This window comes from Chamaea fasciata, unplaced genomic scaffold (assembly GCF_029207755.1).
Source record: "Chamaea fasciata isolate MVZ Bird 193981 ecotype frontalis unplaced genomic scaffold, bChaFas1.0.hap1 SCAF_2, whole genome shotgun sequence".
NCBI lineage: Eukaryota > Metazoa > Chordata > Aves > Passeriformes > Sylviidae > Chamaea > Chamaea fasciata.
This window is the reverse complement of record NW_027094087.1, coordinates 75,945,401-76,070,710: the sequence shown is the minus strand read 5'-3', so window position 1 is coordinate 76,070,710 and position 125,310 is coordinate 75,945,401. Positions and strand designations below refer to the sequence as shown.

The window sequence follows — 125,310 nt, the reverse complement described above, 5'->3', positions numbered from 1 at the left end:
CAGTGCGGTTCATCACATCCGTGGCAGTGATCCCGCCGCCGTGGGTGCCTTTGGACGCACTGCGGTCTGGGCTGTGCCTGCAGCGGAGCGGCCGGAGGTGTTCGTTGCCGGTGGGGGCCTGCTTTCTCGTCCCGCTCTGATAGAGAGAGAGGGCCAGAAAAGGTGGTGGTACAGTTTGGGTAAAGTGCTCCGTCAAAACAGTATGGAAAATGGAGGTGATTGATGGGATGGAATTCACAGTTCCTTCCAGGAACTGGTATCAGTCTGGAAAGATGCTCACACTTGTATGCTTGTCTTTCTGCTATGAGACAGACTCCTTGAAGCTGCTGCTTTTTTTTTTTTTTTTTTTTTTTTTCTTCTTAAACATAAATGGTTGGAACTATTTGTTACAGGGAGTAAAGACTTAGTTTCCCTTAGAGGGTTAAAGGTCAGCCTGAGCCCTTAGTCTGCTGTTCAGATGCTTTCGGAAAGCTGTTGGAAATTTGCCCAATCCTGGTGCTGCGTTTCTTGTTGTGCTGTTCTTCCCACTGCATTGTCATGTCTTCGTCTGATCTAAGGGCCAAGGTGTTGGCCTGCTTTCCAGGCAGGTCCGGTTCTGCTTCCTTTTTGGCTTGTTTTGATGTTTCCAAACCCTGCAGTGGCAGATGTATTAAGGGCTTTTCTGAGCACATTTGTCCCTGAGTCTTTCAGTTAAATGCTTGCCAAGTGCAGTATTTTAAGCTTTCCAGTGTTTTGCTTGGGCATACTGTTTGGTTTTTCTTCTCTGTGTTTTTGATTTTTTTTTTTTAATTACAAAGCTTCAAAACCAATTTTTCTTAGTAGGATGGCAATAGCTTTGGTTCATCAAGGAGAAAGAAGATTATTTGCAGGCTTCTTGCAGTTCCCATGTCCAAAGCTGCCAAAGCAAACCAGAAACCACACATATTTGAGGGATTTAAATATATCAGTACCAAAGAGGTGGACAGTTTTTTGTAGGACTGTCAGAATACATTTGTAAATATTGTAGAGCCTGATCAGAAGCGAGTAATAGTTTCAATGAATGACTTAATTTCTGCTGGTGACTTGAGTCGTTCAAGTGTTAGAAATGAGCCTACAAGAATGTGTAATATCACAAAATACAAGATACTGCATGTACAGATTAATAACTATTTGTAGTGTGCATCCAGGAACCCTCCAGCAGAGTAATGGGAAAATACCTGGATTTATTAGTCAACGATGAAAGGAAGCTGCCAATTTAAGGTGGTTGTGAAAAAACTGAGTGTGACAGTGGTGTGCACACAGCCAGGTTTCTGGGTGAGATTTTAATGTATTAAATGGTGAGACATTACTGTATCCAGTGCTGATAAACCATGTCCAGGAAAGAGGAGTTTGTATGGTACTTCCTGGAGGGTTACTGGAGATGAACAAAGCTTATCTACAGGAGTGCACTGGGAATGTTTGTTTGATTAACCTAGGAAAAGCAAATGCAGGGGAGGGTTATGAGTAACCAGTAAGGCAGGGTGGAGTCAAGCTCAAGCAAGTAGGCATTTAACCTAATGCACAACACTGATGGAAAAGCACGGATCTAAACTGGTTATAACCTAGATAGAAGACTAAGCCCTGTCTCAGTGCAGTGAGGGTTTTGTCTTCCATGAAGAACAGTGAAAATGGACTTTTCTAACAGGCTTTAGAAAATTCTGTTGTGCATCAGAATTGGAAGATTATATGTAATTTTGCAAAACAGATTTAAGTGATCAGTGTGGGAGGGTGGAGTTTTGGGCCTCCCTGACTCATCCTGAGACCAGAGCAACCTCCTGACGTTCAGCAGAAAAAAAAGTTGTTCTCAGGAAAAAAGTCATCAACTGCTGGTTCATGATGAGGAGGGTGGGAAGGCAGCGGTTCCGGAAGAGGTAACAGGAATGCTCCCACTAAGATTTACACCAGGTGTTCAGTCTCTTAGATTTGATGGGCAGCAAAATGTTATTTTACTTAATTGTGTATGCAGGGACCTAAGAAATGTAGAAACTGGAAATACAGAGGAATGATGTATACGGAGTATGAAGGGTGTAAAAGAAGATGTAGGTTGGTCAACTGGAGGAGGTGCTGGATGCATGGAATGGCAAATGACTGTTCCCAGGGATCTCACCATTGCTGTTGTGAGGCTGAACATCTTGTCGTTGCCCTGTTTTTCTGAACTTCATTTCTGATTGTAATTCATCTGACAAGAACAGCAACATTGAAATTTCATCTAATAAGTGCTGGAGGCTCAGCCCTAAAAACAAATACAGTATCAGTTATGTGGAGTTATTTATAGTGAGGTGGAGAACATGGGGTCATTTAGGTGCTGCCAGTCTTTTTTTATTGCATGTTGCTTATACTTCAGTTATTCCTTACTCAAGAATGGGAGAAAAAAAATAAGGTAGTAAGTTGCAGGGAAAGAGAAACTTCCTGCCATAAAAGATTGAATTGGGCAAGGCTTGCCAGGCAAGTATCTCATCCCACAGCGTGCTCTCCCAGTGTGACTTCCTTTGTAGCATCTCACAGGGAAGTCGAGAGTCATCTAGTCCCCCTGCGCTGTACAGCTGGGCTTTTGCTGGCTTCCTAGGATTTAGAAACTTCATTTTTATTGCTCACTTCTCAAGTCTTTTTATGTCTTGTATCGAGCTGTCTTATTTCAAGCTTCAGTGGCCTGCGGCTTACCGCAGTGTTTTATGGTAGCCTGGAGTTTCTCAATAAATATTGAATTTTTATCTTGCGCAGCAACCAACACACTGGTTTGCAATTTTTTTGCTATTGTAGCCTCTGACTATGCATTAGGTTATGTATTTAAAAGAGGAAAATGGCCTCTTAAATCTATTTCCATTTCAAAGCCAGGGTTTGCCAATTCTTCACTGCTAACAGAATCAGTTGCAAGATACGAAGTGTAGCAGTATGAAAGATGGGGGAATCCGTAGTTCCCTCCCTCTGAGAGCTGGTGTTGGTCTTCTGACCCTGAAGCCTAAGGAAATGTGTGAGATAAAGCTGTCTGTGCTACAGACTGTTCTGGTGGACATTTGTTTTCCATGATCAAGTGTTATTTTAAGTGCATATTAGTGGAGGAATGTGGTTTTCTGTCCTTGCTTACCGTCATGTCTTTACATTCAGGCTGTCAATGCAGTTCCATTATCACATGGATTTCTCCTAACTGTGTGTCATTACAGTGTTTAGGAAGCGTTAAGGATTAAGATTTTGCTTAGTCTTTAATATTTCTTGCTAGATTATATTATTAGTACTGTCCATAAGGTTGTTATCAAATTAAGAATGCAACTAGGACTTGGCTTACCTTATCCTTAGCATTTTCAGGTGATCACACTGGTAATTTCCCTTTCATACCGGCAGTAAAGTTGTCCCATTCTTTTACCAAGTGCAAAATTGTAAATGTTTGACACTTTTGTTTGTGCTTTCTAGGTGAGAGTAGGAACTATCTGAGTGTACCTGTAAAGGCAAAGGAGGCTGGACCTCCTCCATCATGTCTGGTGGCAGTCGGGATCACCCAGGAGCCCATCAGAGACAGCCAGCACTGTCTCCAGCCTGCTGGAGGGACTAGGATTTGGGGTTTAATGTACCACAGTGGAAAAGCATGTTACAGAAGAAATGTTTCATTAACTTTTTTTGCTTGCAGGCTTGTTTGGGTTTGCTGGAGTTTTTTGTCTTGTTCTTAAACAAATTTAAGCCCTCGTTTTGGAAGGTATGGTGAGCATGCTTTAGTTTTGTAGTGGTGAAGCCTTGTGTGAGCTCTGAGTGAGATGACTTTTGTGTCTGTGTCTAGCCTCACTGAAGTCAGGGGTGCTCTGTGCCGAGATGAGAATGCAGCTCTCCACAGACCTCACTGTAAGGCAGAGTCAAAATCTGCAGTGATGAATTACAGTCGTCATTACATGTCTGCATTGGCTGGGGCTAACAGTTCCCTACCTGCAGGGATTCATTCCCGTGTGCCATCCTGGGCTCAGCACCCTAAGGTGGTAAATTAGGCTGATCTATCCAGTGTAGCAGGTGTAGTGGTCATGGGAAGACAATTCACAAAGCTCAGGTAAGCTCTAGGAAATTCTTGGCAAAACGGAGACTTTAGCACTTGGATTCCCAGCAGCCAAGCATGCTGAGTGGGGAGATTTTAAACCAGATGATCGGAAATGTTTTTTGGGCAACTCTTTTCTGCTCAGTTTTAATTGCTTATAGCCTTCACTTAAGCATATTTAGAATCAGAGAGCCAAAACCTGAAGTGGTTTCTTGTCCTTCCTGTGATCCAGAGGGGTGAAAGCAGACCATGGAAGCTGGCTCCCCAACTCTGCCCAACCCCACACTGCCATTCTCCCTCGGACACCTGTGCTGGGCCATTTCAGCTCGCTGAACTTGTAGAAAGTGAGCCCAGAATATAAATCCAAATTGTTTTATAATTCCTAGCTGCTAGGGGCTCAGCCATGCAAGAGAAACAGAGTTAACACCATCCTCAACTTAAAACAGTTTAACCCCCCACCTATTGATTCCCAAGGGACTGTTTTGTGTTGCGAGGGAAAACAAATGAGATTACATTCCAGCAGAATGAGATTCAATTATCGTGTTTTACCTTACAACTACAGAGGACAACCAGTGTGAACACAATTACTGTGGCTCCACCAATAGATACTCATTAAATTGCTGTACCTGCCACTTTCAATTGTGTGATCCAGTCCCCAGGGTTTGGGTTCTTCCGGTTTTTTACAGTTTGAAAGAGATGGGGACAATAGGAGTAGACATACCAAAGTCTTCTCTCAGTCATAATTTAATTTTCTAACCAGAAAGGAGCATTAAGGTGGCTTCAATCTCATGGGTTTATTTCAAAATTTGATAGGTCTGCAGATCCCCATGGCTTTCTCATTACTGATCTTTCCTAACATTGCAGGTTAACTGTTAAAAGAAGGGGATGACTTGTTGAGGGGTAGGAATGATGATTTTTTAACTACTTTATGGAGTCAGATGGCCATCCCTGTCATGTATTAAGGTCATTGTGTTTAATGGAAGGTATTGGTTAAATTAAAAAAGAGTTATTGCTCGTGGCCCCTTTTTTTATTAAGAGTGAAAATTTGATCAAACCATTCCCCAAAGTGCCAGGAAATCAAAGTGGAAATAGTATGAATTAACTTGTGACCTGATTTTTACTGTTTTCAGTGGGTTTGGTGGACTTTTGCTGATGTATTATGGCATTTCACAACAAAGTTTTCCTTGCTTCCCGTAAAGCAAATGAAAAACCTTGATGGTGCTATTAATTTTAATTAAAATTCCACTGCATATTTAAGTTTTTTAAGAAATACTCATCATTAATAAAGTCAAGTTAAATAGCTGTTGTTCAGATGTTTGTTTAAAACAGGGGAATCAAAACAGTCAGTTTCAAGATAAAAAAACACAGCAAAGTAAACTAAAACCAGGTAATTTATTATTCTATTTGACTTTCATTCTTTCTCCTTATGATGTTTAAAAATAAATCAATTCATTCACCAGAATTAAGAGAAAGTTAAGACAATGATAGTCTTTTTTTATTAAGATATAAAGTTTTGCAATATCTGTCACAAGTCAGCCTTTTTTTTTTTCTGAGTCACACTTAAAATAAGTTCTTCTTATACTAATCAGTGTATAAGCATCAGGGACATATATTTCATAAGTATTAGATTTGTAGATGTCAATAAATATTACAGTTAATATTTTCTTTTATGTGGTTATTTTTAGCAAAATATTCAGAACTGAAATTGTTAGATGCCTTAATTGCTCTGAGTTATACTGTAAATTAAAATAAAATTTCCAATATGCTTTTCACAAAAAAAAGGGGAAGCATTTAATATTGATTTCACGTAATCCAATCATAACTTAGATGAATTCAATTTAGTACATGAACTAAAACTGAGTAGGTGATTTTGGTGCTTATCCGAAGGCGTGGGTTTGTTCTGAATGAATGTTTGGATTTACATCATTTGTTCTGGTCGAGTTGGTTGCTCTGGCAAGGATCCCAGTCACAGTGGGAAAGGCCTTGGAAGGGTCCCTGGGGAGGGGCAGGTTTTAAGGGCAGACATGGAGAGGTAGGTTTAAGGAGGGCTGGTCACTGCCTGGGAGATGTGACAGCCTCCAAAAGACCCAGCTGCCAGTTTGCCAGCAAGCACTGACCCTGTCTCTGTACACAAGGAGGTGGACAAGTGTGCCCAGCTCAGGCATGGGTCCTTCCCTCCCTTCCTCCCTCCCTCCATCCCTCAGCGAATGCACAGACAGGAGCTAATTCAGGGGTGATCTGGGGCTAGGGAGGAAGCTCTCACCTGTACAATAACTTGCCTCTTTCTGTGTGAAGGCCTGGAGTTTCTGTTTGTAGGTGCTTGTGGAGCCCAACCTCTAATTAGTGGCAGAGGAAGTTTTAACCAAATGCTTCAGAATCGTGTGGTTTACATATTATCTTTATCAACACAGGAGCTACTAAATGCTGGCCTTCAAATTTAAACGTTAAAGGCCTGAAAATAATTGCCTCCCAACACTGACTATTGGGTTTGCCTTTTGGTCTTTAGTTATTGTTGCTTCTTTTTGCTGCTTCGTGATAGATTGTTGGGATTTTTTTAGCAGAAACCAGGAATCTTATGGTTTTGATCCCAGTAACTGTTGCTTTAAGACAACCCAATATCATAAGTTTTTGCTAAACTCATTCTGAGGCTGAAGAAAAGCTTAACGCAAGGAAAAACTAAAAGGAGCTGAGTTTGTGAGGTGTACAAAGCTCTCATACTTTTCATTAGGTCTTCAATGCTGTACGTCAGTGCAACACTGACTCCTGTTTTCAAGCAACCTTTCAGAGGTGTGTGTTGTCGTGGGAGGTGTATGCAAGCAGGAGATCTCCATATCCTACTTTAAGAACCACAGCTCATTTGCTTAAGGAAAACAAAACAAAGAATTAGGTCCAGCCCCTCTTGGCATTTCCTCTTGGGCCTTCAGTGAGAGCTGATACAACTGCAGGTGGATGCTTGCAAAATAATTTGGGAACAACCCACAACACACCAAACAAATCCGTAATGTTAGATTTTTCCAGAATTATTTTGGGACTTTCATATAGATCTGGTCCCACTGCACAGAGATGAACTTTATCAGGATAGGTTTTCTGGGACAGATTCCAACAAGATTTTCATGTGGTTTTGGGATGAACATACTGGGCATATTAGATGACTGATGAAAATGCTAGAACTACTCCATGACAGTCTTCTCAAGGTGGTTAGTGTCTGGTCATGCCTCTACTGGAAAAAAAAAATCATCATTGAGGTGAAAATATGTGTGCTGGCATGTGTCATGTTGATTTTAGAGAAGATGTATTTTTATCAGGTAACAGGATGCTTTTCTTTACATAGAGGGAGATATGAACAGCAAAATTAGTGGTCGCTGTGGCCCTGTAATGTTCTCTTAAACCATACAAATTAGCCACCACCTGTCTAGGTAAGGACTAGAATTTTCATGAAATACTCTTATAAACAAAGTTTTAAAATTATTAAGAGAGTGCTGGAATAATTGGTGTATTTTAAAAAGTGATAATTCAATTTCCATATGTTGTCTAAGTACTTCTGTGTGTATAGATAAGAAGACATAAAGGAGATTAAAAAGCAAGAAGTCTTTGCTGCAGTGTTTTTCCATGGACTTGAAAACCTTCAGCCAGTGTCTCAGCTACTATAAATTGGCATAAACTCCAATATCTTAAAGCTGCATTAGTTTATGTGACTCAAGGAGATGACCTCTGGGATTCACGGGACCACTGTGTAAATACTAGAGCCTCCAACCTGCCAGGGTCAAAAGAAATAATGCCTTTGGTACTGTCCTGGCTCCATGCTTACATTTTGCTCTTTGATTTAAGCAACATCATGTGAAGCAGAGCAGGGATAAGGGAGCCTTCAGCAGCTCTGCACCTTTCCCCAGCAGAATCCCCACCAGGCTGTTGCCATTTTCATCTTGCAGATGGAAACTGATGAAGAGAGAAGTTGTCTCCTTACTGCGGCGCTAAAAAATGCACTTTCTTTTTGGTGGACAGAAGAGGCAGTGGCAGAGCTTTCCAGTACTAAGTAAGGTGCAAACCCTTCTGAGGAACATCTGACATGACAAGAAAATTTTGTTCCTCCAAGCCTCTCACTTGCCTGTGGAGTGACACACAGGGAGGTGGAGAAATGCTCTTGCAGTGCTGCAGCTCTGCCCTTGTGCCCACACAGATGCTTCCTTTGTGTCAGGACAAAACAAATTGTATGGTTCCCACTGGTCTACCTGTGCAGGGATGGGTGGATGAGCACTCAGGGTTGGAGCTGGGCAGGCTAAATTGATATGAATGTAAATGCCTAAAGAGCAGGCCTTTAAAATAGTTTTATTTTTCCCCTGAGATAGAAAAGGCAGTGATGAAAAACATTGGGAGCTGAGGATTGGCAAAAGGTGCCAATCCAAGCTTTATCCAGAGTTAAAATGCAGCAGTCTTGGGAGGTGCCAGGGATGCTTCTGGCAGGAGTAGCAGAGCGCAGAGCCATTCTTCCCTGCAGCAGGTTTGCTGTACTAGGAGGCATAGTTGCAGGCTGCTATCATCATAAGCCTCCAGCTATTTTTATTTCATCAAGACAAATGCAAAGTTTGCCTCTGAACAGATAGAAAATGCTCTAAGAGAGTCTTGGGCTTTTTCTAACATGGGAAAGATGCAGCGAGCCAAGCCCTGTGTCCTGTGCCCGTGTGGGTAAACGTGTGTGGAGAGACACCAGGAAAGGCTGAGGAGCAGTTACTGGAAGGCTGGGTTGAAGCTGAGAGAACAGCTGTATGTGAGCCTGTGTCACCAGCATTAAATTATTGGGATGGCTGCAGGGTCGAGGGCCAAGGGCACACAAATCCAGCCAGGTCTCTCTTCTGAAGGAGAAGGAGCTTTGGCAGGCCCTTGGCTGAACAGAGACCATCAGTGGCCGAGGGGCGCTCAAGGGCAGAAACAGGCAGGTGTGATGCAGGCAAGCTTTATCTTACCTCTGTTGCTTTGATTTTTCAGCCTTCTGATTGTTGTTCATTTCTACTGGAGTTTCTCACACTTGTAACAAAAACAAAGACTGATATGTTGTAAACAAAATATTCTTTCTAGGGGGAAGGACAAATTGATGGACTTCTAAGTTGACCGCCGGGGTCAGAGGGGTGTTCCTCTCGTCCCCCAGTCCTTGACCAAATCCCAAAAACTATGTAAGTTGAGATCCCCCAAATAAACATTCATCTCACAACCTGACGGGTGAGTGTGGTTCTTTTCTGTCCTCTAGCGACACACCTCAGCTGCCTCTGAGATCTGTAGGTGCCCTGTGGAGCTAATCAGCCTCCCAAACCCCCAGACTTCTTAATTTTACTAATTTAAAAATAGCCTCAGGCTCCTTAAGGGGCTGCTGCTGAGGAGACTCCCTTCCAACCCAGCTGGCTGAAAGGGCCCTGTGAAACTCACCTGCTCCCTCAGGTCCTCCACAGGGATGTTTTCCAAGTGTGGCAGAAAACTACATTTTTATATTTCTGTCTTTGCATTGCTCCAATTCCTCAATGTTTTGACAGAAGGAAACATGGCACAAGGGGATGGCTACAGGGAATGCCAGTGCTGTCATACAGCAGAGATTTGGCAGAAGAAATCCCAACAAGAAGCCAAAAGGACTTACTGTAGAGGCCACAGACTTTCCTTCTTCACACTTACTAACTTCTCAGAGAGGTCCTGCTACTTCTGATGCCACAGCTTAGGGGAATTTGGGGTTTATTTCTTTATAGTGATACCATTTTTCATGTGCAGGAACAAGACAGCTGGTGAGGCAGTTTGGATTCTGCCACAGGATGTGTTGAAGGAATGAAGGCATTCTCCAGGCTGTCCATCTGAATCCTCTCCTTTGGGCCTTCCCATTACCTTCAGCTCTTCCGGAAGGCTGTAGGATGTTCCTGTGGTAAATCTAGTAATCTGCTGGACAAAGCACTAGGCACCTGAGAAGACTTTCTATGGCTTGTTGACAGCCAGTCTAATTATCCCTCCTGTGGTGATTGCCACAGACAGACACACACTTAGGGATCCTGAAAAAAAAACCATTGTGTAAAAAGATGAGGTTCTTCCATTTCCATGAGACGGGGTACTTTTCACTGCTGAGCAGCTACCCACAGCTCCTGCAGAGCACGGGGACTGTCCATAAATCCACGCACTAGCTTCTCCTAATACCCTGCTCAAGTAACCCAGCCTGAGTCTATTCCCTTCAGCTGTGCATCCAGCTCTAGCAATAAGTGTTTAATCCCAGTGAAGTCCAACTGCTGCAGGTCTTGCTTCTGCAGGACCCCACAACAAACTCTGGATGTTTCAATGGGTATCAGCCCCTGTGAATGGGAGTTTTGGACACCATGATGCTGCAGGATGCATTTCTAGATAAAACTCACCTTGGGACGTATTTACATTGCTGGGCAGACTAAATCCAAGTTCTACAAATGCCAGATCTTATCAGGGTCATTGTCTTTATTAGTTCTATTGCAAATTGGCTTGAGTCTACAGACTCCTAGAGCATGAAACCACATCCAGCTAAGTCTTAGAAGCTGAAAACTAAAGGAGATGCAGCTGTTTCTCTCTGGAGCATTCATGAGGTAAAATAGTAGCAGTAAGGGGAAGGAAAATAGAGCAGTTTCACTGATGTTTTTTAGAAAGAATATAAAACAATCCTTGATTTTAGGCACTTTGATGGATTATTATTTGGTTTTAATGGAGTACTTTTCTGAGAATAGCAGAAAAAGCAGTGTCAAGAGGGAACAAACTTCACTTTGTATAGAGAGGAGCTGCTGAGTAGAAGTGCTGGAGTCCTTTATTTAAATAGGAATAATTATATTGCACAGGAAACTTGGATTTGAAAGCAGTTCTTCTGATACTCCAAGAGTAAATATCTGCAGTATTCACCAAAGCCCAAAGGCTGATCTCATCGCATCAGATCATCTGCATTATGGCTAAAATGAAAACAAAGGGAGAGGAAACAAATAATAAAGGATGTAAAATTCCCAAATGCCAGGTCTAAAAGGAAGTCCTTTCCACCAAGATGGAAGATAGAGTGCCTTTTAGAGTGAACATCTGATGCAGATGGAGGTGATTTGCAAATAAGAGAATAATAATGCTGCACTTGGTTTCCACCAACTGGCTTCTCACCACGAGATGTCCCCTCACTGCTTTGCATCTTCTGCTGGTGTTTACATCATACCCAAGGAGCTCTCATCAAAACCTTTCCTGTGGACAGCATTCACTGGGAAGGACTGGAAGACTTCTCTGGCCAAATCATAGAAGGCAGAGATTGCTTCTACTGCGGAGGTAGAGTTTTGCTTGCAGTCAGCCTGCTCCATTTGTCTTCTTCCTGATCATAAAATGTTGGACAGAGCAGACGAGACATTGTCTGCATGGAAGTCAGATCCTCTCTAGGAAGGCTTACACCACTTTACCTTCCATGCAAAACAAATCCATAATTAAATGATGCTTTTAATGTTCTGACTGTTGTGGTTTCCTGTTTCAGTTATGAAAATGAAGTTCATTTGGTCAATTCCATGGGAACTAACTCACAAGGGCTTCCATAATCTTGCAAGGAGCTTCTCTGTATGGTCAAGAACAGCATTGGCCCTTAATTTGGATCTAAGGGTGTCCTAAGGAAGGCCAGCAGAATCAAGTGGGTGAAGATAAAAGCCTCTGAGTTAAGACAGGATTGGCAAATGTTTCTCCTTAAATAGCAAAAGGCCGTTTCCCCCCTGAAATTTCTCTAAACAGAAAAAGATTCCCATTAAATGTGCATGTGTAGTGGTGGGGAAAGGTGTTTGATTACTGTAGAACAGATCACTTAAATAATCTCATCTTTCAGGCCACATGCTCAATCTGTGGGGGCAAGATGAATCAGTTCATTGCACCTATTACAGTCCTGCAGTGGTGCAAGGGCCACAGCATGCTCCCCGATCACATGATGCTGTAAAAGCCTACATCATCTCTAGAGTCAAAGGAAGAGAAGGGGAATAAGATGCTTTGGAAAAACAACCACCCTCAGACAAAAATAAAGGCACGGAAGCCAGCAGGTGGCATGGGGTTCCCATGGTGCATATATGCTTAGAAGAGAAGCTTGGGTGAAAGCCAGAGCAAGAAGGAGCTGGAGACAGGATTGAGAATGCACAGCACCTTGCTGTGTGCCCCAGCTTGATGGAGGAGGGGTCACACTAGGCACCTCTGTAGGCAGCAGGTCTGGAAAGGCTTCAGAAACACCAATTCTGCCTAGAAGTTCAATGTTGTTACCCTCTGGCAAAGCCTCAGTCACTCTCCATTTGCTTATACAAGAAACCTGAGGCTGAATGCAAAAGGCCTGAATTTTGAGTGGTAAAAGCACATTCCTGTTCTGCCTGCACACAGAAAAGGATGCTCAGGAAGAAACTATTGCCACTGTTCAGGCAGTCCTTACGGTGCTATATCTGGCAAATAGAGTGGCTGCAAGTAAGAAAGTGCCAAGCTGGTTGACAATTTGATTTAATTTGGTTTCATTTGCTTTATAGGCTCTCTGTATAGAGTCATAGAATGGTTTTGGCTGGGAGGGACCTTTCAATGTCATCTAGTCCAAGCCCCTACCATGGGCAGAGACATCCTCAACTCCACCAGGTTGCTCAGAGGCCTGTCCAGCCTGGCCTTGAATGTTTCCAGGGATAGGGCATCCACAATTTCTCTGGGCAACCTGCTCGAGTTTTTCATAAAAACCAGAATTCTGTCTTATAGCTGATCTAAATCTACCCTCTTTTAGTTTAAAATCACATCATCCCTTGTCCTATCACGACAGGCCCTGCTGAAAAGTCTGTCAGCATCTTTCTTAAGGGCCTCCCTTAGATAGTGGAAGGTGCTCTAAGGTCTCCCTGGAGCCTGCTCTTCTCCAATTAATCACCCCAACTCTTTCAGCCTCCTTTCATGGGAGAGGTGCTCCAGCTCTCTGATCATCTTTGTGGCCCTCCCCTGGACTCACTCCAACAGGTCCATGTCCTCCTTATGTTGGGGACCCCAGAGCAATCAATCTAACAAATAAGTTGGTGAGAAAAACACCAAACAGAAGTTCCCATACATACCTGCAAATCCAGCCTCTCTCACGATCTGATTGAAAGGAAATAAAATGAGAAGTCCCTTGCTACAGCAGGAGTTGCCAGTGTGTGTCTACTGCTGCCCAGAAGCACTTACCATGGATTCCAAGGTAACAGTTGAGGAACGGGCAGTACCGTCAACCACGGGACTTCCTCCAGTGATCGCTCCTGCAAAGTTCACACTCGTGGAGGAGTGCATTGATTTTCAATTAGAAGAGTTCAACCTCATTTATCTCCTCTGGAATGGGTATAAAGTAGCCACCTTTAAGGTCAGTAGAAAGGAAAACCCTTTCCCATTCTGAAGATAGAAAGTCCACTGAAATCTGTTTAAGGCTGACCACTTTTTCCATGTGAGCTCTCTTACACCTGTACTTGCTAATGTAGCTTTTCTTTTGAGCCCATCTGGCTTGAGGAAGAACACAAAACGGGACTCTTGCCTTCCATCATCATTTATCTTAAACCTAGAAATAAACATGTAGGCTCTACCAATGTCTGTCCAAGGACAGCTTGTTATCAAGACTTAGAAATTAAAGCAACATAACTACTTTGGATAGAGTAGGGTACAGTCATTTCACATGTTAAAAAGAACAATTTATTTGCATACAGGGATAGTCCATCCCATTGCAACTGCACTCAGCCAATGTTGTACTGACAACATCACACCTTCATTGGCATAATTGAAAAAAGTCCATGTGGAAGTTAAGCCTGAAAAAATCCTATCACATCCTAAAGGGTTACTATATTTTGTCACTCCTTACAGCATGGTAAGACATAAGAATTGCTTGAATTCCTGTTGTCTATTTTTCTGAGTTTCTCAAGAGTTTTATGAACTGTTCTTTACCTTTACATCTGTGAGCCCAGGAACATGCTAAGTGATATGAAAAAAAAAAATTCTAGGGACCATAGTAGGAGAGAAAAACCTTAAATATGTAAGCTGAACATCCTCCAAATACCTACAGAGAAGATCAGGATTTTTAACTATCAGTCCATTTCAGTCAATCTCATGATTTTGTGATTTCTTGTTATGATGGGTGTTTTAAAAGCCTTCATGAAAACAGGTGGGATTCATTGACTAAACTCATCTAAGGTGTTGTAGAGTATCTGAGACACCTGCATGGGGCTGGCAGACAAGTTAACATACTCACCCAGACCTGTGCTCCTCCATAGCAGCATAATTAGGCCAAGTGGGTACCCTACAGTGTCTTATTTGAAACTCCACAGCTACAGAGAAAGCTGGATCCCACTGTAGCAGTTTTCCAAGTGTGAAAAACTAGCCCACTTGCAGTCCTGAGCTGTGCTGTCAGCTACTGACTTTAGCATCTCTGGATGCGCTCCACTGGCATTCAGTGCAGGGCCTACAACCATAAGGAACTAAGAGCACTTCCTCCTCCTAGCCTTGCAAGAAAAGGAGAGGCAGTCATGGCAAATGCAAACAGCTCAGGTGTAGCACAGGCAGCATCTGCATGACCATCCCTGGGGGATGTTCCTCACACCACTGTGGTCACCCTTGCCACCTCCATATCCTTGCATCTCTTTGGTCTGGTGGCGCTCTGAGGAGCCACACAGGCCACACCTTGACTGTTTTGTGACAATTAAGACTAAGGAAGACACTCACCAGAATTTGTTTTCCTTAAAACTAATATCCAAATCCAGCCCTTTGAAGATGAGAAGAGCAGGGCGTCTTTCCTGTAGTGATTTTCCTAAATCATAAAGCCAAGTGCCTTCCTCATATTGCAAGAAGCCTTGATGGAAATAATGTAACTGCAACCCAGCACTGAATAAGCAACTTAAACCAATACCTTCCTTTCACATTTCCTGGTGTTGCATTTTTTCCCCTTACAGCAGAAGGTATTTTCATGTAATTTAACATGTAATTTATTTTCTACAATTTCTATGGTTTCTATAATTACAGAATTAGAAGAATAACAATTTAGAATGCATTTCCATGATTTATCCATTCACAGATAATCAAACTCTCTGTTCCATACCTATATGCTTGAATACATTACATACCAGCAATAATGCAACAGTTGAGGTGATTTTGCTCTCATACACACCCACTCCAGCAATAAAAATCATCTTGACCCATGTAAAAAAGCCTCCAGAACTGTCAATTATATGACATTAAAAAGGCAGGCTACTGGACAAAAGGCTTGGCTAGAGAACTGGTTGAAGGCATAAAGAGCATGGTATGCTCAGATGATCGTATGGTCAGATGCCAAGAAGGTGTACAGCAATTCCAGGCGAGGTATTTTTTTTTTGGTCCCATGAATTCATGCAATAAATGTCAGTAGCAGGAGATTCAATGCCTGCACTGCTGAGCAGCCTTGCTCACAAGTCCTTTTATCTGTTTTCACCCACACTACAGAAATGTTGGGTTGTTCCTGGGTTCTCGTCTGGAGTGAAACAACAACCCTTTCTAAAAGAAAACCCAGTTGCTGTTTTAGTAACTTGCTGAAGAGTCACTCCCAAAGTGCAGCATGAACAAGGTTCAACCAGTTTTGGCTTCCTTTACTGTACACAAACATGCAAAACTATCCCAGCAGGCTCTGATCCCTCAAATGTCACATCCCCTTTTGTTTCATGCTTTTAATTCCATTGGACTGCGAAAACACCCCAGCGCTCAGATTACTTCAGACTTTTGAACTGACAACCAAGCAAAACATAGAGAGTAAGTCTTAAGGCCATGGCTACTCCACATGGGGCCAGGGGAGGTGCATGGCCAAGCACGGTGTGTGTGCACCAGGCAGTCTGCTGATGGCTGGTGTTGGGCACCAGCACACTGCTGCAGCCCTTAGCCTGACAGACAGTGGCCACAGACTGTCCACGAGGATGTGCATGGCGGGGGGCGGGGGGGTGGAACCAAAAGTTTCTAAAGGCTCTTCTCTAGAAGTAACTTGCTTCATTTTGGAAACTCTGATGTTATCTGAAGGGGATATGCTCTGCATGTGGACATGTACTGACACTGTGGGTTTGCTGTGGTCCCTGAAAGCTCATCGCTTCCATGAGCACTTCTTCAATGCCAAGAAAGTGTCAAAGTTGACAAGAAACAAAGCAGCTTTTAGACAAGAAAAGTGGCATGTCCTGACCTTCTTGGCAGCTGACAACTGTCCAGGGTGGGGTTTAACATAAGAAAGTGTCAACAGACAGGCTTCCTGCTCCTGAGTCATTAGGAGTTGAATTTTAATCATTTGCTGCTTCTGCTCTACAATGCCCTTGCAGCCTTGTAATGCTCCAGTCCTTCCCTGTCCCTGCAAGTCATCCTGTTTTTCCTCTCCATCCCACATACTCGTTCTCAGTAGGCTTCTGGCTCAGTACATCCGTGATACATCCAAAAAGACTGGTTGATCTGGTGGTTTTCCGTATCACTTGTGACTGTGGGCTCCTTTCAAACCAGCCCTGTGCTGATGAAGAATAGACAACTTTACGACACAAACTCTTCTCTATTCTGCAGGAACTGTATTTCCTTTCTTCAAAAGCATTTAAAAAAATTAATCAGAGAAGGCAGTGTGAGGAAACCATGGAGTTGCCAGCCAGAGGTTTTTATCCCTCCTCTGTCACTAGCTTCCCATGCAATCTCTGCCTGTGGGCACACAACTCCTCTGTGATACTGCTCTCTCCAGAGGAACTAGCAGATAACAGGGATTATTTGCTGGTGTAACACTCTTCAAGATGTAGGAAAGAAAAGATGCAAAGGATGTGCCACCAAACATTCCCACAATGGTCAGGCAATTGCGAGCCACACCCCTGGGGTAACCAGAGCCTGCCTGCACCCTGGCGTGTGTAGGTGGGCAGGAAGGGCTCGGGATGGCTGTTGGAGGCTGGAGCTGTGTGGTGCGGCATCCTCGGCAGAAGAAGGGAAGGGCATGGGCTTCCTCACACAGCATCTGCATGTCCTGCACCTGGGGACTGCACTTGAGGATTTGTTACCTGAAGAAACAGTTAAGGAAAAACTAAAACAAAACAAAAACTTTTAAAAAGATTCCTCCACTTTCTTTAGGTGATTTTTGTTACCCCAGGCCCCTCCTCCCAGAGTGTCCCACAAGAAAAGATCACCCCGACTCCACTCTCATTTTAAAATGCTTCTTTTTATTTCAGTGGTTGTACATTGGGTGAATGAATTTAACGTCACAACAGAAATAGAATGGCTATTTAACAGACCACTAGTAATTATATATGCTGGAAAAGAGTGAATGGAGGGGTTTCTTTTAACTGTTGCCGAAATATTCATTGTACGTGTCGTCAATTATGCTGGATGAGAGAGGCAAACAAAAAGGTATTTTGGTGAGGTGCTGTATCCTTTGAAGAAAATAAGCACTGAGACATCTCAAGTCGCTTGAAATCATGTCCCAGCTACAGTATTCACTGTCTCCGTGTTGGCCCATCTCATGGTTCTTTTAGGGGGTTATATTTCTTGTTGTATTTTTTTTTTAATTAAACAAAGCATTTAAAATTTAATCATTTTCATTAGACTTTTTTTTAAAATATAAACAAAGTTTTGGCAAATAATATTTATACAGAAAAATAGTTTTAGATCTTCCCAAATTTTGAAATAGTCTATAAAATTACTTTATAAATAAATAAAATGCAGAATCTGTTGTACACGTATTTGCACATCTCTGTAATTGCCTCCTTACTGTTAGCATAGGTTTGTACTTGTACAGTTTTCAGGAATATTACAAAGTCATAAAGTCGGAAAGTGGATCTCCTATTAAAAATACATTTTCTCATTTTGTCTGTCAGTTTATCTGGATGAAAGACCTGATGTATCTGAAGCTTCGTCATCCATGGGCAAAAAATAGTAATATTGGATTAATTGTAAAAAACATAGAATAACAGTAATTTTGAAACATAAAAAGTTCACACAAAACGATGTCTTGAAGAGTTATCTACATAAAATATTTAAACATGGATAATTTACCATTTAGTATTATACAATAAGCTACCCAAATGCCTAAATTAACTATTATAAAAAAATAAAAACAACTTTGACAGATATAGGCAAGTTGCAGTGTCAACTACCTAGTTATAATGACTGAGAAAGTCTACAAATATTAGTGTTTTAATAGCATATAATGGTGATACCTTAACTGCTAAAGTAACAAGTTAAGATATGTTATTTTTCCACAAATTAAACTAACGCAACGTTACAAGCACTATGTTAATTTTACAACCGAATTGTGATTATTTTTTTTCTTTCGGATGATCAAATCTCCAGCTTTATATATAAATAGATAGTAATTAGACATTGGACAAACAAGATTTAGCCTGGAAAATAATTTCCTAGACAAATAATAATATGGTTAGTGCCTTCAGTCGTTCAGAACAGGCAGTGCTGCCAAAGTTTAAAATAGTTTACAATCAATCTGAAGAGGTTAAGTTAAAATACTGCAATCACTAGTAATGTCCACATAGAAAACTTATGCTGCAAACAATTATACATAATATCCACTTATAACAGCTGTCTTGTTTTTTAAACAATAATTTAAAAACTATGTCATTTATGTGATACATGTGCAACATATAAAATGTGAAATATGAAATATTTGGTACAATAGTGCTTGAAACAAATCTCAAATCAAACAAATGAATTTTTAATTATACATATATAATTACCTTGTAAATCAACAAAGTATTTAAAAAAGTAAACAACATTAAAATCTGCTTCATCCATATATATGTATGTATGTATATATAACATGTATATAATTGTATTAAAGATATCTCCATATTTTGTGACATAAAATATGTTTTTAAAGGAAAACAATTAAAAGAACTATTTTTTCTCCACTCTAATCTGGTTACAATCTTATAATCCAATTTAAAAAAATGCAAATACAGTAATGATTTATTAAACTGAATCTCATTCTACATTCTTAGTGTTCAGTTAATAGCCTAGATTAAAGTCACCTATGAAGTTTCAGTGACTCAGCTGAATTTTAATTAAATTAGAGTATCATACAATCTCTTCATCTACAGCCTTTTTTTTTGCCTTTTCTTTTGTTAGTTTGGTCTTGTTTTGTTTCCTTTTGTTTGATTTTACACTTCTAATAATTACTTCTTAACAGCTTGGATCTTTTTGGTAACCTGACTATGAGTTTCAAAGATTATTCGCATCCGGTGAGATTTGACTGTTGGCATCAGGCTCACTTTCATCAAGTCTGATGTGACAAAATTTAGGCACTTCTGCAAAGTCTATTTTAAAAACATTATAAATATATTCGTAAAATAATATTCTCAAGACTTTGTTCTTTTGGGGATTGAAAAGGGTATGAAGTTCATACTGTGCAAAATTTTTTAAATTTTCTTCTGCTATTCTGCTATGATTTAAATGCAACTTCTCCATACAAGTCAAACACCAACCATGTGCATCTAAAGACTTTGTGCTTTACTTTGGACTTCTGGCTAAAAATATCAGATTGGCAGGATGATGTGCAGGACACCGGGCTGCGTTTCACTTCCTCTGTCTTGGAATCAATTCACCAAGAGAGCAAAACCAAGATTTTTTTTTTTTTTTTTTTTTTTTTAACTCAGAAGAAAACCCTGAATCATTGTTTGGGTGAAAATTAAACCTGCAACTGGGGAAAGTTTTTAGCCAATGCAACTCAATTATTGCTGAGCTCGAAAGATTCATAAACATGGAATCTCACGAGACTAACTGATCTGGACCATTTTCGTTAGGTGTAGTTATGGAGAAACAACAATATTTGCAATAATTAAACTATGCTTAGAAAATCTTTAAAACTAAATGTTATCCTTTATGTCTTGAAACATCACAGCTGGTATCAGGTAGTTAACTATTTTAGGTTGGAGTATAGTAAGCATACCATATTTAATATTCATATATGACATAGCAGCACTAGCTTTTTTGAGTTTTTGATTTGTCCATAAGAACAAATTCTTGACTTAGCATGCAGTTTGTGGCAACTCTAGAGAGGAGGAGACGGGGTAGTATGTACAGTAGCCGTGCTTGGCCGTCCGCAGGGAGGCTTCGTGACACTCCGTTCCGCTCCTGCCGGCTATTTCAGGATTATCTGTTGAGAGAAAGGGAAAGCGTGATCGCGCTTTTAGGTGACATGGGGAGAGCAGTGCGCCCAGACGGCCAGCATCGGCCCAAGGGAGCTCAGGCACAGCTCACACAGGACAGCATCCTGTGTGGGACAGTGCCCTGTGTGGGACAACATCCCATGTGGGACAGTTTCCTGTGTGGGACAGTGTCCCGTGTCCTCAGGCTGCCTGGGAGGTGTTTGTGTCTCACACGCCTGGTTGTCTTCCCCTGCACACAGGTCCTCAATGTGCATGAGAACACACAGAAGGGGTACTTCATGTGTTAAAGTACTGGAGGGCAGTGCTGAATCCAGGGCCTGGCCACAGGCCAGGTGTGCACCCTCAGCGCCCTACCTAACAGTGGAGGTGAACACCCTGCACCTGCTGGAGGAGCTCAAAGTGCTTGGTGCGATTCTCCAGTTCCCACTGTGCCCCCAGAAAGGCAGGAATGATCAGGGGAAACTGGACGCAGGGCTCCTTGCCACTAACAAGCAAAAAGATGTATTGGGCTGGGGGTTTTCACACAGCAAAAGTGTCCTTTTCAATGCACTTCTGGCCGCTGCTTATTCCCTAAAAAAATTAACTGCAGATTAGTGAACTTCAGAGGTTTTCTCACGCTTTCTTATGGCAAGGATTCTAGAGGGATTACCATAGTGGTACCTCTGTGCACCTAGCTAGTCACTGACCTTGCTGCTTTACCTTCATGGTGTCTCAAATGGAGGGTGAAGCAATCATTTTACAGGTGCAAACTCTCCTGCTTCCAATACTGCGAAGGTTAAATGCACAATGTGCTCAGCAACCAACTCCACCTGCTCACAGTATTGGACAACGGTTCAGATTTCCATCACCTGCCTGAAATGGCTGTCAGTGAAAGTGATATCAAAAGGCAGGGATGTGGTATTTTATCATGCCATTGCTATCCTGTGCTCCAATCTTAAGCACAAGTTAAGGAATTAAGAGTGTATTGCTTGCTCTTCCTGTTTCATTTGGCACTTGGCATATTTTTAAGCTGTATTTGCAGGTAGTATGCAAGGCAGTCATAACAGCAGTTGGACCTACTTGTGTATTATGAAGCTAGACCACTGCTTAATGCAATATTTATATTAAAAGGAGGGGGAAAAAGGTGTTTGGAAAGTAACTTCAGCAACATACTACCTCTGACATACACACCACCAAAAAGAAACATGCTTGGCCCTGCATGGCAGGCTGTCGTCCCAGTCCCCTGCCCATCACCCCCACTGCCCCTCACAGCTGCACTGCCTCACTCTCTGTACATAAGCACCATCGCCCTGACCCCAACGACCTTTCCAGCAAGCCAAAAAGCCATCTTTGATTGCCATCAGCTCTGGAAATCTGGTGACACGTGAGGCCCAATTGTAATGACACCGTACAAACACCTGCTGCTCCAAAGGACTTAACATCTAAATACATGATGAACACAACAAGGCCATATATTTTTAATGAACTTCCACCCATTGTGAGTTTGTTAGCTTATCGCCTATCTTCTGTTTCCTTTTGAAATAACAAAGAAATACCTTTGCTCAAATAATAAAGCCCTGTCTGTGATAACCCTGATCCAGCTCCAGCATGGTGGTTTGACAATATGTATAAAGAACACAGCTGTGCTGAAAATAAGAAATGACCAAGATTTCCAGCACTGATATTTTTAGCTTGTTACAACCCAACATGTCAATGTAATTAATAAAGCAGCTTTAGCTATACTGGGTTAGCCATAATCACACAAGTGTATTTAAAGGATCCTAAGGTCTCACTTAATGGGACAGAACCTGAAACTTTCTCAGTAAGTTTTTTACTCAGTAAAATCCCAGAATTTCAGACACTGCAGCTGACTACATCGTCAGCCAACTTTTGAGGGGATAAACTTGCATTTTCGTATAGCTTTTTTTCCCCACAGTAGAGAGACAGGTAACTGCCCGTTCTGCCAAAATTACTTTGGTAAAACAGTCCCACAAGACCAGTGTTCACAATTCTCCCAAAATGTGTGACAGAGAAGGCAGAGGGCCTAATCTCCAGCTAATTCTTGGGAAAATTGTAACTATTCCCTCCCAGCATTTTGATTAACCCAACTGCCATTCACCCTGCCATGTGTGCCAGGCAGGACAGAGGGGTCCTGGACAATGTGAAAGAGCAGGGACCCCTTCTCTTCCCTGTTCCGGTGAGTGGCAAAGCCAAGGTAAGGACTTCACTGCTGTGTCCCTCTTCCCACCTTTTCTCTCCTCCTGCCAAAACTCAGGAAAACACCGAAGACAATGCAAACACTTTCCTATTCTGTGCAAGAATGTCCTGTTTATGGGTTGCAGGTGCCAGAGGAGCAGCTGGAGCTCTCGCTGTCATGCCACTCCTGCTGCCAGTGGCTGTGGAGGTGGCTTGTTCCACCACATTGTCCTCGATGTGCCGCCCCTCGTACAAGGGCCGTAACTAGGGCATGTTGCACCCAGCTATTTCTAGTACACGTAGGAGTCCTCCTAGGAAATAAACCCTCAAGTCTCTCCTTCAGAACAAGCCTCTCCTGTGCAGAGTCACAGAATTGAGGAGCTGCATTTCTTTTTTAACCTTAGCCACAAAGTGTAAAACGTCTCCTGTAGTCTTTAATTACATGTTCACACTTTATTTCTCTAAAGATATCACAACTCTGCCACAGCTACATACACAGGCATCAGCTTCTGCCTCTGGTTTTTTTTTTTTTTTTTCACTGTGTCTGATAGAGAAACACAAAATGCTTAACTACTTTACATGGAAAACACACTGTGAACCTCTCCTGTTTAATCTACAAATGAAGTAATAAACTGTGATGGAAGGCAGAGGTTATCTAAGTCTGCATCGCTGCTAATTGCTCCATCACTTGCATGCTGAAAAAGGAGAAGCTGTACTGGAGAAGGAACATCCCTGGAAACACTTTCTACAGAGTCTGCATTCCCTCATTACTTGTAAACAGGTCCAGCCACCTTCATGTTCACTACTCTTTGAAGAATTATATCTCAAATGCACATATATATGACTTGTCATATTTGCTCTAACACTGTTATAACATTATAGTTCACAGCAACAGGATGTAATCTCATGACACTTCTACCATAGTGTATGTAAGAAAAAGCCCTGAAAACCAAGACTATACAATGAGTGTGCATTGTCCCATGTACAAAGGTCTACAAGTCAAGCATGGGAAAGCATTTTCTCATGCTCTGAATGGATAAGATCCACAGGTATGGATACGGACATGCCAGAAAACACCTGCTGCTGCTGCAGTAAAAGACCTAATAAGAAGACTATTTCCAGCATAAGCAGAATGGCCTGGCACTCAGAGCCTTGAGTAGTACCTCACAGAAGATTTAGTAACACAAAAGGGCAGTTTTTGGAGGTAATCACAGATAAAGGTATCCTCTCCATCATCTTCTTGCTTGGTACCTGTTTGAAGTGGCAGAAAGCTGTCTACCCTTTAAATTAAAATCATTCACACTGTGCCAATGGTAGTTCAGACCTCTCTGAAACTAAGAGTGAACAAAGAGTGAGCCTAAATTTCTGCAAACTGCTTTCTAAATTTGCTCCTTAAAATTTTCCAGCTCTTTAGAGGTGACATTTTCAGCTCCTAAATGTCAAGACTTTCTTTCCTACCAGAGCATGGCTCTTTTCAACCTTTACCTTCAGGACTTCTGAGTGATCATAATAGTCATTAAGCCCCTTGTGCAACACAGAACATCCCGAAATTCAGACAGGGTAGCTCATAAGGGTAATACAGTTCTGCAGTGTCATCCAGGGGAATGACAACCAAAAGAGATGTTACTGCCACTGGTTTCAGCTTCTTTATCTGCCAATGCAGATAAATTGATTTGGGAGGTTCTCAGACCTGGCAAAGGTGGCTGTGATCAGTCATTGTCTCAAGACTAAAAAAGTAAAACTGAAAATCTTTTAAATTAAAGTAGCAATTCCATTTTTGTGAACTCTTTCCTGACACCCAGGTTCCTGCTTTAGATAGAGTTCACGCAATTGACCAAATTACAGAGAATCATGACTAGGTTTTAGAAATTACAAGAACACTGTTTGGCTTGAGATTTTCTGTTTTGAAGCTACAATTCACAAAGCTTCTTTATAGTCTCTGACTTAAATTCATTTTCCAGCTCCAGATTTATTATACAACGATGAATACCGAAAATTTACCGTTCTGCATGAATTCAGTGTACATGAACTCTTGTTCAACTAAAGACCTGTCACAGTGGATCAGCTGGAAAACATGACTTTGCATCTACCACTGACATGTTTCTTTTTCAGAAGTTTTGAAATTGTTACTCCAAAATAGAGTGTGCTTTATAAGCTCTAATATATTTTAAGAAGATGTTAAGATTGTATTTGATCTCTACATTGCAAAGCACTTAACCCCTCCAAAATTTAATTCATACATAGCAAGCATTCTGGTCTGCTCAGCCTTCCATTTTGAAAGCTATGTAGTAATACGAGTTTGTTCTAAACAAGATTTATCTTAGAGCATTTCAGACACAAATGCCTCAGCCAGTCACTCATTTTACATCTTCCAAGGCCACCTCGGGCAACTTATTTTAGCATGAGACAGACTATCAACTCATGATACTTTTTTGCCCTCCACGAAATGAAAGAGTCTGTGGTGAACAGTTTGCACCAAGGTATTTAACTTTGGGACACCTGTGTCAGGATAGAGGAACCCTTCCACGGTGACTTTTTCTGTTTTCATCTTTTTCACACGAGTAACAGAATGGTCAGATATATCTGGGGTATACATTAAAAATGACAGATATTTTCAGACAGCCGGCTCATATCAGGCTGTCTCATAACTTCTCCCTCTTTCTAAAAATAAAAGTAACACCAAGTATTTCTTCCTTATGACAAGGAACCGAAGACTATTTATATTTCCCCATGCCTTTGGGAAATGCCTCCCTGTCTTTATTTTTCATTTTCTCTTAGAATGTTCTCTTGTGGTATGTGCCTTGTTCCTTTTCTTCAAAATAAACTTTTTTTTTTTTTTAAATTAGTAGTGGAAAAAGATGAGTAAATGTTCAGACACTTACTGAAAGTAATCTCTATTGTATCAATTATGCCTGGTCTTATTTATTTTTACATAGCCTTACGGATTGACTTTTTCACCTCCTCTTCCCCACAGATTCTGCAGCAGCACCTCCACGGAGCACCATCCCAAACATTCCACTTGCCCACACCAGGGCTCCCACCAACACTGTCCCATGGGATAGGTTTTGCCCCTGTCTCAACTGCTGACACCTGAGCCAGCTTCAACTCTTGCTTGCATTAAATGCAGCCTGGACTTTTTCCTTTGCTACTCCTTCTCCCCTGAAACCTCCTTCTCATTTCCAGCATATTATCATTTAATGGATATATCCTTTGTTTTATTCACTAACCGCGGTCCTCTCCTCAATCCTGGGCTGAAGGAGGATTTTCTCTTACTGGTTTTCCATTAATCCAGTGCAACCCCAATGTAATGGTCTACTTTGCTCATCAATAAGGTGATCTCTGATTTGAACATAGCAAGTGAGATGTCTGGGCCACAGATGGCTGCCTGCCCATACAGGGCCTAATATGGGGGCATCAGGTGTTTCCTGAGGACTGGAGGTCCTATTTCCTTGGCTTTCTCATAGTTCATTCCCTCACATGGTAATTCTGGTGCCCTGCTCCATCCTCTCTTTTCTTCCCAAAATCTGAGTGTGCCCAGTTTTGCCTGTCCCATATGTTGACAGTATGCCTCTGGAAATGGTTGAGGGTCAGATGTCCACCCTGAAGTGGACACATCTGCTGGCACATTTTCATTCCATCAGGCACAAGCTGTTGACCATCAGGGTGTCATAAAACTGACAAAGACCTTGCCTGAATCCAGCTCTTCACGATGATCTAAAAAAAAAGTTCAAGGCAATTATGGGATCCTGAAGGGTTCAAGGGTTCAGCAGCATAATTTTTCTCACTTAATTGTCACAAGGTCCTGAAAGAAGAGACCAAAGCCACTTGTGCTGCCAAATCCTTAGCTTGCTTATGAGCTTCAATAGGTATTTACTCAAGTAATAATGTGCAATATTTAAGTTCAATTTAATAAGTATTTACTCACTCTGGAGAAACAGAGGATTAGCTGGTTTAGAAATAAAAGCAATCTGGCTTTATTTATTCTTCTTTAAAGTAATAAATAATGCAGTGCTAAAAATTGATCATAACATACTCTAATTTATTCTACCAAAATCTATTTTTAACTCATTGCAGAGGCAGCAGATGGACTATATAGAAGTGAGAAAACCACTGCTGTAGTATTTTAGAAGCACCCATACAATGACTGTTTTGGGTGGCCACTCCATTTTACCTTCCAGCAGGTCTGAGCTACTGCCATAATCTGTGGTTTTCATTTCCTACTTTTAGGTAATTTTCCTCCTCTTCTTGAATTTTAGAAGCTGCCAGAATAGGCTTGCACAGAGAACACAAATGAGTGAAGGCCAAGCACAAGCTGTGCATTATCTGTGGAACTGCCCATATTCCTCTTGCAGGGGTGTTACTTCTCCACCCCTGACATCCTCACTTAGCCTTTTTTTTTTAACAAAACCTGCTTTGCATTTTCCTTTTAGACACCAAGCATGCCCACATCATGCAAGCTGAGGCTGCCACTACACATACAGCATCCTTTTTAGGCAAAGGCACCACTGCACATAGAGTACAGCTGGCACTTCTGCAGGTTCCTCAGCAGTTATCACCATGCTGAAACCCTTCCTATCCCAAAACCTGGCACTCCAGTTCAGACTCCCTTCAAAGCAAGAGACAACATCCAGAACTAAACTTGGACACAGAAAATATCAGATTTATGTTCATCAAGGTTACTTATAAGACCTTGTGTCAGTTTTACACAACTCACTGTACTCATAACTTCTCTGAGGAAATCTTAACCTTCCTGACTTTTGACTACTTACCACTTTCTTAATTTTCTTCTCATCTGATGACTCTCACATAAACAGACACACATACTAGTGTGTGCCATGGCAGGTAATATTGCACCAAAAATGAAGTCAGGCAAGTTAGCAAATTTCTGTGTCCAGTTGAAAGTCACAACAGATACAATCAACAAAATTAAATATATAGATGTGCCAGTGCAGCCTTCTGCACACTCAAAGCCAAAGACTGGCATTTCTAGTAGGCAATAAATCATACACCGAGATAAAAATATGATCTTTGTTTAATTCAAGGGAAAGTTCTTGGAGGACCTAGAGATGTACAGATGCAATTATTTTAAAGGACAGAATCCCAGACAAGTACATCTGGAGCTCTGCACTGCTCTGTGTGGTTAAAATTTTATGATGGAAAAACCCTGACTCACACGGAGCCGTGTGTATAAACCATGAAACAAACTCATTTTCCCCCAAATGTGTGCAAAATTAGTGGACCTCAGAAAAAATTTCCGATGTTTAAATAATAAACATATGCCCAAAAGACTCTTACTCCCCTTGTCAAAGTATCAGTTGTTGAATAATTGAAAGCAGGAACACAAAAAGAAGTTATCATATCAAACATCAACATTTTTTCTTTAAATTTCTATAACAGGGAAAGTAAATCTGTTTTGATTTTTGTTATATAAAAGAATGAAGCCTTTTCTTACTGCTGATGTTGTGTGACACTGCCATCTAGCAGGATACCAGAGGAAGTCAGTTTTTAGTCCTGTACAGGGAAGAGGGGTATGATGGGAGAATTTCTAAAAAAATCCCAAAAGAGAAGAGATTTTTCCATTTCTTCCCCACTGGCTTCTTGTATATGAACTTGAAATCTAAAGTTTTGTATACAAGCCTACTGGAACTTTTTATCATCCACAAAGCAACAACATGCTATGTTAAGAGGCCAAAAATGGTATTAAAACAAAGGCTTGGTTAAAGTTTGCATGAGACTAAACTAGAGTTCCGTTATATTTTCCACAGTAATCTTTTGGTTTTGCTTCTCTGGTGCCTTAGAAAATAGTTTTGCCACTTACTTTGTAACATCAGTTGTTTCAAGGCAATCCAAAGGATGTTTTCTTGACGCTGTTCAAGATTTGCTGTGGGCTCTAATATTGGAAACTCTCACTTCCTGAGTCTGTGAGTCACAGCTACTTACCTGTAACTCGGTGTCAGACAAGATAACTTGAGTGAGATGAGGCCTGTGATTCTTGTGTGTCCAGCATAAAAGAAGCAGTAAGCAGTTTAAGTTTTCCTTTCCTACTGTGACAAGCTATTGCTATTTAAATACCTTCTCTAGAGAAATGATTTTTCATGATCAAGGGTCACTTAGGTTTGTTCTTCCAGCCTGGTGCAGGTACAAAGCAAGATCGTCAGTCCTTAGGTGGGCTCTCTAGATGCCCAACAGTGTTCTGCTCTGAGCTGACTCCCTGAAAGTATTCCCTCTGATAATGTGTCTGAGGATGGAACCTGTTCCTCTGTCTCCTTTTCTGGACTTTTCCAAGTCATATTCAAATCACTCTGTCTGTTGTTAAAACAGAAGTTTCTATAGGAGCATTTAACTTAGAGCTTTTTGGAATTTTCAGACCAAAACTTTCAGCCAGAAAAAAAAAAAACCCAAACCTAAACTAAAATTGTTTAGATACTCATTATTCCCAGAATAATTGATTCCCAGAAGAGGCCTGTTCCCTCATTCCCTCAGAAACTGCATTAAAGGTTTTCAAATCACTAACATGGATTTTGCATAGGCTCTTATTTGTAATGTTCTTGTATGCTGGCACTAAGGATGTAAATAACACTTGTTTCCACTTCCCACCTTCCTTCTCAAAAGCTTGCTTTTAAAAGACAAAAAAAAAAAAAAAAAAAAAAAAAGAAGTCAATTTCCTACTATTTACCAGATTTTTCAATTAATTTTCTCAGTATATTGCTATTTTTTCCCCATTTACAAGTACAGCAGGTTTTCACGAGGAAGAAAGGGAACGTGAGACAGTAAAAGCCTTGTCAGCAGCACTATGGGCAGCTCTCTGCCCTGCCAGAAGGCCTCCTGGGGTTACAGAGGAATGGAGAGGAAGCCCTGTTGGGGGACACCAAAGAATATTTGCACATGGGAGCAACTGGCACTTCTGCTTCATGCAGAAAGGGAGATTACCTTGAGTCAGTGCCCCATGACATTCTGGTCTGAGAAGAATCCACCTCTCTCGGGAGTGGTGCTGCCTTTGTAGGCACCTTGGCAAGGAGAGGTGCTCTGTTGTTGCATGTCCAGGCAGGCTCTGCTCTCTCCTGACGAAGCCACTACACATGGTGTCCCAAGCCCCAAAAAGTTTGGCATGTTTGTGTATTTTACATTAGGTTAACTAGTTTTTGAATTCTGGGGCAAATATTTTAATTGCCCTTTTGTTTGTGACACTCGAACATAACTATTTTTATTTTTGCTTCATTGTATTCTAACAGATTTCGACAGAACTGAAGGCTACTGAATGATTTCATAATTAATATCTGCATAATTGCCACCTAATTCAGTGTAAACGCTGATGCATAATTTAAAGCAGCTGTGCCAGATAATCACAAGCCTTAGCATGAGACAGCCTGTTGATCTTAAATTTCTTTTTAAACACAGGCTCTAAGTATTTAATTTTTCTTTCGGATATGTTCTTTACTATTTCCTTCTTGATAAAAGGTCATACAACCACAGAATAATGTCACTAAATAACATCTTTAAGCAGCATTCTATATTATGCTGTTTTTATACTATCAGTCTCTGCCCATTTTCATTGGTACAAAAAATAAAGCCATGTACTGTTCTGAACTGATGTGATGTGAGCAAGACTCACATTGCTTGGAATTGTTTGGAATTTGGTAAATGTCCTCCAATAACCAGGAACTATGGAAACACTCACTGAACCTGAGGACACAGATTAGGACACGGAAATGCTGGTGTCTTAACCACCCCCCCCACACTCACTGAAGTGACACAACCTAGTCAGTAATCCAACAAAGCCTAGAGATCCCTTCTAGTGATCACCAGCTGCAGGCTTGGGTCATGTGCTCACCACTTGGACTAAGGGTTAATGTCTCTCGCTTGTCATCCAGCTGCCAGTTCAGAAGTAGGTGTGCAAATTTGTCTGTAGGTCCTGTATTGCATCTGCCAAGCTTGTGAAAATGTCTTGGATAACCTAGACATCCAAGGTTATCTTAGGGCAATCTCAAACATCACCAGACACATGTTTAGGCAACTGAACCAAGCCCTATGAGACTTTTGAAGGACAAGCCAGGCTACTCTCCAGATTTCATCTGACTGGGCTGATAAACTTCACAGTCAACAATGGGTACTTAAACTTGTATCTTGCATGTAGACACCCATACTTAGACACCAACATTTAAGTGTCTTAATTTTGGGGTGAGTTCTAACCTTCTAATCCCTGTAGGACTCACCAAGATGTGTGTATATATATATATAAACAGTAGTGAGGCCTTCTAATTTAGAAATTTAAAGCCCCCACAAGGAGGTGTTTGCCATTATTTATTGAACTTCAATAAACTGAAGGAAGGAAATTCCTTCAAGGAAATTGAACTTCAGCCCCAAAAGTCAGAATAACATCTCTCTCAATAATGTCAGGATAAACTATCCTCTGTTAAATTATCTTTGGTGTGCAGGAAGTCACATTTTTCTGCATTTCCATCAACACGACCATCCTCACCTCCAAGTAGGCTCTATCTAATATTTCCCCAAGTTTCTAATCCTATATTTTCTCACAAAGCAAACCGCAAAACAAGAAGAGAAACAAACTTCCAAAATAATTTTCCTTAAGATCTATGACTTTCATATCATCCTGAAATTACAGCACTATAGAAAAACAGTTAGCCTAGAAAAACTGTCGGTAAATATCCATCTTTCCCTCTACAACCACCTGAAAGGAGGTGGTACCAAGGTGGTGATTGGTCTCTTCTCCCAAGTAACAAATGATAGGATGAGAGAAAATGGCTCAGGTTGTACCAGGGGAGGTTTAGATTGAATATTAGGAAACATTTCTTCATGGAAAGGGTTATCAAGCACTGGAACAGTACCCAAAGCAGTCACAATCCCTGGAGGTATTTAAAAGATGTGTAGCTGCTGAACTTAGGGGCATGGTTTAGTTGTGAATTTGGCAATGTTAGGTTAACAGTTGACTCGATGATCTTAGAGGTTTTTTCCAACCTAAATGATTCCGTGATTCAACCTGAGAGTGAAGCTCAGCAAGTAACAGTTTCCTTGCTTGCTTGAGTATTGCTAGTCCACTAGCTGAGGGAATAACAAGAGCTTTGTTAAAGATCTCTGAAGTATATATTTACACACAAAGACTGTATTAATAGTTTAAGCAGGACATTTTACGTACCTCTGTGCACATGCATGCACTAGAGGGAGCTAGGACCAAACCCTCTGTATTCGTGTCCTAATGCTGCTTCTCACCATCATTTCACACAACTTCGCACTTTGCTCCAAGAAAACACTGTCAGCATCCCCACACAACTGAACTGAAAGTTCATCAAGCATCTACTGCTAAAGTGAGGTTAAGCAGCTGAGGCTTCAAGCCCCATCCTGGCAGGAATGGCTGGAGCAACTGTGAAGGGTGGAAGAAGGAAAAGAGGAAGGGTCTTTTACCTCTGACCAGTCATACTTCTGGACATGTACCTTTCCAGCTGCCTTTTACTGGAAAGCTGAAGTCCCCTCCCCTCCATTTCCTCTCACCACAGACTGGCAGCTACAGTAGGTGGGGCACTGCCTTGAGTGAACAGCAACATCACCAGCTCTTGTATCACCACAGTAAGATTTTAATCAGAGTTTGTAAAACAGGGTTTGCTAAACCACTTTCGTTACATCCTGTTTACACTGCATTAAGCCAAAGCAATTCTCTTCCCCTCTGAAGTACACTGCAAGAAAATTATTTTTAAAACCTAATCCTTGTAAATCAGGAAAACCAAGAGAAGCCAAATTTTCCATATATTCTTAATTGGCGTCATCCTGCACAGATGCACACTGTATAGCCTTTAACTTTACACAGTCTTCTCATGTGCCTCATGCCATACATTGAACACACAATGCCCAGAGCTGTTGGCCAAGTATGACTGACAGTGTGTGCCAATGCAGGTGTATTCTGAGCTCCTACTTGTGTTATATTCTGAAAGAAAGGATATACAGAAGACATGAGATAGTGATTTTTTTTTCAAAATACAAACTGACAGCACATACTAAATGATCTACTGGACCCAATGGAGTTACTATGTTTTGTTAGCCATCAGCTGAGACACCATAACTTTTGGGATGTTGACTTTTCCCTTCTACTTGTGCTTCAAAGGCACTGGGATCATCACACTCAATCCCAGGAAGACCAGCAATCTTTCCCCAGGTCAGAATACTAAACCAAATGATATTAAGATAAATGATTAATCTCTGCTGCAACTTTCTTTTCATGCCTGGAATTGTGAGGGGAAGCTGTGGGAGCTGAAATGGGACAAGCTGAAGGCAGCAGGTTATAAAAAAAAAAAGTATGGTAGAGACACTGGAAAGAGAAAACTGTACCTCACAGATATGTAAAGCAGTGTGGCACAGACTAGAAAAGGAAATTTTATCTAGTTGGGAATAAAAGAAGTTCTTTTCTGAAATACTCAGGAGAGTTTAAACCCATACAAGGGGACATAAAGAATGCTATGACCATGGAAAAAAGTCATGTTAATTACCAAGTTAATAACCTGCTCCTGCTGTGTTTCTTGAGCTAAAGAAACACTGGGAATTTGTGCCACAGTGTTACTGTGGGGCCTTCCTAACATTGTAGCTTTGTCTCCAATCTTAGGATGTTATAAATAAACAGAAAACTTGGAGTTTTGTCTCTTATAAAGAAGGGGATGCTTCTACTTTCCTACTTTGAGATAAATAGTTTTTTTACAGTAGCTTTTAAAGACTTAAAATGACTAAAACAAAGACAGGAGTGAGGAAAAAATCAAGACTGTGATGGCACATGCTACCGAAGCCAATGAGCTCCTGAGGTGGGGTTCATCTCCTCCACATGCAGTGCTGTAGAGCTTTGGTAACACACCTACACTCATTCCACAGGCAAGGGACAGCGGCAGGATCCTCCAGGGCAATTTACCCTGCCCTAACATGGACTTCCAGGAAAGCAGATGAACTAGATACCAAACCACAAATGGTTGAAGTTAAACAAGTAAAAATCCAGCCTCCTTTGAACCATCCACTAATTTCAGCATGTAATTGTATGTATACACACATACACAAATACATGCAACTAGATAAATACAGACACTTTCTACAAGTCTGTTAAATTTGAAATGCTGTAATCGTCCAATGCAAACAAAATCTACACTGGGAAAGAAGGGGTTCTGCCTGCTATCCTGCTAGATGAGAAAGAGTATTAAGGCACACCTCTGCCTTCTCAGTGGCACTAGTTAATTGTGTGAAAGTGTTCCCATTAACTAAAAAAAAAAAAAAAAAGCAAAGCTTACTGGTCCTTTTGTAGGCACCCATGTATTTATTCTACCTTCAGCCACAGTCGGCCCCTCTGGCACTCAGGAGTGCAGGTGGTGGAGCTGCCCCAGCTGCATTTCTGTGCTGGAGAGGGTCCCTGGCTGAACCCCTCCCTAAGCCATCCCATTTTCTCTTTGTCCCTTAGCATCTTTAAATCCCTCTGTCACCACTTTGAGATCACGGAACTACACTGGATACCACCAATCAATTTTCTGCTGTAGACAGTTCTGGGAAGGACTGTGTAAAGCACCATTTGCCTGCTGCACTTTCATCCTTATCCTAAGCTTTTTTTACAAGCTAGCTCTCAGAAAAGCAAGCACAAAACAACAACCCTCTTTTGAAGAAAATGCTAGAAGCAAAAACATCACAATGTTGGCAAACAAACCTTAAAAAAAAAGAAAATGGACTGGTTTGTGTTTCTTTAAGAAAGTAGGATGTATTTCAGAGGTAGTATATTTTTCCTAAATTAGAAAAATAAACTCTTGCAACAACTTCTGTTTTGGAAGAAACATCAGCTATGGGATACTTAAATAGTTTTGGGAATGCCAGTAAAAAAAAATAAACCTGTTAGTATAACATTATTAAGCAAAACATTTTCACTGATTTCTAAGTCCTTGGCAAGTGGAGGTGAAGAAACCAACAGGACAGGGTTTCTACTGGGTCTGCAACAGTTTGTCAGTCTGTCCAGGAGCAACACAAGGAAAGATGATGAGGACACTGCCCTTTGCTTTCTTCTGGTGAGCAAATCTGCTTGTTTCCTTTCCCATCTGACCTCTCAGAACCTGAGGGGAAACACACCTCAGGTGCAAGTGCCTGAGCATAGTCCCAGAGCAACAGAAAAGCCAGTGACCCAACTGCTGTGCAAACTCCTCTCCTGGCACATCAGGGTGGGAATTGCCCCAACAGAGGAGTCAAAGCTACACACTCCAGGCTGCAATAGATATGTCTTCCCTGGGAATTAGCTCCTACAGGAGGAGGGGAAACCCAACCAAAATGAAAACTGCCATTTACATAAACTGCAGAAGAAGAGGAGAAAGTATCATCTTTCCTAGCCTGCCTCAGACAATAACCCTTGGGATTCGTTCTATCAATGCTCTTCTTTAGGGAAATATAATTCCCAGGTTAAAAAAATGCACTTTAAAATAAAAAGCAGGCATAGTCATAAATATCTTGACTGCTGTTTTGATCACTAGTATTTACAGAAAACATTCAATTATTTTTTCCAGTTGCCTTGTCCTGCTTGTGATTTTTGACAGCTTCCATGCTTACAAATTAGTAATTTCCACACCTCATGGAGAAGGCTACATAAACACACCTGAATGTTTGAAACCTGTGATGATCTTCCTTTCGAACTTAGGAGTTAATAATAGACTTTTGTAAGTAGTCCAGTACTATGGTGATTCTAACTCCAGCTGGGTTAATTACACAATAATTAGGTACAAACATCGCAACACAAAACACAGCTACATCATTATTTGCAACAAATGTTAACTCTAAATAAGTGCAACCTGTCCCACAAACACTTGCTATAAACGACTTAAAAACAAAAGTAAAATTTGATGGGGTAAACACAGAAATAAAAAAAAAAATTCTCTGTGAGAATTTTTTTTGTTAAAAAAAATTAAAATAAAAATCTCAGCACTCATTTAGAGTTCAGGATCTTGTGAAAGAAAGCTTTAAAAGGAGCAAACCTGATTTGCTGTGGCTGTTGCGGCGAAGGGAACACTTGTTGCAGGAGTTGTTGCTGCAGAGACAGTGGCGGCCGTAGCGTTGTGCATCATGGGTACTTTCAGGAGGGGAACCATGGAAGCAATGAACAGGAGGGTGCAGCATTATGGTAAGAGAAGTGGTATTTTTGGCATGGTGAATATCAAGAGCGGCAAGCCATCGTCATGGGTTAAACCGGCAGATGGCATGCAATCACAGTGCAAAGCGAGAAAGCGTGGCGGAGAAATAAAAAAAAAAGGGAAAATAGCTTATTACAAGTACAATTAAAGGAAGGTTGTCAACACAATCGGCGATTCCCAGAAAAAAAGAGTAAGGACCACTGAAAATGCAAGTGTTGTCTCTAAGAAGAAGATTACTTGTGCAAATGCGGCCTTTACCAAAATAGCCCGTTACCTGCGGATTGTTACATGCGCAATTTGTTTTCCCCCAGTACAGCTATAATGCACTTCAAATTAAAATCCTACTAAAAAAAAAACCCAGTGGTTTATACTGGGAAGAAAACTGTTAAATGTTCATCTTCATTTTTATACACAATTAAAAATGAATTATTTTCATGTATCTTCATTTTGAAGTAAGCTAGATACTCGCTGTCTTCCTTCATAATCCAATTTATGCGTTTTTTCCTACTAGCACTGCATAACTGTTTGACTTTATCAGAGTTAAATTGCCATCTGCTTGAGGCAAAAATCAGGAGAGGGATGATAATAATTATCCTGATATATATACTACTTTGTTTGATCTAAAAAAGCAAGATCGATTTTGTGAAAGACACTGCTTTTGCTCATTTTAAGAATGAATTTTAATCAGCATCTTCATGGGGGAATTATTAATTTGTTGTTTTAAAGACTTGATATTTTAACTGTTTATGTGAGTAGGCCCAAACCCCAAAACTAAAATCACTGGGATAGGGCAATAAAAGAAAGATTACTTTTTTTGTCTCAGAGGCTGTTGCACTGAACTTCCACTTTGCATGCCCAAAAAGTTAATTTCAAGCTGCAAATATATTTAAAGAAGGAGTGAGATTCAGATCACAAGTTTCAACAGAACCTCTGTGGATCAAAGTAGGCATGTCTGGGAAACGCTGATAAAACTTTCTAACACACAGCAAAGGAGAAATAGGCACACCACTATGAAACTGTAAAACACTGATGAAATTTGCTGGCTTTTTCCAGTATTTTATGATTTTATCGTACTAGACAATATAAAATATAAAGAGAAATAAAACTTTGAGAACTGAAAAGCAGACTGGAATTCATGGTATTATGCTTTTGCAGTGTAGCTGTTATAGCAGGTGATATCATGTCTAAACTGTAGCTTTCATCTACAAATCTAAACACTCTGCAAAGTCAACCAGAAGGACAAGTGAACCTTTAATTCTAGTCAGTGGCGAAATCTTGCCTAGGATTTTTGAAACAAGTGAATATACAACATATACAGTATAAAAGAAGAGATCAATAAAGAAATTTGGAACCTACCAATACTGGTAGCGGGTGTCATGCACAAAACTGACCCTGCGTGTCATGCAATGATAGGTGAAAAAAGTGGATAAAGGGAAGAAACAGGTTAGCTGTTTAGAGTTAACATTCAAAGTGAGATTCAAGCATAACCACAGAGAAGTAAGTTAGTTAAATGAAACTGTAAGGTCATTCACAGTTTTGCTTAAACACAAAAAGATGATTGTGTTCTTACTAAACTCCTGTATATACTGTGTGGGTTTTGGCATGTTTCTGTACATATTCAAGATATTTCATAAACTTTTTTATTTATTAATGTTATCCTTTCACTTAGTGCTTTTGCAGCAACAGGTTTTTGTTTCTAAAAAAGTCTTTGGTTAAAGATCACAGTTTTGGGGGCTTTTAGAACTCACTGCATAATTCAGACAGCTCAACATTGCACAGATCAACGTTCATCAATTTTTTGACATGGGGCAGGGAAAGGAAGTGGAATTAAGACAATATTCTACTGCAGGGGCTTTGCCAGATTTGTGTTTGATGTTAATGTACCCACTCTTAACACAAAGAAAACAGTACTTTGACAAGCCCCAAGCTAAACACCTCAATGTGTGTAACCTTCCAGCAGAAGGCTCCCAGCACACCTCAGAGATGCCGTGGGATGACTGCTTACCTGCCATGCAGTTTAGCTGTGGTGCCTAGCCCACCTTTAACCTTTCTGGAAAGGCCAAATGAAAGAAAGAGATCAGCCTATTTCCAGTACAGTGCATACAGCAAGCTGGTGAAGGCAAGCAGGTAAGGAGACTAGTGCCAGGTATGTGCATATTTGACATGGAGTCGAATATGCTTCCAGTATTCCTGCTGAAATACTACTGCAGTCCCATATCGGACCGTCGCAGGACTCGTGTGACTATGAATGACCTTACCCAAGAACAATCCCCAGAGAACACACAAGGCTCCTCCTCTAGAGGCTATAGAAACACTAACAAACAGCAATGGGAAGAGAGAAAAGATCTGCTGTTTTAAAGATTGTTCACCAAACAATAAGGAGAAGGTGACAAAGCAATCAAACTGATGTAAAACAAACAAAGTGCAGAACTTCAGAGGTAAGCCATGCTAAGTCAAGCCCCACACTTTTTATTAGGGGAGCCAGTGGTTAAGAGAGCAGAGAAGTTATATAAAACAATTAAGTTTTATATATATTCCAGCAGCAAAACTTGTCTTAAAATTTAACACACACGCACACACACACAAGGAACACATTTGAAAATTATACCAGTTTAGAAAATATCACATAATCATTTAAAATCCAACAGATAATGTCATGCATTGCTCCTCAAACGTGGGATGCATGACAGTCCTTACACCCACCAAATCCAACCTTCCCAGGAAATGTGGGAATTTCAGATGTATCATCTTTAATGGAAAGCTCATGACACCCATTCTTATAGAGGGCGTTCCCCTTTCCTGAACTCCTCCCATACCCCACTCCTCTCCTTAATATCCCCCCTTGGAGCTGATGGTGTTTGAAAAGAGCAGGAGGTTCATCATTTTATGAAAGCTTTTCTACTCTGGGGCTTGGGCTCCATCTGCTATTTTATACCTCTGTTTCTTCTTTTTTTTTTTCATGCACTTGTTTTGGGGCTTGACAACAACATGGCCCTTAAGGTTTGGTTCCAAAATCCAGCCTCCCTACCACCAGAATTTTGTCAGCTAAAACTAGAACTACAACTATTAGTTGGAAAGAGGGATGGACAATAAAAAGTACAAAAAGTGAGCTACTTAAGGAAGCATGAACATTTCAAAAGTCTGGAAAATATCCAAATGCTTTTTCATTGAACAGGTTTAAACTACTGTATTTTCCATAGTTAATTTGAAGTCCTTGTCAATTGCAAATAAGAACAATAAGCCCTGAAAGGGAGCGCTTAAGAAGGAAAAATACCTATCATGCTACAAATTCTCATAGTTTCAATGTCAAATAAATTCGTGGAAATTTCTGCATGTTCTGTAGGCACAGGGCAGTCTTCCATTCATGTCCAAACAGGCAGTGTCACCATTTATTTATCTTTTTTTCAAACACTCCCATAAATGTCAGTGTGTTTTCTGCCACGGATATTCTGGTGCACCAATGTGCTAAAAATAAGGCTATGCTATTACTTACTATTACAAATACGGGGGCAGGCTCCAAGGTTGTTACCGAGGCCTTATAGAAAAATTCCATGAAGTCAAAGCCATCTGTGTTTGTTTTTTTATCTTTAAAAACATATGGGAATGCTGATAGATTGGGAAATCATCATGTGTTGCCTTTCATTCCTTGTTTAACAGACATTATTTCTATGAGCTAAAATAACATTGCTGAAATGTCAAGCACATTTGCAAACACGTAGTTTTAAACTATTCTGAAGTTTACACTGGAGAACACCCTGACACTAGAATACATAATTTGTTAATTACGAATGAAATCACAGAATTCCTTAGGAGGGATGCTCTCCTTTGGGAAGCTGGAGTGGGGGTGACTGACACTATTTAGAGGGTTGTGTTGTTACTGCTTACACAAGCACCCAGCACATCCCTTCTCTCGCAGTGTTAAAGAGAAGCCCTGCTACCAGTCAGGGTGCGGGTCAAGCTGTCTCTGAACATTCTGATTTTCACAGAGCTCCAAGCACTGAAATATAAATTACATTCACTCATCTTCAGATCATCCCTATGAAGAATTATAACCCCGACTATGAGCCACAAATGCTAGGAAGAGTTCTGGTGGTGCTCCAAAACCACAAAAATGCATCTGATGCCTGAAAGCCCTTTAGTGCAGCTGTGGGGAGCGATGTGTTTTGCCAGTGCTTCCACACAGGTATTGACTGGGAGTTTATGGCTGGTGTTCCTTTTCTCAGGGTGCCCATGTGGGTGGGGAAATCCCCACAGCTGCAAGACAGCCGCTGAGGAAGCAGGAGGATGCTGTGGCATCTCTGAAGTGCAGTGCTTTTCCCAGCATTTTTGTTAGTGGAAACAGATACAAGTCAAAATCCAGCCGATTTATGGTAGGCAAAAAGGGGAAAACTCTGGAGAAAATGAGCAAGGCTATGAATGTGCAAAAAAGCAAGCTTAACGGCATGTTGAAATTTCTGCTTCAATTCTTGTCCTTTGCAAAAGGAATTAAAATAATGTGCAATCATGTGTGTGGACTTCACCTCAAGTGGGGCAGGGAGCATAATAAAACCTTCTGTTAAGTGCAACTGCCTGACACAGAGGCTACCTCAGGGACACAAAACCAGTTCAATGTGGATACAACATACCTGTTGGGATAAACGCTGCATGTTGCTGCAACTGAGCATTGGCAAGAGCCTGTTGATAGTGCAAGACACTGGGATTGAAAACGGCACTGGCACCATTGCTTTTTTCAAGTGCTTGTCTCTTTGGTAAAGGGTGAAGAACACCAGGAGGAAAGGCCTGTAAATAAGAAAGTTAGTTAAAATGGCGCCATTTTTAAGACCTTGTCCATAACATATACATAAATACAAAAACTTAGTATTTTTTAAAGCGGCTAAAGATGCCTCGCCATGCATATTAACTCAAAGCACAGCAATGTAAAATGAGTGAAATTTTGTTATTGGTAGCAAAAGCATGGTACTATTAACCTAGAACTGTAGCAGCACAACTACTGAAAAGAAACGTTTGCTTTAAAGCAAGGAAAATGGCATTGCCTTTAAGTAGGTTTTCAAATATTACAGGGAGAAAAAACCACTTGTGTTTCATTGCCAAGTATTTTCTTTTATTTTTAAATTTAAATATAGTTTCCTATTATTACACAGATTAATGGATTACGTTATGCATTTTCAATTACAAAAGCAGTTTTGTCTCAATTTGACTTTTCATGAGAGATTTAAAAAAGATGAAACTGTGTTAGGAACCAAACTAAATTGTCTGCGGTCTATTACGTATGAGAATGAGATGGATAAATAGAGCTTCCGGTAAATTAACGAGTACGTGAAATCATTTCCGGTTGATGTTTGAAAAGTAAAGCGATACAAATTTCATTAGTTGCTTCTCTGAAGGAAAAAAAAAAATTATAATAAAATTAAAAAAAAAAAAAAAAGCTACATGCAAAGCAAAAGGTGAAAGGTCAAAGTACCAGGTCTACAGTTGCTTCGAGAGGTCGCTTCATTGCTTTGGCAGTCGACTGAGTCTTTTAATAACAGGCAGCGAGCACATGATGGCAGTGGGCCAATGGGAGTCAAGCGAATTAACATACAGGTAAACAGCAAGCAGAGGTGCGTCATGGGAACGGCATTGCATTTGTGGATAGGTGAGAAGGAAAAAAATATTCTGAATGCAATATACAACATACAAAACACTAGGCATGCACAACAACAAAAATGTCTTCTAAAGAAATGAATATTACATTTTGAATTAGTACTGAAGCAAAAATGCATCTACTATACCTTAGTTAAAAGCATATAAGAGAGTAAAATATAGATGTTTGAAATTCAGGAAAGTTGAGTAAAACAGCAGCTTGCAGACACTATTAAGCATCATATAAACACTTCACAGAGATGCAGAAAGTTTTAAGGATACACCTATTGGAATTCCTGATAAGTTAGTTTGGTCACATTTTGAAGTGGGAAAATTCATTTGGGAGGCTACATTTTCAAATACAAACACTCATGAAAGTTGTAATGCATTACAAATGCTATTAATATCAATGCTTAAAAGGTGAGCGTCTTTTAATTTAGGGAAGTGAATCATTCAATGGTCAGAACGAGAGAGGTTCTCCTTTGCCAATACAAAACAGAGTACACAGTACGTCCAGTTACACTAACTTATCATTAATTCCTTTTCTCCTACAGCTGGATCATTTTTGTAGACTTTTTTTAATCTTGTAACTTACCACATTACATTGAGAGGGAAAAAGATCTTTCAGAACTGAAAACATACTTTCTAAATTTTGCTATAACCTTCAGTACTAGCTTCAGGAGCGGGGAGTAAAACTGGGCTCCCAGTTCATAAGCCAACAATAACATACGAGTTATGATACTAGTCCAGCATCATTAATTTTTCAAAAGGAAGTATTTAGGCATAGTACATAGGCATATACATTTATGTATTCTTTCACAGTAAATTCAAACTTGTGGCTGATATGACAGCATTCCGTAGAAAACTTTCTCATATAAAATATTACTTTCAAGTTTTATAGTGTAAATAGTTGTTACAAACTTTTAGAAAGGAAAGAAAAATTTACTTAGAAATCAAAATTTTTACTTTTGTTTTTTAAACACAAGCTGATATTTAGCTCTTTTTAGAATAAGCAGATTATATCTACCTTGAAATCAGTATGTGGAAATAGGGAACAAAAATTGAGGTGGGGGAAGAGGACAAGGCACAAAATGCCTGCAAACACCTTGTGGTATAAGTTCACCAGGTGCCAACAGGGTATTCTGCAGGACAGTCCTCATTTTACTTAATCCTTGCTCCTGTCTCTTTGCATAAGTCTTCTCAACACCCTCCTCATCTCTTCTTTAGCACTATTCTGAATTACATACCCTGATCTACAGGATCTGCTCATGTCTCTGGGCCCAAGAGCCAGACACAACAAGAAACACCTAGTCTGAAGTGGGGATCTGGACAGACTTCTCTCTAAGCAGGGCACTGTGCAGGTACCACTGCAGAGAACATCACTCCAGTGCTTGGGGCACAGCCTCAGAACCATCTGCCTCCACCACAGAGGGAAGTCTACACAGAAGTGATGCAGTACAACTGAATTCAGCATTATGCAACGACGAAGTCATTAACAAGTTCACATCAATGTCGCTAAGAGTAAAGTGTTTCAGTTAATTATCTTTCTTATCCAAATACAGATCTTATCTAATCTCACTTGTTAACTTATTATCTCTCTGTTTATTACTGCCTTTCTCCAATTTTTCTCCATGCTCTTCTAAACATCACCTTTCTACTCTGAAGCCTTCTTCTGGCTTTCCCCTCATACTCCCCAGCAAGTTCAGTCTCAGTCTTCCCAACCTGAAGGCTTGATCTCTTCCTAAACGTACTCATCAACCTTACTTCCACGTAGTCTCCTATTCTTTTCAGGATTTCAAACTGCTCGTTTTGCTCTCCTACATTAATATTTTATTTTCTGTCATCCTGACAGTAAAACCTCCTTTGCCTCTTTCTTTCCCATCAGATTATCTCCTTCTCAACATTTGATCTACATAACTAACAACCAATGAATCAATAGCTTCAGGATGGAGAGGAAGAGGATATGAAAAGGAAATAAAGATAGTATCAAAAATGATCAAACATCCAAGGCACACTATTTGCCTGCCACATTGCACATTGGTATGCTATAATGTCTCCTGGAATACAAACAAGATCCACACAGCAGTGGCCTCCATGAATGTGCAAGGAGCTCCTGACCAAACTCAAATGAAAGAAGGAAAACCCACAAGAGGTGGGAGCAGGGAGAGATGGCTCAGGAGGAGCAGGGACACAGCCTGAACATGCAGGGATATGTTAGGAGAGTCAAAGAACATCTGGTGCTGAATTTGGCAAGGGATGTCAAAGACAACCAGAAGGGCTTCTCAGCAACAAAAGGAAGAGTAGAGAAAATGGGTTTTCACTGCTGAATGGAGCAGGCAACCTGGTGACACAGGACATGGAGAAGGCTGAGATTCTGAAAATCCTTTCCATCTCAGTCTTTATTTGCAAGACTAGCCTTCAGGCCAGTGGGAGACCAGTGGGAAAGTCTGAAGTGAAAAAGATTTTCCCTTGGAGGAGGATGATCAGGCTAGGTAACATTCGAACAAGTTGTATGTACACAAACCCATAGGAACTAACAGAATGTACCCTGTGTGTTGAGGGAGCTGGCCAATGTCACTGCAAGGTTACTCTTAATTATCTTTCAAAGATCCCTGTGACTGGAGGAAATTCCCAAAGACTACAAGAAAGTAAATGACCCTCCTATCTTCAAAAAGGGCAGGCAGGGAGGTCTAAGGACTGAAAGGTTGGTCAGCCTCACCTCAGTCCCTGGGAAAGCAATTGAGCAAATCCTCCTGAAAATCATCTGCAAACACATGAAAGCCCAGAGAATGATGGGAAGTAGTCAGCATAGATTTATGACAGGGAAATTGGCCTTAACCATCTTTCTATGATGAGACTGGTAAGCTGGTGAAGGGGAGCAATGGATGTTGTTTCTCTTGATTTCAGAAAGGATTTTAACATCATTTCATCCTCACAGACAAATCTATTTATCATGGGCTAAATGGGAAAGAGGGAGGTGGACTGACAATTGTCTGACCTGACAGGCTCAAAGGGATGCGACCAGCAACATAGAGCCCAGCTGGAGGCCAGTCACCAGTGGTGTGAAACGTGGAGGAGTAGTTGATATACAAGATAGATGCGCTACTGCTCAGAGGGCCTAGAAAGTCTGGAGAAATGGGCACAGAGGAACTTCAGTAAGTCCAAAAAAGAGCAATTTCAAGACTTGCACCTGGGGTGGTGCAGGAGAAGTGAATACAGGTGACCTCTCCCCTGATAAGTAACAGCTGTGTTAATTACCCAATTCAGCCTCGCCTCTGATGAGTCACAGCTATATCCAATGAAGAGAAGGGTGTTAAAAGGGAGTAAGTTAGCTAGTGAGGGGATCATCATGGAGGAGAAATCATGAAGAAGGATCCTGGGGAGAGAGAATCGTTGCTGTGAGGTCAGTCTGGGTCTGCAGTTGAAGCCTGTTGTTGTAACCTGCAGTCATAGTCTAGCCAGGTAAAATCCTGCATTCAGAGGTTTCCCTTGCAGCCTACAGTAGGAGCTTGCTGCAGCCAGAGTCAGTGAATAGCTGGAGTCAGTATGGCCAAGCTGTAAAGAGGAATAAACCAGGACATTTTTCATGCTCTGATGAACAAGAAGTCTGTACTTGGCTCATTTCTACCCTCTAATATGAGGGTTCCTGCAACAGGTAGGAACACCACAAGGCACCAGTACACGCTGGGGGCCACAAAGGCTTGGCAGAAAAGACCCTAAAGATCCTGTAGCACACCAAGCTAATAATGTGCCCTCATAAGCAAAGGCAGCTTATGGCATGCTGGGCTGCATTGGGAAGAGTCTCACCAACAGACAGAGGGAGGTGATTCTTCCCCTCTACTCAGCCCTGGTGAGGCCATGTATGGAGCACTCTGTCCAGGTCTGGGCACCCCAGTAAAAGAAAGATACAGGTGTACTAGAAACACTCCCATAAAGGACCTGAGAGATGGTCAAGGGACTGGATTCAGCCTGGAAAAGATAGAGGGGAATTTCACCAGTGTATACAAATATCTGATTTCAGGGTAAAGATGGAGCCAGTGGTGCCCAGGGACAGGAGAAGAGGCAACGGAAACAAATTTATTTTAAAAAAATTACTTTTAACTGTAAGATTTAAAAAACCCAAAACATTTCTTTTTATTGGAAGAATGCAGCAGGTTTTCAATTTATGGAGTTTCCATCCTTAGAGACTTTAGTAAACCAAACAGGCACATCCTGGGCAATCTCCTCTAGTTCCCCCGCTTAAGCAGCAGAAATGGGCTGAAATATTTTGTACATATTTCTCTGGAAAATGTTACCCTGAATTACAGGTCCCTGTTGCCTTCTCCTGTGACATTAGACTGCTAACATTTCAATTCTGTGTTTCCAAAGACGCTTCATCTTGCTTTGAGGCTAATGCAACTCTAATTAAGCCTTATTTAAAACCACAGGATATATATCTGCAATCATTACCAAAGTCCAAAAAAAAATTAATCCCCTCATCTCTCTTCTTTCTTATTCAGTATAGTGCCTAGAAATACTACATTCTCTAAATGAACAATAAATATTGCACAACAGAAGCTAATCAGAATAAAAACCTAATCTTCTCTGCTTTAACTTCCAGATGGTATTCAATTTCTGCAAGCACAGGAAACTTTAACTAAAACTCATCCAATTTGAAACAAAGGCTGTGGATACTATTAGAGAAAGAATATTAAAACTTAAGAAATATTCTTCTGTTTGATGGTTTACTTTCTTGCATAACCAACCCTTTGTCCCCCAAAAAAGTCTGGTCTTTTCTAATTTATTAAATACAATAGCTAGGGGTAGTTATGTACTGTACTGTATTGTGTTTCTGGTAGGCTTTTTAACCAGAGAATAACTGTATTGTCTATAACTATTGTATGCACTGCCCACAAGTCCACAAACCACAGCTGCTTAATTATTCGTCCACTGGCAGCAATGAGGACAATGATTCTTTGATTTGCTGCCAGCAGTTTTGTCTCTCAAATCAGATCCTGCCTGTTCAACTTATTTAACTTTATCAATACCACTGTACACTCATCAACCTTCCTGGTAGCAACTGTAAGAGGTATCCAATCCCGATGAAGGGGTGGGCTGTCTTGTCTGAACAGTTTGAAGTAAGAGGTTAAAATATCTGAAAATAAAAGCTCTCACTCTCTTATCTTCTGATTGTAGCCAAAATGCTTCTTTCCTAATGATTCCTATTATAGTTTACTACTTTAAAACCTCATGATTCAAGTAACTGGCCCATAATAGCAGGAGAGGCAAGAAGTCTCTAGGCATGAAAAGCATCTAACCAAATTTCAAAAAGATACAGGGAACACTTTTTAGTCATTGGGGATAGTTGCAGATCTACAGAGGGCAGTTCTTTCTCATCCTCAGGCAGGCACTAATGGTAGGTCAGATGAGTGTCCTGGTTTTCCACACTACCACTACAGTGAGACCAAGGTGGCTGGCTGGTTGTCTCATTTCTAATGTGGACTGTGCTGAATCTCAATGCAGGTGTCTGTTCTACTACTGATCCCTGAAGCAAACGCTCTCTCTTTGCTTTTCTTCCAAATTTCCACATGTATATCTGCTATCAAAGAGCTAAAACAGCATATGTGTCCCTGTTTTCCTGGGAGCACTGAAGCTTATCAGTTTTGTTTCTGTTTGGAAATACTAGGAGCAAATTTACGTATAATTAAGGCAGAGAACAGAAGTGGTATAGAGTGTCATTTGCTTCACTGTCTTGAATCGAAATACAGCATTAAAATAAGGGCATAAAGAAAAGAAAGTGCTTCCTCCCATCAAGCAATAGTAATAATTTTATAAATTCTTATCTTTCACCAAAATAAAAAAAAGAAAAATAATTTTAAAAAGAGGCAAAAGAGAAAAGAAAGTATAAGCAAACGGCATTAAATTGAAGCAAAATAGGCATCAAAAAACAAGGCAGCCATACATGCCAGCACTTACCATCACAGTCGCAGCTGCCGCAGCTGCCTGGGCTGCCACTGCAGCCTGGTTGGCTTGGTGTTGCGCCGCTTTGATTTTGGCCTGCAAATGTGCAGGAGGGTGAAAATACTTGCATTTCTCCCTCATGCAACGACCTTTTATGTAATCCATACACACGGTTACGGTGTTGTCGTTTGTGTCAATCATTGTGCTGTCTGCCGGATGCGCAAAGCGGCAATCAGTCTCTCCACGCGCACAGTTCCCCCGCTGGAACTCCCTGCACACCTACGTGCAAAACAACACACGTTGCAGGGGCGTAGCTCAGTGCAACGTGAAAGGGCAAGGAGTGTCCCATGCCCCCAAAACATCGACCTGCCCCCTTCCCCTGTCAGTTGAAAATTTTGCAGCAACTTCAATTTAATAAACCCTTCATCTTTTGGTGGGGGAGGGGAGTGTTCCTATTTTACTCTTATGTTCTTGGCTCCTCAGGTAGCTCTCTGGTACTGTGGCTAAATAAACATGCAACAGAAGCATTCCCAAATGCCTTTCCTTTTTCCTGTTTAGAAAGCAGCTTGGAAGGATACTTACTCATGTAACTGCTCCTGCAAAACTAGCTGGGAACCACAAAATATTTTGTCTCTTTCTGACTACACTTTGTATTCTTGCAGGTTGACTGGTAAGGAAGGAGTTCCTCTTGCTGAAACCCAGGGAAAATACACATCAGATGCACTGTATTTTTTATGGAGTCTACAAACAAAACTGAGAGCCTACTTAAAATAATTTTCGAAAATGGTCAGAATGAACACACTGATTTTTCTAAGAAGAAATGTGCTCCAGACACTGGTGCTTCGGCCTTTGGGAAAGAACATTCATTTCTGCAAGAGCCATTTGGCTTCCTTGTGTACTTGGATCACAGATTCCACTGAGTCCAGCCATGCAGTGATCCAGCAACAGCTGGGAGGCTCTGCACACAGCTGAGGGCTTGTCCCTTCAGCCTGCTGCAGGGTTGGTAATATTCCACATCTCCATTGGCAGCTCAGGGCTGAAGGGCTACACCATTCCCCTAATAACAATCTGTAAAGCTAAAAAATTCCCTTATTATCAGTGCAGAAAAACCAGGACAATTATTACTGAAATAAAAAATATGCTTGTTAGATATTTCATCAAGGCATGCCTTTACAGGTATGTATACCCAAGGTTTCTTGAGATGATGATCTTTACAAAAAATGAAAACTTGTGTTGATGTCTGTGTATTAAATATAATCCAAAAAACTACCTTAAAAATAAGACTATTTAATTACCACTGGCTGCAAGTGCAGAAATCCTGCTTGGTTACAAGTTTCTTATCTGTAGCAACTAAATTTAAGCTTCACTTCTAAAACAACAGTTACACCCTCCAGGATCTCTCACATAGCCTAACAGAGAATGTATTTCTAGCCACAGTGGTGTCCACAGTACCTCCAGTTTATCGGTCCTGAGGAGTTTCTGGGTAGCAGTTGAACTGGGGACTGAAACTGGTGGACTTCCAGGAACAATGACAGGCGGCGTGGGTAGGATCTCGGTCGGGACTAAGCCAACTCCTGGTGTTACTGGCGTTAGATAAGGAGCAAAGCTAATAGCCGTGTTCGTTCCTATTGTGGGACCCACCGGAAATGTGGGCTGAAAAAGGAAAACACACACCAAGATGAAAAAAAAGCCCCTAAATCAATAGCTTACTAGATGTCTTTAATTTGCTGTTCTTTCTGGCACTGATTAATTTTCCTAATGAAAAAACTTTCAACAGCCAGCAAAACACACAGCATCCTCTCTTCTTTTAATCACGTAACATGTTCCAGCAGCACACGGAGAACCACCTGTGTAACTCTATTATTGGAAAAGAGTCTGGTCTTTTGCAAAGGAAGTCCTACTTAGAACCTGAATCTGTGTGGAGGTCCAGCTTACACTGCAGGCTTATTTACACATCTAGAAGTAGAAATAACATAGACTTTATTGCTTTTTCTCAATATCTGTTTTCCTTGGGAAAACAGGCTGTTTTTCAAAGTGTTCAGATTTCATAGCTAAAGGGTTATTAACTATATTAAACCCATATTTCTAATAAGAGTACATATAATGAGCTCTTTGGCATGTAACTTCCAGTATGTTTGCATACTGTATTTTGCCGCCTCCTGCAATTATATGTTACTGTGTCTCATACACTGAAAAAACTCACCTTTGCAAACGTTTGTGTGCTCAGCTGTCACCAGTGGCAAGCAGAGTAAATACTATCATCTCAGCTGGACACAATATTTAGAAAGGGATTATTCAGGCTTAGATTAGTTCATCATATGAAAAACTTTGATTGGAGGGAATGATACGGGTCTAAAAATCTTGTTTTGTTCCTTCCTACAGTGAGTCAGTGAAGTCATGACCAGAAGAAAGAGCATTTGTGTGATCCTAAAACAGCCGTGATGCGGCAGAATAGTGGGTTTGTTACAACCAGCTCCACAGGGGGTGGAGGCAGAACATCACCATGGTCAGCCCATGCTCAGACCTGGAAAGTGCTTTAGTTCTGCAGAGCTGAGTACCCCAGAGAGTGAAGCTATAATTATAAATTAAAAACTATGTGGAAAAACAGGACACATCTCCGATTAGCTTTGTCAGAAATTAGGTTGTCAAATAAGCCAGCAGCTAGAAACACAACAGCACAACACTAAGACTTCAAAACATTTTAACAAAGGAGAAGTGTCTTTCATTAAGGTGGCCTGCATGACATAAAAGACGTAGAAAATACACAAGAGAAAACACAGGAGCTAGAAGGCAGGTTTTTTCTTTTTTGTGTTTGGTTTTCTTTGTTTTTTTTTGTCTTTGGAACCAATTACTAAATTATAAATGGATGTGACATTACCAATAAGATGCTCTGAGCATACAGATTAACCCGGATAACCAACTATACAGAAATGGCTTCTAACTGCCCTTATGAGTTAAAAGTGTGTTATGCTGTGTTTTAATCAGTGATCAAATCTGCTTGATTTCAAACAACCCAGTTTATATGTCAAACATGAGCTAAATTCTGAAGAGTATAATAATCAACATTTATATGAAACAATGGTTCGACTGTGTTGAAGACAATACGTATTAAATGAAATATAAATACCAGCTTTGTGTCAGATATAATTTTAAGAATAAATCCACTCGTCAAATGACTTCTATGAAATTTTCTTTCACTTTTCATCCATTTGGTCAAGGCTGAGTCATCTTAATCTGGCAATTTATGTGAGACAGATCTGGCATTTTTATCACAGCAATCAGTACAGAAGACATTACGTCAATGAAATTGTAAAGTTCCAATGATGAAATGGATGAGAAGAAAAAAGTAGAATTTTGCCACTTCTGTTTTTCTCATTATATTAAGCGGTGGAATCTATTACTTCATCAGAAGTTTTTCTGGTGAAAACTCAAGCAGTAAATCCCCAGGAAATATCAAGACACATTAGGAGGCCAACATCACCAGATACAATTTGATGAACATGTACCAAAAATTCAGGGAGCCCTGACACTCAATTCCCAATCCCACCTGACAGTAGATGTTTCAAGTCTAAAAAGGCATTATTGAAAAAGGCATCTGGGGTGAGCTTCCTGTGACCAAATTCAGATGTCCTCTTCTGAGATACCTACACTTGACTTCTGTGGTAGCCCATGGAAAGACAAAGGCCCTTTGAAAACTAAATCATCTAATCCCAATGCTGATGTCTGGAACAAGCCAAGCAAATAGTAATTAGGAGTGCCTATGTCTTTTGATAAACTATAAATGGACCTTGGAAACTCACTGCAGAAGTTGATGCCAACACTCCAGATGCCTCAAGTTAGAGAAAAAAATCCCACTCCAGTGGGATGCCTTACACTAGGAATTCAGATTGAAAAAACATCATTAGCAGCCATGTGTGAAAAGTTTAATCCAGATTACTTGCCAAACCATGCTTTGGAAGTCTGCTACACAGAGGAGCCCAACTGCAAGGGCTGCCCAGAGCAACTGATCACTTTAGCGCATATCCAAAGGTGCTGCTCTAGTTCTATATCACCTCCTGGATACAAAGTGTCTCAGGCACTGTATGAGTCACCTTGAGACAAAACACTGAGTTTGTGAAGTGCAAGCACCACCAGTTCTCTGTCTTATCCTTGGACACTTCAGATTTCAACAGAAAGAAAACGCAACCCATTAACCTTTGTTCCTGGTACTGGGATTAAATAATATTTAAAGCCATTCAAACTCATAGACTCCTGAGAAACTTCTTGTTCCTATTCAAATTACTTACAAGCAAATTATTATTATACAAATTTCTACCTCCAGAAGGATTATACATAAAAATCTTCCAAACATGACATGAAATGCATTAAGGGGGGGAAAAGAGAGGAAAAAAAAAGCGAATTATTACAAGAAAAAAGAAAAGAAATTAAGTCTACAGCAACACTCTATTACATCTTGAAATGCAGATATAAATGAGCATATCTCTAGCATCTTGACCATTCCTTAAGTAAATAGACAGGAACTGGTTTTATTGATAGTTTTTTTGAAAACTTGTTCAGGTCAATAGAGTCTTCAACTTTACTTACCATTAAGACCATCAGAGAAATATACTTACCACTGGCTGTAGGGGTGTCCCTGGAAACATGAACTGCATTTGCTGGGCAAGCATCGCTGCTGCAGTTTTTTGTTGGATTAAGTTGTTCCTGCCATTGATTTCCAGCTGAGTTTTTAAATGTGTTGGTGGATGAAGGTACTTGCAGTTCTCCCTTGTACAACGACCCTGGAAAAAGAAGCCACACTAATCAGTCGGCTGCTTTTGATGATAGTTTAATGCCTTTGAGCAAAATATTACACCACAAACTAAGCAAGAACTAATGAAACACAGGGTGTTTCCTGGGAACTATGTAGAGGGCTGGGAGGAGCTGATGGCCTTGAGCTCTGCCTCAGCCTACCACCTCTGATTGATCATTAAGACTATTAGCCACGGAAAAAGAAAAAAAAAGAGTAAGGTTGTGAATCAGCATTTTCATTGTTAAGTACAGACCACTGTCATTCAATTAATAATCTCAGAACTGTCCAGACTGCCTGAACTGCCTCTCACGACATCCTGGCTAGAGTATCTGGCATTACCTTAACATAAAAGTTTTTTATTAAATGACATCACATGATGAATAACAAATTGAAACCTTCTTTAAGAGAAACGCAGCTTTTAAGTACATCGTATTGAAAATAATTGTGTGATTATGGCAGTGAGGATCTAAAGTCGCCACTCTCTCTGCTTGTGTTCTCTCATACATTCACCCAGTTCACTGCCTTCCAGCCTCCCGTTTTTATTACATCAGCACAACTTTGAACTATTTCCATTCAAGTATAAAAGAAGTAAAGGTGGTACTTTTACAGCCTAAATTTAGAAGCAGTGCATGGATCTAAATCTGAAGGTACACAGCAAAAGGACAGCTCCAATCAACATGAAAGGAGGAGTTTTTAGACAGCTATGAGATAATAAGAGACAGTAAAAATATAGGTGGGCTGTCATCTTGAGGGGGCTTGGGTTAGAGGATGTGGATGTACAAGCTGACCCCAAACATAAGTAGAGTGGCATCAGACACACTGAGATATTTTCCCCCAGAAAGGGCAATTGTAGGATGCACCAGGAGGTTGTGCAGCTGCAGGGCAGGACCTGCTGAGATCAGAAGATCCTTGATGACATGGCTCACAAACAAACACAGAATTTTAAGAGCTGTGACTAGAGGGCCTAAAGCATTAGTCAAACTGCATCGGATACACTCAACTTGTACAAGTTGTTTCCAAATTGAGATGTTTTTAAGAAGTGCTTCTTCAACTTCCCATTCACCAGTATTAGGGCTTTACTATTTATAGACAAGCCGGAATATCCTTCTATAGTCAAGAATGCATCCAGATCCCTATGCAGAAATATCACACAGTACAGACAAAGAGTGACTCCGTGTATGCACACACATACACTGCTACAAAACTTTCAACAAGCTTGAAATGTCCCCAAACTAGTGTTACTGTTATGCTTTCAACTTAGACACCAAAACACTGCAGATTCTGCCTCTAATTCTGCCATCCGCTACAAGGATGTCATAACTAGCTGTTCAGGAGTGAGTTAGACATGTTCAGGGAGCTTCTTCTGTGTCGAGGCTGATGGGAATGCTAACAGCTATTTGCACACTATTAAACTATTGAGAACAGTCCTTTTCTGAACTGCCCCTGGCTGCTGCTGAGAGTATGATAAACAGCAGAAGCCAGAAAACACAAGAAAGCTAAAAATTTAAGAAAAAGCAATGGTCTCAGCACTCAGGAGCAATGTTCTCAGTGCTGTTTTAACCTCCTAGTACAGATGCAGCCACTTTCAGGATATCATGCCTTCCTTCTGTTGAGAGAATCACTAATGCTGCCTGATTTAATGAATTACACAAAAGGAATATTACTTTGTCAGCTGGCATGAGCAGAACCAGAAATAGTCACAATTTGATGGACACAAAAGAAAGCTGGCTCTTTCATTTGGGCGGAATGTGGCCTTTACCATCATAATGCTAAACTGGAGCAGATTCAGTGCAGACAATGCGCACATGCTTTTTTGTTGGCTGATGAGGCCAACCGATTTAGACATTTTCAACTGAGATCTATTTTACCTTAGCCTGTTTTGTATATGAACAGCTCCTACAGCAAATCTAAAAATTAAAATAGCAAAGTCATATCAAACTACTGAATCTGATGGAAATATCAACCTCTGGAATCAGAAATGTTCCTTAAACAAGGACTGAGAGCAACTCTCATGCACAGTGGCTTCTGAAGTACCTTAAACCTGAAAAGTGCCTCCAGCCAGACCTCCAGTCGTACCTCTGAAAGTGCAGTTACTGTATACCATCACTTCAACCTCTGCAAAGCAACCCACAGTGCACAAAAGATTGGCTATTTCAGAGAACTTTCAAAACAGTCCAACCATACAAAAATGTACTGTCCTCTCTGAAGTGACTCATGTCTGTGCATCGTTTACTAGTTTTTTGAGCTCCTGGTTAGCAATGAACGTATGTACTATAAAAGAGCTGTGTGGTCCCGCCACGCTGCTATAGAAAGCCCTCTAAACAGATCAAGCCTTGTTGAAATTAAATGACCCAAAATAAACTGCAGTGGAATGAGCACTGAAAATAGTGAGTAAATTAATCTGCCCTCACTACCAAAATTAAATAAATTCTGAGACCGGCTTTCTTACTTTTTGGACCTACAATGGTAGCAAGAAAACACCTATAAGGTGTTTTTTGTTCCTTTTCTCCCAAATGCTCAATTTCCCAACTACTAATCACTGTACAAACAAAAATTCAAACTTGCAGTATTATTTCAGTCAAATGAAATTATATTAACACTGAATTTTTTTGTTTATTAAAAAGTCAAATATGAAGTCAAATTGACGCAACAGCACATATCAACCAAAAAGCAGAAAAAGCAACTGTACACAACATGCAGGCATATTCAATGTATTGGTTGGGTCACCCTCAATGAATCCACTTTTTACAAAGCTGCTATGCCAGAAGGCCACATCATCACAAATGCTGAGACAAAATCAGGTACTTCAACTTTGAGGCGCATCAATATCGAGCCTCTGGGGCAAAGCTTGCTTCATCTTAAAACCACAGCAGTTTAGGAGCTGTTCCACAGACATGCAGTCCCTCTGGCACAGGACAGCACAAAATCAGCAGGATAAGGCAGGCGGCAGGGAAAAGTAATTGCTTCTTACAACTTTTAACCTGTTCCCAGATATGAGTCAGAGTCCTGAAACTGAGGGCACAGACAGATTGGTTTGAAACTGGGTCCCTAGAAACTCCTGTCACCCGTGAAGTGAAGGCTATCAACAAGCACATCATAAGTGGTTGTGCACTTCCCATGGGAGTTGATGCAAAAAAAATCACTTTCAATGAGCTGTCTCCTTATATGCAATGGATAGCAACAATGAACAGACATCAGGTTATGTTCCCAGCAGCAGACTGTTACTTCCTTCATCCGGTAAGGATGGTACCTAACTCTGACCTTTTGTTTCTTTGCCTTTGTCCTCTACAGCTGTCTAGCCTACTGCCTAGCACCACATTTCAGGCAGGTAATGGAAAGGTTTAACAGAAAAACTACTTTTCTATTGCTAATTGTTCAGACTAGAACATGTTGTGGCTTCTGTCAGGCTGTCATACAGGTTTCATTCTAGTAAAGCAGTGGAAAAGGGAAAGGGTGCATCAAGGAGCTGGGAACTCAAAGAACTTCAGTGCCCAATACCAGGGCACTGCAAAGACAGGCTCCACTTCGGCAGGGGCAATGGTCTTGGGAGCTGCCACCTAACTCGCCTGATTTCAAAAACACATCCCGTAACTAGTCATGTCACACCACTGGTTTTTTAAAAACCAACAGATTTTTTCTGTTAAGAACAATAGGGAGTTTGTCTAAGATCAATACCACAAGACAGCCCACAGACTAGAGTATACTAAAAAGCTAGCTATGTGCTAAGAGTTTTAAATTTACAATAAGCAAAATGAGGTGAATGTAGAAGTAACAGCCCATAACTTTGCATGTTAACACACTAAGGATCCCTTTCTTGTCTTTGAATATTTCATAAATTCACAACTTCTTTCTGTATTTTACTCTTACTCTAATAGTAACAACAACAATAATTAATTCAAGTTTTGGAATTGCTTATGTAAAATAATGAGTAAGATTTTACTTATTAAAATTATCTTTCATGAAAGAAAGATGTTTGAACAGAGAAAAAAAAAAGGCAAAACAATATTTCTTCTATCTCTTAAGGCAAGAATCAACTAAAACTTCCAGTATTATTTTGCTCAGGTATGGAATTTCAGGCAATTAACACATGATATTAGTGGGAAATAACAGAGCATGACACCCCCAGCTCACAGCATAGCCCAACATCTGACACACCTTTAAAAAACAGGTCATCCAATGAGAAGCAGACAGTCAGAGGCCTGCTGTCCCTTTTTCTGTCCCTTGTTCCAAACCTCACCCCCAGGGTGCTTCCAGCTCCCCCTACTCAACTCAGCTCTCTGTAAACTCCCAGCTTCCTACTGTACCTCACCTCCCTCCTTGCTTCTCCCCTACAGCACCCTCCCACCTCTCCTAACTATAGCCCAGGAAACAACTCACATGATAATTATAACTCTCTGGAGCCGCGCGTGTCCTGAGGAGCCGGCCAAGACGCGCACGCTGCTGGCAGACGACACTCGGGAGCGGCTTAGTGCCCGCTCCTGCCTTCTCCTTAATAGGGTAAAACTCTGGATCTCTCTTCTACCCAGACACTGGTTTTTGCATAACCAGTAAGAACTTTGAGATATGTCTTTGAGATGTCTGCTTCTAGCAACTTTGCTCGAAATCAGCTACATCGTTCAGAAGTTATTAGGGTGAGAGGACGACGCTGGCAAAAATATGAACAGTGCATTTATGCAAAACCAGTTTCCTTAAGAAAACAAGCTAAACCCAAAATGCAGATGAAATTGTCTGAACTCTCAAGATTGATTATGCAGTCTAATGGGAAAAGAAGAAAAGTATCTCACTTCTGAGTCATAAACAGTTTTAGAAAGCATCGGAGCAACTGGTTCTACAAGAGACAAAAAGATTTTCTGTTTTCCAGATAGACACTATGACATGTAAACATTTGCTGGAGTTAGAAAAGACACACATAAATTTGTAAAAAGTAATAATCACCTGATGCCACAACTATCCTATCCCTCCCACTCGAAAAAAAAACTTCTGCAATTTTCTGCATGCCTTGCACATGCCTGTAAAGATCAGAACACATTTTAAAACAGTAATGCCTTTGCAGCTGTGGGCACGCTGCTTAGCTAAGTATCGCCCACTGAAGATATTACACACTGTTCAAACCCCAGCAGAGTGGGAGCTAGCACAGGCCACTGTCCAGGGTGGTGGCAGCACATGGCAAGAATAGCTACAAAGACAGCAGTGTCAGCAGCTGGGGTCGTACCTAAGGCATAAATACTTCTTTGGAAGAGTTTCTGTCAAGAGCAAAACCTGTTTTTTTCTCCTTTGGGATTCTTCCTCAGCACCCTCTCAGAAAATTCTGTTTAGGAACATGTAAGGCCTCACCCAATCAATTAAAAAAATTCAGTATTGCATAAACCAGGAACTTTTCAATTGTGATAATCCTGTGCTCCCTGAGGCTAAAAATAGACCAAGTCAATAGGAGGGCAGGTATTTTGAGATACTTAAGATTCTGCTCCTATGCATAGACAGCCACACTACCAGCCCAAAACACCCAGCTGAAAAGTTATTTTTCAAATGCAGAAATACCAAAAAGGAAAAAAACTCCAAAACACTAAAGAAAATGCTCTGCATTCATACACAAAGAGGGATGATTCCTCTTTTCTACAGGATTTGAATGGGAGCATTTCCCTACATATTTTAGTACATGAGAGTTCAATCATCAACAGTACTTTCAACACTCATGGAAAACCCTCAGACTTCAGTCTGGACTGACTTAAAAAGCATTTTCACCTAACATTACGATCCATTAATTAAATTTTCCTATGCAGGTCAATCTGCTTCCTAACTTCACTCAGAAAATAAAAAACCAGACACTACAGCCCCATTAAAGTATTCCCTTTGCACTTGCTGTGAATATGCACCACCTCACACAATCTGTAGGACTACACATGCTCATAGAGTTATGCATATGTCCAAGGACTTAGGGGATTTAGTTAAGCCTTAAGAATGACTAGTCAGAGATTTTAAAAAAATGTAATGGAGCATTTTATTTCTTCCTTAAGGCATTAAAAAAAAATTCAATTTCTTTTCATTTTGCATAATTTCACATCTAGACTACACTGCCTTGCAAACATGTTTGCTTATGAAAACACAGGTTTTTTTATCCTAAGCAGAATTTTATATAATTTTATAGAAAGAAATGGAGATCGGAATAAGATCCCTTATCTTGAAAATGGGGCACACTTGAACTATTTGTGAAACTGAAAAATAATTCAAAAGGACTACTAATAGAAGTATTAGCTTTTGATGGTGAGTTCAAATACCTCAGACTTTACTATTTTCCATACATCTTACAAACACAAAGACCTAAAGGAAAAAAATGTATTTCTAAACAACACAAGCATCTCTTATACTATACTTGAAATGGTTCAGCTCTTGGATCTATTTTCCTGGAAAAAAAAAATAAAAAAAAAAAAAAAAGGAAAAAAGCTACCAACAAAAACAACTTAAAAACAACTTTAAAACATTGCTGAGAACTTAGTTCTGTATTTATAAAGCCACCTTGCAAGTCCACCCACCAAAGTTAGTGAGTGTGCATACATATTTATACGCACCTACATACTTCCGTTTCAAGAAAAAGTAGAAGGCAAATTCACTTTCCTACTTTAAGGTAGAAAAGAAAGAAGGAAAAAAATTCTCAGGTGACTTCAGTCTGATTCAGTTTCCAACAAGCTAAGAAAACCCATTAGCTACTCTTTTAATGACTTCAATTTTTTGTAAGAAACTAAAAGCTGGTAAAATAAAAATGATCATTTTATTCATAAAAGTAGAGAACAAGAACTCCCTGTAACTGACAGAAGAAATAGAAGAATATTGAACAAAAACGGAAGCCTTACAAAAAGATGGAATGTCTAAATGATGTAAGAGTCTTACCACTAAAGACTTAATAGGAGATATTTATTTAAATGGAAAAAGACAAAATGTTCTACTAAAGAGCACATTTGCAATGCACAAAGAGCTCTGAGTCTCTCAAGATGCTCTTTCAAACAAATGTTGAGCATAGCTATAGAGAATGGTTTAATAATTTGCCTTGCAATACCAAGGGAAGTGTACCCAATATTAAATTGTTCAGAAGACAAAGAAGTCAGGCAGATATTGCAGATGGCAAAACGAAAAAAAAAAAACCATTTATGAAATTCTAAGTTGTTTGACAAACATCCTCGAGATTATTCTAACAAATAAGGGGAAAACTCAGAGAAAGAGACAACAGTTTAATATCAATTTATTTTATTTCTGTGTTTACTGCCTTGGAAATAATTGGAGAATAATAGGGCAATAGAGACTATTTCTTCCCCAATTATGTAGCTCCTTTTGTTTTTCTTTTCCCATTCTCCCGCCTCCACTGGCACTCAAAATCAACCACCTATTTTTATCTTAGCTTCAAGTTTGGCTACCAGTATTGATCAGCAGTACATCACAAGAAACTGTGGACAACCCTTGAAATAAATCTTCAGTCTAATGCACACAGACAATTTCCATGCACTGAGAGGCAGCCAACAAGTAGTATAAGGGAAAAACCCAACAGAATGAACATGAAGAAAGCAGAGGGAAGCATAACCTCATTTAGATAGAATTCCTAAGATGTCTGATTTCTATTACATGGGTGGTAAGAGTCCTCATGTGGCAGGAAGCTGCCTTGTGCAGGGCTCCAACAAACACACCCCTGTGGGAGGACTGGTTGCAGCTTGCCATGGGACTCAAGACGGGTTTCAAAAGCAGAGCAGTGATTTAAGCCCTCCAACTGTGCCCTGCCAGAGATATTCACTGATTCCTGCATTACACAAAAAAAAAAAAAAAAAAGAAAAAGAAAAGTCTAAAACCTATATAGAGTCTCAGGTTAGAGCATTACACATAGTTAACTGATGGCTGGGCAGCTTTAACACATTTGCTCATCTCAAGGATTGAGTGTTTTTGTGGAAGACAGAGGAGAGATGCGTAAATTGCAGGCTGGACCACACAGTAAGTCAAGGTGACACAGATTTTTGCTGGTAAACAACATACTCCACCATTAAATTTAACTTGATTGAACTGTAAAAGAAGATAAGAGCTTGATAAGAGGAAATTTTCTTGGAATTTTCTCAATATTGTAAGAGCAGACAAAAGTAGCCCTTACAGAATTAATCCCAGCAAAGAGAGCTAAGTTGTTTGGCTGCAGGGCAGCTGGCAAGAGAAAAGGCAACAGTGGTGCAGCAGAACAGCAGAACACTAAACAACAAGATGGGTACAGCACAGCACTACTTCCTGACATTCGCCTTTCCCCACCTCCTTTCCAATTCCCATAAAAACCATCAAGCAGACAGATGCTGACTTTAATGCAAGCCTGCTCATATGAACAGGACTGAGATTAAATTCCCTTGCTTTGGAAACACCATTTTGCAGTGAAGAGGTAGGTAAGGGTCACTACAGAACTGACAGTGAAGCTCTGAGACACCTTATTTCTCTCTCAGTGGCCTGTAAAGGAAAGGCATGATACCGTGGCTCAGCACACAGACTTGACTCTCCAATGTCCATAGCACATATCCTCCACCATATCCAGGTTAGAAAAAAACTAGTGAGTAACAGGGAAAGGTCTCTGCTGATGGGAAGCCCACAAGCCCAAAAGAATGAACAGCCCAGCAAAGACCAGGCAATGGGCTGGTGTGTTGGCGATGGTTCCCTCAGCCATTCAAAACACGCCATTCAAAACTCTCTATGCCAAAGAATGACACTCATTTTCCTTTCATTCCTGAACACACCAGGAATCTTAACACACCTCAGGAAAAGCCATAAAATCAGTTATATGGCACCAAAAAGGAGCAGAAGATATGCCTTGGCAGTGAGGAGCCTGGTTGAATGGATCAGAAAGAAAATTGGAGTAGAGTGCTATAAAACTGACTACAGTGGCTTTGTACAGCAATTCACTGGGTCAAGGGAGCCTTGAGAAGGTGCTTCATTTGAGAGTTGTAGTGAATTAAACATGACTTGGAAAAGGCTAGATATTTGGAATAGTCTCACCATATGGAAAAGGTCATCAGTATGACATAGCAAGTTCCTGACATAATAAGGGATTCACTGGTGCACTACAGAGAAGGGCAGACCTAGCGTATGCCAGAAGCACGTGACTGCCTTGGACACCAGCATGGCACAGCCCCCAGCTCTCAAGCAGGATGCCCAGCAGCCCTGAACTGCTACCAGGTGCCCTGATTTGTCATTGGTGAGTCCCTGCGCTGCTCCTCGGGAATATGCCTTCACTCCGGCCAGGCCACCCTGCACCCGTTTATTTGCTGGGGCTCCCAGTCCAGCTGGGGCTTCCTGGGACTCTTCCCTGTTGGGGATTTCACACTTTGATGGCCAATCATTTTGTAAACAAATGGAAAAAGCAAGGGCCAAGTTAAATACACAGATGGCCAAGGACGCCTTACATAACTGCAGAGGTGAAAAGTACAGAGTCTTGTCCCTCTGCAGAGGAGAAGTGTTTACCCGCTCGCAGTGGCACCGCTGGCACCGCAGCTGCGTTATTAATAAATCATCGGCTTTGCTCCTAGGACCAGCCAGCAAGGGCTGGAGTCTGACACCAGCTCTCAATTGATCGGAAAGTTCTTGAAAACAAACAGTAATTAAAGAAACAAACACCTAAAAATGAATATATATCCATTTTCAAGGAAGAATCACACATAAAATCCTCCTTAATTTTTGTAACTGCTGAGAAGCAGCAAAAAAATTATTGAGATTAAAAGATACCATATCACTCTGAGGCTGCCTACAAAAAGCAGTCAAGGACACCTGACCTGAAAAGCCAAGGGGAAATAACACCTGTCCTCAACTTTTCTATACCCAGTTCATGCTCCTCCTCTTCTAGGAATCAGTTTAAAACCAGTGAAACATTTTAGCTTCCATCTTTTCTTGCAGTCTAACACACCTTGAATTTCGCTCCTCAGGGAATGGGGAAAACAGCACTACTAGCAAGAGGGGCAGTGAGACCCCTGCTCTGAAGCAGCAGGACGTAAGAGTTAGCAGTGAGAAATACCCAAAGAATCAACAAACTAAATCAGCTTTAAAAAAAGACGGGGGAGAAAAAAGGCTGGTAAAAGGTCCATAAATTCAAGCAAGAAGAAAGAATGAAGCCCTGGCATTCCAGTAAGCTAAAAAAAAGCCCCCCTTTTCTTTTTGCTGAAGGGTTATCTATCCCCTTCCACCTCCTTTTCTTTTTGCTGAACGGTTATCTATCCCCTTCCACCAGGTATTAGGAAGCTTCCAGAAGATCTAGCAAAAATAGCAAGAAATATAATGCCGTTACATTTATCTCAAATGGTAGCTTATGGAATTAGGCAGCTAAATCACGGTTATGAGAAAAGATAAGACACATTAGGATGTCTTATTACTTTCCCTGAATACTATATTCATTCCAGTACTAGAATATGGGATTGTGGTCTCAAGAGTGCTTATACCTTCTCAATACTGTGTTGAAGGAGCAGATAATTATTCTCTTCCTTAAGACAGATTCAGCGCTGACTAAATAAAATTCTAGGTTAATTTCAAATTAAAATAATGCCTCCAGGTTTTCCAAGGCATATATCCGTGACTTTCGGATGAACACACACACTAGACTCCCTACCATTTATTATATGGCAATGACATTGGAATTCCCTGGCAATCTCTGTGGTACTGATCTTCATCAGTTAAACCTCAATCACGTGGCCACATCCACTATTTTGCACAGCTTTCCCCACACAGTGAATAGGCAGTCAAATGGTATTTCTTTCAACCCTGACAGTCAGCTGTCAATACCCCAACACATGTTCACTTACCTCCTGGCCTGAATGCAAGCTACTCACTCCCTTTTGGGCCTATGCATAGGGCTGGCTCTATAGGATCACATTAGGAATGGTTCCGTTAAAATTATTTGTGGATTTCTTGGTCTTCTTGTGATACTAGACAGCATTACTCCCTCTCTACGCAGAATAAACTGAGACCAAACTTGGCTAAAGAGTTGAGAAGTGCCTGCAGTTTGTGCCTGCAGGTGTCTGTCTTCCTTTAATTTTGCCATTGCATCCATGTGGCACATACAAATGCCTCACTAGACACCTACTGCCCTTGGGATTTGGGAGTCCACCCACCTCATGGGTAGCAGCTAAGATGCCAGTTTCAGGGACCCACCCACTGGTTTCCAGAGGAAGAGGTGAACACTTGACCAAGAATCCATCTCTTGCCAACTCTGCCACTGCCTGCCTCTCTTGCTGCACCAGCGTCCTTTTGGCAGAGACCTGACCCCTCGACATGCCATCCCACACTGAGGCACAGGAAATTACAGGGCTAGAAGAGAGCACGCACTGATGTTGCCTGGACAGTACATCTCCAAAACGTTTTCCTCAACTCTTGGCTCCTACCCAGCTCACCTGGCCAAACTCCCACCTTGTCCCAGCTCTCTTCCTCTCCATTTCCTCACCTTCAGCCTTACCTCTTCCCTGCTCCTGGCACAGCATCTGACACCAGACAGAGCTGTCATTGGTCAGAAAACAGCTGAGTGTATGTGGAACCTGCCTGCCTGCACACAGCCTCTGCTAGGCGTGCATGGATGCTGAGTTTTTGCTCTTACAAAATGACCAAATTTGTGTGAAATCTCACAAAAATGGCAGAAGGGGAATTAGTGATATCAGAGCAACCATTCAGGTGCTGTATTTCAAGGTTCAGCTATAAACAATGAGAAATCAAGTTTATTATTGAGCCAGTTTTAAAAAAAGTGGAAGGAAAAACAAGGTATTTACATCTCAACTGTTTTTCAAAGACGGTTGAAGTTTCACCAAAACTTTAAACACTCTGAGTCAGTAATTGAAATGTTTCAGCCCAGATAATTGCGTTTTGAGAGACTTAGAAACCACAGAAAAGGAGGATATTATTTGGAAGTGGTGGGGAAGATTAAATCCAGGTGATGATGATGGCACACTGGTTGTTAGTAATAAAACACTCATGTGTGCCTCATCAACACGCTGACCAAAGGCTAATGATCACAGCAACCCCAAGCATTTATGGAGCAATAAAAGTATTTAAACACAATGGCAGTAAGCAAAACATTCATGTTAAAAATGAAATCTGATGGACCATTCATCCAGAAATACTTCAATACAAGCAGTTGTTATATGTTCAAAGCTGATGCACTCCACTGACAGAACAAAGAGTTACCAAACAGCATTTTGAAGAATATAATGCTATAGGCACATCAACATCATTTCAAGGCAAACACTTTGTTCTACTTTAAATTGCACTGAAAGGGATCATGTACTAGTGTACCAAGACTTTCGAGTGTCACAGCAAAGCCCCAATGATTTGTACAGAAAGAAAAAAAGACATGACTTGAATTGACCCATTTGACTTGAACAAGGACTACTTTAATTTGTTTACTTCAGCATTTTGAAGATGATACCTTCCCACCTTTAACTCTTAGCAGGAAAAAGAAGTTTATCAAGTATTAACAGGCTATCACAACATCTAGTATGACATGTGCAAATTCACTTGGAGAAAGGAACCACTTTTGTTTACTTGTTCTTCCTTTACCCTGAAGTTTCTATGGGAGACAAGCAGGCTCCACTGCAACAGTGACCAACTGACAACTTTCAGTGTTCTGTCTCCTGGAAGCCTTCACAGGTTTGGCACCACGCTCATCTGTTTCTCAGGAGAAACTAACTCAGGGTCTGAAATACTGCTCTGCAAACAGGAACCAAAGTACAACATAATTTATGACTTTCCTTTGTGGGTGAAGTGTTTTCACTGCCTGCACCTTATCTGAGCTGGAGTCACAAGACCAAGATTCCCATCAAACCTCTTTTTGTCAAATGTTTCCTTTTGTTTGGGTGCTGGGAGGGAAGAGGCAGGATGCGGTCAGGAGCCAACAGCACAGCCAAGGCTTCCGTCATTGCTTTGTATGCCAAAGCAACAACAACCAAGTGAGAAACTCAAAGTGAAGATTGTACCACCTTCTGCTCCCAAGCAGGAACAGAGACCAGAAGTGCTGAGAACTTTCCTCTCTGGAGCAGGAAGGAAAAGACCACAACCCCCAAGACTTCAAAGCTTTATGCAGACCTTGAGAAGGTACTCAGCTCATCACCTGGCCTGGCAGCATGGCTGAACCACGTTTTCATTACTCCCAGGAGACTCATTCCTCACAGCTACTTTAGAGGACTTTTGTTCAAATACTCTATAAATGTCACAAGGCTGAAGAATACATTGAACTAAAACTCTACAAACCAAAGCAAAGTTTCATGGAAGAAAAAAAAGCATAATGATCTCATGCTTTCCATAAGAGTGGCTCTTTCACAGCCAGAAACCATTCAGTATTTGTTTCTATTTTCTATTTGTCTGATGTGCACATCATAAAGTGATTACAGTGATTGTGGCATGTCAGATTCAACCTAAAGAACGTACAGGTTAGAATGTAGTATGGTTAAAAATGTTACTCATAATTGAAACCATCTTGAATCAGATTTTTTAAAAAGGCCTTGTAATTGCAGACAGTCTGGAAAAAAAGTATTTATACGGCCAATTCAGTGGGGTTTTTTTCCCATCCTGCTGCTTTTCAGCAAAGAAAAATTGTGATGGATGGGTACCATTCATCAGGAGAAATAGTCAAAATATGAGATCACTAACCAGCAACTAGACAGGGTTTACTCAACACCCTTGTTTAATCGCTGGGGATTCAGTGTCTGGATGGAGGAAGGGTGGGAGGGAGTTTAGAGGATTTTTCCATTTAACAGTAACATATTAAAAAAAAAATTAAAACATTATTTAAACCAGGCTGTGGTAGCCTATTTCCAGCATAGCAGAGAGAGGGACTCTCTCAATCAACAGTGACTGCATGAAAGTCGGGGTATGTAGCAATGAAAGCTATTCTGGCATGTTACAAGACGAACCCTAGAGTTAGGTCTTCTTTGTCAAGAGCAATCTAAAATCATGCCCAAAAGACACAGTTCCTGATACAAGCTATCATTTATCTCCTACCACTCATTCACGGGGCAGCTTACAAAATATGACTCTTCAGGCTATTAAATACTGATGCCATACTACTTAGTAAATAAATAAAACAATAGCAGCCAAAGGAAGATCTTCTTTCAAAGGTGTTTCCACATCTTCAGGCCAGTCTTGGGGCATATAAGCTGTTCTGTAGGGTAAGTAACAGGGTGTCAAGAAACACGGTTTGGGAACGTAAAACTCATTAGGGATCCTCTAGACGACCTGTGACACAGATGGAGCAGCTTCCTACTTCCTACGAGGGCAAAAAAAAAAGCTCAGACCCAAGGCACTTCTGAATCTATTGCAAGCACACAGGTAAAAAACAGAGGAGGCTGGAAGAACTGCACTCATTTCCCTTCGTTGGTAGACAAGCCAAACACTACAGAATCAATGCATTGTACTTATAGGCAGACTAATCACCTACAAACAGCTTCATAAGGGTACTTCTATCTTTAAAAATATGGCTTCTGACACAGAGATTGCTTTGGAAATGAGTTAAACATGAAGGCACCCCAAGCACATCATTATTAGCTTTACAATTACAGAGTTTCATTTGGTTTTAGATACCTGTAATCAGTCTGTTTTAAAGGTATCTTGCCTTCCTACAAAAGATGTTGTGGAATATAGTAAATAATCTCAGTCTTCCTTGACAACTTCCCTACAAAAGAATAAACTGCCAATGGGGGAAAAGTCTCTTAATTAATTTAAAATCAACACTAAGATTACAGAAGTGCTGTTAACATTTTTAAAAGGAAATTGCCTCATTCAGTAGAGATCAACAAGATTTTAATTTATTTTACTTTACCATCCCACACTGAAAACCCAGTATTTCATCAGCAAGTATTTATCTGAATTCTTCTCATCAACAGTAGTTTCAGTCTTAAAGTTTTAGTGAATAGAAAATACCAAATTAGCTTTAAACGTCAATTTTGCTTTAAGAAGAAACGTAGTCAATTGGTGTGAAGGTGTGAAGGCCTCAGTAGAAGGTTCATCATATCTACATTCACTCACCATACTGCAGACCATGCTTTATTCATCTTCTCATGCTATAATCCTAAGAACAATATAAGAGAGACAGTAAAGAATGGAGATGCATGCCTGAAGGACTCCCTTGGCTGGCTATATTTGACAAATAGTGTTCAGTTTTAACTGGTTAAAGAATATTTGATTAGCACATCACAGAAACCAAAGAAAAGGTAAGAGCTATGAAAAACCTTTTCAAACATCAAACAGAAATGAAACAAGCTTATAAATAGAGTTGCCTGCAAGCAAACAATTCCTGGAATGTACTGGGGGAAGCAAGAGAATCCCACAACAAAGGAGATTGCAAAAGCCAACCCAGTTTAACAAGTGGAATTACCAGTTTGGAGACTACAGGGAAACAACGCAAAAAACAAGTCTGATACGAAGAACTTTTCTCAGCATTTAATAAAAATACCAACATAAAGGCCAATTGCTAGGCAATTAAACATGGCTCTTTGGAAACGCAAAGCCTTACACAGACTTGGTTAACTACTCATGGAGTACTAGAATTAATGAGGAACTGCAGATCTCTCGGAGTAAAGCTGAACAGTTTCAGACACATCTGATCACAGTTTGAAAATGTTAAGCCATTTGAGTACCAGACATCAATTTATATCATCAAACAGTTGTCTGCCAATTTATCATCTACTTCTTGCAGACACACAAAGAGATGATAACCTATAAACATCTCAAAACCATTATTCTCACACTTTCAATCTACCTTTTATGTGTGTTGTTACAAACTAAGTCACCCATACACACTAGACTTTAGATGTGTAATGAAGTATTTTTCAGATCTCTGACTGCAGCTAAGAGGATGATGACAACCCTGCTATGATGGAAACGTGGTGGTTGCCACTGCTCTCCAACACCCTTAAAACCCCCACAAACCCCCTAAGGCTGTAGGAGAGTACAGGTAACTGAGATTTGCCAGTCTGGAAATGAGAGACTCACTTTGCGACATATCTCCATGCCCATGCATGGCCCAATCAGGCACTGTGGCTCATGGATCCAAGCAGCAAGCTGATGAAGTTCCACAGCTGTTTGACACCACACAAATACTCAACACCCCCAGCTCCCACTGCCTCTTCCCACAAGACAGCAGGATTATCCAGGATGGCCTTGAGTAGCCGCACTGAGAGGCCTGGGATTGCTGGTGCTGACTACAAACCAATGTCCATCTCTGAGGAACCAGCAGAAAAGCCAGCAACCCTATCCAACCCAAACCAACCTCCCTTACCTTAGCACTGGCAGTTCCCACAAAACATGGGGTGAGCCAGCCTGAACTTGTGTGTTCAAATAATTAGCTACACAAGCACCTATTTAATGGACTTCAGAAAAACATCATCTTCCATTTGGAAAGGTAATTTATATACAAAACAAACTGCATCCAGTCTTGTCTTTTGATCATAAACAGATCAGGGACTAACACTGATATTCCTACATCTCTTTAGTTGCCTTATAGTTAGGAAAAAAATAAATTCACAATCCAGAAGTTTAATTTTTTTCTTTGTTTAAACCTAAAATAAAAATACACGTAGGTGTTCCTTAAAATGAATGTGCTTCAAGGACAGTGGAGTCAAGATAAAAATATATTGCCTGTTGGCTACTGCACCATCACCAGAGAAGTGAAAACTGCTAATCCAAGTACTACAGCCGGGAAGTATTTAGGACAGCTACTCAGCCAACTTTAACTAACTCCTGAGCAACAAGTCAACAAAGCCCCAGTATCTGTAAATGCTCTGACAATTTATAACACAAAGAAAGGGTGAAGGTTTGCAAAATTTCTAGCACCTTTTAAAATTATAAAAATGAACATAAAGGCAGAAGGTGAATTCATCATGCAATAAAACTTCAGTTAAGTAAAAACCACTAACCTTCTTGAAAATAATTAAATCAGATGATAATGTACTTGATTACAAAATCAGTTAATGATAATAAAATGGGTAAAAGTACAGTGAAAGTAAAGTAGAACTCTTACTTTGGTGTCTAAATGTGGAAATTGGTTGAAAATTCTGGGAATGCAAATCCTAATCCTAATAAAACTTTCATATTTACGTATGGCCAAATAAGCAGGTAAAATTAATACCCAGCAATCCTTTCAGATTTGTCTCTCAAGCTCTCATTTTAAGTCCATTTTCCTTAGTCCAGTGTCATTAACAACAGTCATATTTGGGTTCACTGCAGCATATCACAAATGTGTCGAAGAGTTCAGTGGTACATAAATTTGGACTAGCAAAAAAATTGAACATCATAAGTCAATTGAGTTCGCATTTCTGCCTGCTTAAAAAAATCCAACAAAAAACCACAACAACATAATCCGTAACTTCTTATTACATTTAAGGATCAAAATTAATGTTGAAACAGAAGTTCCAAAAAGAAGGGTGAAAGGTTCTAGTCGTGGGCCCTTACAAGTTTTGCTAAACTGACTATTTAATAAAATATTTACCACCTACACTTTTGATATGGTATTATGGAGTTTGGAGACCTCCTCTCTCCCAGTCTTCTCCTGTTCCCCTCCCTGAGCAATGGCAACAACAGCTACCAAGACTGGGGCAGATTTTGTTCCCCTCTGGCACACTGTATTTCCCTCAGGAGTGCAAGCTGAAGTAGCTGCCCCCTTTCTCTGCTGTTGTGGTCTCCGGCTCTTCTCAAAGATCCAGATTTTTTGCGACTCACTCACTTTGTTACAACACATGCTGGTTGCCTCTGCACTTGACAGAAGGTTACAATTAGGAACACTTCTGCAATTACTTAGATGAGCTGTTGTACACCTCTGAATTTGTCTTCATATTCTCAAGAGCAAACCGCAGACTGCTTCTCAAGAGCCACTGCAGCTGCCTACAAGTAAATAAATAGAATTTTTTTTTTTTGACAAATGATTCAGCGTTCAAGAAAATAAAACAGCTGTACTGTGTTAGACCAAGGTCCATCTAGTCCAGTATCCTGTTTCCAAAAGCAGTCAGCAGCAGATGCCTAGGGAGTAGTATAAGAACAAGGAAACTATTTAATGATATATATAGAAAATATTTTTCACATATCCTTGATGGAAAACAGAGATGGAATTTTGACAGAAGAGGGGAAAAAAGCAAAAGAAAACAGAGTCCAACACACACACCCTTTGCAAAAGCATGAAACATTCTTTTCAAAATAAAAAGAGAATTGAGAGGAAGATAAATCTTACAGATTTCCTTCTTTTTTCTTTTTGTTTTTTAAAAAAACCCTCAGGAGCAAGGAAAAAACCCAGGAACTTACTTGCTACTCAAAGAAACAGTGTAAGTACACAGTGATGCACATCACTGGACAGATAATTTTGAAGAACCTTTTACTGTCAGTGTCAATGGCTTTTCTCTCCTGAAAGGGCCCTCATGGAAACCTACTGGTAGGGATTCATATAATGAAATCCCCGATGAGAGCTCCCAAACAATTAAATTAATGGATTTATAAATACAGCTTCAAAAAGTATATACCTCAGTCAAAGGGAAAGCCTGCTCCACCTAATTCCCTGGGTCAGACAAGAACCATTGAGGCACTAAACTGGGAAAGGCAAATCAGGCTGCACTTAAAAAAGTACACAAAGTGTGAGGATAGTGAAGTGCCCCATGAAATCAACTGGAGGTTTACAGTTGGCTTAGTCAAATATGGGATCAGTTGCAGAAGTCATCCAGGGCACACAGGCTGGAGGGGCTATGAAGTCACAGATGCAGAAACCAACTACTTTGATTACACTGTTAAGCTTCATATCTCCAGGACACCAGATCCGTGATTTTTAGATCTGTGTTTTTCAGAAGCTCCAGCTAAGCTAATGAAATGCGGTGACGACTCTTGCATATTTGGGAATGGGAAGACAGAAGTATCAGTCTATGACAGAAGACAATGAACTTGAAATTCAGAGAGCAAGAACCAGCATCACAGAACAGAGCATTTCTAGGATGTGACATGAGCCCCACCCATAAGCGCAGACACAGACTGGAAGGTGTGCAGCTATAACCTGGAGAGGGAGCTAGCCATAGCAGGAGAGAACATCATGGATGCTTTGATCAACTACTGACTGATGGTGGAGACATAGGTGTGACAAACGGTGGAAAAGGCAATCACAGCCCCAGGGATGTATCCAATGGTGGTTGTTGGGGAAAGGCAGCAAGGCTTCTTCCTCTCCTGTGGCAATTCTCCTTGCAGTGCCACACATGCCTCTGGTCACCAATGTCCAAATCAGCTCGGTTAGACCTGAAGCAGGCATGGGAGAGAGTGAGGGCTGCCGAGGTGACTCAAGGAAAGGGAAGTCTGTCTTACAAACAGAGTATGGTGGGGTTTTTTGACTGAGTAAAACACAGGCTGAAGAGAAGCATGTATTAAATATTTCATCTGTATATCTATATGTATGTATGTGAGCTATGCATTCATGGATTCCTAGGTGCACAGTAAGTTGTGTCAGAGATGCAGCTTTTTCCAGATATTTTAAAATACCCTCATTTTTTTAACAAGTGAGTACTGACAGGCATGCTCTGTGTTTCCAAGATGACCTATAAATATTACCCAAAGAAAGACTTGTAAATACAAAAGTTGGTCTGTTTTTTCCCCAGCTATGTTAGCAGGTCTAATAGAAAGTACTGTCTCTCTTTACTAACCTTGAACAACTTAGTAATTTCTCCTACTTCTGAAAGAAAAAGAGGGCAAATAAAAAACAAAAAAACCCAGTTGCATCCCTTCAACAAAGGGGAAAACAAAGGAGCAGAGTTAAACAATTTGCTTCAAATAACAGAACATAATGTCAAAGCCACCATTTAAAAATACATCTTCCAATACCCAAGGTTATCTATGACGCAAGTACTTATTATGACTTGTAGACTAAAGACTTTCAGCTCAAAACAGGCAGATTCAGGTGTTTTGCAAGAGTGGTGTGTTGAAATATAAGATGTCTATCTTCTGATTTACTACTCACAGATTTGAAGATTAAATGAAAGAAAGCCAGAGTCATTGCCTATTACAATTAAGATTTACAAATACTGTAAATGTTACATAAATTTGAAGAGGTTTGCGCTGCATCATCAGACAAATGGAGCCTTATAGAGAGAACAGAAAAAAGTATCACCTTTAGGATATTGTAATTTCATAAAATTTAGGCACATCCTCTCCATGTTCTTTCGGGAAGGGAAAGCATGCTAAAGTTGCTGTATTTATACTGATAAATTATGGTTATCTATTTAAAATAGGGTTTTCAGTAGACACAGTGCGCACATAAGAAATGCAAAATCAAAAAAAATCAAACTAAATTTTAATAATGATCCTTCAGATATCATATCAGAAAGTTTCAGCCTTTCGTTCAGATCACTTGAGGGCTTTTTTTTTTTCATTTTCTTTGTCTATAGTTGCACAGTAATTTTTTTCCATACGATAACGCTGTTCTCCACGCCAGTCTGAATGAAACAGCCAATCCTGAGAACATGCATTACCATCTAAACATCCTGGTAACAATGCCGGTACTCGCATGCTCTCTGTACCTGCTGGGTTTTTTATCACGCCAGGAAACAATGAATTTAGAGAGGAGGCTGCTTCGTGTCACACACCAAGGTGTGCTTCAAGCACATCTCTCTGCAGCCTTCCCCTTTCTATGTGCTTGCTGTATTCTGTGGAATTCCACTGAAAAACCAACGGTTTTCTGGACTGTGCTGTCCCCTCTGTGGCCTTCTGCTGGTATGCACAGAGAGGCCGAGCACCAGAGTCTACTGCTAGGCCCTGCTATCTCACTAGTGTCAACCCCTCTTTCTTTGGGCTGCTCTAATCACATCTCATTTCAAGCCATAAAGCCGCTTGAGATCCCAAGGACACTGGGAACAACAGAACCTGTTAGGTATGGTAGTTAATTAATGTCTGTTGAACTGAACCAAAAATCAATTTGCTACCATTTCTTTATGGCCTCTAAAGATGCTACACATTTATTAACTTATTGCACTACTTTTTCATTTAATATTTCCACATCTGTATCAATAAGTTGACCCACTAAATAGAATTTGGCCATGTATACAGATATATTAGAAATTAATTAACCTTCACTTGCTACTTAATTAGCCAGTGATAACATTTCTCATTTCATATTAAAAACTTGCTGGCTACTTTCACACCCCTGATTCTCACGTGCATTGCTGAGATGCACAGCTGCTTTATAGCAAATCAAAGCACACTGAGGTACAGCTGACACAGATCACAGTGGATTTTTTTGCAACATCCAGGACTGAAAGGCAAATACCTAATTAGAAAGAACAGCCTTATTTAATTACCTAATAATAAACTCCCTTTCTCATTAAACACATTACATATATTGTAACAGCTGGCATACTGAAGTATCTGATAAAGGAAAGCCTGCTTATAGTACTGTTGGTACTTTAGGGAAAGCTGGATAAATGGGATTTTTTATAGTATTACTCATTAAAAATACCATCTACAGGTCCAGCAGTGTAGGACTTAACTATACTGCAATAATGTCAAGGTTGGGTGAAGAAAGTAAGAGTGACCATCTCTCAGGCAAGCCTTGAGTGATGCAGAAGACCAGCTTACTCCTGCAGGATACAGGAACAACCCTAGAGGGCTGCTGCCCCGAAAACAAAATGAGATGCTATGAGCTTAGGACAAAACAGCATATGGTTCTTACATAAAACACAGTCACCTTTATTTCCAGGACAGTATTCCTTTTTTTTCCTTCAAGTGGCTGTCTAAGGAAAAAATGCCTCAAGAAACCTAGCAGCAGGGATGATAACTGCAAACCTCCTCCTTCCAGATGAGCACTCACCACAGACTCTAGAGTGTTACATCTTCTCTTGCTCTCTCTTACCACCTGCAGAATTTCTGTGGTGCTTTCTACACAACAGCCAGCTTCAGTGATGGGTGTCACCTTCCCCACCTATCATCCAGCAGCCTTTCACTGCCTTGCACACCTGTAAGACCTAAATCTCCATTCCTAGTGGAAATTGCCTTCCCCCCGAAGAAAAGTCATGGTAAGTATCAATGACTCAGTAAGATAAATTTGCTATTTGAAAAGATTGAATATGGAAAATATCATGAAAACTAGGCTCAAGAAGCAAGCAGAGGCTAAAGGTAAGGGGTAATGGCTGTAGGCAGTCCTTTGCCACATGTCTGCCCAACACCAAGACCTTTACTATCATTAAAAGGGTAGTGCTGCAAACATCAGCTCAAATGAAGGCAGTGCTTTATACGTTTGATTGCAAATACCAAATTTGTGGTTAACCAAGTTTTAAGGATCTCATCTTGCCTGCGTGCTCTAAGAATCTCTTCCATGTGGGAGGGCTTAAGGGTCTCTCTCTCTTACTCCACTCTACTATTAGGTTACCTGTTTTTTAAAAAACTTGTAGGAACCCTATTATCCTTAAGACTATGATCTCTGTCAAATTTGGCTGAAACTGGCCAGTGGGTTTACAAGTTAGCAGGGGAGGAGGGAAAGAGAAGCAGACTGACTGTATAAGCCTCATTTCCTCAAGAATCCAGGCTAAAAACAATTATAGCCAGAAGGTTCAATTAAAGAAGGAGACTCATAGACGTTTTCTGCACTTCAAACACAAACTGCTTCATGCATACTAATCAGTTAACACAGCTCTCACTGAAGGAACAAGAGTTTTGCAGCAAATTAATATTTATATTGATTTAAACCAAAACCTGTGGCAAGCTGGAATTTCAACAGCAACAACATGTTCAGCATGAAGCACGTAATCACCCTCATATTCCTTCATATTAACACTAATTTACTCACATGATAAGATGCTCACAGTATCTCCACAGCAATATCCACACACCTCCAACACTGCACATGCAAATCCTATGCCTGCATTTTTAGTAATACTGACACATACGGTATGACCAGTGCTTTGAAGCACAATGTGAGGCAAAACGCATGTGGGGAATAGCCTGCATTTTCATGTCATCCTTTATAATCCATTAGTTTAAGAAAATAACCATTAAGATACTGTTGGAAAAGCAAATATTCTTTTTTATCTGAAATTAACAAACTACATGCATATTTGATAGCACTTGACAGATGTTCATATGTTCACATCTGCAAACGAAGTAAGGGAGAATTACACTTCAGAGTAACAAGACTTCCTGGTTGTAACTTTCATGTTTTTTCAAATGCATATTCTGGTTAATTTCTAGCTTTGAAATCTTCATAAAGCGGTAGTAATGCTTGGTATTTAATTTAAATTTGAAAAAGGTTGTCCATCTTTTTATTTTTAACAGACTGAGTTCACTGCCATGACATTCCTGTGCCTGGAGAGATTTTCTTTCTCATAGATTTACCTTTCTCACAGGTAGCAAAAAATGAGCCCAGTTACATGGGTCACAACTATTTCGAACTAATGAATTTACATTAGCTGTTCATGTTACTAAGGGTGAACTCTAAATTACCTGTTAGTTCAACCCCCCCCTGGTCTCCCCAAGGGCATTCTTCTGCTTCAGAAGACAGTTCTTTCTGAGTCTGGCCTATACCCCAGCTTTTTTCTTGGCCAGGTCATCACTATGGCAAATGCACTGTCTACCTTTTTATTCAAAGCACTTCACACTAGTTTCCAGTTAGTAAAAGAGGTAACTACCTCTCAAGAAGAGTTTCACTTGTTGCCACAGAGAAGTCAGCAGGACCACTTGGAGCACCCTGGGATATCCTGGACTGTCCTATCCTGCACGGTGCCAGCAAAGGCAACACATTCCTCCGCCAAACCACTGAAAAGCCATCCAGGACATGAGTATCCAGGACATCTCAAACAGAATCAGATGCCTCTGACTGGGCAGCTGAATCAACCCAAAGACTCACATGCTATCCCCAGCAAAAAAATACATATTAATTTTAAAGTGATGGCCTAATCTAACAAATAATCTTTGAAATAAATCCCAAACAATCGTGATACATCTCCTGACCTTCACATTTTATATACAGCTTAAAAAGTTGGCTTTTGTTGTGCGTTTTACTCAGTTGGGTCTGAAGGCTAGGGGCCTGTTAGGTAACAGCCAGTGGGGCTTGGTCGAACATCTGACATGCTGGATTATATTTTTGGCTCACTGTGAACCAACAGAGAAGGTTCCAGTAGCTTAGTTAGCTTTGAATCACTGCTGGGCAGTTCTTATGGCCACTGCGTATCTGTACAGATGCCACCAGCCTGCACTGGGTAAGCTCCTCTCCTGACAACATGTAAGATGGTAAACAAACTCATTCAGTCAGAGGCACAGCTTCACCGAGGAACGCTCAGGGCCCAAACTGAATTTCTAATTAGAGTAAATAGACTGGATTTTTGCAAAGTTTAAAAGTTGCTTGGCCTATTGGATATGCAGGTGAGGCGGCAGCAGCACACCTGATGGGCTGCTAGGCCAGGCCATCTGTGCAGCTGCCATGACACTGCACACTGTAGATCTCCTCTCACTGAAGCCAATAAGTCCCATGAGGAACCAAAGGCTGAGAACTTGTAATATCTCATGAGAAAGGGAAGATCTACAGTGCAGTGACTGCACCAGGTCACCTGTCAGTCAGGGGCACAGCTGTGCTGTGGAGCAGTGTGTGAGCCTGCAGGGTGACAGCAGCCCGCAGGGAGCAGGACGCCTCCCTTGGGCCCATGAGCCAGCAAGTACACACCAGGGTTTGCACCACAGCTGCTACACCCCTCATAAGTTTTTCATATGCAGTATTCCACTGATTCTCTACTTCTTTGTTTTTACTGCTTGATGATTTGATCTTTCCAAGCATAAAGGCTCTCTGTCTCTAGAGGCACTGCTCACATCACCTTGTCACACAACTCATTAACAAAGCAGATGAGAGGACAGTTTATTTTCACCATTATTAATTTCTTCTTTATTATGGTCAAGACCTTGCAGGAATCTAATACTGGGCGGCACACCACGCCCAGAGCCACAAGGCAAACATCGAGGTCAAAGAAAAGGGATACTTCTAATTGCCTTTTGCATTTCAGCTGTGGGACTTATACCTCACAGCAGGTTTTCAATGATGTTCCAAGATCACGGAAACCACAACAGTTTTTTTTCCTTTTATTGCATCAGGTTTCCAATGAAGTCCATCTCCTCAAAAAAAGGTGCCAATCCTCATACAAAGAGATAACGAGTTGAGAGAGGGCACGGTTGTCAAACAGACTTGCAAATAAACTCCCCAATTCTTGTTGTGTTGATTTTTGGATTCAAAACACCTTTCCAGTGCTGGGGATGTATTGGACCAATAGGAATACAGGCCTTGTCTCTGCTAGGCTTTTCCATCAGACAAGCACAACCCTTGTCTTTTGTATTTTATGATGCAATCAAAGCATAACAGCTTGAGAAGAACGGCTGACGCCTGAGCTGAGCGAAAGCTACGTACACAAGGCCAAGGGAAAAAAAAAAAAAAGCACCTGGAATGAAAGAGGAACCACCTGCCAGAAAAATAAAGGAGTAGGTGGGGAGACCTGGAGAGAGCAAGCCTGTGGGAACAGTGAGTGACCTGAGTTAATAGGGAGCGTGGGGGAGGAGTGGGCAGTGAGCAATTGCTCTTGTGTTCAAAATCCTAGTGATGGGATGAGTCAGAGACTCTGATTGAATTTTGCCTTCACTACACCCACAAACTGGTTATTATAAGGCTTAGGGGAGCATGGATCGGTGCAGCAACAAAAACTACACAAGTGAATTGATGGGTATATGAAGCACCCCGGAGTGCCTGAAAATCTGAAGAACATCTGGCAAATGTTCTGGCACCATGCCCTTTCATACAAGGTTTCCTGTGGCCATAACTAATCTGCCTTGCTGCTCTTCTTCATGTAATAAGATTTAGACTGATAACTGAGTGGCAGCTGCATCCATTGTGAAGGGGTATGGCACAGTACCTGGAAATGTTCTTTGCAAGTCTCTTCTGGAAGCAGGAAGCTCCAAGAGTTAACTCAACCCAGCAAGACCACTGCCCCAGGAACTACTACATACTCCTCTCGTCCTTCAGAACAACACAGCTCAGTGAACAAGAAGACAGATTTGTATTACCTCCCTCAGTGACTATTCTTTAACTGCTTTTGCTTTCAACCATTTCTGCTCCTTGCGCTCATCCTCCTCCCCAGGCCAGGTGATCTGCTCAGCCAGCTCTAACACATGGAAACCAGCAGTGGAACCAGCACTGGTAACACCCCCTTGCTCTCACCAGGTGTCCCTAACAGGCCAGAGGACGACAAGCTGTTGTGGCACATCTGCTCGTGAAAAGCGCCTGCTCTGAGCACCAAGAGGCCTTGCCACTGAACCGCACCACAGGGAAGAGGGGCTTCAGTGACTTCAGAGGGAAGGAGGGCCTGGGCAACTCAGTATCCAACTGCACTCTCCTTTGAAAATGAAACTGAAGTTTTAACAAGGTGCACGGTTTTAAAGTCTGGCAGGTCAGGTGGTGACAGGTGATAACAGTGACAGCCAGGACAGCTTTGTGCTCTTGGTGCTGCTGCTGAGAAAGACAAATGAGGAAACAAAATAGGGCCCTGAAGGAGACACACAGCTTTTATAGCAGGCTATGTAATGAACTTCAACTGGTTCAACTTCTCTGCTCTTCACAGCCTGGGTCTGAAGGCAGAGACACGGGCGAGCAGGTTAAGACTTGCTCCTCTGAGCTGACTTGATGGCTAGTGGCCCTCTACCACAGAGGCCAGCCCTTGGCTTAGCCCTGGCAGTTCACCAGGGCTACTGCAGGTTAAGCATCACAAATGGCTGGGATGGGCTGTGCCTCCAGATTTTGTTCTGAGATAAATCAGAAATGTTCCTCTCAGCAGTGAGACAAACTCTAGCGAGGAACATGGTGACCTCTGCAGTGATCTAAAGCCTTTTTTAAAAATAAAATTTAAAAAAAATTAAAAAGCTTAACACCATGTAATAAAACAGCTAAAGGCTCATTGCAGTTTCTCTCTTTACCAATTTAAGTGAAGATCATGAATTATTAAGTCCCTCAGCCCAGCACTTCAGCTACTTGTTTTTTAATTTTACCTTCCTTTTAACCCTTCCAAAAAAGAAGAGCTGGTATGGAGACAGCTGCATGAATAGATATGAGGGAGACAAACAGGAAAAAGGAAGTATTAAACGAACTTGTGCCTGCTGAGGACTACAGGGGAACATAGAGAGTTTTTATCAGAAAACAAACAAGAACAGGTGATTAAACAGACAAGGAACACTAAGAGTCCCTAAGCTCAGAGACAAATGAGGAGTCTTCAAAAAAAGCTTATCCATTCTTAAACCCCTTTTTCCTCAATTTATGCATGATGGAGCCACCTAAATTTGTAGTTTCAACTTGTATTTAATGCAGTTCTTCCCTTTCCTTTGGATCAACTCAAGTTGCATGGCTGCATGATCACCTGAACAGAGATAAAAATGGGGAGATAGCTGTGATAGGCCTGCATGCAACCATCTCTTTTTAGCAGTTGCTCACAGTTGCATGCATTGGGTGTAAGGTGAAATATAGTCTCAGGAGTAGAATGGCATAATTCCATGCAGTGCTTTATTCTGAGTGCAAAAATTGCCATAGCCTGAAAAAGCAAGGCCTTTGGGAATCGTACCTGTCCTGAGAACAGCATTTTCACAAAGCAGATTTAAAGCCTTCTCTCATAAGGCTTCCTTTGAACTCACTAGGGAGAAACATGCCCCTTCCAGAGTGAAATCAGTGGAAAAAAACCCACCCAGTTTCATCCTCAGGACAATTCAGAGGAGAATCTCTTCTGTTTCCCAGTATAAGAACCAGGGGCATCCATGAGATGGGGAGGTTTGAAAAGAACAGCTGGAGTTGGTTTCCATGCTGTACGTAATGAAGTTGTGGAGGTGGTTGCTGTGCATGCTGAACATGAGCATGGTTAAAGAGCAGGACAAATCCACTGGAAAGACAGTGACAGAGAGCTATGAGGTACAAACATACCATGTCTAGCTCTCAATGTCCCTGGGCAGCACATCCCTAGGAGCCAGCAGAGCACTCCAGGAACCCACTGCACGTTTACACACCAGCTCCAAGACATCCACTATTGGCCATTACTGGATCACTGGGCTAAATGGGGCTTTCGTCGGTTCCAGGGTGGCCACTGATATTCTGAACACCGAAGGAACCTACAGAGTTAATTCAGTCAGAATTAATTCCACAGAGTTAATAGAGTTATCTAAAACTGGCCTTGATTGGCACTTTTATTTCAAGCCCACACTTTGCAGCAGCTCAGACACATGAAAGCTTCTGCCAGGTAGTGTTCTCAGACTACCTAGAGATTATTGGACATTTTACAAGAAAAAACAGAGGTGGGTGAAAAAGAATTTATGTACGAAAGTTGTTCTGCAGGAAGAGTGAGACCTGGATTCTGTATCCCCCATCTGAAAAGTTACACCCTGCAAGTTCCACATCCCCAGAGCCCACAAGATTGAAAAGGGCAACCTATTTCCCAACATCCTGCCGAAACTGGGTCACTGTGAAGCAAAGCAGGCAAAATTCACAGGCCCAGGAGGTATAAGCCACACTGTCGCCCAGGAGAAATTACTCTGCCCATTTCAGTCATCCTTTCCCACCAGCTCTGGGCAAAGTCCTTGAACTCACCTTGTCTTTGAACAGTGTCATACCACATAACCAAGTGATGGACAGAAATTCAGCAAGCTAGGACACTATAAACACTCATTTAAATGCTTTCTAGTATAGACAAAACTAGCTAATCCCCTTTCCATGCTCATCTATAGTCTGTTCAGAATGCTTCACCTGCCAAATGTGAGCAGGTATTACTTATTTCAAATTGTGAAATGATCCTGAGTCCCTGACATTTGTAAAACATTTAGAGACCCACAAAAGAATTACAGGAAGACAAATGACTACCTACTGCCTCCCAGCTCTGAGCTCATTCTCGTACAAACACCCTGCTCACTTTACAAAGACTTTTTTTCCCTTTTTCTAAATAAAGCTGAGGCCATCTTAAAAGGATTATTTTCAGTTCCAGATCTTTCAACAAAATGGATGTTCTTAAAATTTCTTTTTTTTTTTCCCCAGTAACCTTTTAACTCGGTAAGCAAGTCTGTGCCCAGCTTCCAATTACTTTTTATTCTGTGGTGCCAAATGAGACCAGATAGACAAATTCTTAAAAGGCTTTCATGAAAATGCAGATGACCAGTACACACTAGTGTGCTGGCTCAACAAATAGGAGAGTTCAAAGTGTTAGACTAGAATGAAAACCGGAAAGTTACCTGGAGCCCCAAAGAAGCTTTTGCTTCCTTGTTACTACCATAAAACTTGCAACAGTATCTCCAAGATACCATGTCTGTTACCTGTATTAACTTAGACAACACATCCTTCCCGACCTGCAGAAAGCATGTAAATCTGAGTCAAGAAATTACACCAGGATGAAAATTCAGACATTCCTGCAAACATAAGTTGACTCTAAACAAAACACGCATGACTGTATTTTCTGATCTGCCAAACTTTCCCCTTTTCCCCCTCCTAAACATCACCATTTGTTTTAATGTGTTTTTATTTTTTTAATTATTCCAATTTAAATACAGCAAAGTGTTGCATGTTCTTGTCCTCTTGTCCTAATTATGTATTAGTATTTCTTTGAAAGGATTTTGTTCTTTACTACTAACAGGACAAGAAAGCCTTGAAAACAGACTTGCTTATAGTATCCAATTTGGAGGGATCTAAATGTCAATATATTAAGTGTTACACATCCACATTATTCGCTTTTAAATTAAGCTACTTTAACCCAGGGAAAAGTATAAAATCATAAATGAAGCAGTTTCTGAAATTGAAACTTTTGTGTTAGGTCACTTCACAGACCCTTCCAAAGGCATCCAAAGGCGAGTCTGTAAGGGCTCCAAAAAGGTTTCAGGATGGTTACGGCAACAGACAAGGCTCTGGCAGTGCTTCCTCAGTGCCCTTTATCTTCCCAACCCACCATCAGGGCTCAGGGTCCTGACACGAAAGGTCCCTTCATTCACCTCAAGCACAGTGAACCGGATTAGCCCAGAGACACTTTCATCCTCACATTAAGCTCACCAAGGTCACTTGCCCAGTACAGTTCTGGGTGTGTTTGTGTGACCACACTGGTGACCCCGTCATGTGGGGCTTCTGCTGAAGGGAGACTCATTGCTGACAGAAACCTCATGGCCAGCTAATGGGCGCACATCCACCATCCATGGGGTACACAAGGATGATCCATCTGCATTCTCCTAAAACCCTACAAATACCCTTTTCAGAAGAGAGCAGACTCTGTCCTTCACCAAAGAGGGAGAAACAAATGCTGAGCTGCCTCTCAGAACCCCATGTAGCAGAACCTGGCTTGAAACCAGCAGGTTTCTGGCCTGAATCTGACCCAGGCTCATTAGTCTTTAGCTATTTCTGTCTAGCCTGAAGCACCTCACAGATGATGGATATTCAGAGCCCAGACAGTCTTCCACAGTGAGCATTTTGGCTCCTCAAAGCTGTAATCAGTCCAATGGGTTGCTGTTGCAACTTTTGCTGGGATTAAAGTCAAATATTGCAAGGACAGGCATTGGTAGGCAAAAACGCCTTCTCAGACAAAGGTAAACAGGGTCCATTAAATTTTGTTGACCTTTTACTTGGTACCACCAGAACTACAAATATACTACTTTAATACAGGAAAATTTGGATTATGATGCAATTATGTTACTCCAGAAGGCCAGCCTAAGGCCACAGCACTGTCACTGGCAGAAGTGATCCAGTGCTCTGCTGGTGCCACACAGCCCTTCTCTCTTCTACAGCAACTACAGCTACAACGTACGTTTCCAACCTGGTACACTGCACAATCAGAAAGATAGCAGTGGGAGCACAAAGGAGGGCATGGTATGACATAGAGGAAAGTGCCCCTGGCTGGGATTTCCTCCTTTGTTCCCATTAAGCCAGCTTTTGCTAGCTTAGAAAAATCCTAAAACTACGGGAAAGTCTGCGTGAAGGTGCTTCTGGTCACACAGTCACAGGGTAGTTGAGAAGGTCCTCTGGATGTCATCTGGTCTAACCCCCTGCTCAAGCAGGGTCACCTAGAGACAACTGCCCAAGGACTATATATTAGCTAGTTTTTGAGGATATCCATGGATGGAGACTCCTCAACCTCTCTGGGCAGCCTGTGCCAGTGCTCGGTCACCCTCACAGTGAAAAAGTGTTCCCTGATGTTCAGAGGGATCCTCCTGTGGTTCAGGTTGTGCCCATTGCCTCCAGCCCTGTCACTGGGCATCACTGAGCAGAGCCTGGCTCTCCCTGCAAGTATCTATATACATTGATGGGATTCCCCTGAGCCTTCTCCAGGCTGAACAGTCCCAGCTCTCTGAGACTTTCCTTATGAGAGGGATGCTTCAGTCTCTTCCTCATCTTTGTGACCTTTCACTGGACTCCCTCCTGCAGCTTCATACTGGTACTCTGGTAGTCCGATCCAGCTGGCAGATACTGATAGCATGCTCCCTTGTCTGCCCTGGAAATCTGGAAAGAAGATGACATGCAGGGGAGCATATGACCCCATCCAGAACAGGGGCTCTTTTGATCAATCAATGTGTAAAGGAAAGGCTGTGTCAGAGTCCTGTATCTTGTGTTTGACTGACTTCTAAGGGAGCAGCTCTAACTACCAGGCACCACCTACATGTAACATAACACCATCAGACTAAAAAAAAAAAAACAAAAACCAACCTTTCTGTCCTTTCTGGGTAGAAAGATGTTTATCCAAAGACTCAGTACAATTTATTTTTACAGCAGGTATACCCAACCAAGACAGTTAAAAGGCTAAGCCTCCAGAGCTCTAGATGCTATGTAAATAAATGCTAAATAATTGCCTGCATTAACCTGTGCTTCAGTGTTCAGCAAGGAAAATAGCTCTTGTTTTTTTTAATTAAATTCTGATTTTATCTATAATTCTAGACTGTTTTGCTTGCTCATTTACATGAAAAATCATCCCACTTGTTGAGTGCCAAAGCCTTATTCTGAAACTGTATCAATAACATCAGTACTTCCAAAAGCCGAGTTTTATGTGACTAACCTGAAGTCCCTCAGCTGGCAATATAAGTAAACTGAGCTAACCAGGCACACACATTCTTGCTGGGGACATGTCAATTTACAAACACTCTTCTGAATAACTGAGATAATGACTGTGAGGACACTAGTCAGCACAGCCCAGAGCCATGCACTTGCAATGGTCCCAAACAGTTTCCTGTGCACAACAGGATCAGGTAACACATGGAAATGCACAACTCCAACTCATGCTCAGAGCCAAGGAGCTGCAGTTGAAGGCACTGTGGTCCCATTGTTGGATTTCCCTCAACCTGTAACAGAGCTGGTGGGAAGAAACCTGTGCCTTCACCTCTGCTGCTTCAGGCCACTGAAGCAAGAATCTGAATTCTTGCTATGATCCCATCTTTCCCAGCAATTTAACCCATTAAACTCAACTAGAAGGTGCAAGATGGAAGGCACAGGTGCATGCTCTCTTCTGCATGAGAGAGGGTGATGATGGGCAGTGGGACAGAGCAGCACCACTACAGCCACCAGAGCTGGGCTGGAGTGGGCTGGCCCTTCAGGATATATGTCCTCCCACACTAGGTCAAAACACGGCTGCTTGCTTTAACTACATTTTTTACAGGGTGTTGGACTTCTCTCCACTGAGCAATGATGCCGGTTGTCAGTAAGTTATCCACTGTGATCCCTCAGGATTTCTCTTCATGGTATTATTAGCTTAGTCTGTGACTCCAGTTTTTATTTGCAGACAATAACCATCCCTGAACAAAAGTCTCCAGCTTGAATAGCTGGCAACTCCACTGTGAGTTCCCAGTACTACCAGGGAGAGCGATGCTGTCCTCAGGCAGCAAGGACAGGTGCATCGCTGCTTTGGCCAGGATGATGCAGCAGCAGCACCTCTTTCACTGCAGAGGCACTGTCCTGCCAGCCCAGGGGTGACCGAGTCCTGCTGCTTATCTCCAGCCTCCCAGCCACAGACCCGAGACTTCACAACACATAAAAAGAGTACATAAAAACCCCCTTCTACTAAACTGCCTATTTTTTTGTAAAATCAGAGCATTTCCCACTTGTTACAGACACTAGTCTGCTTGTTTAAAAAAAAATTATCCCATTGGCAGACAACCAATATACAAGAACATCTACAAAGAAGCTATTACAGTTTATCATGCAGTAATCCATGGATTAAGGTCATTAATAGCCCTCGATGACATACTGCCATGACTCCAAAGGTGCTCCTCTGGCTTACAGGTAACACAGAACATAACCCCCTCATGAACATTTCCCCTGAGACACTTTCTTCTAAATATTCAAAAGAAAAAAAAAGAGAAAATTCAGAAGGCAGACGTCTAGCACAATATCCTGCATTGCATCAAAAAAAAAAAAAAAGTCATAATGGAAATAAACCACCCTGAGTTTTCTTATCTTTCAGACCGATGTTTTCACAGTAGAAGAGTTGTTGGTAACTGAAATTTTGATCCTCAGAGCTAAAATAGCAAGCCAAGACATTCTCCCATGCCCAGAAGGTAAAGCCATAAGTAAAACTTCCAAAATAAAATGTGAAATTCTCAATTCTACCCTTTAATTATTTATATGAAATAAGCCTTCTCCTTCTGTTGACACAAGAACACAAATATATCATCACAGAAAACACTGTGTACTCCTCAAATCCCAGGGGGTCATTAATCTTCTTTTATGCAGTACATGAACTATTTTCACAGAATTTTTAAAAATAGTTTTCTAAAGCATGCCTGATGTCATTAGGATGTCAGAAGAAGGTGATGCCCTAACAACATAACTGCTAAATATCCTCCAAAGAAGAGAATCCCTTTGTTCTTCCTGAACTTATGCACCTATCTGCACTATCCATACATGTAATTACTGATGTTATTAATTTACCTGAGTCTCCAATACCAAGAGTAAAGAACACTTTGTGTCAAATCTGAAGTAATGGATAGACTTTTCTCACTTATATTGAGCTACATGAAAAAATCTGCACTCTTTCCATATGATTAGGTTTTTTAGGACTCTGGGAACGGCATAGTATTGTGCCACTGTGTATTTTCATTTATCATGAAACAATTATAACACATAAAATGTACTTGGGAGAATACAATTGTCCCACCAGCTGCAACCAATTCTTTATCCCACAGACACATGCAATTTTTGTAAACAACATAGTGACATTTGAAAAAAAACAAACCTTAGAAAGAAATCTTAAAAGCTCCAATAAACAAACATTATGATAAACAACATTTGTTTCAATATACATATTACTAAGAACGAATCACTCATCATTTCCTATTTTACTTTCACTACGATGTAGTAACATTTTCACTACACATGCAGTTCCTTTTTCTTACCTTTAAGGAATCAAAGCAGGCAATAACTCTTCCATTTTCAACCTGGCAACTTTTAGGGGGATGTGCAAATTTGCATTCTTCATCAGAGCGTGAACAAGTTCCCCTCTGAAACTGCCTGCACACTTCTAATGTCAGCCATTTTGTATCTCTTACAGGAGCAACATTCAAAGCCATGATGAGAAGCTGATTTTGAACTTGTAAGTTGCTGTCAGGTGAATTATGCTGAAGAAATTTCCAAAGCTAATGACAAAGGAAAACGAGGGGGGGGGGGTTGGAAATCAGAAAAAAAAACCCCTTAAATTATAATTGAAAAGGAAGTTAAAAAAACAAACAGTGGGGGACGATTAACGGCGTCCAACACACACAAAGCAGAACAAGCAGAGAAAGTTTATCAGCAAGCAGTCACTCATCAATCATTAAGTCCCGCTTGTAGACTTTTGGCTGGGAAAACACATGCTCAGTCGCATTTCTGTCTGTAAAACACGTGAGTTTGTTGATTATAATCACGGATGCACTGGTTTTAAGCCAAGGTCCATCAATGCAATGGTACTCCTTGATAGAATAGCAGTCCTCTGATGGTTGCGTGCCGATATTGATTAGACGAGAAAAGCAATGCAGTCATTTGTTCATGTTGCAGGAATAATAATAATAATCCTTTTTCTGCTTTCGGTTTCCCATCAACTAATTGGCAAATGGAGACAGCTGAGGTATCTTCTGCCAGGTGTAAGGTGAAGGCAATGTCTGGCTGGCAAAGACGGGATTTTGAGAACACGGGCGTAGCAGTCTTCGCTCGTAAAAGTGACTTGGCAAAGGCACTTTTTAAGTCACTGACCTGACAAAACAAATATAGCATCAGTTCATGTGCAACTCATTCAAATCAACATTATGAAACCTATAGGCCCTTTTTATCAGATATTATAAACATACAGCCAAAGTTCACTCTTTTTTTTCCAAAAAGACCCCAAAAATATTGTCCTTTGTGAAGTCACATGTGACAAGGGAATAACCAGTTGAAACACATACTGCAGTAATATTCCAGGCAGCAATCCAAAAGTTGGGAATGATTTAAATAGATGAATGTGGCAGACACAATAATTAGGCACGCTAGTTGTGAAACAATTCAATCAAATGTGCTTAGTCTCCAAAACTGTATACAAGAACCCGTTTCCATTAATTTATCACTTGGCCCTTCAGACTGTGTTACTACATTATAAGTTGTTACTCATTATTTGTTCTTCCTTAGAAATGAGGATGGTAGTATTCTGCTCAGATTTTTTGTGTCTCCCTCTATTTCTCTAGGGGGAAAAAAAAAAAAACCAACAAAAAATGTCATTACAAAATTATAGGAAATAAAACCTTCCATACGCAGACAATAGTTTTCCTGTTAACATAGAGGCTGTTGCATAAAGGCTTCATGAAAGGACTCAACCACCAAGTCACCATGCTCCAATGAGTCCTTTCGAATATGAGGCAGTCTTCATCTAAATATTCTTTTGATTTAATTAGCCTTTGTGTATCTCTGCAAATACATTCTTCAGCATCAAAACCTCAGATTCCAATATGGCACTTAAACTATCTGGGGACTACAAAATACCTAAGATGTTTTTTGGAAAAACAGATCTGAAAATCGAAGGGTTAGATACTACAAAAAATTTTAACCACTAACTTTATTTTATACAGAGACAGTGAAACCATGAATATGTTTCCTCCTATTCAGCTTCAAAGGAACACAACTTTTACTTTGCAAATACCAGCCAGAAACAGTTGATGGGTTATTTTTTGTGCAAGAAAAAAGAAAAGAGGAAGGACTGGAATAAGTGAGATTTTAAAATACGCCAATAAAACTAGTTCTAAAAACACTGTCAGCTTTTCCATGTCAGAACAATTACCAATCTGTGCTTGGATTCACTGGTCTTAATTGAAGTCAGTATTGTTAGTTAAGTGAGTAAGAATTACACACACCCAGTTGCAGGATCAGATCCCAGTTCTGACTTCTAGGTCTTCACATCAAAAGGCTTTTCTGCAACTTAGCAACGCTACCAAAAGGGGATTTACTATGTGACCAACACTTACAACAGAAATTCCTACTGTTAGCATGAATAAAGGTAGTGCAATGTTAATTGCTCAAAAATTCTGTTTTAAGCCTAATGTGCAATAAAATGGGTCTGGATGACACTTAGCTTTACTTGGTCATAAAGAACAACAAGGTGCAAGAGAATCAGTACATTTTGAAATAATTCTATGCAATTATAGTACAGTACATAAATTACAAACTCCACGAATTAAATATTCCATCAATGTTGTCTGAGAGCATCAATGAAGAATGAGATTAAGTTGAAAGCATACAAAGAGGTGAGAAAATACTCATAACTGATGAAAAGGAAAGAGAGGAGGAACGACAAGAAGAGCCTCTCCACAAGGGCTTATTGAGCTGATAGCTTGTTGGGCTGATGATTTAGCTGGCTAAATGCAAAAGAGGAAATACTCTCCCTAGAGCCACACATTCCAATTCAGAAATGTCAGTAACGGTTTTCAGTAATAGATGTAGGAGACAGATGGAAATTTTGGGAAAAGGGTAAATGTTGTACCGCACACTGCTGAAAGTCACAAGTAGTAATACTCTGCAGGGCTGCACACCATAAAATTGACAAAGCTGTTTCTCAAGTAGTAGGTGTTAAGACTGAAAAAAACCAGACACAGCATGTGGCAGCAAAGCAAACAGCACACAGTATAGAAATGGCAGTAGCCATGGTTTTTAAAAAATAAGTGCACAGCAGAATCACATACAAGATTTGTGAGACTACAGCAAGAATTCATACCAAAAAGCATTTGGGGTTGGAGAGTAGAGGACTGAAACACACTATCATCCTATTTCTTACCCTCATGCTACATGAAGATTTTCTAAAGAAAGGGAAGCAGGAAAAGTTTGTCTCAAAAATCCATGTCCTGTCAAACATAACAACGCTACCTGATTTCTCAAGAATCATCAGTGTGGCATCAGGCATCTGAGGTGCCTCAGGAGTTTCTACTGTTGCAAACTCAGGAGACAGAACTGAGTCCTTTCTGAAGGAGGCCATGCCTTCAGCAGGAGGCAAGTACAAACATGGTGAGGATATAATAATTTGGAGTGCTTCATCCCTACCACTTACATGACCTACGTGTTCACAACCACAGGCTGGGCAGCTGTCATACCTCCTCTGCCCATCACCTGCACCAGCAGGATGAAGGAAGAGCTGCCACCTTGAAAACCTGAACATGAGGGACACAAAATGAGAAGAAGGGAGAGAAAAGACAAAGCAGGGAATAAAACTGTGGGAGAAGCCAAGAAAAGTAGAATTCAACATACGAGGAAAGTGCCCAAGAGAAAGAAAAAATGGGAGAGAAAAGTAGGAAAAGGAAATGGCTGGTTGTGAAACAGAAAGGAAGTGAGAGACTTCCTAGGAAATGGAAGAAAGATGGAGAAAGGTTGTGAATACTAGAAGAGAGAGGGACAAAAAGAAATTTTAGAAGGAAAGCAGAAGAGACTGTGGTTACAGGGAAAAATCCAACAGTTTGAGAAAACAGGGAAGTAAATGAGGGGAAAGAATGGAATTTACATAAGAAAATACAACAACAACAATAATAATCCTCTATAAAATGCCTGCCAGGTCACACACCATTATTAACACCATAGCTTACCCTGACCTTGTGTGTTGCAAAATCCACCCGTCTGGAAAAAAACAGTGGCTCCAGCAAATGCAAACTCTGCTCTTCTTCTCACGATTTCTAATTGTGTCCCAACATATCAGACAAAGGTAGATGTCCTGACAAAACCAATGGTACCTCACCAGCATAAAGCCCTCAGCACCAAGTGTCCCTTATCCTGGCAGAAGCTTTTGTTTGCTTGATAGTTCTGTTTAGTTGTTTTGTTGTTACCATCATTAATGATCTCAGCTGGAGACAACACTCCCCACTATAGCTAAACAAACTACCAAACTTACAAACAAACAACTGAGCTGCAAAATATTCTTACTGAAGATGAAGAAAGTACTCAACATAAGAACAAATTCTTTTTGTCTTTTTGCAACTATTACTGTTTCTTTTCAGTCTCTCACACAGTTGAATCGATGGAATTGATCAAGAATGCACACTTACAAATGCAGTTTTTCCTAGGTTAAGTGAAAAGAAATTCATAGATACGTATTTGTAAAAGCTATTTGGCTTTGGATCCCTTTTAGGATAAGCATCACTTCCCTTTCACAGAAAGCTAGCCAGGCATAGGAGTAGAAGGCCTTTCTTATGGTTAAAAAAACCCCCCTTTTAATTATTAAACAAGACAAAGCACACAGACACTAGAAGTCCACAGAAAAAGTTCTCAGAGAAATATGGGGCAGACAGCCTCATCTTTGAGAATTGCAAGTGAATACAATGCCCTGCCCTATTACAAACCGGTTGGATCTTTCAGCTGGAAAATAGAAGCTCTTGCTATCTACAAAATATGAGGTGCTTTGGTACAGTAGTTTTACTTATCAGCCAGATTATGTGGCAATGGATTTTGCAGTATCTGTCTAACGGCAAAGCTGAGACTTCCTGGACATGATGTATTCATGCTTCAGTAGATAACGTAGTAATGAGCAAAGACCTCATCTTCAAAAATCATGTCTGCAGATTATGACTTCCAGTAAAGGAGCACAGTCTTCTACATGGTCTCACCACAGATCTCTAGAGGAGCCACTAAATCCACTCTAAAGGTGTTGAAACAGTTTTACACTTTTTGAGGTTTAAACATTCATTACATTAAAATCTTCAGTAAGAGATGTCAACAGTGGAGGTCAATTTGTTGCTCCTACTGTCAAAATTTATCAACATGATCTATATATTTCTCCTATTAATTCACCAGAAATTCAAGAATTAAGAAGTTAGAAAACCCTCAGCTGTACTTAAAGGGGACTGTTCAGTTTGAAGTATATAAATTTTTCTTTCCCAGACAGAAAAGATGCACTAAATATATTTATCCTTACAAGTTTGATAATTTGTAAACAATGCTCTGTTTTAAAAACAAGGAAACAAAAACCAAAACCAAAACAGCCCCCAAACCCGGAAGGCTCACTATGCTGCGAAAGCAAGGTGAGACTTCTCTAGGTCACTAGCAGGGAGAAACATGTTGACTTACAGACTGCTGCCCAAATTCAATTAAACACAGGAACTCAGGTGGGAAAAAACTCATCTTCAGGACCTATCTACAGCCACCAAAACTGACCTGTTGGATACTCCAATGTCAAGACAAAGTATTGAGAACTTAGTTTTCAAACCCAGCATGCATATACTGCCACTCTTCAGAGACAAACTGTTTTCTTAGCCAAATGTGAGATCTTTTTCAGAAAGACCAAGGTCAACTCTCTAACCCCAGGGAAACGATACTGTACAATTTTTAGCCCTTGGCCCAAAGCAGGTTGCTGCTACAACTTTTATCCATTTACACATAAACAAAAACTCATGCTGCTTTCTCCCAGAAAATCATGTTCATAGTCTTAAATTTCAGAAACTTTTTTAACAAAGGAACTATAACAATGACCCTACAGGAGACACCAGGCCGAAAGAATTTAATGCAAAAATTTTAAGGTCTGGCTGGAAGCAGCAGAAAACAGGCTCTCTATCCTTAGACAGCATTAACCATAAGCATCACTGGCTTCACACTCCACAGCATTAGTTCATAAGCCAGCAATGTCTTGACCACATACTACTTTAACTCAGATTCTCATGATGTTCCATTTTGTTCAGGAAATAAACTGACCTCTTAGAAATAAATAGTTTAGCCACTTCTTTCAGCCTGGACTTACTAGTTTTGAATCAGTGATTTTACCTGGGTCAGATGACGTGGAACGAAACACAACATTCTCCAGATGCCTCAGGACATCTGAAAACACAGATCAACCAATGTGCCTCACCCCACAGATGCATCTTCAGACTACTGACAGGAACAGTGTTCCTCTGAAAAGCTGCTGCCTCTTCAGCAGTTGACCTATTTGCAAAGCAAACTTGCTTTGCATTTCACTATGTTTACAGACAAAACCCAGTGGAAAGATTCCCTGCATAAGTTTAACATACAGGAATGCTTCTGTAGCCAGATGAAGTTACATATCCTGAACATACACAATGGAAATAAGGATATTTGAAGACTTGACAAGTACTGAACCCTCACCCTTATTCCAGGAAAAGGCATTCAAATCCCACTAAGTCATACCTCTGGCTTGCAGCTGCATAGTGGACTCCACTTTCAAATCATTCAGGACACAGACATATTTAGGAGGCACTGCCAGGTGCTTTAGTCCAAAAGACGGTGGAACTTTGCTTCCGTTTTTCAACTAAATCTCATTGTTACACTCTTAAATGTCCTTTTTCCCCCTATTGTTTTTGCTTTAAATAATGTTGAAGGCCACCAAACATAAGATAAGCTGCCCAGTAAAGGACAGCCACAACCCCACAAGCTCACTCTAATGTTGCTTTAATTCCAGCTACTTGCTATTTCCTTGACTCCCCTGTGAAGTTCTCTCTTGAGCTCCCCCAAACTCCCCGCTGAGGAAAGCAAGACTGCAGCTTAATCCCAGGCTACAGCTGGATCCGTTCTGATCTGCCTCATCAGGTACAGAACAACACAACAGCATAATGCCCCCTGCCTCACACGTGCCGGTCAACTCAACAGAGACATGGTCACCTGCTCATGACCCACTCCTGATGGAAAAGGAAGCTGAGCAAGCAGGACAGGGCAACCCAGCTGCAGCAGGTCTGCCTCCTCTTTGCAAGCTCCTTTAGCTGCAGTGCTGTATGCCACAAGACATGCTCCCTGTCCTGGAAAGCAAGGCTGGCTCTCAGGCACCACATGCTAACTTAGGCCTTATTGTGTAAGAGCCTTCACTAGCCGATACAAAGAGGATCCTACGTCAAAAGATGCCAATATGAATTAAATAAAAAATATTTATGTGACAGCCAGCATGCTTGTAAATAACATTTGAATAAACTACATCTTAAAGAAAGAACATGCAGGCGATTCTCCTGTGGTGGATAGGCTTTTCTCATCCCATCAGCTTTCCAAACCAGGGAAACAGGACAAGAAGTGATCCAACAGTACAGAGGCATCATTCACCAGTACTATGCCAGCTTTGTGTTCTTCTCTTTATACCAATTTCTAATATTCATCTTTTTTATATGTACCCTTAAACTAAATATCTAGTAACACAGGACAATGCACAGTAGTTTAGTAGTTGTCTGCATAGTTACGTAAAAAGACAGCACTAAAACCAGATTCAAGCTTTTGGCACCCCTCTGAACTGTTGTGGAGTCACAAAAAATATTAATCCCTAAATTCATGAAACCAGAGAAAATAGGACAGGTTTCCATGAAACATCATCCACTCTTCGACAGCAAATATGAACGCGAAATCTTTCTGTCACCATAACATTTTTAAGAAGAGCCATTCAATTACAGCAGATAGAGCATGATGAATGCATTTTCTTCTATGAATTTCAAACTTACAAAACTTACGAACATTTCTTTAATCACGTTCAGGGTTTTTTTTCCACTTAAAGATGTTAAGCAGCTCCCATGCGGCATTGAGGAAACCAGTATTGCTCAAATGAGGAAGAAGCCAGAATTGCCATATCAGGGAAGCAGACCACTTGTTTGATCAGGTGACTGGTAGCCAAAATACTAAAATTCTAATCTTGGGTCTTGTATTAATTCAACATGAACCAGTTAAAGTCAGAAGTGTCAGGACTTACAAAAAATCTTTATTTATTTTATTTGCTTGACTTGGAGATCAACTATTGCAACATCTCTTTGCCTATTATACAACCAGTGATGAACACTTGTGAACTGTAATTCAGATGCACACTTTACACAGAGACGATCCTAACTATTTTATTTAAGCTGACTGAAGTCCGGGGACAGACTAGAAAACACCAGTCTGCTTTATTTAAACTGAGCATGACCTTCAAATCAGTTTTGCTAAATGAGCCATGTTTTCCTTGTCACAATCACTAATGTGCCAGGTTCAGGCTTTTTAGTATGTCCCCCACTATTTACAGTGTGGCAATGAGCTTCTTTATAAAACCTGCCGCTTCCCTTTGAAGCTGGCTTTACAATATAATAACACTAATGTCCTTTGTCCCTGGGGAAGTAGGTGAGGAGGAAGGTGTACCACTGACTGAAACAACCAACAGAGCCTGGGACCTTTTCAGCAACCCCACTGTACTACTTTGCTAATGGACCGTGAAATATTTCTGCTGAACTTTAGGTCAGTGGATGACTACAGCCCACAAGAGTATTTTCTAATACCAAACCGCTTCAAAGTCATGCTGGAAAAAGTAATGCTTATTATGCTTCAGTTAAAATGCAATTGCAGAAAAGAGTTTTCATCTTCTAGCAAACAACTTTTGTTTTCATTCTACTCCTCCTCTCCTGGTTTGTACTTTCTCACTATTTTTGACTTAAACACTTTCTAAGTCCAAATTAACCTGATTTTATCCTCTGGGTGTATGAATTTTATACACAAAATTCTGTTCCCACCTTGACAAGAGGACAAAAGCAATTTCTGTTTCTGTGCCTCGGCAAGCAGAGTTAATCATCCCCGGCAGCAATGACGTTACCACTTGGCCTCTTGTGGACACAAATGTTTTGCTTTTGGCAGAGTGCAGCACGTAATAGCTATTAATCAAACCCAATTCCCCAGGAAAGGGTACCCCAGTGCATTAGGAGCTTCCACTCACACCCTGCTGCAGACATGCATTGTATTTATGGTTTTTTGGGACTGTAAAATATTTATAGATAAGTGTGCTCATGTACTGTGAAATTTTTATAGACTGGCATGGAGGGAACATGTGATCAAATGACTGTTCTCACCTGCCAAAGAACCGATAACATGCTGTTACACAGGAGCACAAGCTAAAAGGGCTCAGGCTGTTGTCAATTTTCTATTTTCCTTAGTCCAGTTTTGCTCTAAGACAAGAAGGCAGAAATCTTGCCGAGGTATTTGTTTATGTGACAAACAGCACCCCTTTGCACTGAAAGACAAGAGTATGTCCGAATAAACCAAGGACTGTATTCAAAATAATGACGAGGAATTCACAAGCTGCACATGTTTTAAGACTGCCAACAGCATTATTAACAATATACTCCAGCAAATTACCCAGCTCTGGGAAGTTGCATGGCACATCCAAACCAAGCTCCCGAGGCAAGGGCAGCAAGAGCACTACCTAATGCTGTTAACTCCGACTGCCTCTCAAGGGCTAAACCCATTCTGCAGAACAGATTTCCTACAGTAAATTCAAGCAGCATCACTGTTCTGAGATAAAATACCCGCAATCCTGTGCCATTTTCTCCACCTTTTACCTGAGTACAGGATAACAACACACACAAGGATGACCTTAGCAGATAAGCCAAAGAGTCCATCTTGCCCAAAATTCAGCCTGTGACTATGGCTTATACTCAATGTGTTCAGAGGAGTGCAGAACCAGGGCAGGCAGAGCGTGATAATTTCCATGAATTTTCTCCCAACAACCTGTAACTGATGTCTTTGTATTTAATAGGTCTCGCTGAATTTTTCTTCCATGGATTTCCTCAATCCCTTTTTCAAATGCTGCACTGTCAGAAATGTCCTTTATAATGTGCATGAAAAGTAGGATACCAACAGGAAGCCTGACTAGCTCTCACAATTGTTGACAAAAGCACAGACTCTCAAGAGAGGAGCATGGATATGGAAGGAAACACTTCAGGACTTCTTTGGAGATCCACAAAAATCTGAAAACCACATTTGGAGCAGGGGAGTAAGATGACTGATTACAAAAGCCTTCAAGAGAATCTATGTTGTTTTACCAGTACTCCTGAATGTGTTAAACTAATCCAGCAAAAGTGGAGCTGGAAGAAAAAGACTTTTAAAACCACTTTTACCACAAGAAGAAGAAACACCAAGACCCCTTCCTCTGCACACCAAGCTGCATCACCTAGGAACACTCCCAGAAGCAGGGATCTTAGCAACCCAACAGAGAAGGAAGAAAACCTGAGAGCCTGCCAAAAGGAGCCTAAGCAAGGCACTCTTGCATTCTGCCAGACCCAAAGCATTTCACAAGCATCTCAAACATATTTTGGAAGAAGCAACTTATCACAATGGCAAAGTGCTTTTGGCAGGGAAAAGAAAAACCTCAGTAGTGTCTTTAGTACTCAGAGGGTTGCCCAAGCAAGCTTTCATCAGAGTCCATTTTATCACAAGGATTCAATTCCCCTTTTGCTCCATTAGTAGTGTGCATGTAACACACAACACCAGTTTTATTTACTTCCAAAACTAAAGAAATCCTCATGATGCAGAACATATGCAAGCGCTTTACTGCTTAAGTATCTTACAGGACATACTGCAAAGCCTGATTAGGTGCCTATACCAGAATACTTCATATCTTACAGCAGTTAAAAAGATGGAACAGCAACCTAACTCTAAAGTCGCCTATAGAATAGCAGGCAGTTAACAAGTACCTTCAATGATTATTTATTTTTATATATTTTTAATAGTGTTTTTATACTAACATTCAGACAGTGGCTGAAATCTCCCACTAAAAGCCATTTTTTCAAAAACTCTTCCCAGTTAAGAAAAAAACAGATTATGGAGGTTTTAACATGGCCTTGAAGAAAAAAAGGTAGTATTTAACAGGCTGGTCTCTATTGGTCTCTTCTGAAGATAGGTTCCCTTTGTGTGTTGAAAACGGAGATGGCTTCCTAACTGATTATCTTTGGTCCTCTAAGGTGAATAAAGAAAATATTTAATAATGTTCCCTGTGAAGACGACAGTAAGAAACTTTACTTTCAAAATTCATGCATTTGTCCACAAGAAAAACAAACAACAAAAAACCCTGAACAAAACCAACATCTAAAGGCTACCTGTGTTGTATTTGACAATACATAATGCAAACTCATTCTTTCTGGAAAAAATAAATTTGCATTTAGTGAACCATTATTCAGTTGTAAAATAGCTGTCGCAAGTTTAGAAAGAGAATGATTTTCCCGAAAATTGTTTTGGCAACCGGTGGCAGAGAAGAAGAGAAGAGCTTTTCTCTTATGACTTGGAACTTCTGGTTAACGTCTGTTTTCCTGGAAGTCTTGAATACCTCTATTTAATCCTGAGGCAAATAACAGAGTTACAACTGGAAGGAATGCACAATAACCATCGGCAGACATTGTCTACCAAGCAAACTTTTTTTTTTTTCTCCTGAGCTCCAGGATGACGAATTTAGGGTTTGGTGTGCAGTGCTGCTACTGACCTTCCTTTTTGCTTGAGCACCAATTAAGAAGCACTGACCCAATAAAAATGGGTCATATTGATCTGTTGTTTTGATTTGTGTAACATGTCTCTCGCGGTCCAAAAAGCTCACCACCCATTGCCACTTGAAGAAAGTTACTTTTCAACTCAGTTTCATTTTAGAGAAATGAAAAAAAAAAAGAAAAAAATTCTTTTTTTTTTTTTTTTTAATTACAACTAAAAGGAGATCAAGTACTTTAACACAAAAAGGCTACACAGAAATAAATTCAGAAAGTTTATTGGCCTACAGTAAGGACAGTGGATGAGTTCATATTCATTTTTCTGCCATGTGTATAGTTCATTTGTCTGTAGGAGTAAGAGGATATAAACTACATTCAGGTTTCTGTAAGGGAAAAACCCTAAACCACAACAGAAACCTCCAGCCAACATCTTTGCAAAGCAACTTCTACATAGAGAGACTTTGTTTTAATTTTTCTTAGCTTAGAAGTTGAAAAGGTAATGGATTTAGGCAGCTGCTCTGACAGGTTAGGCAGCATTAGTCTGTTTCTCAGAGCCAAGCATGTCCTCACCTTAAATCAAAAATTTTCTCAATATTCAAATTACAGCCTCTATTTTAACTTAGCTATTTATTGTGAAGAGAGCAGAAGGAAAAAAAAAAAAGTCTTTAAAACGTTGAAAAATCAAGTGCTTTCACGCTTTGACACAATGAATTGCAATGTTTTGCAGTGAAAACTGAGCACACTTCCTATAAATGGTTTGACAGAGTCCTCTTCCAGACCTTTTTCTACTATCTCTGCTAACCTGTAACTGCAGAGATATCTCTATCCTGCTGGGAATGGCAGAGCAGGTAAGCACAGCCTGGCATTCCTCAGCACTTCCAAAGCAATGGAGATGCTTCTGACAGCTGAGCACAAGCAACTGGCTTCTGGCAAGAGACAGTTTTCAGCTCACATTGCAGAGGAAAATTTGGACTGGTTAAAGTAAGTCTTGAGATTTTTGTCCTTCTCAGAAGCTCAATTAATTTGTTGTAGTTCAAGCTTAGTGGAAAACGGATATTTAAAGAAACACTTTGTTTTGCACTTTACAATATGTATCACCTTGCATAACATCTGTGTTAAACCATAACTTAAGAGCTTCCTTTAACCATGCACAAATATCAACTTGATATACAACACTATTTTTGAAAGACAGTGTCAAAATTTCTGTGTTACAAAGTGAATAAATAGAAAAAAAAAAAAAAAAAATTGGATTTGGTCAAGTAAGTTACATCCTCAACACCACTCAGAGATAAAAACCCTATATAAACATAAGAAGTGGACTGTTGCTGTTATGCTTACACACATTTCTATGCCAAAAACAAGTTTTCAAAAATGTCTTAAACGTGTGTTTTGAATGTGCCTCATTTTAGCGCAATATTTGCTTGGCTTGTAAATAAGACCTTTCATAACTTCTAACCTTCAGCCTGTAAACGCTCTGGTCCCTGACACCTGGTAGGAACTCCTTCCATTTCATACATTTCCAGGATAAAACAGGTGAGACATAAAATAAAACTAGACCAGAAAAAAAAAAATTAACAACCTCACTCCTGGTCAAAGTTAATGCCCTCTAGTAATCCTCTGCAACTTTATGGGCTGCAAAGTTTGCACTACCAATATTTGGCTTTCACAGAGATAACCACTTTATAACAATGCACAGGTTCTAGAAATTCTGAAAACCTTGAATGGCTCTCCTCCACATTTATCCTTCTGCCCATCACCTGAAAGAACAGAAACCATGATAGCCCTTTATAGCAACTGAACAGGACTATCAACTACAAAAAAGTCAATAAAACCCCCTGAAAATAGAAAAAAAATCCCAATAAAAAACCCCCCAAATCAACCAACCAAAAACCCCCAGAAAACAAACACCCCCCCCCAAAAAAAATCCCCCCTAGCCCAACCACCCTTATAAAAAAAAAAAAAAAACCCCACCAAAAAACCCCAAACCGCCCCCCCCTCAAATTATACTCTGAAAAAACAGAAGAGAGACAACAAAGATGCAGTGGTATTCCAGTCTATGCTTTCTTACAAATAAAGTTCGTTAAATTTACATATTGGAGGCATGGTCAATTTAATTATTATGGTTCTACAAAGTTGAATGGAAATCCACAATTTAAGGTCCCATATTTTTTCACCAGATGAAGTCCATCAGGAAAACAATTAAAGAATAATCCTGCATGATGTATCCTGAATTTCCTAACTGCAAAACTGGAGTCAAAATAGCCACACAAATTTAAAAAAAAATATATAGTATTTTGAATCAGGAAAGTAGAAACCTGTCCACAAATTTTAATGTCCTATTTCAGGAAAATCATTTTTACCTCCCAATGAAGCACTTCAAAGATTATAATCATCACTTTTACCTTTCCCCTAAGTGCAAAGTATGTTGATGTTTTGGTGATTGGAAAACCAGACGGGTGAGATACAGGTGGTGATCTTCTCCAAAGCAGAACACTACTACTAAGTCTGTTTTAACTTCATCTCTGTTTAAGAAAACAACAACAAAAAAACCAAAACAAAAACCCAAACAAACAAACAAACAAACCACAACCCAAACCATCACGTATTGATTCCTATTACAAGAATCTTCTCTTCAAGAAGAGAACCCTACTACAGCACAGTTATCGCTTTCCCATTTCACTAGAAATCTGAAAACATCAAGTGCATTTCATAAAACTTTATCACCTACAAGTATGTTTACAAGCAACTGTCAGTTTTCATTAAGGAATACAATTCTGACAATGGTAGAGAAGAGCTAGGAAATACAAATCCTAAAAGCTCAAAATTAAGCAAAATGAAAGCAAGTTAATAATCTCATCTTTGCAACTTGATGACTATTGTAGAACTCAGTTATTGTGATGACTTAGGCCTTGGATGCTAAAGAAATTTAATTTAAAAGAGCAGCTAAAAGTGCTCAGCATTTGCAGACAGTATGAAGACTAAAGTCAGAGCAGAAGTTCACAACAAACTCACAAGATTAAATATCATGTTTTACTTCTAATAATATACTGTAATTTTCATAATTATGTTTGCCAGGAGAGTTTCCTTCTCTTCTTTGCAACAATAACCATAACCAATGAGACAGTTGGCAGTTAACATAAAATTTTTGCGAAGTCATACCTGAAGCCAACTCTGAAGAGTTACAAAAGGATCTCATGATAATGAGTTCACTGGGTGATAAAATGACATCAGTTTTAACATAAAGATAGGCACAACAATGCCTAGGTGAGGGAAAAAACAGACAAATAATGAATAGCAAAAACAACACTCGGTTCCAACAAGACACTGCTACCGAGGAAAGATCATGTGGACATCAGAGGCAATTTGATGAAGACTTCTGCAAAAATATTCAGGAGCTGAGTATAAACCAAGCAGAACATTTGGCACTATCAAAGGAAAACAAAAAAGAATTACACTAGTGTGTATAGTCATGGAGCATGTAACTCTGGAATGATAAAAGAGAGAGAGAACAGTAACAGCACCATCAGCACTGCGGAAAAAAGCTTACACGTTGAAAGAGGCAACAGTGAGGTTTTTGACAACAGAAAGAATACAAAATTCATACAGACTGATGATGAGGACGACCAGATTTTGACTAGGAGGCAGGGAGTGTTCAGTCATTTACCAGTGGGAAAGCCGTGGAAAAGACAGCTGTTTTTGCACACAGCAAACAGCACAAGAGTGAAATTAAATGGCAGGTGATGTGTTGAAAAATACCAACAAGTTAAAAAATAACTTTTCAATTAAAAATCAGATTATTTAAATAGTCATCAGAATCAACAATGGCTACTATTTGAGAAGGAATGTCCTCCTCAAAAGGCTTCTCACCCCTGGTAGTTCAAGCCACGTGCCAGTCAAGGCACTGCTGTCTTCTGCCTTCTCCATTTTCGAAAGGCAGCTCCTTACAAGCGGCCTAGTTCTGCAACCAAGACTGGCTACACATCCATAGGGACACACTGGTCCTCAAGCCCCACCACAAAAAAATCAACACTTTCATCTCCTATTTCAAACAAACATATTTCAGAGATGATAGACTCATCCCACCTGGCTTTGAGCACTTAAATGAGTCATTGGTGACTAAAAGCAGTATCTCCTTCACCCTCCTTGTGCCAAAGGGGAGACAAGCACCTGGGGCCACCATGAAGCCACCAGCCTAACTGGACAGACACAAGGACTAGCAGATGGATTCTGCCACTGTCTCTGGACTCCAGAGGAAAGATTTACCAGCTTGAGAGAGCAAACCCAAGCACAAACACGGCTGCTCTCAGGCCTTATTCTCTCGCCTTTCAGTTGTGTCCTCCTCCTCCTCAAGAAACTGGGGCAAGAAGCTGGGACAGAGCCAGAGTGAAAAAATGGAGAGATGAGAGGGACTGCATCCCTCCTGCCCTACAGCAGTGTCCAAGCAGTTCTAGCTCCACAGATGAGGTCCAGGCCCAGGATACAGATTCAGTTGCACATATCACTCTCCAGCTCCCCCCACCAAGAGGGATGTTGTGGCTTCTTACCACTTAGGACCTTTTACACCAAGGATTAAGCTGAAGGCTTGTTCCCTGCTGGCGTTTCCACTTCAAAGAGCTGCTACTGTGGATACTAAAGCCTTTGAAAGTGGCCTCACTGCACAGTCCTGAGCATTAAATGAGGTCTTTAAAAAAAAGGAGGGGGGAGAAAGTGGAAAGTGCACTGGCTTTGTAAACACATCAGTGGGGCCACTTTCATAGCCTTTCATACCATCTCCAATGTGACAGAGAAAATCTTAGAGTTTTTTAGCCACCACCCCAACCCTCATAAAATTATGGCAATAAAGCAATCCATCCCCCAAATGTTTCCCAGCATTAGCAGAGGGGAGCTAAAATACACAAGGGAATTGTAAAAAAAAAAAAAAAAAATACACACGAAGCAAAAAAGTTTTTAAAGACAAGCACTAGACTCCAGGACAGCGGCGCGCCGTGCTGCCAGAGCATGTTCAGCATGCCAATAAGGACTGCAGCACTGCAATCCCCAGCACCAGCAGCCCACGCACCGCCGTCCTCCTCTGCAAAAGCCTCATGCCAGCTGGAGGAGGTGCCCCAGGCCACACCACTTTTTGGCTGTGGGGTGAGGAAATGAGGGTAGGAAAGCTGGCATTGGTCTCCTCAGGGCAGAGAGAGGCTGCAGCAGGGGATGCTATGCCACAGGTGAACACAGCCGCCAGAGAAATCCCATACGCGTTATCACAGCCTCTTAAGTAAATAAGAGCGAGGCAGTGCTGAAGTCCTGAATCGTTAACTGGGTGCAGAGGTATGCTGCTGCCAGCAGTGAGTCTGCCTGTCCTGCCAGGGGCACAGCCAGAGGGGCCTGCTGACAAACCAAGGCAGCTCTAGGCTTGAAAGACGCATATAGCTGCTGATAACAGCACTGCAGATGGTCTGAAACGTGGAAGGAAATACCCGGAAAATATTTAAATGGACTAAAACAGGGCTTTGCTGTCCTACAAGGCAGCCACTTTACCCACCTTGACGTTAGCAGGAGTGTCCCACAGAGAGCTGCCAAAGGGGACTGAAGGCACAAACCTGACATGCTGAAACCCAACATTGAAATGTCATCCCTCTGAACAACGGAAAATAATGGAAATCCTGCCACTTGGAAATTGTAGGTTAGTTTTAGACTAAGTTCAAAACACTGCCCACGACACCTATAAAGTACATAAATCATGACAGACTGAGAAAATTAGGGACTGGGGGACTGAGCCATTCAACACACTGGAAGTATATATATCAGAGCAGTAGAGGAAAAAAAAACAAAAACAACAACATAAAATTCCTCAGAAACTCAAGTTACAAAGTACTCAGCCTGGATAGAAATGAACGCCAGAGAGTTAAAAAACCAAAAGATGATTTGCCAGGCCTCTTAGAAGTGATCATACATAAAAAAACACACTGAAAAGTTGCCTTCAGAATTCCCACAAAAAAAAAAGAAAAAGGCACTTCTAACCAAATCCCAACTTTCTCCTTCTATAAAACTACCATGAGAAAACATTTCTGCATCTTTTGTTACTTGTAGTCTCTAATTCTGCCTACTGTCAGAGGTGCTGTATTCCCTGCAGGAGAGAAGATTTTACAGCTCATGAACCTCCAGACTGACCTTGTCTCCATTTATGAGTTCAGCAACGTATGATACCCAGATCTTCCCAAAATGTTTATCATCCACTCAGAAACTGATGAAAAAAAAAATCATTGATCTAAACCAGAGAAAATTAATAGACTCTGATATGAACCATCTGTTCCCATTTCCTGATCCACTTCTTTATGCAACAACTGTATCACTTAATCCCTCCCACTGTCTCTATTAGCTATTGTTTTTGTAGTACAAAAATCGCCAAGATGAAAAATTATATTTTTATGAGTGTGTGTATATTATGTATGCGTGTATGTATTTGTGGAATGTATCTAGGTGTGAAAAAGAAGGAAGGAAAAGAAAAAGGAAAAAAAAAAGAAAATAAAAAGACTGTGAACCTCTGTGTTTATCAATCTGTTTACAGCTGAGCTCTTCTAACTGGCAACGTTTCAGGTATCACAAGCCCACCAAGTCCTTTGCCAGACTTACGACTCCAGGAATCCTACAAGTCTTCTGCAGAAGCAGCAAACTGCACACTGGCAGTTCTCAACAGCTTTAGTAATCATCAGTAGCACAAAGAATTCCCTACATAATTAGTATTTCTTTGTGTTAGTTATAAGGATTTTGCATATAATCCCCTGCTAGGTACGCTCTTCAATCTTCACAGCCCCAGACTTTTCCTTTTTTAGCACGCCTGAAATACTGAACTAAGGACCTGACATCGCCAGCATTATCAGAGAGAGAGCTCGGTGTTTTAACGGCCCGGTTACAAAAGAATAATAAAAATTGTGGTGGTTAAGAAGTTGGGAGATTCTAGAAAGAAGCTGTATAACTTCTTTCTCCCCAAGCACCCCCTACTCAAAATAGAGCCAAAAAGTTTGGTTTTAAAAGAAGACTTTTTAAAACGAAGACTCTGTATAACAATAACCAACAACTGTCACCGCATTTGCTAATAATGTACAAGGAGATTAGTTTAACTAGTCAAACAGTTAAACTGCTATTATTTGAACTAGTTTTCACCACTGACACCCTCCTGAAATGATTTTTATTTTCCTCAGGCTATAATTTCAGCCTGTTTATAGACCAGTTACATAGCACTGGTGCACATTAGTTAACCATAATACAATGTATTAAACATATCAAATTAGCTTCACAATCAAATGTTTCATAAAGAAAATACATACTAACAAATTTTAAAACAAGTGACTTAGTTCTCTTTTGCTAAAACTTTGTAACAGACATATTAATAAACAAAGAAAAAATAATTAGACTTTAAAAGAAGTGTCTCTTCCCTGGAAGAGAAAAAACAATCCTCAAAGTCAGAAATTGCCAGTAACATTAGGAAGCACAGCGTCACTAAGAGCCATCATGTGAAATTTAAATATTAGCAATGTGTTAAAACTGTATGCAAAATAATTAATAAATATTTTCTATTAAATACTTTTTCTTGTCTCTCAGTATTAGAAAACCTGAACATTTTCCAGAGCTTTTGCAAATAAACACAGTACAGATTATTTCTGACATACTTCTGAGCAACAGAGAAAAAGATACATTCACAGCAGAGGTGATACCCGTGAGTGCCGGAAATCCCACGCAACATTAAGAGCCATTTTTCATGCTCAGAAAAAAAAATAAAATTAAAAATGGTAGCACATAAATATCATACATTTCCGTAAAATGTACACTTACAAAATAAGAAGTTGATTTGGCTTTATAAATGCTCTGTTGTCAAGCACTATACTTCAGGACCTCTAACTCATTAGAAAATTATATCTTAGGAAAACAGAGTCATTCTAAACAAAGTAATTATTCCTTGAAAACAGACAGACTGCACACTGTCAGGTTACCACACTAACAGATCTGATGAAGCACACAAAGCATTTAAGCAGAAAAGATACTGCTAAATAAAAAGAGGTACCAGAATCTGGTCCAAAATACTTTTAATACAAACTATTTACATAATAAATGTAAATACAGAATATTTGGTACCACCTCTACTCTCCAAGACGAAGTTTCATTTACCTAACCATATAAAGTAGTAGAATATATGCACCTTGACCAGGAAATATATATTTTTAATCCTTTTGTCATTTGATTGTCTGTCAGTAGTTTGATACAAACTAATTGACTAAGCGATGAATGCAACTTTTCACTTTAGTAGTCAGGCATAACAAGGATAAGTCTATACATGGTGATCTTCAAGATATGGAAACCACACACTGAAATTATCTGGAAGTAAGAGACTGCCTCAAACCAGGAGACTGAAAAGTTTTCTCTGAAAGCTGTGCATGAAAATATCCGTATTTGCAAAAACTAAACACTCATCTCATATTCCATAGCTTGAAAAATATTATTGTACTTGATTCTAATTATCAGCCTTTGCCTCACATGCTTAACACAGTCTGCATACGAACAACACATTTAATTATCAATAGTGATAGAGTTAAACATACATCTCCATACCCTATGGACTTGTAATAATAATGCTCTGCATCCTGGCATGTGTTTCATTTGTTAGCAGAGCTTGAAATTCTCAGAAGACACAAGGTTGTTTTTACTTAGAAGATTGTAGCATTCAAAAATAACCGGTTCATAAACTGAGTATGTGTCAACAACCCAGCCACAGGTCTCTAGCAAGTACTTGGCCAGGGAGCAGGGAAGTCGTACCACCCTTCTCTGAGGAGGGTCAGCTGTGGGGAGTTGGGAGGTGACATCAGGAATTCCGAGTACATGCCCTGTACTTCTCCTTGAAAAATGGGAGGGGCAACAGGCAGTTGGTCTAGAAGGGCCTAGCTGCTGCAATACTGTTAAAACTAGTGTAACTCATTCCTAAGATAAAGGAAATGTTAAAACTTTCCCCCCAAAATTACATCATTGATTTTGGTTTTTTTTACGCAGCAAAAGGCTCTTCTGCCTGATTTCTCTTTAAGAAAATGATCTTTAGTCTTCCTCAGTATGTACACTTATTTTTTCTATCAACATCCTATCCGAATTTAAGTATCTATAGGCAACGTGCATGGCCATTACAGGATAAATAAGAAGACAACATCTGCTTGTTGTTTCACCAGCTGTTAATCTTAGGGGAAAAAAAATTTAAAACCCAACTATATTATATACTGCACATATAAATGATGCTGCTATAACACTACTGAAGTCAGCATGTTAATTCAGGTCACTAACCGGGTGACATCCTGAAAGGTACTGGGCACCATCAATGTGCATGGCAGTCTGAGAAAGTTGAAGAGGTCTCAGCATATCACAGGATGAGGAAATGTTCTCAGAGCCCTCTTGTAACATGGTGGTAAAGTTTGCTTCCTATCTAATACATAATAATAACAACTTAAAAACTACTCTGTTCTTCCAGAATTTTACAGACTTCTGCCTAAATATCTCTTCCTTCTCTCTAGAGCATTTAACATAAATCTTCCCCATTCCTTCCTGAGGCTCCTCCTCTGCAAGAAAGTTGATGTGCCTTAGCACAGTGAAATCATTGCTCTAAAAGCCAGCCTGCTCATTAAATTATTCTGCTAGCTGTGTGTTCTCTCATTAAAAATGTATAAAGATCAGATAATTGCAGCACGTATTATTAACCTTGTTTTCCTTGTTTTCATGTACAGGTTCAGTTTTGCTGCCTAGACAAAGACCTGGAAAGGGCAATTTTCTACAATAAACTACAGTAAGCTAAACTACGATATGAAAAATTCCCCCAGTTTTCATTGAAGAGCACCAGGAATCACAGCGCAGTCAAAAACACCCATACTTTTATAACAGGGAAAAATACTGTAATCTCATTGTATACCCCTACAAATCTAAAACAGGCAGTCTTGGCTTTAGTTAAAGCTTCTGATAGGGAATTATTTAGATCAGCCAGTCTAATTCACCTAAATCTTCAAACATAGCTGCTATAAACTTCAGATTTCCAGGCTGACTCCTTCTCCTTCTTAAAGCTAGGCTGCACTTCCAGACAACAACCCAGCTAAAAATCCAATTAGGGTAGCAGCACTTCTGAAACACACTGACCTATTTCTTTTTTCGTTTGCTTTAATATGCATATACTCGTGCTCTATTTCTGAAGAGAGCTATTTACACTGGAAATTAATACTGTTTGAAAACAAGTTACCATAAAATCCACCTATTTCACCCAAACAGAATCCATTCACGGGAGAAACAGTGTTTCCCCGACTCCCCCAAGCAACACACATACAGTATGCAGTATACTGCAGCAAACTCTTGAAACATTCGATAAAAGACAACAATTCTCCTACCTTGTTTAGCCCTGTCTATTCGACACATTCCCAATGTGAACAGGGACATCTGATATAAACAAACAGCCATATCTTTTCCATCGCATCATGGCAACTAATTCCCACATGAAACGATGAGCAGCCTGTAATGTTTTGGGTTTTTCTCTCTGAAAGCCTTGTGACTTATCTGGGGATTTTTTCCTCAGATGATGAAGCAAACACACAGCCTAAACTCTGTTGCTGAAAGACTGCAGCCCTTCCTTCTCACAGAGCCCTCCCAGCATATGGCAGCCAATCACACCCAGCTTCGTCAGCCCTACTGCTCTTAAACTGATCCTAACGGGATGATTGACACAGCAACACAGCACTTCTAATGTGTAAAAACAATGCATCCATACCAATGAAGCAGGAATTTCCCTCGCACAGGGAAGGAGTTTTACTGGTGAGGCAAAGCGAGAGCTCCATGGAATAACATACGCAGCAAAACAAACAACTCCCTTTCCCTCCACTGCAACAGCAGCTTCAGCATTTCTTGTACAAGGATTTTCAAAGCTTTTGCTAATCGTAAACGCGTGCAAAAACAACATTTCTGAAACTGCAAAACTGCAGTGGTGCTGTTTTGTTTGTAAAGGTGAGACATGCACCATAGTAAATCAAACCATCTATCTTTTATTTTAACATGGAGGCAAAACACTCTGATTCAGGCAGTAATATTCTCATTTTAATACTGCATAATCTTATGTGCAGTGTCTGCATTTAACAGCAACACAACCGTAACATCTTTTCGATTATTTCAGACCGGTTGTTAGGGACTGCAGGTTTGGGATGCTTCTCAATGAAAACACAATCTATATGATGGTGTTTTAATTCATATCCGTGGCAGACAAATCCAATCAGCAGCATCTAAACTGAAGTCCATGCAATTAGCTTGCAACTGATGTTGATTTGTGTCAAGGCTCTGGCATAAGCACTACAATACCAGTTGCCATTTTCAAGTCAAGCTGTGGGCAGCTCAACACACTTGATACACAAGGTCTGCTGTCAACCAGTTTTCCTATAAATTTTTCTAAAGTTTTAAAACATGAGAACAAAGCAGCCAAGGATTATTAAACAAGAGTTGCAATTAAGAAAAATACAAAAAGGAGCTTAAGCTGAAAGTCAATCTTTATCCAAAAAGGGATAAAGATTGCAGTGCAACAGTACTTTAGGCAGCAGTTTAGGCAATTCAAGCCATTACACAAAAAATGTGTAAAATGTGTTCAAAATGCCACTAAAAGTTTAGAAATATGAATAGACAAGAGGAAAACAAAGCTCTCATTCACTGGCAGCTCTGTCCCAAGGCCCCATTGTTTCCTGTGGACTATTTTGCATATTATAAACACAGCTTCCCAAAAATCTATTATTCCTCTATCTAGCAAGCAGCAATTCTCCTTTGGGCTCGACCATCTCCCACACAATTTGTGAAAACCCTCCCCTTCCAGGCATGGCTGAAATGGGCTCCTGCCAAGAAGGCTCCTGCCAGCCAGTCCGTACTTTCTGTTCAATCACCCCCCTCCATTCTTCTCAATTCTGCCCTATATTAAAAAAAAAAAAAAAAAAAAAAAAAAAACCAAACCAAAACAAATAGTTGATTCTGGTGGGTTTGAGAGACCCTGGGGACAAGGGTGGTAACTCCACCCATTATTAAGATGGCTTGGTGCATCTAGTCAGGATTTTCCACATTCTTTTGACTCTGCCAAACTTCAGTTGCCCTTGTTAAAAATTTTCCATGCTGGACATCTGCTGCAGGATTTATTGACTTTACTGCCAAAACACAGTTTGCCTATTTCTGAGATAGCCTAGACAAAAACATGTTGCTCTGCTATCCTTCTAACTCACCGGGGAACTCTGGCTCCTCTGCCCATGCTGGGGCAGCCTTGAAATTTGGCAAAGTGCTGATCCCTAGCTTTTTTGATGTTGTTTTTGAGGGTGGTATTTTAATATATCGAGGTTTTCTTTATGTTTTGTTACGCACGTGAAAATATTTTCTATTTGACAAAGCTTTAAAACCTGCTAATATTCAGCTGACTGACAGCATCTTTTTAATTTTTGTTTCTGATCCCTGCAGTGCAAATCTCGGAAAGCGTTCTGCAGTAAGCGTCCGATTCCTTCAGCCATCCGTCCATATGTGGCTGGAACGGCACCAGCCCCACAGTGCGACTGAGCATGTAATGGGCTCAAGTTACAGGAGATTAGCCGGATTTCCCCTGTAACTGCTGCTCCCATCTGCCAGAGACCAGACATTGGAGCTGACAGCAGGAAGACAACCTCGCCTGTTGCTCTCATGACCCTTCGGCTGGTGGCCCACGGACGTGCGTGAGACAAGCCCTTCAGAGCGCACTGCGCAGGGGGTGTCAGAAAGGTCAGGTGGGCCAAAACATGGCATGAGGCTGGGCAGAACAAGGAGAGAGTGATGAGAGGGAAAGGGAGGAAGAGATGCAAGAGCTAGAGTCTGGCTGGACTAGTCAAGCAGGTTACAACGTAGAAGAAGATGGTGCCTCTGCCAGACAAGGGAGAGTAAGCAGCGCAGGCAGCACCAGTCAGCAGGAGCCAGCCACCCTCTCCACAGACCACAGGCACATTCTTACCACAACACCCACCCAGAGCTTCTGCGGCACATTAGTTCGCTCCAAAGGAGGGAGGAAACTTGCAAGTTCCCTCAACTGTTCCCCGCCGCAAACCCAAGGCAAGTCACTAACACAACTCCTGAAAAGGCACGGGGCTCAGCACTGCCTGCACAACCCAATTTCAAGTGCCACTGCTTCACAGTGCACACACTGGTCTACAGCCACTGCAGAGCTTTAACTGCAGTCAAATGGGGCTGGGGTGCTTCCAGACAGCATTCCTAGGACTCCTGAAACACAAACACAAAACCAGCAGCCACACACCTACCCAGATCCTTGTGTGGGTTATGTTATAGGTTCTCCCATGACAAAGGATCAGAAGACCCTCAACTCAATTGGGCATGCTGAAAATACATCACCTTCCATTGTGAACCCTTAGCTAAGACCCATCAAACAGAAAATATATGCTCTCTCTCAAAAATGGCCTGAGTAGCACCATAGTAAGGCATGACTTCATGGACTGCAAAAAAATAAATTTTTAAAAATAATTGCTCTGTACATTGAGTGAGTAGTTCTCAAATGGAAATGTGCCCATGTAGCCATTCATTTTTCACATCAGTTACAAAGAAAAAGGCCAGAATTTCAATTTTCAGCCTGATTTATACAACTATATTATATATTTAATTGGAAAACAACATCATCCTAGAGAAGCTGAGAAATTCAGATGTCAAACTCAACAAAGAATAACAAAGGTAAATTCCCAACACAGAAAATGCCATCTGCTCTGCCTGATATGCTCCTGTAATTAATGAATCAAGGGGAAAATGCTTCTATTAGTGACTATTACACACAATTTTCTGGATGGTCTTGCTACAACCTTTCAAGAAAAGTGGACTATTTTGGAAGAAATAAAGAGGAGGAGAACTGAAAAATGCAGAACCCACACAGTTATTTTTCCTTCCTTACTCTTGAACCACAGCAATTAGGTCTAATTCCAGAAACAACAAAATTTGTCCATTTAAACGGAGTTTTGCAAGAAGGGTGGCACATATCTAACACTAGCACTGAAGTCACCAAGCAATTTATGTGATATTCAGGATATTCAGTTGCAGCAGATTGATGATTTTGAGCTGTGCCTAGATGACCTATGGCAACAGTGACGTTTTGGAAAGTTTGGCAATGACAAAAAGAATTGCAAAACTATTTCCTGTGTCAGTAATAGACTCTTCCCTTAGTAACTTCCCACAACTGTTACTACGAGCAAAATTCAGCTTTGGTAGCTATGGTCTGAATGACAGCATAAAGAAAAGTCAAAGCAGCTGCCAAGATTTTAAAACTAGGCACTCATGCATAATACCACTGATGCCAGCTTTTGCAAAATACCTCAATCTCTATATTGGGGCTGATGGAAATCATTAGGTTAAAAATTTAAAGAGTAATATCAAAATTCCAAGTTACTAACTGGGAACAGGTTCTGAAAGGACAGATCTAATCTTTGTTTTAAAGACAGGCTTATCAAAAGAACTTTAGGTTCGGCTTTTCAACTGTTTTAACTTCCAACCTCCCAGACATCCCAACATCTCCCTAACCTAGGAAAACTGGAGATTGTCTGTGCACAGAAAGGAAAGCAGACTATCCTATTTTCATCATATATATGCTGAGAGAAATATAAAATTGAAACACTCCACAGAAGCAAGCACATATTCAAGTTACATGTTAGGAATCAATCTTACCAAATTAAGGTGGCTCCTGGAGGCTTTCCAAATGCTCTCTCCTTCCACTGCTTGTACAAGGAGTTTAAGCCATGTCTAAATTGTGAGATCCAAACACATGGGTTCAGGCATACATCCAGTCTGCATCCTGACTTTATTTTAGGATTACACCAATTCCCCATTAGGATGAAAACTAAGTACGTGTGCACCATTCCTTTAGAGGGTGGTTCCAGCTGGGAAGGGTGATGAAAGCATCAGCCAGAAGAGAACTGCAGTTCCCTCCAACCAGGCTTTTGTAGTTGAGTGTTTGAGACACATACACCAGGTGCCATGGAGAGCTGAGCTGCCTCAGGATTGTAGCCTTATGCACTTAGCTTGAAATACATTTGACCAAATATAAACAACCACATTTCACTGAGTCACTCTACTCCCCCTCTCTCTTTATAGTCACTGAAGAGAAATAGGCATTTGTGGGCTGTGATTCATCCTATCCCAAAGTAGCTATTCTAAGAGATTCCATCATATCCTAAAAGCATCTGTGTTTCTGTATTGGTTACCTGAGATGGTCACCCTTAGGCTTCTTCTATCATGTCCGTCATTAAACACGTAGGAGATGAAATCTTACTACAGAAGAAGCGTATTTACGAACATAAATATTTAGATATTTCAGTTACATACACTGGACAGCACTTTGGATTTTCAAATTCAGTTCAATAATTAAAGATATTAGCATAGAGCTAAAGGACACCTGTATTTTGACAATGTACAGTTATAGCTTTGGTGTAAATCCTCAGCTTGCCATAAGCATGTTCCAGCTATGTTGCTATATAAGCTACATAAGCTTGTTCTCTAAGCTATGCTGAACATGTTCCAGCTTTTTTTTTTTTCCCTCCTGACTGAACAGCAATCTTTGCACTCACTCACGCTTTCCTCCTCTGAACAACTGACTGACACCAAATTAACCTGAGAAGAGTTGAACTGGGATTCTCCTCTTGATTTTCTCTTTCATTTTGGAGGGGGACATTTTTGGGGAGAGGGAAGGTTGGTAAAATAAGCATTATCTTGCTGACTCTATAAGGCAGATACTATAAACAGGCAAAATAATAAGCTCAGTAAAATAAATTGGCAAGCCACCTACATAGCCTTACTCTTAGAACACTGACTTATGCAAAAGTTTTTTTCAGGAAAGCGATTTTGCCTTTCTTCATGACAGCTGAATAAAAAGCCATTTTCAGTTTGCTTATCTGAAATACCAAATCACAGAAGTATTAAAACATTAAAATTGAAAATTTAATCATCCAAACCCAGATATCTAGTTTCTTCTAGATGCCCTAGGGAATTTCTGTTGGCCATTGCTGGAAGGACTGGGTTACTGGTATGTCTTATGTTTGCCAGCCCCACACAGATGTCCCAGATACAAAACTGTCTAGTGCCATTTTAGATGCCATATATTTAGATACCTGTACCCATCCAAAATTGCAATAATTTCCTCAGAAATATTCCTATCAGAACAGATCTTCCCAAATCTTCCAGCAGAATGCAAAAGGGTTATATACAAAACAGAAACCCTTTATCGTCAGCTGCTGAGCCCTATCCAGTATATGTTCTGTCAATCACAAGGAACCACAGTGTAAAAGCACAAGCACAATTTAAGCTAGAAACATGTATCATAAATTCAAGATTAATCTCTTTCTGATAAATGACTTCATGTCCCCCTAGTTTGCACAACCACAGCCAGGGACTTACCTGATGGAAGCCTCCCAAGCCTTCAGCTTTGGCTGAAATAAACACCAAATGCTTAACCCTTCATAAAAATGTATTTCAAATACATGTGGTTAGGAAGAATACTTCCCAAATGGGTCAAATTAAAAAGAAAGCGAGTGCTGTACCGTTAGGGTTTTAATACCCAACTGGAAACAATGCAAAGGGGTAATCACTACCCCTGATGCAAAAACCTTCTTTAGTGAGACCCCCATGTACTGGGAAGTTCTTCCATTGCTGATAAAAACATGCTCCTTCCTCCTCAGACCCCTCCATGACTCATTTCCTCTATATCCATTGTTCTGGCCTCAGATTTGGAGTAGTTCCTTTTCAAACCCACAACAGGAGGAAACCATTTGATAAATCACCTTTTTATAAAGCCTACTAACCTCAGCCATAAAGTCACATGGGCATAGGGAAACCCTCCTGTGTTTCAAGGAATGTAGTGGAGGATGCATTTACTAAACTTCTGCCCCTTATCTCGGGGATTTCCAACCTAATGGGAAGACACAGGATCAAGAGGTTCCAAGGTTGTCTTCCAAGAAGTTCCTAAATGACCAAAATTAACACTTAATATAACTATATGAGAGATGTATTCTGAGCAAGTTTTCTGCATGCAAACCCAGTATTTTTAAAATCTATGAAGATTCAGGTATCAGCCTCAAATACATTTGAACTCTTGCATATAATTCAAGCAAGGCTCCAATACATCTTTAAATGAGTGATGTAATAAGAACTCTCTAATCATCCTTTAAATCAAAAGCTCTATTTTATTAATCCATTATAAACCCAAAGGAAAAAATGCCACTGAAACTAAGCTACATTTTGAATTTTCCCATCTTCAATTGGCAAAACATCAATAATTCAACTTGCTCTAATTCATTAAAATTACCCTATTGTTTTTGCATGCTACTGCAATACAGGTGTAAAACAACCTAATTTAACAGGTGATGCTGCCTCCCATTTCCCTACAAGCTGCCTCTTAACGGCCTGAATCTGTAGGGTAGATGCTCAGGAGCATGCAGCAAAATCAGCAAGCAATCTCCGCTGTAAGCAGAGAAAATATGCTCCAGGAAACTTCACAGAAAATGAAAGCCAATTGGATAATTTTTGTTTTTTAAAATCAGTAAGAGCAGCATTCAATCCCTCACCCTTTTACAGCAATTAATAACCCACACATGTAAGAGCAGAGGACTCTATATAATTAAAAAAGCATTACTTTGGCAAGAAGAGAGGGCCTGGAGTATGTAAGTGCAGAGTTTTATTTCTTTCTGTGAAGTATGGATGACAGGTAGGAGAAAGCTATGCCAAGTGAACTGCTGGCAAGCAGCTAGTCTTTTGGTTAACAGGCAGCTCTGTTTTGTGAAGTCTATGAGTTTGTGTTCACTTACACAAGCTTTTCTTTAAACATTAGACTTAGATGCATTCAGTCATGAGTTTTGCACCAAATTTCCATTTGCACCTCAAAAGAGGTTGCTTTGTTTCAGCTTGTTTTCTGATTACTGTGAAGTGTCAGGAACACTTTGTTGTATAATGCTTTTAAACATTACATGCGGATCTTTGCCTAATTACTCTGCCACAAAATATTATATCCATGAACATGAACCTTCAATTTTTCCCAAACGTCATGTAACAGAAACCAAGAAATAAGTAGCTGTAAACACAAAGAGAAACAAGAATTGTTTTCACACAGAAAAAAATAAGCAAACAAGTATGAGTAATGCAGGGCAAGAAACAAGGTCCTCTAGCAGAAGCACTGTGTGGGATAAAATGGCATCCAACTGCATGACCTCTGAAAACAGCATGTTTCCAGTAGCACATGTCAATATTTAATCCCACCACTAGAAAAATGAAGCAAATTACAGAAAAAAAAAAAAGCCTCAAAAATCAAAATGCATACAGGACTTCATTCACCAGAGATCCAAATATGGAACGGAGAGTTTATTTGTAGGGAAATGTCTGTAAGTGGATAACATCCAGCATCTTAACACAGCGACTTCACCCATTCTGTATTTTTCTCCAGCTCTCCTCTTCCTCTCTCAAAAATAAAGTGTTATAAATTGACAAAATGATTCATTTGGCTGTTTCCCCTCATATCAGTTCTAATAAAGATAAAATATGACCACTAATACATTTCAGTAGACCCAAAATAAGATCAGAAGATATCCTGTCTGCTACCTTTGGCTTAAAGGTAATACTACTAAGCAAAGGAAAATGCAGGGAAAAAGTACAAGATGAAGATTACACAGGTCTTTTGCTACGGAGTATATAATCTTATGAACTTAAGACTTTAAGTCTTTAACTTAAGCTAAATTTTACTGCAGACCACCTGCCCTTTAGACAACTGTAATGCCACCTCATCCCCCAAAGCTATCTTCAGCAAGACCCATGAGGAGAGGTTTGTCTGTTTGGGCAGGATTGTATTTAACCATCAAAGAGTTCTGTCCCTTCCTTCAGAGACAGGTAAGAACAAAAGAAACCAATTGACAAAAATATTCTGCTGGTCCTCAGGTATTCTCCTAGAAACTTTGATTGTAAGAAACCTAAGGGGGTTTCTTACCTAGTCCAGCTTCTGCCCCAAAAGAAAATTATCAAGAGCAGACTGGATCAGCATGGCTTTGCCTTGATGAGTCCTGAGAAGTTCACAGAGCAGATACTTGCTCCTCTGGATGACCTGCTGGTGTGCTGCACTACTCTCCTGGTAAAAAGATATTCCTAACATCCAACCTGAATCTCCAAAGAAACAACTGGTTGTCACTCTCCCTTGGTGTCACCTGGCACTACTAAGTACAGTTTGGTCCTATTATTTTCATAATTATCCTCCAATAGCTGTAACAGCTACTGGACTGTCCCTCGCCCACTTCTCATCTAAGCAAATAAACCCAGCTCCCTCAACCTAGACCCCTTCCTATAAAAGTAACTTTTCACTGGAACTAGACATGGCAATAGGACTTCATCTGAGCTAGAAGTACTGCCTTGACAAAAGCCGTGACCATGTGCTCAGTTAACACTGGATGAACTAGAAAGACTTCTAGTTTTCTCTTCCCTTTACTATTGGCTGCATATACAAGGGACTACCACTCAGATGTTTTGCATTTGCTTCTTTTGATTCCTCTTCTTACTGCTGACAGAAGGGATATGTTAAAAACTCTGCATCCTGTACTGAAATATCCACAGAATTTCAGACCTTTCTATTTCAGTACTCTCAGATATTCTGCATATTGAATGCACTTCTGTTTTACAAAGGTATCTAAGATCAAGCTACCTAACAATAAAAATGAAGTTACCAGTGCTTATTTTCTACAGAAGTTCTTTATAGGTCCTTTAAAAACCTGCAAATTTTAGCCGGCTGTTTCCAATTATGGCCATCTCCAAAGAGTTCTTTTTGAGACAATGTAACTTCAAGAGTACTGGCGGCTCAAAAACAAAAACAAAACAAACAAACAAAAAACCAACACCAAAACCACCCAAAAAACCCCAGACAAATAAAAAACCAACCAAAAAAAGTCAAACCAAAAAATCTAACCTTTATGGATATCCATTCATTCTGCTCACTTTTTCAGTCTATTATGCAGAAATCAACAAATAACTAAGAAACCGCTGACAAAATCTTGCTGGAGTAAGCAAAGTGGAACTACAGCAGTTTCAATTACTCCTCCTGTTTAGAAAATTCATTATCTCAATCCTAAAAGCCTTCTGCACAGTTCTGCACTAATAACACTTTCCCCCACCCCAGTTTGTTTCCAGCAGCAGACTCCACCAGGGACTCAGTAGCAGTGGGGACCAGCTCTAGCAGATCAGGAATTGCTTGTACCACATAAAAAAAAAAAAAAAAAAAAAAAAACCCCAACACTTCAGCCATCTTTGAAATTTTTATTTCAAAACTCGCTTTCTTCTTATATAGAATGGTGTAAGCTTTCCAGGAAGCAAGAACACTGCAGTAATCCTCCTGTCAGCTCCAGGGCCATCACCACAATTCAGATGACCAAACCCTTCTGCTGCTTTGTGAGGTAGGAGTATTGAGATCCACCCAGCTCTGGCCTCCAATTATTGCCACACCATTAGTCAAGTGGCCTCTTTACAGCTCAGGAAGTGGACAGATTTTTCTCTTCCCTTCCTCTAACTCACAACAGCAAGGACAGGTTCTTTTAAAATAAAAAATGACTGCCTGAAACCACCAACACCATCTTCTGATGGAATGTGCCTTAATCTTAACATTACCCGGCCCACATCCTTCCTGTCCACACTCACCACAGCACCCACAGGAGGCATAGCCAGGTCTAACCATTCCCAGGATTTAACAGCTTGTGCCTCCAAGACAAATCACATGCCTCTCTTGTGGGACCCAGCAATCCGAATGACATGGCACACCTCATCTGCCATTGTATAAACTGGGCTGAGTTTTCCAAGGAATTAAGAGGGAAAGAACCAGAGAAATCATATACTTTCTGGCAGCTGCAAGTAGCAGAAGAAATACACTCCACTACAAACAGGAAGCAAAGAGCACAAAACATTATGAAATTAAGTGAATGAATTGAGTAATGTAAGACCTACCTCTAACTGCCAACAGGTAATACACAATCTTGAGAGTGAAATATATGATATACATTGCATCACCCAAAGCTCTCTAGATGAGGTGTAAATCCCATGTCTTTTTTCCCTGCTCCTCACAATACAGCATCCAAGACAAGCAGACACCAAGAACCACTTTGTTCACGTGCTTCTGCAAATGTGAAATCTAAGGTGTTTATAGCAAAGTATCTTTATTATATTTCATTAACCTGAAAAGCCAAAGCTAAAATTCATTCACACAAAGATTACGATAAAGAAACAGCTTTAGGAAAGCTAGCACTAATATCTTGCAATGGAAGGTGGCAGAATGTCCCAGAATTATGAAGCTTGAGAAATTCAGCAGATACTCTGACACAAGGTTGAACATGATAAAATCCCCAAACTTTATCACCTCGTATTTTTTAAGAAAAGCCAGTTCTTCATAGTCCTCTTGGCACCTTTACAGATCACACCTGGACCAACCTGCAAAGCTGATCATATTTTTGACCTAACACTTGACAGAGAAGTTGAACGTTATCGATATCACATCACTACCGGAGTTATGGAAAGAGCATTGCCTCATTCAGGCAAGTGAAAACATGGACAGCTTCCCAGGAACCAGAGAGAGCCTCTGCAGAATAAGGACTGACAAACTCCAAAATCATGCAGATCTCATGAACAGCAGCAGGGCAAGGGCCTGAGGGCTCACACATCAGCAGTGATCGAAAGCACAACCAATTCCTGACAAGCACTGCTCCAGTAACATACCCAAAAATCACCTTGATGTTATCAGTATCTCACCATATGCATAGGACAGAAACTCGCAAATGGAGAAACGGCCAATGAATGCTGAAATGACTAATGCATCAAAGCCTGTGCTAAGGCTTTCCATGCTCAAGGCCTATGACATCCATACAGACATACTGCACAGAAAGGAAACACTACCCTTTGTGAAAACCTTGTGCACACTTGGAAAGCCCTCTCAGGAAACAAAACTGCGTCTCGCCTGTGTCCACCAACAGCCAGCTCACACAGCTGAAGCCAACCACATTTAGGCATCGCCTAATCTTAAAACAGGGCATCTTTTTTTTCTCTGAGACCTGCAAATTCAACCATACTCCTTCCAGTCTGAAATCATTAACAAAATACTTGGAAGTCTTCCTCCTTGAAAATGTAACAGTCCTACCACAGCTGAGGAAACTCATTGTGGATATACTGTCCTGAGCAACCACTGGTTAGTCCCAAATCTCCCATTCCAGAAAAAAATAAGCAACAAAACTATTGGCTCACTTCAGTAAGCCTAATGGTACAGAACAGGGACATCAAACTAAAGGAAGGACATGAATCTTCCCACATTTCAAATTATCTCTTTTCAGAGGAGGTATGGGCTGATATAAACTCAGCCTCGCAGACCTCCTTTTTGATACCATCAGGCATGACATATTTGTCTCTCACCAGGGGGAATACCTCAGAAGGGCCCACAAAAATATTATGAATAGCTTGGGTCCTTCCTGCATAAACTAGGAGCAATGGAGAAAAGGCAGCAGTAGAAAGCTGCTTCCACATCACTTGTTCCTTCCCCCGTAGAGTCCTACAAAGCTCAATTCCCTATACACTACTTTTTAACATCAGTGTCAAACCACCAGGTGAATTAGCCAGCAACAGTCTCAAATTCTGCCAATGTGAAAATACAACAGACCTATTTAACCTTCAGCACAAACAACTGCAGCACCATCCAAATAAGGAGGAATAGCTGAAGTTAAACCTGAACCTAGAATTCAGTGTGAAGAGCGGAGGAAAGCCTTGTCAAGAGTTTGCAGTCACAGCCAGACCCTAGGTTTGTTGCTTTAAGATACACGATCCCAGCTGGTCATAGGTCAGAAGTATTTCTGGACTTTACACTGACATTATACTTTCATACTGAAACGCTACTCAATAACAGCATTGCTGTCTCAGCTCTATCTAGGCAAAGAGTCATCTGTGTCCCCAGTGCACTCTGGGCAGTCCATGAGGCCTTCCAATCTAAGAAATCTGATTACTCCAGAAAGTGTTATGTCCTTCCCCAGCAACACAACATCATACCATCATCCTCCCATCTTCCAGGCTGCATCCACACAGTGCTCAAACATCTACCCACTGTCTTACAGCTCCCTGTGGCCCTAGCCCTGGGCAGCAGCAGAGCTATCTTGGGCTCTGCAGAGGAACAGCCCCTGACAGTCATCACTGCCATCAGTCACCCAATGTGAGCTCAACACGTTAGCATGCAGCTGCAAGGCAAGATAAACTGTTGAGTTCTTCAGCACTTCAAGATTTTTGAAGAGGTCTACTCTTTCTTCATACCTGTAGCTGATTGAGTCATGTATTTTTATTCTGAAGCTAGCTGAGTGTTTTGATACTGTATTTCTCTAAAGCCCTAAGCCAATCGATTGTGTCAAATGCAGTTACCACAAATAATCCAACCACAATGATCAAGACAGCAAAATGCACAGGGAAAGAAAGTATCAGCAGTAGAAAAGAAAGAGATTGTTTTTGTTTTTAGAAGTTTATTCACGAGAAATGAGTGACTTGAAACTGAAAAGCATTTCTGATTAACACTCTGCCTTGACGTTCATTTCAATGACATTTTAATGAACACTTTCTAAGTAGCTCTACTTGCAAATGAACGTGGGAGAATATTGAAGAAAGGTAATGGGAGGGGAAAAAATAATCCATCAGTCATTTTATTTCTTAGATGCCTCTGAGAAAATAAATAATAATTCATCAGGGGAAAAGTGATCCAGCAAAGATTCGACTGTTAAAAGACATCTGGAAAGGAATAATAAGTAGACTGGAAGAGTCTGAATTACAATAGAGGGCTATGAAGAAAGATACAGTGTGATCTGGAAGCCAATTAGGTGACTCTGTAATTCTTCAAAGATGAAGGCAGTGTGTTCACATCTGTCCTGAGTACTTCAGCAACAGAGAGCTAACAATAAATTGTCAGGAAAAAAAAATTATAGAAGAGCATTAAATGTGATTGTAGGACTGGCTGGAGCCATGAGAAGTGAGATTTCTACCCTGGTAACTGACAGCATGAAAATACCTTTTTTGATAACAAGTTTAATGTGATTCATAGTTTTTTATTTCTATTTTTATTGCCAGATTCAACAAAATTCAGAAACATTCAAGTAGAACTATAGTAAGACCTGTGAGGGCCTATTAAAAGGGGAATGTGGAGTGAAGGCAATATAAACAAGGAAACTGTTCATTCACCTACCATGGCATGACTTTCAGTGAGAACATGCCAAATCTAAATAAATTAGGCTATGTAATTCTACTTGGCAGCATAAGGAGCAAAATAATCATGTAGTGTTGCTGAGATTCCAAGAGCTACCCAGAGGATGCAAAAAATCTAACACCATCAGGCAGCAATGGGAATACCAATTTAATACACTTTTTCTTTCTTCCTGCCATAAATCAGGACAAAAAGTTAACAGAACTTTTTCCAGTGTCTTGTAACCAAGCTTTTAACCCAAGGAAAAGACTAAGAAGGTTCCCCAAATGGCAGTCACATGCCATTGGTGGCAGGATTCAAGTACTACTTTTGCTATGGTAGGTATTTCCACAGTTTAAGAATCCCTGGGTTAGGAGAAAAAGCATTTAGTACTGCACAGTACAATTCTAGAGACTGCAACCAGCAGAGAAACTGCAGAGCATCTGGAGTATAAGAGATGAAAATTTCACCCACCAAGTGTTAGCAGCAAGTAGACTTTATTTTTAATCTTCTTATGACAACTGTTATTCTATAAAAGCCAAATTTAAGAAAATGATGCTCAGATGAAGATTTCAGCATCACAATCCCAAACATACCAATTCCAAGGATTAGAGATTTTGGCAGGGTTGCTGTTGACTAAACTCAGGCCATTTCTTCAGAGAGAGGGCCATAAATAATAGAGGAGGCAAGTTTCAGAGGAGAAGGTATGTTGAAGTGACCCCTGTTATATCATCCACCCACCTATGTGCACAATGCAGATAGGTACCACTCCTGTGGTGATGGCAGCAATACCACAGCAAAACAGCCCATCTCTTCAGCTGCAGGAAAACAGGCACTGTCCTGCAGGTTACCTTGCACGGACAGACAGACAGATCCCCACACTGTACAAATCACCAGCTCACTGCTCACTGCTATTGCAAATTTCACTGACACGTAGATAAGCCATAGCATATGCCTGCAACTATGGCAAGTGCTGAAAACTAGCATACCCCAACTGGGAGCTCCAGCCTGTGGCAGAAGTGCTGTTGCTATGATCTCCAATGAGCAACACTGGAGCTGGCACCCCACCATCACCTTGTCACTGCAGAAAGAAACTGCAAGGCTGGCTCTACCCAGGGGTTCATGCAACCTCTCAAAGCATGAGGTTGACACTGCACAAAAGGGCCTTGTCCACAGTGGGAAAAACGACATCCCTTCCAGCAGCAGTATCAACTGTACTCGACAAATGCAAATAATATCAGTGCCAAATACAAGCTACAAATTGACATAATTGATGCTGGAGCAACTATTTTTTTTAAAACTTTAAATGCACTCAGAAACTGTATGAAAGACGCTTTCCACTAGTCCTTGAGAGTAACTTTAAAGCATTTCCCAGAAGAGTTGAAATATGTATTTGGCCCTAAATCTTACCGCAGGTACCTTTTTCATTTGCACAGTGTGGTACGTGCACACACGAAGGGAAAATAGAGGACAGATGGCTAAATCTATGCATATTTACCAAGGTACGAATACCACATTAAAATCATAAGCACTAGGCCAAGTCACATGTTTAAAATTAATTACACTTCCGCTACTACCTACAAGTCCACACTGCTTTAAAAATCTACAAGTCTGAACAAGATACGTCAGTGTGACACGATCGCTTAAGTATATTAATCCCACATGGATATCCTCTGCAGCTGAATTAAAGGCACACAAGTTATTCCTCGCTAGTGCTCAAAAACACATTCAGCCACATTACTGCTGTTTCCCTCTTAGCAGAAATGTAAATATGTCCAAAAGAAACAGAAAACAAAACATCTGGAAACAAAAGCCTATAGGCAATGTTCTCATAGTTCAAAAAATACGTGTGCTTTTTCTCCGTATACGCATATATGTATGCACAAGGGATAAATAAACAGGGTTTCCACACAAAACCAGGAGTAAGAAAAACATTTGATTTCGGACAGTTTTTCCCCCTCTGGCACACTCACCTTCACGGGTATCCCCCCCCCGGAACCTGCCCAGCGCTATTCCCCGCTGGCCGCAGAGAGTCCCCGGCGCAGGGATGAAGCGGGCGGGCATGGAGCAGGGAGGGAGGGTTTGGAGGAAGCCGCTGGGGCGGCCACGGCCCCACGGGGCCCTTTCCCTTTCCCTTCCAGAAGTAACACAAAGTTATGACTCCCGCTCGCCGCTCTCCCCGCTCGCACGCCGTGCCAAATGCTGAGTTAACAAAACCATAAATCACCGCTGAACCAGACGCGACGGCCCGGCAGCAGCGCCCGCCGCCTCCCGTCCCGTCCCACGCCGCGGTGGCTTCCCCAGGGAAGCGAAGGGGAGGCGAGCGGCGGGGGCAGCGGGCACCCGAACCGGCGCGGGGCTCGGGGCGCCTTCCCGCGCCCTTGGCGGCGGCAGCGGGAGGGACCGCGGTCCAGGTGCGGCGGGACGGGCAGCGGCGGCAGCTCCCCGCGCAGGGAAGCGCCGCGGGCCGCCGCGGCCGCCAGGCTGCCCCGGGGGCGGCGGCACCGCTGCCACGGCTCCTCGGCGGGGCGCCGGGCAAGCCCAAGTCCCGCCGCCGCCGCGCACCCGCCGCGTCCCGGCGCGGCCCGGCCCCGCGGCGAGAGGACACGGGCTGGCCCCGCGCCGTGGCCCCGCAGCCGCCCCGGAGCGGGGGTGGGCTGGCGGCGGCGCGGGCGGCTGCCTTACCTCGGAGCGGAGCGCGGAGCGGGGGTACACCCGCTTCTCCCAGCCGGGCGGAGGCGGCTCGGCACAGCAGCGGCTTGTCACCTCTCCCGCCGCGACCGCGACGGCGGCGGCTCCTCGCGTAGGGGCGGTCCGGCCCCTCCCTGCCGGGGCCGAGCGCCGCTCGCACCGCCCCGGGGCCGGGCCCGCCCGCCGCAGCCCGCGCCGTCCGGCCGCCGCCGGGGCCGGGGAAGGGGCAGCGGCGGCGGCAGCGCGGGGCCGGGGCTCCGGCGGGCGTGTGGGCCGGGCCGCGGTGTTTTGCCTCGAGCCCGGCCCGCCTCGGGGACGGGCCCGAGCGTTTCCTCCGCAAAACAACGGGAGCAGCGGCGGGCGGGCGCTGCTGCAGAGCGGCCAAAATCCTGGGTTTGCGTCGTGGTTTTCGGCTTCCTTTTGACTGCTGGAGCTGTAGCGTGTCGCCGGTTCCCGTGGACGATTTTCTGGAGGAAACAAACGCGTGGCTTGGCTCCCAGGGCTTATTCTTCCCCCATTTTCGCCCGAATTCGTGAGCAGTTTCTGTTCCTGTGAAGCGTCGTTCACAGGCAAAATGGGCTCTCTTCCCCTCGCCCCCAGAAACCAGCGCAGGCCCCCGGTACCCCTCTGCCCCCGTTCTCCCACAGGCCGCTGTCCCTGGAACAAGGGTTGGCACCTTTCCCTAAAAAACATGGAATATTCCCCATCCAGAAAGAAGGGCAGCTGCAATGATTCCCGGTTTGCCTCCAGCCCATCAAACTGTGCTTGTGCTCTTGTGCCAGGTGAAGCTAAAGGTGCGGTTCAGCGGAGCTGTTGGAGCACTGCCTGCTCCGGCCGTGCGTCCCCAGCGACCCTGGACCCCCTCGATCCCAGCGAACCCCTGCTCTGTGTGCTGGCAGGGCTGAAGCCTC

General features: G+C 40.9%; 1 protein-coding gene across 7 annotated transcripts; it reads right to left on the bottom strand.

The window, feature by feature from the left end:
- Window positions 1–17,171: 17,171 nt before the first annotated feature.
- MBNL2 (muscleblind like splicing regulator 2) lies at window positions 17,172–124,518 on the bottom strand. 7 transcript variants are annotated; one of them, XM_066176369.1, is made up of 10 exons: window positions 124,394–124,518; window positions 86,173–87,004; window positions 51,647–51,811; window positions 48,486–48,686; window positions 47,049–47,312; window positions 40,933–40,986; window positions 40,097–40,250; window positions 36,828–36,863; window positions 35,316–35,410; window positions 20,025–20,138 (listed from the first exon to the last, which is right to left on the bottom strand). In XM_066176369.1, exons 2-10 carry the CDS (start codon window positions 86,344–86,346, stop codon window positions 20,124–20,126), a joined length of 1,158 nt encoding a protein of 385 aa, XP_066032466.1. In that variant the 5' UTR covers window positions 86,347–87,004; window positions 124,394–124,518; the 3' UTR covers window positions 20,025–20,123. The 7 variants fall into 7 exon arrangements, with proteins under 7 accessions (XP_066032468.1, XP_066032471.1, XP_066032466.1 ...); XM_066176370.1 differs by lacking the exon at window positions 124,394–124,518 and adding an exon at window positions 107,850–108,056; XM_066176372.1 differs by lacking the exon at window positions 36,828–36,863.
- Window positions 124,519–125,310: the final 792 nt, after the last annotated feature.

What these genes read in the sequence shown, in the direction of transcription:
- MBNL2 (XM_066176369.1), bottom strand. Translation starts at nt 86,346, where the DNA reads ATGGCTTTGAATGTTGCTCCTGTAAGAGATACAAAATGGCTGACATTA. An exon ending in CGGCAGCTGCGACTGTGATG is followed by an intron (nt 40,987 to 47,048) that starts GTAAGTGCTGGC and finishes TGTTATTAAAAG; the next exon opens with ACTCAGTCGACTGCCAAAGC. An exon ending in GACACCCGCTACCAGTATTG is followed by an intron (nt 35,411 to 36,827) that starts GTAGGTTCCAAA and finishes CCCTCCTGAAAG; the next exon opens with TACCCATGATGCACAACGCT.